Source organism: Natrix helvetica (assembly GCF_964273705.1).
Source record: "Natrix helvetica genome assembly, chromosome: 1".
NCBI classification, from domain to species: domain Eukaryota; kingdom Metazoa; phylum Chordata; class Lepidosauria; order Squamata; family Natricidae; genus Natrix; species Natrix helvetica.
The window spans coordinates 208217886-208362064 of NC_138548.1; the positions used below are offsets into that span (position 1 = coordinate 208217886).

At 43.7% G+C, this 144179-nt stretch overlaps 2 protein-coding genes across 2 annotated transcripts; one reads left to right on the forward strand and one right to left on the reverse strand.

Moving 5' to 3' along the window:
• The first annotated feature begins 7465 nt into the window (after positions 1 to 7465).
• ITGA5 (integrin subunit alpha 5) lies at positions 7466 to 103019 on the forward strand. Its single transcript, XM_081931866.1, has 30 exons — positions 7466 to 7778; positions 35336 to 35469; positions 43689 to 43789; positions 50414 to 50537; positions 52433 to 52494; positions 52649 to 52694; positions 54130 to 54255; positions 56624 to 56668; positions 57749 to 57792; positions 61485 to 61541; positions 64558 to 64610; positions 65255 to 65463; positions 71804 to 71995; positions 74336 to 74381; positions 75092 to 75199; positions 77562 to 77617; positions 78990 to 79144; positions 80711 to 80848; positions 81770 to 81837; positions 85380 to 85530; positions 87279 to 87371; positions 88496 to 88575; positions 89318 to 89398; positions 96164 to 96263; positions 97600 to 97752; positions 98500 to 98601; positions 99223 to 99336; positions 99827 to 99928; positions 100864 to 100986; positions 102018 to 103019. The coding sequence occupies exons 1-30, from the start codon at positions 7570 to 7572 to the stop codon at positions 102099 to 102101; spliced, it is 3156 nt and encodes a 1051-aa protein (XP_081787992.1). The 5' UTR covers positions 7466 to 7569; the 3' UTR covers positions 102102 to 103019.
• Positions 103020 to 106132: 3113 nt separating this feature from the next.
• On the reverse strand, positions 106133 to 123767 carry KRT8 (keratin 8). Its single transcript, XM_081934169.1, has 9 exons — positions 123306 to 123767; positions 118718 to 118926; positions 115754 to 115814; positions 115562 to 115657; positions 113967 to 114131; positions 111794 to 111919; positions 110183 to 110403; positions 109800 to 109855; positions 106133 to 107217 (listed from the first exon to the last, which is right to left on the reverse strand). Exons 1-9 carry the CDS (start codon positions 123627 to 123629, stop codon positions 107027 to 107029), a joined length of 1449 nt encoding a protein of 482 aa, XP_081790295.1. The 5' UTR covers positions 123630 to 123767; the 3' UTR covers positions 106133 to 107026.
• Positions 123768 to 144179: the final 20412 nt, after the last annotated feature.

Consider the following 144179-nt stretch of genomic DNA (forward strand, 5'->3'; position numbering starts at 1 on the left):
TTTCTTCTAAATGTCAACAACACTGCTGGCTTACTCAAATGAGCTGCCACAATGTTTTTTTTCTGAGCTATAAGGGGAAGGCAATTTTCCAACAGCAGAAAGAGATAGGATAGAGATTTGGAGGCAAAATTTCTGGAACAGAAATAGAAAGCATAATGATCAGCTCCACAAAGTAATTTTTCTCAACCTGGGCAACTTTAAGATGTGCAGACTTCAGTACCAGCCAGCACATGCCACACATCTTAGAGTTAACCAGGTCGAGAAACATTGTCTTTAAAAAATGCATGGTTCAGCTCCCTTGTCTTTAGATTACCAGGGGTTCACTACTAGGGGTTTGAAGGGGTTCGAGAGAACCTCTAGCTAAGATTCTGTGCAAAAGAGAATTTGGAGAACCCCCAAATCCCACTCCTGGCTGGCTCATTCCCCCCCCCCCCAGGTGTCTCCACGCAGCCTGTTTTGGATGAAGGTAAGTGCAGGGCACACTCGAAGGCTTGGGGAGTGCGAAAAATGGGCCTATTAGAAGTTCTGGAAGACCGGAAATGAGCCCGTTTCCAACCTCCAGAGCCTGGGGAAGCCATGTTCACCCTCCCGGAAGCTGGAGAAAAGCCTCTGGAGCCCGGGGAGGGGAACACCCCACCCACCCCCGGTCATGGTGCAGGAGGCTGACTAGGCCACGCCCACCATGGCCATGCCCATCCAGCAACTGGGCAGAGAAACCCTTGCTAAAATTTCTGAAGCCCTGCTCCTGTTTGCTGTAATTTTTATTATCTGGACAACACAGATTAATTTGTGTCTTTGTGTGGAAGGAGAACAGATCAACATTTTTTCTTTTTCAACGGTTACGCTGCAGCTGGAAATTCCTCTGATAAAAATTCATACACCCCCTGACAAGAAAAACTCTCCACTTGAATTTCACTGAATCGCAGGAATCTTGATCCGAAGAAGACAAGCTGACAATCAATTCTTTTGAGACTGGGGCCTGGAGGAGGAACTTCTGGGACAGATATGTGACGTGCCTGAATGGAACTTCAAAATTTGGGGCCTGCTTTCAGAAGGACAGCCAAGCAGAGGTGTGACATCAATGAGGCAAGGAACCACATTTCTCTTACCTCAGCCTTTTAACCTGCAACACAAAGTGAAGAACTCTTGAACCCCTTGCAGGCGGTTTCTGTGATAACATTCCAGCAGTACAATCGGAATACTTGAAAGGAATTATTTCAGTATTACAATTCAGAAAGACTCTAGGGGGGGAAACGTCCATCCCTTCATCTCTATTTTCCTAAGCACCAGCCTATGAAAGGCTGCGAAGTAGGTTGCAGGGTAGTGCCCCGGCTTGAGAGAACTGATCATCATCCAAAGGCAATCGACTTTCCTCGGGAGGATTTGCATCAGGCTCAGATCCAGGGTGGGACATGACAGCTTACTCCGAGTCCAGGAATTCATAAGCAGTGGAGCTGGTCTGTCCCCAATTTAATTCTCACCTCCACAGGCCACCAGTTATTTATTATTAGCACACAATGTTTTCCACAGCTAAGCAAATGTTTTGCAACATCGGCCGAACTCGTTCCTTTCCATGAGCTCAGCTGAGTCAGAGAAGAAACTTGGTCTGCTTTCAGCCTAAGCACCCCACCCAGGGGCCTAATTAGAAAGGGTGGGCAAGCAAACAAAAGCCACGGCTGCCTGTGGGGAAGCTGAGCTAGAAATCCCACCCGCTTGCTATTAACAGCAATTGGATAGCTGGTTGGGTTTTTTTTAAAAAAATCCCAAGAAAGGACTGTTCTTGACCTAGGACTGACAGCTCTCATCACTCTCTCTTCCCTTCTGCTAACGCTAACAACAGTTTGGGGGAGAAAATTAAACCACCCAAAGTTGCTATGGTTCCTAAAAAAAATAAAACAAAACAAAGAGCTGCACCAAATTGTTCAATTTCTCCACGGGGAGTCTAGGATTTAGCCGCTTCTTCCCATTTTACAGCAGGGGGAAGCGAGGCTCAGAAATCCAAACATGGTGGTTGTGATGAGACTTGAACTCAAGACTCTTTTAAACTTTATTTAAAAGGTCTGCACCAAAGAACCAACAATAAACAGCGATTTTGCCTCTAGGTGTTAGGTCTACTTGCAGAGGTGGTATTCAGCAGGTTCTGACCAGTTCTGGAGAACCGATAGCAGAAATTTTGAGTAGTTCGGAGACCCGGTAAACAGCACCTCTGACTGGCCCCGCCCCCATCTATTCTCTGCCTCCCGAGTCCCAGCTGATCGGGAGGGAATGGGGATTTTACAGTATCCTTCTCCTGGAGTGGGGAGGGAGTAGGGATTTTATAATATCCTTCCCCTGCCATGCCCACCAAGCCACACCACCAAGCCATGCCACGCCCGCCAACCCATGCCCACAGAACCAGTACTAAAAAAATTTGAATCCGACCACTGTCTACCTGCTGATCACTTTGCAAATCTTTGATTCATGTGCATTGGCCACAGGCACCCCAGCTGCACGAAGGGGGGAAATGTCATGATATGTGACAGCAATGTGACACCCTGAGCTTGACATCCATATATTAGAAGGTATCCCAATGATATGAGTTCATCTGTATGGAGAATGCACCTGTAAAAATTCCCTCCCTGCACACATGCACACTGTAGGCAGTGAGTGGAGCATTATGATACCTATGTGCATCACAATGGGCTGGAGTGGTCTCATTGCTCACCTGCTGTTTAAGCAACCATTTCAGATCACCTCCACTCTCAGGATGTAGAGCAGCAGAAGGGACCACAAGAACTCCTAAGACAGGCTTACTTGATCCAGGATGGCTGAATGTCCATTCATCGAGGAGTAATTTCCACAGGTATGAATAAGCCAGTAGAAACCAGTGAAAAAGCGCCTTTTGATTCCTGTTTATCGTTTCAAGTGCAAAGCCATCTGCATTTCTCCCTTAGAACATGGGGGAGATGCACATGATTATCAGCACATCTCTTGCAACCTCTTGTGTCTGTCCTGAACTCTTGATCCATACCTGGCTTCTCCCAGTCAGCCCTTTTTTAAAAGACAGTGAGTTTTCCAAACAGGGTCTTGGCCCCTTCTAGCTTCCCCAGCATGCAGGATGTCTTAAGCTTTTGCAGGAAACTTGGCTAAATTCTTGTGACACCTTAACCACAAATCAATTTATTTTGATATAAACTTTCATCATGGGCCAGTGCCTATTCTTTGTCACATGGAACATTATCCAGAATTGGCAAACACACACACATGCATGCACACACACAGGAAGAAAATCAGTGTTAAACCAAGGGGTCTGGGACAGCACTTAGCACAACTGCCCTTCTCTTCTATTAACAGCTGCAGAATTAATAGAGAGGCTTTTGTTTATGCAGCAATGAAGTAGATCTCTCTAGATTTCCCCAGTGCTCCTCCTTTCCATATGATTCCCACCCACCCCTTTAACTAATAATTATTATAAATGCAGCCACACACATGGGCAATGTTCACAGTTGCATAAAACCTAAACTGAAGCCAAATGTTGAAATCTGCAACAATTCTTACCCTTACAGAAAAAGTACTGTCGGTTAAGCTTACTTCATGAATCGGATACATGAGTGGGAGAAAGTTACACCAACTATTGTGTGATTGCTTTTTGTGTTGGTAAATAATGCCACACCCTTTTCTCCATCCTGGCTTTTCCAAATATGTTGGGCCTGCAAGTCTCAGAATGCCATTGTTCTTGAAAAAATTCAAATAGATAGTACTGTACAGTGGGTGGAGAGAAGCAGCAGATCCACAGAACCTCAGTAGCACTATCTAGAAAGAAGAGATGGTTATGAAATTTGCAGCCTACACAGCTCTCCTCATAGCCAAATCACTTCTCTCACCTACAGCTTTCTAAAAGTACAATTGCCACAAAGCACAATGAGTCTAGATTAACACACACACACACCCCAACTCTCTGATCTTCAGCAGCCATGATGATATATATATGAGGTCTTATGACCATCTCAGAAGTACAGAGAAAGAATTAGATGGCTGGGGTGTGGGGTGGGGAGGCTTAATGAAATCCATAAGCCTCATCCTTGACTGATAGATCGAGTTGCACCCATCCTGTTGTAAGTAGCTAAGAGTATGATGTTAAATGTAAGGTCCTTCCATCCTTCCTTCCTTCCTTCTTTCCTTCCTTCCTTCCTTCCTTCCTTTCTTTCTTTCTCTTCTTTTTCTCTTTTTTATTTTCTTGTTTTTTTCTATAAACCACCCATTGTGAGTTGAGCAGCCTTATATGTTTCCTAAATAAATAAAGCATTGTTCTGTCTTCATTTGTTTTTTCCCCTCATAGTACCTTTTGTTGAAATAAAAATCCAGCTTCTTAGTAAATATAGCCCATGAATCCTGTCATCACTCACCTGCCCTTTTTCAGTTTTTCAGATGCTCAGGCTGTACCCTTCCAGATGTTGCTGAACTGCAGCTCCCACCATGTTTCATTATTGGTCCTGTTGTTTTACAACTGGTGGAAGGTATAGTAGTTCATCAACATCTGGAGATTTCCTGCAAAACAAGGAGGTGGAACTGAAGGTTGTACACAAAGGACCAGCTCAACCTTCTTAAACTTCACATTGGTTTGAGGTTTGCCTACAAAGGATAACCAAGATTGCGGAAGCAGAAGTGAGAAACCTATGGCCACTGGGTTGCATGTAGTTCATTGAGTAATTTTTCTGTACTCTTCAATCCAATTGGAGTGCATAAATAGTGCAAATGTAAAACTGGCTGAACACTGCTTTTAGAAAGTCCCCCCCCCCAACTCTAGGGAAATAAGAGAAAATCCTTGCTTTGTTCCTATACAACCCCACCCTGCTATTTTACATCATTACTCCACCAACTGTAGCCTTTGTTTTCACATGCGTGCACTAAAGAAGTAAAGTATAGCTTCCAGCTATCAAAAGGTTACTCTAAGGACTAGCAGGGCATGTCCACCAAACAGCTTCCTATTAGTAATTGCACAAAACTGTAGAATGGAAGCTACAGCGATCTTGAGAACGTATGTTTTCTCCCTTTCACTTGCTTAGGACTATCAAACTCTAGTATCTCAAGGATCTGGATGTTATTTCTTAACAGCAAAAGTTGCTGATATTAGAATAGAATGAATGATCTGCAAGGGGCCTTGGAGGTCTTCTAGTCCAGCCCCCTGCTCAAATAGGAGAACCTATGCTATTTCAGACAAGTAACTGTCTACTCTCTCCTTAAAAATCTCCAGTGATGGAGCGCCCATGATTTCTGGAGGCAAGATGTTTCACTGATTAATTGTCCTCACTGTTAGGAAGTTTCTCCTTAATTCTAAGTTGCTTCTCTCTTTGATTAGTTTCCAACCATTATTTCTTGTCCTGCCCTCCGGTGCTTTGGAGAATAATTTGATCTCCTCTTCTTTGTGGCAGCCCCTTAAGTACTGGAATATTATTATCATGTCACCCCTAATTCTATTTCATTTGATCTATTTCTGTTTGAGGCAGAAGACAACAAAGTGTGTCTCCTGATATGATAGGTTTTGTTGGATCTGGGAGATCCAGGCTGACTACAGAAGCTCATTGGATAATGTTGGGCCAGTCACTCTCCCTGGGTTATTGTGGTAATAACATTAGAAGAAGCCTTCTAGCATGCTGCTTTAAGCTTTCAGGAAAAAAGAAACCATATAACTGTAATAAATTAATAAAGCTGCCATCAACATTGTCTGCAATTCAGAGTGATGGTCGCTTGGAAGGATACCTATCCGCTTATGCCTTAAGATTTTTCAAGAAAGCAACCTATTGTGCTTCTTTATTTCTGAAAACCACCCAAACGACACGATTGGAGGGTTGGCCGTGTATATCTTAATACATAAATAATATTTCCATGGTGAGGTTTTGGAGAGATCTTGAACAAAAGAGGGAGTTTTATACTATCTAAACATAAGTGTGATGTTTTCAAGGGCATTTTTCTTGCAGGCGGGTGTGTCTAAGATTGCAGTTTAAATGCATACTGTTTCCAAACAGACCCATTTCCCATTTATTCTGTCGCATCCCCAGTTTAGAAGGATTTGGAAAACCTGAATGGCTGCCAGTTATGAGAAACACAGGCGGATGAACCCCAAATGGCTTGACTCTTTGGAAAGAAACTTCTTGTGTTTAAATGTCTGCAATGCAGCCAGAATACTCAGCACATTTTTGGGGGGGTGGGGGGAGAGGACAGGGAGAATCCCACGCATTTTATTGTGCTGTAGTAATAGGCTTGAGGTTGGGAGTAAAGGTGCGTATGATTTTTCTTGGCCCAAAGTTACAACTTCCTGGATGATGTGCAAACAACTTTTCAGTCAACTGACAATCTAAATGTGGTGAATCTTAAGGGTGGAGTAAAACTTTAGTGAACTGGAGGGGCTCAAGGTATCTCTATCTTGCTTTTAAGGTTTGGGCGCATTTTATACTTGGGAAGAAACTTCATTCATTGAATTCAGAGATCATGGTGTCTCCCCTGCCAGGTAAATATTGAGTGGGATTTATGTCCAGGCTGACTTGCATAGGGTTGTACTATAAAAGTTATTGGACGGATCAGTTACAGGTAGTCCTCGACTTACAACCGTTCATTAGTGACCGAAGTTATAACAGCACTGAAAAAAGTATGACTGCTTTTCGCACTTACGACCATTGCAGTATCCTCATGGTCATATGATCAAAATTCAGATACTTGGCAACTGACTCATATTTATGACGATTGTCCCAGGGTCATATAACTCCCTTTTGCAACCTTCGGACAAGCAAAGTCAATGGGGAAGCCAGATTCATTTAATCACCGTGTTACTAACTTAAACCTGCAGTGATTCACTTTAACAACTGTCTCACTTAGCCACAGATATTTTGGGCTCAGTTCTGGCCGTAAGTCGAGGACTGCCTGTATTGGCACTTCCAGAACCTCACCCATGAACAGCAACCAAGCTGGATGTCTGGTCCCTGCTCTCGGGATGCTTCAAATAGTCCCATTTGTGGTAGGATGGAGGGAGGGGAGAAGAAAGCCCCCACACCTGGCTGGGTGTGTTCTTTTCCTTCTTCGGCTGAGCATAATTTCGTTTTTATGGTAACGCGGGGCAACCAATCACAACCAAACCTTCGCCTTTTGGAACGGCGAGCGCTCGATTCCCTTGCAGGAAGGAAAACCCCAACGTGACATCATCCGCAGCGCACAGCCGAAGAACAAGAAGTTCAACATAAGTCTCAGAGCGGTTAAAACTTTTTTTTTTAATTCCTGGCGTTGCTTTCAACACCCCCCCCCCTCATCTCCACCTCCCCCCCCCGCAATATCGAAATATTCATCACGGCTCTTCTTGGCTCCTCTCCAAAATTCCCAGCGCTGGCAGTTTAATGAGATCCATCCTGCCCCCCTCCCCGTGCGTACCGTCGAGGGGGAGGGCGAGAAACTCCTCCTTTTGTGAGTCATTCCCGAGGAAGAGAGAGAGAGAGAGAGAGAGAGAGAGAGAGAGAAAGGCAGGGAGTCTCCGCTGCACTCACGTTCCGAGCGGCTTGGAGAGAAGATTGGAGCCAGCGCTCTTGGCGACCCGGCTAAACGATGGTTTGGGACTCCGTGGCCTTCCGTGCATCCGGACCCCCGTTTCTCTCCCCGAGCCCAGCCATGCTTCGTCGGGCTTTGCTCTTCCTTTTCAGCGGGCTCTGCGCTTGGGGTTTTAACCTGGACTCCAAGGCGCCGACGGTTTTGACCGGCCCCCCGGGCAGCTTTTTTGGCTTCTCAGTGGACTTTTACCTCCCGGAAGAACAGAGGTGGGTCCGATTTGGACGGCGCGACGCTAAGAGCGGGAGGGGGGAGTTGGGGAGGGCATTTCGCACTTCTGCGAGGAAGGGGAACCCGGCTGGGTCGTCTCAAGCCCACCGCGTCAAACTCTCCTACACCCACCCACCCCGAAATTCGGTGTGTGTGTGTTTCTGAGTGGAAAGTTGAGTGATCGTACTGGGGGAGGGGTGGGCTTGCATACGATCATGGCAGGCACGGCTAAAGATGTTGGACCCTTTGGTAACACTTGGGACAATTTAGCCCCGGGGCAATGGAATCGCATTGGCTTTGCTTGAATTGGCTGCGAGAGCCGCGTTCTGCCTTCCAAATCACGCCCCCCTCTCCACTTGGCCTGGCCTGGCGCCCGCTCCCTCTTGCTTAGCCCCACTAAGTGATTGCAGACCCACCGTCCCTGCCTGTTGCGCGCTTCCTCCCAACCCGCTCCCGTTAGTGGGGTCTCCACCCCGCACGCTCCCCCTTGGCGGGAGCGCCGGCCCGCTTTTTTTTCCACCGGTGGGGGCCGCGCGCGCCACGGTCCAACTTTCCCTCAGGGGAACCTGGCGGATTTTCCGTGCGTGTCCACACATCCCCCCTCTCCATTCGTTCTCGCCCCCAACAGGCTCGGAACCGAGCATTTCCTGTAATCGGAGCTCAGCCCCCGCCGCTCTTGTTTCCAGGGGCTGGGGGGAAGAGAAAGAAGGGGATCGGGCGTTTGGGCGGTGAGAGCAGGAGTGGGGGAGAGAACCCGCGCCCTTCGTGGGGGCAGATCTATAAAAAAATTGCTGTTTAGCCTGGAAGGGAGTGGTAAAAGGAAAAAAAAGTGTGCGTGGGGGTCTCTGACCTCCACTCCACCAGGTGTGTGTTTGGCCAAAGGATTTGGCAAACAGCCAGCCGGAAGCGTCCCCCTCCTCACAGACACCAGGGAGGGGGGAATCCGGCAAGGGAACTGCTGCAGATGAGATGAGATGAGATGGGGTATGTTGGGGGGGGTGTCGTATTCCACGCTCTCCTCCCTCTCCTTGGGATGTGTTGAACAAGAAGCCTTATCCTGAATGGGGAACATCCAACTTGTCTCTCTCCCTTTGTATAAGCCAGCAAAGCTGAAAAGGTCTGGCAGAAATTCATACAGGATCCCCTTCCTCTTTAGCTGGGATGCTAGTGGCATGATGAAGATTGACTGTAGGCTCCCCTTCTCCATTTCGGGGTGGTTTGCAATAAAGAAAAGATGCTGATGAAGATTTCCTGGTCCTAAATGGCTAGTTCTGCCTTTGCACGTGGTTTTTACACACTAACTGGGGAAAGCTTATGAAAGTCAGCTGGCATCTGCCAGCAAAGGGAGGGACATGTGTGTATTACACCCAGATCTCACCCATTTCCAGATTGAAAGGCTGGCACTGGGCAAATGGGTTGGGTAGTGTTGATAAGTGTGCTTATGGGTGCACACAAAGACCACCCCACCCCCGCCGTGATATCACAGGGAGGAGATTAAATAGATTTAATAGATCTTCTGGATTTAACTCTCCAAGAGAATTGTGCATAGTTGCCGGCAGGCGAATCTCTTAATTTATTAGGGCTTATTAAATACACACACATAAAAGAGCCGAAAACTTCTGGAGGTGCAGGCTAAGCACTTATGTTAATCAACGAATTGGCAGCCTTGTGCCTCTGCTGACAAAGAGACATATTGCAAAGCGTGGCAGGAAGATTTTTTTTTAACACTCTCCAATTCCCCTTTAAACATTCCAGAATGGTGGGGGGGGGAGAGAATGGGTTTTGTGAAGAAAAGAGTGGGTTTTGAGCATTGTAATTTTTTTTTTAAAGCCGTAACTAATCTGCAGTGATGATCTTCAGGTCACACTCCGCTAATATGGCCATTATGCCCATAGCTTCAATGAGTCAGCACAACTTGGAAACCAGACAGTGAGGTTAGGAAGAGCTGAGAAAACCAGTCACAAATCCTCACCTCAGGCTTTATGGTACAGAATGAAGTGAGGAGTGGAAAAAAGCACAGATGTTTGTCTACAAAATGGGATGGGTAGCTGGGAATGGTGTTCCAGGAGATCTAGAGCGATCCTAACTGATTCCTTCTGCTCGTTATGCTTTGCTCAGTGCTGTGGGTTTCTCCGCTTTGAGGAAGTCTCTGTGCTGAAAACCCCTTTCGGTCAGTGGGCAGACATTCTTACATGTAATAGCATTCCCTCAAGCACAGGAGGATGAATAGGTCTGATCTACCACTGTGCTCTGAATGATACTAAAGGCTGCTGTTCAAGGAGAAAAATCAAGGGGGCGGAGAGGAGCAGATGCCTGCAGGATGCTGGCATTGGTGCTGTATATACACAGCCTCCTCCACCTCCTGATTCGCTCTCTTTGGGGAGATGGGCGTGGCTGATGTCTTTCTCCCTGTGTCCTAAGAAAGAAGAAACCCAATTCTATAATCAGGGAGGAAAAATCCATCTATGCTCATCCCTTCCTTGGCTAACTCCAGTTGTCCCAAAGATGTTGCTACGAATGGCAGCAATGCATCCTTGCTAGATTCTTGTACGCAGCTGAGGGACAGATATCCAAATATTTCATCTGAAATATTCCTTGTGTGCATCTCCCGAGGTTGCTTTTCCCACAGGAAAAGTTCCCATTGAGTCATGTTTGCAATGAGCTTCAAAGAAGCCAATGGCTTGCTTGCTGGCTGCACTCCTTTCTCTCTTTGGCTGATCAGAAAGAACCGGGTCATTCTGGGCAAGCTGTCCTCTTTGGGTGTTGTGCCCTGAACCTGAACCAGTCCTTGCTTGCCATCCTCCAGGCCTTTTCCTTTCTTCAAGAGCTCAAGCTACAGTTCCTTTATCAAGCTGGGCACAGTCCCTTGGAGTTTCTAGCTAGAGTCCTCCGGTTGAAAGAAGTCAGCTGCAGTACGTGGTGCTCCAAACAGCATTAAGCCTGTAACTCTGTGGCCTGTTGCAGGAGCTTCCAGAGCATTAGCAGGATATTTTGAGGTCAATGCCCTGAGGTCTGATGGGAAGATTTTCTATGGGAGCTTTGCCAGCAGAACTGGCTCAGATGCAGTACAACTTCCTAGCTGGAAACATTTGCACAGGACACAAACCAAGACATGGATCATCACCAGTGTTTAGCGCTTATGTGTGTGCGCTCTGCAGAGTCACACCCATGCATGGGCGTGTAGCATATGATCTGTGCAAAGAAACATACTCCCAACGAGTCTCTGTGGATAGTCTATTTTTCACATATAAGGGATTTTGTCTAGGATTTTTTTGTTTGAAACCGCCTTTAATAATGATGGTGCTGGCGTTTCCACATCTCAGCTCAAGTTATTGTCAATTGTTGTATATGTGATTTGTTCTGATTAGGCTAGTAAACAAGAGTGGAGTGTTGATTGTTCCCCCACTGCTGGATGCCTCTGCCCATATTTTAAACCCCAGCAAACACTGCTTCCCCCCCTCCCCACCCCTGTGGAGAAACAGTCTTTCCAAACCTGTGGGGAGAGGGGGCGACTAATAAGTTTAAATAAATAAATAAATAAATAAATAAAGCTGGGGGTTCTCCTGACATGTTGAAGGGCAATTCCTATGAATTCCCACCCAGATTAGAATATTGACAGAGAAGGCTGCAAATATGTACAATGATACCTGCCTCTCGGTTTGAACTGCAGAGCAATTGTTTGATTGTTGACCAGGTGAACTTCTCTGTAATTTAATAGAGGTTTTCTGCGTACTACCTGCCTCTCAAACTCCTGATGTTCCCTACTTGATATCAGGTCAACTTTCTCTTGTGTCAAGCTTGTCTTTTGACCTCTCCAACAGGTCCAGTGTCATTGTGTGGACTGCACTATGGATGTACTTTGCCATTGTTTTTTTTCTGGAATGTTTCTTAGCTTCCAAATGTAGCATGGGGTTTCTTGTGGTCCTCCTTCAAATACAAACCAGATCTGAATCTGCTTAGCTTCCGAACCCAAGCAAGATTGGTCAGCTGCTCCAAATACTTGGCCTTCCAGGTTTTTGTTAGGGTGCTAATTTTGGAATCTCTGCCTAACAAAATCTTTTCGCTCCCTCGTTTAGTTAATCAGAGATTCAGAAGGGTTCTGTGGATTTGATGACGTGAAACTCCCCACCCGTTCAATGCAGGAGACCAAGTTGTCCGCCTTGCTCAATACAGTCTTTCTCCAATTGACAATTGTTTGTCAAGATCAAAAGCGGTGGTCTTTTTCTCCCAACCTGAGACTCAAAAGACCAAACTTGGATTTTTAAGAGGAGGACCTGCCAGTGAGCCTTCCTTCAACCATAGTTATTATGACAAACAACTTATACGTGCCAAATATGTCCTTGTCTCCCAAACAGGCCCATCATTGCAAAATGTAACATAGTAGCTCTTGCAAATGTGACATTTTTATGCGCTGCAGAGGAAAACTTCTTCCAGGCCAGGAAGCAACAGTATTTGCCTTTTTATTGCAGGAAGGGCCAGGAGGTAGGTTTGCTAGAGGCTGCCCTGGCGGGAACTTCCTGCCAGGCTCCTCAAGCTAGATCCTTAGGCATTAAATGTCTGTTTTATGGTTCCTATGCCTGGTGAATCACAGCCTCTCTTTTTTTTTTGGTCTCTTGAGAAGGCAATGAAAATGCATTTTAAAAAATAATAATCCTAAGTATTGAAATTCTTCAAACTCATTTTCTCATTCTTAAGTGCCTGTGTGTGTATGTTTTTGTATCAGTGCAGGCATGTGCAAATCTTGATGGACAGGCATATAAGTACCGTATGCATCTAAGGACAGACAGATCCGATTTATTGCTTCCCTTTTCCTTCTCTGCCTGTGTGAACAGTTAAATGCAACTGAATGTGGTAGCTATTTTAGCACCAAGTACAATCAGATTCATTGTAAAATACGAATGGTCTACTAAGCTTTGCGGGGGGGGGGGTGCGGGAGAGAGAGAGGAAAGGGGAGAAATTGTATGAAGTTTTTTTTAAAAATGACTTCCACGATCAAACTGCAAACTGCAGTCAAATAAATAGAAGCAGTGCTTAGGTCTACTAGCATAGGGCCAGAGATGGATTCGGACCGGTTTGGCCGAGTAGGTTGTAACTCGGCCGGACATGTCCCTGAACCAGTTCTATTGGCAGCGCCATAGGTGCCGCCATCTTGTTTCTTGCTTCTGCAATTTTTCACTACTCCACATGTGCGAATAGCACGCATCAAGTGCAGATGCAAAGCGCGGAAGCAAAGCCATCTTGTTTTGAGTAAACCGGCAGTAGAAGAAGCCAGGACCCACTCCTGCATAGAGGATGGAGCTAGCAACCCCTTCTGTGGGGTTGTGAAGGGAATCCTAGAGAGTTTCAAACAATCCCTGTTCGAAGCCTTCAAATTCAAAGACAACCTCTGAGAAAGAATGGTGGGAACTGAGGCTTCCTCCTTGCCTACCACCTTGTGATGATTATGGAAAGAGAGAACTTACTTACTGTCCAACTTTACTTTGCCTGTGTGTCCCTGGTTGAAGATTGCTGGTTTCCCACTGCAAAATGCCAGTCATTTTTAGCAGGAATGTGGGGAGAGGAGAGAGTGCTCCCACAGTCCAAGCTTAACATAGACGCCCCATCCCCAGCTCAGTGTTGCTGTGCTTTTTGCTGTTATTATTAGCAAAATAGCCGTGATCTATTCTCAGCAGCCCAGCTGATCGCCCCTAGCCTGGACAATAGGAAGCTGCATGAACTGGTGGCCTTCCAGGAATAGCAAGAGGTACGCCCTGAGCAGCATGTGCCAGAATGCAGGCATGTCCCCGTTTAGTGTTAGAGGGTGTGCTGGTACTTCCAATCTAGTCCTACCATATCTGGGTAGTAGAAATCCAAGTGACAGAAATCCAAGTGATCCAAAATTGATCTGTCCCTTTGCTAGCATTTAGTGGTTATTTTGGTGTTTTGCAGCCTGAATATATTAGGCCTATTTTAACTCTGCTACAAATACTTTTCTTGCCCAGCAAAAAGTTTGCCGTTATTCTAAAATGTCGGATCTTGTATTTAATTCTATTATTGTTCTGGTCTTTTGACCTTGGTCCACATCCCCTTCCTAGGGTTGCAAGGCAGGGGTGGCATTCAGCAGATTCTGACCAGTTCTGGAAAACCGGTAGCGGAAATTTTGAGTTGTTCAGAGAACCGGTAAATACCACTTCTGACTGGCCATGCCCCCATCTATTCTCTGCCTCCTGAGCCCCAGCTGATCAGGAGGAAAAGGGGATTTTAAAGTAACCTTCCCCTTGAGTGCGGAGGGAATGGAGATTTTACAGTATCCTTCCCCTGCCACGCCCACCAAGCCACGCCCACAGAACTGGTAGTAAAAAAATTTTGAATCCCACCACTGTTGCAAGGGAGTGATTGGCCCAAGGTCACTGTAATTTTGTGCCTAGAACTTGGGCAGGACTAAAACTCAGGTTTAATCCCCACTCCTGATTCCAGTGCCTTTAACCATGCCACCAGACTGGCTTCTACGACTGCGGTTCCTTCATGCTTGCTGAATACTAGTGGTTTGTTTCCTGTTAAATCACATATCTGTTATCTCGAAGAGCTTACAAAAAAGAAGATTAGCAAGATAATGGTGTAGCATTTCCTGCAGAATGATGTGGATGTTTACTGGAAGTGCATTTCTGTTGCCGAGGCTTATCCACATTGGAACATATCCCTGATGTTGGAATTAGCCTTGTTAGATGCACCAGGATGTCTGCCTGAATAAATCCTGCATTGTAAATGTTTAGAATAGAAATCTTTGGGGTTCACATCTTCTGAAAAGCTGCAGAAGTAGTGTTAAAGCTTAGATCACTGGGTAGTGGACAACTATGAGAGAGAGCCAAATAAAACTCTCCCTGTTTAATAGTGGCATACCTCAAGTAGTAGATGTTAGAACAAACAAAGGTAATCATGTTTGTAAGAGTCCAAAGGCATTTAATCAATATTAAAAAAATAAAACAAAACAATGGGCCAATTGGAACTTCAATCTGATCCAGTGGAGTTCTAGAGTAGTAACCAGCATGAGCTCCGGTTCTCCAGAAATACTCTGCTTGTGCGTTTAGCCTCCTCTTGGCTCAGAGACACATGCATGAGATAACAACATAATACAGCTAGAGCTGGTCCAAGAATTACAGTTCTTGTATGCAACGTTTTCTGTTGCCTTGTGGAAATTGTTTCTGGCTGTCCTGTATATTGCCTTTGCAAAGGTGAAATGTCTCTCTTCCCTCCCCAGTTAATTGCTAGCTCCAAGATGGGATGCTGGTAATGATTAGGTTTGTATTGGGGTGGGGGAAGAGTGAATGGAATGGATGGATTCAAATTATAGGAGTCTCAACTACCTAGTAGATGGAATCAAGAGCTGTTAATTAGTTCATTGTACAGAAGAAGAAGTGATAGCCAGGAGAGAGAAAGCAGCATGTCACACATTGTGACGTGCATGGGCAAGTGTCCGGCCATGGAATGGTCTGCATGTTGCACATTATACTGCAAACTCAGGGTTTATGCTCGGTTTAAGCATTTTAAATCAGAATTTAGAACTCTTGGTTTGTTCTGAATCTAATCACTAGTTGATTAGTTTGAGGGAAATGAGAAACAAGGGTGAAGTAGCTATACCCTAGATTGACTGCATGTGTCACTGATGGGAAGAGTGGAGGTGTAATTTGAATTTTATCTGAATGAATTGTAATGTGATAACCTGAACCAGGCCACAGAAGTGGTATTTGTGTTCAGAATTAGTATACAGGCCATCTACATTCATTGTGAATTATGAATTTGTGCACATGTGTCTGATTGCTATTGCTTGCATGCATGCATGCATATATACATGTTGTTGTTGTTAATTGCAAAGTTGTGTCTGACCCATTGCAACCCCACGGATAACATTCCTCCAGGCCTTCCTGTCCTCTACCATCCTCTGGAGTCCATTTAAGCTCACGCCAACCGCTTCAATGACGCCATCCAGCCACCTCATTCTCTGTCGTCCCTTTCTTCTTTTGCCCTCAATCTTTCCCAGCATCAGGCTCTTCTCCAGTGAGTCCTTCCTTCTCATTAGGTGCCCAAAAAGTATTTGAGTTTCATCTTCAGGATCTGGCCTTCTAAAGAGCAGTCAGGGTTGATCTCCTCTAGGACTGACCCGTTGGATTGCCTTGCAGTCCAAGGTACTCGCAGGAGTCTTCTTCAGCACCATAGTTCAAAGGCCTCAATTCTATATATATTCTTAAGGGCACATCAGTTCTTGGTTCTTAACTGGGTACTACTCTGGCTTCCAGTTCTGACTTTTGGATATGTGGTTTGCTGCTTGAGTTTCCTCAAACCCTTTCCCCATCCTTCTCGGGTTGGGTGGGAGGTAGAAATCAACAAAGGACTGTGTGTAGGGAAGTCCAAGGGGACTGGAGAGATTGGCAGGGTGAGAGGGAACTAAGTGAAGGATTAAAAGGAAAGCTCTTGCATTGATTTAGAGTGGCACCCAGCCCTGCCATGGAAAGTGTGAATGATGTGGTAGGGCAAGTCCTTACATTGATTCTAGGGTAGAATTGGAAGGAAGGCAGGGACTGTCTGATGCTGGTTTGGTCTTTGCTGCTCCACTGGGGTGTGTTCCTTCTTAGCTTCACTGGCATGACCCCAAATGGCATCAGGCCAGAGTTGGCTTTGTGCCCTCTTTCCCTCTATCCACCCCCCCCCCATCCCTGTGTGGTTTTATCTTCAGCATAGACCCAACCCAGCACAGAAATCCTATCTCTGGAAGGACAAGACCAGGAGACACATAAACTAAGGAGGGTAGGCTAGCTGTACCTCATTGGTCCTAAATGTTTTCCATCTGCATTTGCTACTGAAAAAAAAACCCCATCATTAACTTTTGCTAAGGGCAACCTCATTTGAGAGTGCTTTGACTCATTTTACTTTCATATTAAGTGGCCACTTCAAAGCAAAGAAGGAGCAGGAAGCCAACGGAGAAATGGCAGCATTTGGGGCATGTACTTTCTTAGAATGATGTACGTTAGGCCTTTATCCAGCCTACCCTGGGAGATAATTCCTACCTCTCCTCTGATCAATAGGCCATTGGCAGTTCTGGCTGGGGGGGGGGGAGTTGTAGTTGGTCACATCCTAAAAGAAGTGGCTGAGAAACAGGGATAACTAGAGCAATGGGTACAGAGGGATTTGGCTTCTTACATCTCCCACGAGACCTCTTAGCTGTGACTGATCTGTCTATGTAGGAGGTCAGGAAAGGACTTCTCCCTGACCTCTGGTCCACTACTGGCCTCTCCTGACTTCAGCCCCTGACCTCTATAACCTTTCCTGCCTTCTTCATGTCAGCTGTCTGAATAGGCTGGCTTCATCTTTAAGAGACAGCTATGCCCACTAACCCAAACAGATTCCTTTGGACATGGTTGTGCCCTCTGGGCTTGCTTGCTCTCTTGTGCTCTTTGCCTTTCTTCCATGCTCCAACAGAAGCTTTGTCTAGCAAGCTCAGCTTCAATTGTTCAACAGCACTACAACTTGGATTGGCTTCCAAACGTTTCCTCCTCCAAGCATTGGGAATGTGGACTTGGAGTACCACAAAGCTGCCACTTGAAAATCCACATCTCTCAGTCAAAAATATCCGTATAGGGCCACACCATCAGTGGTCTACATAGCTTTACAGGGTAATCATTGCTCCCTAGGTATCCATTTTCTCCTAAAATATAGCTTCCCTTTTGCCTCCTCACATAGGCTGCCATGAATCCATTTAACTTCCTCTGGAGTCCACATACATCCCAGTGGTGGGATTTAATTTTTTTTGCTACCAGTTCTGTGGGCGTGTCTTGGTGGCATGTCTTGGTGGGAGTGGCAGGGGAAGAATACTGTAAAATCTTCATTCCTTCCCCACTCCAGGGGAAGGATACTGTAAAATCTCCATTCCCTCCTCACTCCAGGGGAAGGATACTGTAAAATCTCCATTCCTTCCCCACTCCAGGGGAAGGATACTGCAAAATCTCCATTCCCTCCCTACTCCAGGGGGAGGATACTGTAAAATCTCCATTCCCTCCCCACTCCAGGGGAAGAATACTGTAAAATCTCCATTCCTTCCCCACTCCAGGGGAAGGATACTATAAAATCTCCATTCCTTCCCCCCTCCAGGGGAAGGATACTGTAAAATCCTCATTCCCTCCCCACTCCAGGGGAAGGATACTGTAAAATCTCCATTCCTTCCCCACTCCAGGGGAAGGATACTGTAAAATCTCCATTCCTTCCCCACTCCAGGGGAAGGATACTGCAAAATCTCCATTCCCTCCCCACTCCAGGGGAAGGATACTGTAAAATCAACATTCCCTCCCCACTCCAGGGAAAGGATAGTGTAAAATCTCCATTCCTTCCCCCCTCCAGGGGAAGGATACTGTAAAATCTCCATTCCCTCCCCCCTCCAGGGAAAGGATACTGTAAAATCCTCATTCCCTCCCCACTCCAGGGGAAGGATACTGTAAAATCCCTATTCCCTCCCCACTCCAGGGGAAGGATACTGTAAAATCTCCATTCCTTCCCCACTCCAGGGGAAGGATACTGTAAAATCTCCATTCCTTCCCCACTCCAGGGGAAGGATACTGCAAAATCTCCATTCCCTCCCCACTCCAGGGGAAGGATACTGTAAAATCAACATTCCCTCCCCACTCCAGGGAAAGGATAGTGTAAAATCTCCATTCCTTCCCCCCTCCAGGGGAAGGATACTGTAAAATCTCCATTCCCTCCCCCCTCCAGGGAAAGGATACTGTAAAATCCTCATTCCCTCCCCACTCCAGGGGAAGGATACTGTAAAATCCCTATTTCCTCCCCACTCCAGGGGAAGGATACTGTAAAATCTCCATTCCCTCCCCACTCCAGGGCAAGGATACTGCAAAATCTCCATTCCTTCCCCCCTCCAGGGGAAGGATACTGCAAAATCTCCATTCCTTCCCCACTCCAGGGGAAGGATACTGTAAAATCTCTATTCCCTCCCCACTCCAGGGGAAGGATACTGTAAAATCTCCATTCCCTCCCCACTCCAGGGGAAGGATACTGTAAAATCTCCATTCCCTCCCCACTCCAGGGGAAGGATACTGTAAAATCTCCATTCCTTTCCCACTCCAGGGGGAGGATACTGCAAAATCTCCATTCCTTCCCCACTCCAGGGGAAGGATACTGCAAAATCCCCATTTCCTCCAGATCAGCTGGGACTCGGGAGGCAGAGAATAGATGGGGCGGAGCCAGTCAGAAGTGGTACTTACCGGTTCTCCAAACTACTCAAAATTTCCACTACCGGTTTTCCAGAACCTGCTGAATACACCTATGCCCCCCTCTACCCAATATTTCAGGTTGGCTTTGGGTGAGCACAGGGGGAAGAAGTGTTCCCTTTGCTCTGCCAGTGAGTTTTATCTTCTAATGGGAGGAACAGCAATGGATATAGTGTCTTGAGCTTGCATTCTTAGGACATCCAATCAGAGAATTAAACTGGGTTTAGTTGTTACTTCCTTTTCAAAATCCAGGTCACAATGGACACAGTTGCCCACTGTGTCAAATTGTGGTCCCCAACAACTATTGTGGGAAAACAAGATTTTTGAAAAGGGCAAATGAAATAATGTCATAGTTTGAGGACTAGCACTGCTTCACATTATGAAAGGGTAACCGAGGGACTGACCTGGAAACAGGACGTTCATGGACAGCCCTGAGTCTTCAGTAACATGTGCTGCTTTCCGGTCTGCCCAGCTGCTTTGTCTTTTTAATTCCTTTTTTAGGCTGAGGGAGATAAATTTCTTTTAGCGGCTGGGAGAAGCAGATGCTTATTGAATCCGGCCATTTATTTCTTCGTTTTAGTTCAGTTCAATGCTACCTTTTTCCCCCCATGTCATGGAAATCAAATAGAATACATGTAAATTTAAAAAATCAGAATGATCCAAAAATATTGGGAGGTTTAAAAAGTACCCAGAAAAAAAAATGCAGGAAAATGCATTTTTTCCTCTCTGTATTCCCTGCTCAGCTCTACTTATAGTTGCCATAAATCAGGGTTCGCCTTTTACCTCAGTAAAAAAAGCTTCGAAAAACTAAGTTTGTACACCTAATATATTTGCCATTTTCAAAGGACTGCTCTGTCCTGCTGGTATAAAAAGAGATCCATCTTTTTCTCCTCCAGGAGGAACATGTCTCTATATGTGTGTACAATCTAGAATGGGTGTGTAAGCTGGGAATGATGGGTTTTGAAGTCCACTACATCTGGAGGACGCAGGATTGGGGAAAGTTGTAGTACCCTGTTTCCCTGAAAATAAGCCCTCCCCGAAAATATTGCAGCATAGCAGCAGCCATGAGGTGACCACACTCGCTGACCTCAAAAATAATAAGACCTCCCTGAAAATAAGGCCAAGCGCTTATTTTGGGGGACCCTTATTTTCGGGGAAACACGGTAGCTTCTCAAGCAGTCTCCCTCCCCCTTTTGAAACTGGGGGGTGACCAGTGGGTGGTGAGAAAGGCTGAGAAAAAGAAGGAGAAGGAAACTGATAGCATCTAAATGAATCTAGCCTGGTTAGTTGAGAATTAGCTGTGGTAGGAAGCCGATACAAATCTGATACTCAAATGCTATGGTAGATTATATTTTCCCTACTTAAGCTATTCCCAGCCTCTGAGTGCCAAAGGTTATGTTAAAAACAAGAGGCCAGGTGTGTGCTTATTTAGGGGAGATCGTTAGGCCATTTGGCTAAGAATAATCAATAGTTTTATTATACATATTTATATATTAAAAATTACTCCCAACGAACTTATTATGTCTCATGTTTTTGGCAGCAACTTGCATCTTCCTATTCATGAAGTAGATTCAGAAAATAGCAGCTGCACTGAATTTCCTTTATATTGGACCAGACCTATGGTGCATCTTAATGTATGGAATCTACCTGGGAGTAAACAACTTGGTATCTTCTGGAAGTTTTGTACTCCCAGAGGATACCATGTGGAAGTGCTAACTATTGACTGTGGGGCTTTTGTGGACTAGTGGTTAAGGCACATAGGCTGGAAACCAGGAGACTGTGAGTTCTAGTCCCTCCTTAGCCATGTAAATCAGCTTGGATGTTCTTGGACATGTCACTCTCTCTCCACTCATCTCACTTCACAGAATAGTTGTTGTGGGGAAAAGAGGAGAAGAAGAAAGAAGGAGTATAGGTAGACTAAGGACTAGCAACCACAATTGAGCCCAAAATTGCTGCGGCTAAAGGAGATAGTTTTCGTATTACAGTTGTGAAGTGAATTACTGCCATTGTTAAGCTAGTAACACAGTTGTCAAGTGAAACTGGCTTTCAAATTGACATTTACTTATTAGAAGGTGATTGATCACATGACCCAAAGACACTGCAACTATCATAAATATGAGCCAGTTGCCAATCATCCAAATTTTGATCAGATGACCATGGGGATGTTGCAATGGATGTTGCAGTGTGAAAAATGGTCATAAGTCACTTTTTCAGTACAACTGTAACTTTGAACAGTCACTAAATGAAAGGTTGTAAGTCGAGGATTACCTGACTGTATTAGGTATGTTCACCACCTTGAATAGTTTATAAAAGTTTTTCCCAAATGCCATCACTCTGCTAAACAACTAATCCCCACAAGAATGTCAAATTATTTACTAAGACTGTATTACTATTATTCTTCTCATCCTTCCTAGTACCTATCTCTTTCCACTTATGGCTATAACCATGTTGCTTGTATCTTTACAATTTATATTGTTTTATTTGTTTCCTAGTATGATTTGATTGCTTATTAGTAACTTATGACTATCACTAAGTGTTGTATCTTATGATTCTTGATTAATGCATTTTATTTTATTTTTCTTTATGTACACTGAGAGCATATGCACCAAAGACAAATTCCTTGTGTGTCCAATCATACGGCCAATAAAGAATTCTATTCTATTCTATTCTATTCTATTCTATTCTATTCTATTCTATTCTAAACAATAATAAAAGTTGGATTGAAAAACTCTAAAGCAGCCACTGTGCCACCAAGCTACAGCCTTCTGTATTCCTTTATGACTCTGAAAATAAGCTGCATTCCCCTTTCTCAGGAAAAAACATTTAGCTCTCTTTACATGCCATTATTATCATCAAAGGCCTTGCAGGGGACCGGTGGCCTTTCCAGCAGGTTGCAGATTAACCAGCGCTGCTTAGCTTGAGCTATTGATTCACCCACCTGAGAACAGCGGTCCTCTTCAGAGAATGGCTATGGCCCCAGGGCAAGCGAAACCCCACTGTCAGATTTATTTGGCTTCCTGGCATGTGACCGAGAGGAGGCCCAGATTGTGGCAGGCAGCAATGGGGTGGGGGGGAGCCTTTGGCTGTCTAAGCAGAAGCCACTCTGTTTAGCAGCTTCTTTTCGTGCTTGGCGAGCCACTCTTAACGATAATATCTGCTTGCATAACCCTACCAGTGCCTTATGCTTCCAGACTGCCTTTCAAATGGAAACCTGTTATAAACTAAGCTTTTAAGGGAGTGTTTTGCCTCCCAAAAGGGACGCCGTGGCTCAGTGGCTAAGATGCTGAGTTTGTTGATCAGAAGGATCGGCAGTTCTGCGGTTCGAATCCCTAGTGTCGCGTAACGGAGTGAGCTCCCGTTACTTGTCCCAGCTCATGACAACCTAGCAGTTGAAAGCACGTAAAAATGCAAGTAGAAAAATAGGAACCACCTTTGGGAAGGTAACAGCGTTCCGTGTGCCTTCGCCATTTAATCATGCAGTCCACATGACCACAGAGACGTCTTCGGCCAGCGCTGGCTCTTTGGCTTTGAAACAGAGATGAGCACCGCCCCCTAGAGTCGGGAATGACTAGTACATATGTGTGAGGGGAACCTTTACCTTTGCCTCCCAATGTATGTGAGGATAGCAAGACATGTTGCTGATGGGAAGGAATGAAAGTCAGTGGGATACTTTCTCTGATGTCTGGGTTGCAAGGAAGTACCTCGGGCTGAGCAAACTCACCTGTACAAAGCAGCACCTGTCCTTTGAGAGAGCAGCAACCTGACTGGGCAGCTCATCTGAGCACCAACCCTTCATGCCTTCAAGTGCCTCACCTGTGATCAGTGGTGCATCTCAAGCGCTTTGCATGCCACACTTAATGACTTTACTCCCCCTTGTCTTTGGATGGCTATGGGGGTCCTTTCCCTTCCTTGCTCCCCCCTCCTCAGATGGCCTTTTCAGAGTGACCAGCTGCTGCTGCTGCAGCATTCTTGATAGGTGAGAACAAAGATGTTTCTTTTAAAGTCTTTGTCGGTTTGTTTCAGCACATTCACCGTGGCACGTTTTTAAATTCCTGCATATAGTACCGTCATGACCGCAGGGAATCAATGGAAATTCTTTATTATTATTATTATTTGAAACATTTGTAACCTGGCCATTAGCTAAAGGACCTTGTTGGGGGAGGGAGGTCACAATCAAAATTGGGTTACAAGGCAAAGTGGAACACCAGGCAAAATACGTAATAATTTAAAGGTGAATCAGAGCTTTGTGACAATAGAAGTGCTTTTGAAGGAGAAGCATGCAAGGGCAGTATCTCTGGGTGCTCCAGGAAATGAAGTGTATCTTTTTCTAGGATGGTGTTACAGCTGTAAGCACAATCCAGAAAAAGACACAGTTGCTTTACAGAATATACTAAAAGAGTGAGCCCCCCCTCCCCCCAAGCATCTTATAAACGCAAAGCATTGCCCAGCCTTAACAACAATTGTAATAGCCCTGATAGAGAAACCTTTAAGGAACAGAAGATTTTCACTATGCATGGAAATATCCTAAATTAGTTCCCCACCCCACTCTAAATATCATCTGTGAAGATCTAAGAGAGAATGAATTCCATAATGAAATCAGTAAGGAGTCCCTCTGGATTTTTACTCCACTAGTCATTACCAACTAGCGAGGGTGATGCTCATCTCCATTTCAGGGCCCTTGACCTCATGCTGTCTGAACACATTTCCATAGTCATGTAGCCAGCATGACACTACGCACCACTGTTACCTTCCCACCAAAGTGTTACCTGTTTATCTACTTGCATTTGCATACTTTCAAACTTCTAGGTTGGCAGGAGCTGGGGCGAGGACGGATACTCACCCTGTCGTGTGGTACCCGGGTCTCGAACCTGGGCTGCCAATTTTCCAGCTGACAAGCTCAGTGTCTTAACCGCTGAGCCACCAGAAGCCCAATGAAATCAGTGGCAGGTCAAAGGTGCCTCTGATATCTCCCAAGAGTTGTTAAATACAAAGAGTAAGGATGAAGACACCTCCAGCAAGCCCTAGGTGAAACACAGAGAGAATTTCCCAAAACCCTTTGCAAAATAAAGGTATATTTTGCTGAAAGTTTAATAACAGCTACTTTGGTTTTGCATATCACAAATCATACAGTAGTTAACAATTGCTCCCTAATGATGCCCCATGGGCACATACTGGCTTGTGTCTTGAATATAGTTTCCATCCACTGGTACCCATCCATTGTAGCCATGTGGTTTCCATTCATGTCTTAACAGGAATGGAATTCTTTAACTAGACTTGATTCACCTAGTCTATTAAACATAAGTTAACCTATCACAAATCATGTATACTCTTCTGGGTTGGAAGCAGGAGGGAGTCTCTGTGTCCTGCATATGGATGATGTCAGTAATCAAGAGCAATGGATATTACAGGATGTAAAGTTGTTAGCTCTTGCTAAACACATGCAACATGTAACAAGCAGAAGTAGAAAGATGTGTATCCTGTGTTTTTATGGGACCACCATAAAGGGGGGGGTGGATTTGTGGACGTGGAATGAACCTCTTGAAAGTAGAAAGCTGAAACCCCAAAGCTTGGGTTTGATTTGGCATCACTGTCCCTGAAAATAAATGCATTGCTTTCCCACATCTTTCAAAAGTCAGGATAGGATACAGCATATAAAATGATCGCATGGCGGTTTCTGGAAGCAATTTTTCACAGCGAGTTAGATTGCGAGACGATGGCTTATTCACTCAGAACACTGGCTCTGAAAGCATTGGAGCCTGGTTTTATCACCTCTCTCTTTGGCCTCCTAATCACTGTGCATCACTCACATGTTCCCATTTGAGACCAGGACACGGCTACTGTTTTGTAGCATTCCCATTTCCTCCTAAGTAAGATTCCTTTTACCGAGCTGGAACAGGGTTGAGGGACTTCCTCGGGAAGCAGGATTATCAGCTAACCGTTCCCCCAAAAAACCCCAAACACCAGGATTGTAGTCCCAACATTTCATGGCGATGCCAGTTTGGAGAAAGTTGGGTATGTGAATATGGGTTTGGGCCAAAAGGGGTCCCAAGAAAGGTAGAAAAATATATAGCAAGTACATATAGCTCAATGGTGGGTTGCCAATTTTGTTACTACTGGTTCGGGCGTGCTCCCCCACGCGCGCGCTCTCGAGTGTGACGTCCGGGCAGGTGGGCGGAGCCTCCTGCCACCACTACTACCGGTTCAGCCGATCCGGCAGCAGCCCAGATATATAGCTAGATAACATCTGGATGGTTAGCAACCACAATTAGCTACTTTGGTAGACTGAAAAGTGTGGGGAACAAAGGGGTGATGGTGAGCATAAGAGAATATGTCAGAATCCAGGCAAACTTGGAATTGTCCTTCATTCAGATAAAGAGTGAGTTAACAAAAGAAGATTCTATAGTTTGGTGGGGGAAACTGTGAAAAACATTTCTCTAGGGTTGTCAAGAGAACTATGAATGCGTCATGTGAGTCGAGCTTGACTTAAGTAGAGATTACTTTTGTAGTGTCATTTTTGGGCTCATCCATATAATTTTCTTCCTCAGAATGGAAACTGCAGTGTTAATCCTTTGCCATGATGATGTTCAGCCATCACTTGGCTAAGCTCCAGAGGGAGCAGAGCCCATGCTTCCTGGAGTCATCTAAAGTGGGCCATGTTTATTTGCCACATACATGTCCGTTGTGCCTCAGTGCCAAAGAATACAAGGGGATGGGTAATATTCTCCTTCACTCTTCTTTGTCCTCGTAACACCTCTATGTGATTAGTTGTTGCTTCCTATTTTGCTTTGTCTCTCTCTATATATATTCTCAACATGGACAAACAACAACAAGTAACAGTAGAGTGGGTATCTTAATAAGAAATCAGCTTAAGACAGAAACCTTTGTTATACAACAGATATATTGCCCTGATTTGCAGCTGTTATTTAATGTTCAACTTTGGCTGTAAAATCAAAATAATCTTAAATTTACAGTATTAACATCAAAAATTTAAATCATAGCTAATGCTGATATAATACCTCTTTAAGTCCTTAATCTTATGTAAAGATTAAAATGGCAATAATCGCTACTCGACACTTTGAAATATCAGTGTATCAAAGTAATGTATTAGTTGTGTCTTATAACAATATAATAACACTTTTTTTAAAGCGTAACTGAACATAGGGATGGTGACTGTTGAAAAGCCACCCAAGCAGTTTCTTGCTAAATGGGAATCTGAACCAGGGTGTCTCTATTTCAAACGGGGCTCTTTAACCACTAACCCACACTGGTATGAACTTTTATACTGAAATGCTGAGCCTGGACACTCTTTTGTTTTGAAGGCAAAAGGAGAAGGGGGTGGGAGAGGATGAGATGGTTAGATAGTGTCATTGATGCAGTGAGGATGAGTTTGGGCAGACTCCAGCAGACATTGGAGTATAGGGAGGCCTGGCATGCTACGGTCCCTGGGGTCACAAAGAGTTGAACATGACTTACAACTGGACAACAACTCAGGATTATACAGGACTACATAGATACGTAGAATTCTTTAGTGGCCAAGTGTGATTGGACACAGAAGGAATTTGTCTTTGGTGCATATGCTCTCACTGTACATAAAAAGACAAGATACATTCATCAAGAATCATAAGGTACAACACTTAACGATAGTCATAGGTTACTAATAAGCAATCAAATTATACTAGGAAACAAATAAAACAATACAAATTGTAAAGATACAAGCAACATGGTTATAGTTATAAGTGGGAAGAGATAGGCACATTAGCTAAAAATGTTGCTCTTGCCTTTTTCTTAAACATAACAATGGTTGGCTTTTACATTCAAGATTCTGAGAAATGTGTCCACCGAGTTTATTTTATTTTATGCATTGAACATTTCCCCAGTTCATCTGACAGTTTTTTTTTCTGATCACAGAAGTCTTTCCTCTTTGAAACTAGTTGTTCCTCTTCTCTAGGAGTACATCTCTCCCAGGGGCAGGTCAAAAGATTGAGAGTTGTGTGGGCAGTGGACGGGATTAAGTTTTTCTCTATTTGAAGTCCAAAAGCTCAAAGGAACTCCACAAGTCTGAAGGGATGTTAAGTGCCCCAAACTTATAAAAATGAATCTATAAACCGTATTATCTCCATTATGATAAAATATAAATTCCATAGATATTCATTGGCATATCAACTTAATCCTTCTCTTTGAAACCCATCCTAGGCTAATATCGTCTGTTATTTCTAGAATATTGTATGTTCAGATTTTGGCATGTCTGCAGTAGAATTCAACACTGAAGGCACCGTATTGCCAACAAATTCCTCTCCATATGATATGGGAGGCAGGGGCCAAGTTACTGGACCCCAGTACAAATCAAACATAAAAGCAACATGGGCCGTAATTGGGAGAACATTCTCTGTTTCTACATACTTGAGATTATAGTCTGCATAATCATCACAGTTTTGTACACTGTCATATTTTACCTGAGATGTATAGGATCAGCAAAACAATCCTATTAAGGTTATACATCTCGTACGCCTTCCTGTTATGATCAGGGAGGTAACGTTTCTGTTGACAAGGTATACAGGAAACAGTGGCTTTTTAGCAATAGGGGAACTGAACCTTCAGAAACCTCCTGAATCTTTCTCTTAAAAATCAAAAACCTTGCAGAGTATCTGGAAAAAGAGAGAGCCCCACCCAGAGGCTGATGTGTTTTTAGCTCTATCAATGTATATGTTACGATAAAAGCAGTGGTGGGCAACCTGTGCCATCTGCCCCACAACCCATTGATCATTTGATGGGCAAGCTGCAGGGATCTAGCTTCACTGGGATGAAGGAGTGTGACCCAAGACCAAAATCGTCTGTGGGTGGGGCGGATATCAAGAAGATGAAAGGAGCATCGTGACAACGTGATGCAAGATCCTCTGCCTTTTGCATGCGCCATTGGCCATGCATGCATGAAAATTTGCACCATAGCACTGCTTTTAGCATTTTAACGAAACCTGGAGATCTGATGGTTGCCACTGCATAAAGCTTTCTTTTTCTTCCGAGAAAGTAATCCTCTGTCATTACATTCTTGTGGACCGAGGGAATGACAATGCTGCCATTTTGTCCTCCTTCACTTGGTAGTCAAAGGAGGCCCCAGTTAGATCTGTGCAACACTTCAGGCCCCCAAATTAAAAGATGCTTAGCATGGGATGTCATTCAAGTAGTATTTGTCTATTCCTTCTTCAACCTAATCAGTGTTTTCCCGGAATTGTACTATGGAGAGCAGCTGTGAAATCGCGGGAAAAAGTGCAGCTGATTGCAGGTAGGTGCTGTGCAAACCTCCTTAGGTGTCCTAAAGCACTTTTTGGTCTTTGAATTAGAATAGAATAGAATAACAGAGTTGGAGGGGACCTTGGAGGTCTTCTAGTCCAACCCCCTGCTTAGGCAGGAAACCCTACACCACTTCAGACAAATGGTTATCTAATCTCTTCTTAAAGACTTCTAGTGTTGGGGTATTCACAAGTTGTTCCACTGATTAATTGTTCTAACTGTCAGGAAATTTCTCCTCAGTTCTAGGTTGCTTCTCTCCTTGATTAATTTCCACCCATTGCTTCTTGTCCTACCCTCAGGTGCCTTGGAGGGTAGCTTGACTCCCTGTTCTGTGTGGCAGCCAGGGGATATATTGGAACACTGCTATCATGTTTCCCCTAGTCCTTTTTTTTCATTAAACTAGACATACCGAGTTCCTGCAACCGTTCTTCATATGTTTTATCCTTGAGTCCCCTAATCATCTTTTTCTAGAGTCTCCACATCTTTTTTACATTGTGGAAACCAAAATTGGATGCAGTATTCCAAGTGTGGCCTTACCAAAGCATTATAAAGTGGTATGGAAAGTGTTGCAGAGCTCTGGTAGACAACGCTTTCTGGACTACTCCCTGATCTATTATGAAATAAACCGTTCTTGCATGGAAGATTGTTCAGGTCTGCAGTTACTGGCAAGGGTGTCAATTGCCAATGCTGCCCCCAGAAGTGTCTGTCAAGAGCATGGAGCTACATACTTCCCACTTACATCAGGTAATGCTGCATAGGCAACCTGGAGCTTTCCGTAGAGGTAGCCACGTTTGATTTGCAATTCCTGAAATTCCTGCTCATTTGCCACTCTGATTTTCCTGTCTAGGGAGTTGTAGTCTGAAATACCTGCAAGTAGCCATTTTGCTTTGAAAATGCTCATGTACCGATTTTCACCAAACCTGAGTCCTATAATGGGGACAGTGGGAATTGCAGTGTATGCAACATCTGGAGACCAGACTGAGAAAAATGGTAGATATTTCCTGATGCTTCAGAGTTCTCTTTAAGAACCCTGTTATATTATAGCAGAAGCATATCATTTAGTTGAGTGTCCTGCTTTCCCACATCATTTAAACCAGGGGTGTCAAACTCAATTTCATTGGTTGTGTTTGACCGCAGGGGCGGTGGTGTCCAGGGTGGGCATGTCCAGCTCAATATCACTTATATCTGGGGCACCTGTGGTGACCCAAGCAAACCCCCCCCCAGGCTCCATTTTCCCTGGCAGAGGCAACATGGGCCAGTGCTTCACTGTTTCCAGGGTGGCCCTGTGGGGCAGATCTAAGAACCCCGCGGGCTGGATATGGCTCACAGGCCTTGAGTTTGACACCCCTGGTCTAAGCAGATGTCTGTGGAAAGCCTTCAGGTGCTGCCCTTTTCAGCTATTATTAACCTTAACCCAGAAACAGGTACTGAAAGCTATGGTTTTTAGCCATCATTTTGCAACAAGCTGTTCAGAAACAAAGTGAGCATTTAATGCTACAAGTGAGTGAGAAATCAGATCCCAAAGGGGAAGAGCTATGAGTATGATCTCTCCACTCCATCAAAGATGATATGAAGAGTAATAACCATCTCCAACTTGCTGCCCTCCAGATGTGTTGGATTAGAAGTCTTGGAAAGTATAACCCTGCTAGTTGGGAATTCGGAACATTGTTCCTCTATCTTAAGGGCCATCCCTCTAGGGAAGACCAGTGTAAATTTTATAATCCAGAAGAGTGACATCTCCTAAGGAATCCAGCTGCTTTTCCTACATTTGGTTTCCATGTGATTATATCCATAACATCTTCCCTTGTATCCAGCTTATTGAGATGCATGGTTGACTTTCTATTTTGTGCATACAGTATCTCTTGGATGTTTACCTTCTGTCATAACATAGTAGTTTATAGGAAGGAAGAACTTTGTTCCTCAGTGCTGGTGTTACCTTTTGACCCTCAGCTGTTCTGTGTAGTGTGCACCTGAATGCCCATCTGGAACCAAAGCAGGAGAGTGATGAATTCTGATGTCTCCACTGCCTATCTTGGTACCAAGAAGATTAGCTGGAGCAGGAATCGGGCTTAGCAAACAGAGAGTAGATAAAGACCTCAGACATGACAGGTTGTACTGTTTACTTATAGGAAGGTTAACATTGTCTGGTTGATGAGTTGGAGAAAGGAAAAATCGAGGCTACCTTTGGATCAATGCTCAGTGCTCTGAAGTATGTTCAAACTGGTACGCTGGTACCAGTGCTGAATTAGGAGTAGAAGAGAGTAAGCTGGACGGGACCTTCTAGTCCAGCCCCCTGCTCAAGCAAGAGAACCTATACCAATTTAGATAAGTGACTGTCTCTAAGGTAAAGGTTCCCCTCGCACATATGTGCTAGTTGTTTCTGACTCTAGGGAGTGGTGCTCATTTCCGTTTCAAAGCCGAAGAGCCAGCGCTGTCCAAAGATGTCTCCGTGGTCATGTGGCCGGCATGACTAAACGCCAAAGGTGCACGGATTACTGTTACCTTCCCACCAAGGTGGTCCCTATTTTTCTACTTGCATTTTTACATGCTTTCGAACTGCTAGGTTGGCAGAAGCTGGGACAAGTAATGGGAACTCACTCCATTACACAGCACTAGGGATTTGAACCGCTGAACTGCCAACCTTTCTGATCAACAAGCTCAGCATCTTAGCCACTGCATCCCTATCTGTCTCTAAACTCTTCTTAAACATCCAGTGAAGGAGTGCCCATGATTTCTGGAGGCCAGCTGTTCCACTGGTTAATTGTCCTCACTGTTAGGAAGTTTCTCCTTAATTCCAGGTTGTTTCTCTCTTTGATTAATTTCCAGCCATTGTCCTGCCCTCTGGTGCTTTGGAGAATAATTTGACCACCTCTTCTTTGTGGCAGCCCCTCAAGTACTGGAATACTGCTATCATATCATCCCTTTTTTTCTTCAGACTAGCCGAGCCAAATCCTGCAGCCGTTCTTCATATGTTTTAGTCTCCAGGACTTTGATCATCTTAGTTGCTCTTCTCTGAACTTTTTCCAAAGTAGGCACTGAATTTAAATCTTAATTCCTACTTTGATACTGGCGAGAGCTCAGACTTGGGATGTCTTATCTAGAAGAGCATGCTTCATTATCTTACTTCCCCCAGATCTTGTACTTTAATTATTAATATAGATTGCAAGTCCAAACATGATGTTCCGTATTACTGTAATCCTTTATTAAGAAAGGCTTTCTGAAAAGTGAATGATGTTAGAGCACCGCCTTTAGCGACATTCTTATCCATTATTAATGGATTGATAAAAAGTAATTTTGCATTCTGTGGAAAAGGATTGTTGTTGTCTTATCTTTAGCATTGTTGGGGGGAGGAAACTTTAGGATATGGCATTCCTGCTACACTCTGCACAATGAGTGAGAAATTCTTTACCCAAGTTAAGTTCAGATTGGAAACATTTTCATGGTCACAGCTACTGATTGTGCCATTCAATGGTGGAAGGTCTTGATTTCTGAGATCTGGTTCAGTCTGGTGGTTCTGCCTAAGGGTCAGGCTCTGTAGGACTTCTCTAGGTGTTAATGTTTGCAAGCCAATCCACAGCTGCAGAAGAAACCAAACTCCATTTAGGAATCCTGCAGAACATTTGCATCCAAGTCCCTTTGTTCACTTCCATGGATCCTGCTACATGGATCTTGAGTTGGAGAGTGCCTGTACTACATGGAGATACATGGCAATGGATGGAAAATAATCAAGGAGAGAGTAGAACTAAGGAGAAATTTCCTGACAGGTAGAACAATTAATCGGTGGAACAACTTGTCTCCAGAAGGTGTAAGTGCTCCAACACTGGAAGTTTTTAAAAAGAGATTGGACAACCATTTGTCTGAAAGGGTACAGGGCTTCCTGCCTGAGGAGGGGGTTGGACTAGAAGAACGGCAAGGTCCCTTCCAACTCTGTTATTCTGAGATTTGACTTGCTCTGTGGGTAAAGCTACACTTGATATCATTGATATATTTTGCTCAAGGATGTGAAACTGTTTTTGAAGGGGGAATTTGCTCCTATTTTTCTGTTTCCGCTTCTCATTCCAGTTTCTCTTCATCCCAGATTTATCATTCCTAAGGTTCTCAGAGGTTTGATAGGTTCTCTGTCAAAGTTTGAAGACAGGCTGGGAATCTTTGCACATTTCTCTCAATAACATGTGCCTTGGTTAGTATTTGGCTGCCGGCTCCCCACAGAGATTGAAACGGGAGATGGTTTGAGCTCCCACAGATAACTGTAGCATCAAATGCATCTGGCAGGTTTACAGGAAGGAGGCTGCCGAGGCAGGGATTCTCCTTACTATCCTGCCTGTCCTCTCTGCTTTCCTACTATGGGACTTCCTCGGCCACTATGGAGTATTTTAAGCTCTTTCCCAGGCCTGTGGGCCCCAAGAGGGGTGGATTCACTGACTGCTTGCAGCTGCTGAACCGTACACCTGACTGCCTGCACAAGGATCCTTTGTCCTGCACCAGGGAATTGTGTGTGTGTGAGAGAGAGGGGGGGAGGAGTAGGGGGTGGAAAGGGTAGTTTGAAGGGAAATAGAGAGGTAGTCAGGAGTTGGGGAGCCAAGGAGGAAAAGGAGACTGGAGTGAAATGTGCCTCCATTTTACACAACCTGTTCCTCCCACACAATCCAAAGACACTAACCAGTCTGCAGGTATTCTAAAAGAAAGTGATCTGTCTGTCAGTTCTCACCTAGGGGAAGTACATTGCAACATGTACTAAGAGGGAGGCCAAGAAATATCCCTGTGGAGCTCTATGCAGACAACACTGTATGGATTTAATAGTCCAGAGGCCTCCTGGGGCCTCTTGTTAGCAAATCAGAGCAGAGATCATAATACCATCGCACCAAAACAATTCCTTGGTAGAAGATCTGGTGCTTAGAGTGGCTTTAGTTCAGTTTGGGTGCAGGGTTAGAGATGTGGCTTCATTCAGGAGTTATGATTAAACTGGAAAGTAAGCCACTTTGGTCATAATCCAGCCTACTTTGCCACCATCCCTGTGTGTAAGGAATTGGCTAAGAGTCAGATAAAGGTATTGAGAGAAAGGACTGAGTCTGGTCTGCCTTAAATTGCCTCTTGAAGAATGAGATCACAGCCACTGGCTCCCAGCTTGTTGCCTCATTAGATGATGTCCAGAATCCCCACCTTGACCTTCTCAACGATGACTCACAAAAGCTATCTTTCTATTTACTTATTCCTCAGATTTTTATCAAATAGTTTGGCCACCTAATGAGAACGAAGGTCTCACTGGAGAAGAGCCTAATGCTGAGAAAGATTGAGAGCAAAAGAAGAAGGGGACAACATAGAATGAGGTGGCTGGATGGGGTCACTGAAGTAGTCAGTGTGAGCTTAAATGGACTCCAGAGGATAGTAGAGGACAGGATGGCCTGGAGGAATGTTGTCCATGGGGTTGCGGTGGATCGGACATGACTTCCCAACTAACAACAAGAACAGATTTTTTTCCCTTGTTGGGAAAAAAAAGGGAGGGTATGGAGAAATCATTGAATGAGGGATATTGATCAGATGATACAAGAGGGCATGGATAGCAAATTGCCAGGGGATGGGAAATGCAAGGCTGCTTACCTCTATTCCTCTACCTTGTCCAGCAGATGCTCAGGCCGGATACTGATCAAGTGGCTGTAGGAACCACCTTGTCCTAATCCAATTTCCAAGGTTCCATGGTTCAACCTCCCATTAAAAAAATGTTCATTCCAGTTCAAAACTACAATACGTTCTTAGTTCCAAGTGAACTTAGCAGCTTGGTCCATTTTTGTTCATAACGGCTTCTGAGTTTGCAAAGCTTGGAAGAAGGTTACACGTTAATCAGAGTACATTAGTTTTCTACCTTTTAAACCCAGGTTTGTCTTCAGGTGGATTAGAAACCTTTTCTGCCTATTTAGGTGAAAACCATAATATTGTAAACAAAAGTTTATTTGTGGTTTATTAACCACAAATAAACCACCAAAGTTTATTTACCTCACTGTGGTAGTGAGGTGTAGCTCTCTGAAGGACAAGGGACTCCTGATCAAAAACCAAATTGCTTCTCTTAGTTTCTGTTGATTTTTTTTCAGCAGCCAAATCCTGCAGTTTTAAAAAATATCGCTCTCACATTTATTTGTGTTCACTTACTTGCTGATAACCCGGCATTGCCCGGCTATTTATTTATAGGGGGGAAATGTCCGGACCAAACATAATTTCTAATGTTGGATTTTCTCCCTTACCAGAAGGAGTCTCCTTGTGGAGTACCGTGAAGCCGTTACCATGGCAACTCCACTGCGCTGTACAGTAGAAGCCATTTTACAGCAGTACAGTAGAAGCCATTTTAAGACACAACAGCCTGTATCTTAACAGAACATACACCCCGAGGGATTTAAGGGGTATTTTACCCCCACAATATTTGTTTCCAGAGACTAAGCCATCTGTGTACCAAGTTTGGTTGAAATTGCTCAAGGCATTCTAGAGTTATGCTGGGAGGGCGGGGGACGGAGGGAGGAAAAGAGGGAGGGAGGGGAGAGAGAGAGGTTGAGATTTCAGTTGTCACCTTTTTCCTAATAATGATTTGGGGGGGCAATAAAAATGCATCCTAAAGAAAGCTATTGAGAAACAAAGAGGTATGACATGTTTGACTCTCATCTTTTGCTTTAAGGAGGAAAGGATTAAAAGGGGTATGGATGTGTTTTCTGAAAACATTGTTTTATTCGCCAGGAAAGGTGTGCGCCGAAAGATGCCTTCTACTCTTTTCTCCATGTAGCTCAACCTTTGCAACTACTAGTTCAGTTTTGCCTAATGGTTGGGCTGGCCATAGTTGGCACCACGCAGCCTGTGGTCCCTTGTACCCTGTACTAGCGTACACAGAAGAGCCACACGGTCAGTAGCAGGTGGATTTCTTGGTAATAATCTTGCAATAAAAAGAAGATACAGAAGAGGTTTGCTTTGCTTTGCTTTACTGTACTGAGTTTCTGGATTGGCCTCCGTTACTTATTCCTGTCTCTTTTTCCTTTCAGTGGCAGCATCCTTGTTGGGGCACCCAAGGCTGAAACAGGCCAGTCAGAAATTACGCAAGAAGGTGCGGTTTTCTATTGTCCCTGGCATCTTGGCAACAATAGCTGCACAACCATTGAATTTGATAGTACCAAAGGTAAGTTGGGTTGATCTCAAGGGGGAAGGCTAGCTACCTGCCTGTTCTTCCGTCTAAGTTTGCAGTTCAGTATCCTAGACCAGGGGTGTCGAACTCAAGGCCTGCAAGCCACATCCGGCCAGCAGAGCGCTTAGATCTGGCCCGCGGGGGCCACCCTGGACCAGCGAAGGACCAGCCCTCAGGGCCTCTGCAAGTGAAAATGGAGCAAGTGAAAATAGAGGGTTTCAGGAGGCCACGCCCACCCTAGCCACACCCACTCCAGGTCAAATACAACCCTGATGCGGTCCTCAATGAAATCAAGTTTGAGGCCCCTCTCCCAGACCCTGATGTAACTCACATTCCACCCAGACTCGTTTCCTTCTTTTTACTGTTTTAGATCTTATTTATCCGTGTGGTTTTCCTACATCAACAGATTTTGCTGAACTATAAATTCAGGCATCCTGAGTGGATATTGAGGGATGCCAGGAATTGTAGTTTAACAACCCACCCACCCACCCCGGTCTTAACTTCAGAGCACTTTTGTGTATTTCTAGGGGAATAGCCTGGTAAAGCTTGGCTGTATAGGTTTGTTGGGAAAACCAAGCAAATGTTTGGCAATCTGTCATCTCTAGCCAGCTTTTGCTGCTACTATTTCTAACCTGGAATGAAGCCCTAGCAAGTGTGCCAGCAACATAGACTTAAAATATAATTGGATGCCAATGTTGACTGCCAAGCCTATTAAGTTGATGCGGCACTCAGCACTCATTTATAAGATGCAAACATTATTTCTCTATTATTGACTATCTGAGTAAAGTCTGCATTCAATTTGATAGTGCAAGCATTAGAATGGAACAGAACAGAACAGAATAGAATAGAATAGAATAGCAGTGTTGGAAGGGACCTTCTGGTCCAACCCTCTGCTTAGGCAGGAAACCATATACCGTTCCAGACAAATGCTTGCCCATTAATTGTTCTACATTAGCATAGGACTCCCTTTCTAGGCATTTCTAACTGGAAGAAGGTGTGCAAGAAGTTTGGTCTGTGGTTAAGACCTCAGTGAAATTTTGGGTGTTCAGCTACAACTGATATGCCGCTTCAGAGTCTAATGCCAGATTTGCTAAGTGAGCATTAAATGAAAATCCACAAAGGTATCACCCAATCCCAACCTGATCCCTCTTCGGATGTATCTGAATGCAGCTCCCAGCATCTTCAGCTACAATTTTAGCGTGTTGCCTTTGGAAGGCAACAAGCCGTTGGTGGCTACTCTCCATTCTTTTTCTCCGAGTGGTCCTTTCTATTGGTTTATAATATAAAATATAAAAATACGAAAACAAATAATGGGAAAAATAGGGGAGGGAAAAGGAAAGGGAAAAGTGTAGAAAAGAAGGGGAGAAAGAAAGAAAAGTCATTGGCTTCCGACTCCCTTTGGTGCAGTGGAATAAGACAGTAACATCAAACCTCAACTTTTTACTTTTACATAATAGTATAATTCTCTCAATTCATTTTCTGTCTCAGCTGACTGAACTAACAGTTGCAAACAGGAAGTTCAGTGTGATACCACTCTTCTTGCCCATCTGTGGTTGTTTAGCAGCAAAGGTCTGCTCTTTTCTTTTTTAGGTAGCTTAATGTAAGAAAAACAACAATAGCTACTGATTGACCCTGTTGAACTCAGAAGGGGGTGAAGTATTGTTGAATGTCAGGATCCTGATTTCTGCCCTAACTGACTTTACTGCCTTAAGCGAGAGATTAATGGAGGGAAACTGTCAAGGATGGGAATCAGATTCATATTTTTACATAAGGATCCCCCTTATTGTTCACAATCAAGAAATAAAATCAGAGTGTTTTCATATATGGTGTTTTTCTCATTATCTTGTAGGGAAAAAATGGTACTTGTTGATATTCTCCTTGTTTGTGCTGATACCAAAGATAGAAGAGAGTACAGGTGGCCTTCAACTTATGATTGTTTGTTTAATGATGGTTCAGTTACAGTCGCCTTAGAAAAATGATGGTTCAATGTTACAACCGTCGCATCACCCTTGCAATCATCTGATTGCAATTTGGGCATTGGCAACTGGCTCATATTTACAGTGTTTGCAACATCTTGTGGTCATGTGATTGAGCTGTGATGGCGCAGTGGTTAGAATGCGGTACTGCAGGGCTAGCTCACTATCAGGAGTTCGATTGTCACCGGCTCAAGGTTGACTTAGCCTTCCATCTTTCTGAGGACCCAGATTGTTGGGAGCCATATGCTGACTCTGTAAACCACTTAGAGAGGGCTGTAAAGTGGTATATAAGTCTAAGCGCTATTGCTATTGTGATTGGTAACTTCCCCTACCAGCTTTCTGCAAGCAAAGTCAATTGGGGAAGCCAGATTCATTTAACAACCAGGTGATTTGTTTAATGATCACAGGGATTCACTGAACAACAACAATAAGCTGGTTATAAAATTGGGGCCAATCAAATGATGACTCATCTTATGACCGCATTAACTTACAGTGGAAATTCTGGTCCAAATTGTGGTCATAGGTTGAGGATTATATACCTTTTGGCCAGGATGCTGTCATTCTTCAAAGATTTCTTTGGGGTGGGAAGAAATTATTTTAGGGGTCTGAAATTTCAGTATTTCTGTCATAAGGGACTAACTCAAATCTGATTTATAATCTTACATTTATAGATGCATAGATTGATTTATAGACTAACTTTATAAACTTTAAGCAGTTGTAGAGATTGGTTTGTAGACTGAAATATATACATATTTATAAAGGTTATCCTTGTTTAGCAATTAAAACTGGGACCCGCAATTCGGTCATTAAGTGAACTAGTCACTAAGTGAAACTGACTGGGCTTACCATATTACTTCAGCTTTCCTTTTCAGACCCGTGAAAATCGTAAATATAAAAATTTATCCTAAAGTTACTTTTTCATCGCCATACTATCTGTGAATAGTCACTAAACAAGGCAGTTGCAAAACGAGGTTTAGATGTACTTTTAGATGTATAGATTGGTTTACAAACTGAATTCTATAAACTTACAGATGCATAATCTATAAACCTGTAGATGTATAGACTGGTTTATAGATATATATCTATACGTTTATAGACATATAGACTGGTTTATAGACAATCTATAAACCTATAGATTTATAGTCTGAATCTATAAATCAGGCCTGTAAAACATGCGGCCCATGGGCCAGATACGTCACGCCCAACCCAGCTCCACAAAGGCAAAAAATGTCACGATATGTGACATGATATGATCGAGTTTGACAACCAGTCTAATAAATCAATAGATTTATATCCTGCCTTTCCTTCAGGAGTTCAAGGTGGCATACCTTATAATTTCTCTTCCCACCTTCCTCACAACAACAACAACTCTCTTGAGGTAGGTTGGACTGAAAGAACAACTGGTCCAAAGCCCAGGAGGTTTCTGTGGCTCAGGATAGACTTGAACCTGGGCCTCCCTAATAGTAGCCCAATACTTAGATCTCTACACCATATTGGCTCTCTAATGCAGCTTTTCTCAACCTCAGCCACTTTAACGCGCACGAACTTCAACTCCCAGAATTCATGCTGGCTAGGGAATTCTAGGAGTTAAAGTCCCACACATCCACAAAGTCGGTGAGATTAAGAAAACCTTTCCTAATGGATGTCAGGTCATTTTTTAGGACCAAGGATAGCACAAACAAGCAATCTCTGGAAAGGCGGTTTATAGTGCAGTGTAATATTGAGCTTGAAAAAGTCATATTCATCAAAGTTCTTCTTGCCCGCCATTAGGTCAAACTGCTTTATTTGTGCCAAATCCCATTTTGCTTGTTGCTGCTAACTAGTATAGACTTCCAATGTACAGTATTATAGCTCTGTCTCTGGAAGCCGAAGACTGAACTGGGAGTTCAAATAGCTGCCCTGCAGAGTCACAGCTCCTTCCCACGGTTGAGATAATTAGGCTCATCCTTTTCTTTCAGGCCCATCTTACTGGGGTGTCGTAATGATGAAATGGGAAAGGGGCAGATCATTGTGTCACTCTGAGCTCAGGTTAAACATAGAACACACCGTATTTTTTGTACTATAAGACGCACCAGAGTATAAGACGCACCATAATTTTGAAGAGGTAAATTAAAACAAAAGTTTTTGCACTCCCCAGGCCTCCCAAACCCTCTGCATGCCTTGTTTCCCCCCCCCCCCCAAAAAAATAGGGGGCATGCAGAGCTTTGGAAGGCTTGTAGAGTGCTCCTGGGGGCTGGGGGAGCCAAAAATGAGCAAAAAACAGCCCATTTTCTTTTGCAAAAATGGCCTGTTTTTGCAAAAGGGGGGGGGGGCATGCAGAGGCTTTGGGAGGCTTATAGAGTGCTCTTGGGGCTGGGGGAGGCAAAAATGGCCCATTTTTTGCTCTTTTTTTGCCCTCCCCAGCCCTCAGGATCACTTTGCAAACCTCCCAAACCCTCTGCATGTTCATTTTGGCAAAGGGGGTGGGGTTTCAGTAGGCCAAAAATGCTGTATTCAGGGTCTAAGATGCACCCAGATTTTCACCCTCTGTTTTGAGGGGAAAAGGTGCGTCTTATACTCGGGCTGTTGGCGACTCCTTAAAATAACTGCGCCTCCACCGAATCCCCCTGCAGCTGTGGAAAGCGGCCGCCTGATCCCTGGAAAAGATGCGGCCGCTTTGCAGGCTGAGGGAGGCTAGCTGAGAACCCCCGCGCACTCCAAACAATCGTTTTTGTTTTTTTAATCCAAAATGCTGCATAGCGCTAGGAATAAAATAAGTGCAGAGATGATGCTCTGTCAGTGGCCTGTTTTTAATTTACACATGCTGAGGCTTGCGTATTTCAGCCCCTGATGTATTCTGTGCAGCAGAAGAATTCTAGATGCCTCAAGCACGCATATGCGCACGCACTTGTTAAAGCCTGGACTTTTGGCTGCCTCAACTGGCACTGGGTTTCCCTGCATTTGGCATTGTTGCCTTAACGTGGACAGTCCCCGATGGAGATGGGCCAGAAATGCAGAGATCAGATTTCAGCCAGACCGCAGAACAGATAGCTGCCTTGGAAAGCAATGGAATCTGATTTTGGGGTACTGGTTAGCTAGGCTAACATCTAGGCACCCCTCTATCTTGGAAGCAACCTTCCATTCGTATTATATATCAACTGCTGTTCACAGTGTTGAAAGCAGACCTTTTATTTATGTAGACTGATGTAATTTTGTGGCAGAATCACTCAAAGCGGGGGGTGGGGGGACACTAGAAGGAACAGAATAACTGGATTCTGGAATGGGTAAATATCAGTACATTAAGGCTGGTTTGAAAAATGAAACTGGTGTTGGCAGTGTCTGGAAGAGCACTTAAAATTAGGAAGAGTCTAACCTTGTTACCCTTTCTGAAAGCCTTGGCTGTTTCTCTAACCACTGTGGGCAGGATGTTAGGTGAGCAGGACCTGTGTGGTTTGAATAATAAACATTATCTTTAGTGGGTTCTGGCACATTGCATACTGTATATTTGTTTGCTGGTTTCTTTGTGGACTTTAACGTATTGTTATTGTTAAATATGGCCTCTGGCCATATTGATAGTTTAAATAAATAAAATCCCGAGAATGAATGGGCATTTAAATCTCCTCTATCAATTAAACCTTCTCTATTAATCTAACAGATCATGTGAAGTGTTAATAACACTTTATAATGCCTTGGTAAGGCCACACTTGGAATACTGCATCCAATTTTTGGTCACCACAATGTAAAAAAGATGTGAAGACTCTGCAAAGAGTGCAGAGAAGAGCAACAAAGATTATTAGGGGACTGGAGGTTAAAACCTATAAAGAATGGTTGCTGGAATTGGGTATGTCTAGCTTAATGAAAAGATCCTTCTTAGGAGTGACCTGATAACAGTCTTCCAATATCTCAGGGGTTACCATAAAGAAGAGGAGGTCAAGCAGGAGTGAACTTCAGCAAGTTCTGACAAGTTCTGGAGAACCGGTAGAGGAAATTTTGAATAGTTCGGAGAACCGGCAAATACCACCTCTGGCTGGCCCGAGAGTGGGGTGGGAATGGAGATTTTACAATATCCCTCCCCCAGGAATGGGGATTTTGCAGGATCCTTCCCCTGCCACGCCCACCAAGCCATGCCTACAGAACCTAGTAAAAACGCCTAGTAAAATTTTTTGAATTTCACCACTGGGGTCAGGTTATTCTCCAAAGCACCTGAAGACAGGACAAGAAGCAAAGGATGGAAACTAATCAATCAACACAGTTATTAGGTGAATCTGGCTGTTTTTCTTAAAAGGGGGAGGCACAGGGCAGGTGTCAGGGGGGCCCTATTGGGGTCTTGGCAGCTATTCCAGAGATGCAGGATGTGAATGTTAGATTAGGTCTGTGACGGCAAATCTATGGCACCCGTACCAGAGGTGGTACATAGAGCCCTCTCTGTGGGCACGTGTGCTGTTGTCAGCTGCTCTTCTGATTTCCGGCATGCACATGCGCCCTGGCCAGCTGGTTATTACAGACACCAGAGCACCAGAAAACAGCCTGAAAACTGCCCGAAAATGGACCCAAAAATGACCTGAAAATGCCCCCAAAACAGCCCAAAACCAGCTTGAAAATGGCTTGAAAAATGGCGCAAAATGGCCAAAAAACAGGCATGCATGTGCGTTCCGGTTTGGGCACTCGGTGCTGAAACAGTTCACCATCACTGGATTAGGTCATAGCCCACCCTCCGTTCTCCTGCATGGTGTAGGGAAAGAATTAATCTTTTCATGCAGGAGTCTCGAAAAGGTTTTAAGGGCCTTGGGGTTCTTTGGCTCACACGATGGAGAATTACAGGAACAGTAGATGTGAGACAGTTCGGGAAGATTGTGGTGGTGGGTTTCAGGGTGGGGATCTGCAGAAAGTCGTCTGCATTTTTGAGATGCAAGAACTTCCTCCACCATTCTTTGCCCTTTTTTGAGTCCTCCTTTCTCCTGCCAAAGGGAAACAATGGGAAATTGGGATGGGGGGGTGGGGAGATGGAAAACAATATGGCATTATGACATTTCTCTCTCTCCCCCTCTCTGTGAATAAACAGTGAAGGAATTTCTGGAGTCCTCTTCAGCAGCCTTGTGGGATTTTTGAAATCGTAAACAATAAAAGGGTTTCGCTTGTTTTTTTTAAAAAAAAAAACTTTTCAGGCAACGGTGTGAATGGAATAAAGCAGGACGGTGGAAGTGGAGAGAATTATATAGAATGAGACAGAAATTTTGGCAGGGGAGGAAGAGAAGTGGAAAGGCCTTTCCAGACCAAAAATAACTAGTAACCCTTTTCGATTGCTTGCACCTGGCCTGCAGCAATTCACTGGATTCACTCTCCAATGGGATTTTGGGAGAGGGAGGAAAAAGACAACTTGGTGTCTTATTCCAAGACCCCAGGATGCATTGCTGTATTCTTCTGGATTGTTGCCTTGGCGCTGAGCAGTGGGAATATTAGTGAACTTCTCTGATTCAGAGCCAGAGGGATGCCTTTTCAGGTCTGGATTGAAACCAACGGCACCAATTATCAGGAAAATCGAGGTCATCGTTTAAAATTTCTAGGCCAAGGTTTTTGGAATTTCTGACAGCTGCGGTACCTCTTCGATCCCCACCTCCACCCCAGTGCTAAATTAAAATTGGACGAGTGCCTTCTGGAAAAATTGAACTTTTAGAAAGTGCTTATTAATAGAACGTCTGCATGAGTTGCTGATCCGGACATACAATATTTAGTCTTTGGAAGAAGCATTAAATCATGCAGGAAGACAACAGATAACCTCTGGGTATTTCTGCACTGTTCGGCACAGAATGGTTTAGTATATACCCAGATGTGACATAATTTCTCAGAAGCTAAGGAAGCAAAGCCAAATTAGTAACTCATGCAGAAGTCTATCACAGGATACTAGGGTGGAGGCTGGTTGCTTTGGTTCGGATTATTTTATAGATTCTTTTCCAAGCCAGCAATTTTCTTGGGATGGAAGGTGCTATAGTGCAATATTTGCAGGATCCTAGACCTCAGATACCATATATTTAACAAAAGCCAGAGCGGAAACTGTAGCTCAAACGTTTTCCAACCCTGTGTTGTGTGAACCTAGCTAATTTGGTTTATTTATTAACCTTCGCTAAGGAAAACCTAGTGCAACTTTTTCTTGTCTTGAGACTAACACCTGTTGTTTTTCACCAGAGACAAAAATTGTGCCTCGAATACTGAAATATATAAAAATGCATATTTAGGCCACGTTTGTACTTTGTGTTGCAGGATCCCGTTTGGAAGAACTCAATGGGACGCTAGAGCAAATGGAATTTAAATCTCTCCAATGGTTTGGAGCCACGGTGCGATCACACGACAAATCCATCTTGGTAAGTGTTGGCTGCCATAATGGATAATTGAGCAGGAGGTATAGAATAGAACAGATCAGAACAGAATAACAGAGTTGGAAGGGACCTTGGAGGTCTTCTAGTCCAACCCCCTGCTTAGGCAGGAAACCCTATACCATTTCAGACAGATAGCTATCCAACATCTTCTTAAAGACTTCCAGTGTTGGAGCATTCACAACTTCTGGAGGCAAGTTGTTCCACTGATTGATTGTTCTACCTGTCAGGAAATTTCTCCTCTGTTCTAAGTTGTTTCTCTCCTTGATTAGTTTCCACCCATTTGCTTCTTGTCCTGTCTTCAGGTGCTTTGGAGAATAGCTTGACTCCTTTTTCTTTCTGGCAATCCCTGGGATGTTGGAACCCTGCTATCATGTCTGCTAGCAGGTGTTGTGCAAATGAGTGGAGCTCAATCATAGAGACTTCGCTTCCTTCCTTCCTTTGGTGATGGAGATGCTTTGGATGGTAGATGTGGGAGCACAAGAATCTCTGATCCCAAGAGAGACGCTCCAGGAGAATTGAAGTTGTGGCAACCGCGTTGTTGGCTGTTGTGCAATCAGCTGAAATCTGGGAGTGATGAAATCCAGAAATAAAGTATTTCTTCCTGTGTCTTGAGAAACCAAAAATACAGTGCCGTTGCATTGATTTCTGGAGACACTTGCCCTTCTCACACACTGTGTGGAAATAGTAGTCTTTTCATCCACAGGCTCATAGGTTAGTTTATAACTCTGCAATTATACATGACCTTTTCTTGGAGCAAAGCTCCTTGACCAAGCAAAAGATACTGCTAACTCCACTGTCTGTCTCCTTCTCTACTGACCATCTTAATGTTTAATTCATGTTCACATTAGAAGGCCAGGCGTCTTACTTTCAATCGTCGTTATTCAGGCTACAGTTGCAAAATGATGTCATCATATTACAAAATTTTGTGAAATATATTTTTAAAGATGACTGCAGAGCAACCTTCTCCAATCTGGTGCCCCCCACCCCCTGTTGTACTAGAAGTGCAGCTCCCGGAAGTCCAGCCCGTTCTGTTGCTCCGGCTGGGTATTGTTGAACCTGTATGGGCGGCCACCAGGTTAGGCCGTCAGTGCAGGTAGTCCTCGACTTACGACCACAAGTGAGCCAAAAATTTAGGTTGATAAGTGAGATTGCCCCTTTTTTGACCTTCCTTCCCACCGTTGTTAAGTGAATCCCTGTGGTGCTTCAGTTAGCAACACGGCTAAGTGAGTCTGGCTTCCCCATTGGCCTTTGCTTGTCAGAAAGTTGCAAAAGGAGATCACATGACCCCGGTACATTGCAACCATCGTAAATACGAACCAGTTGCCAAGCATCTGAATTTTGATCATGTGACCACGGGGATCCTGCAACAGTCGTTTGACAAAAGGTCACAAGTCACTGTTTTCAGTGCCATTGTAACTGTGAACGGACACTCAATGAACTGTTGTAAATCGGGGACTACCTGTACAGATTATTCTTATGCTAAGTTGCAAAAAACTTTTTTAAAGGCACGATCAGTAAAGGAAAATTGAAAGTCTGGTTTAGCCAACTCCTAGGCTAGTTTTTCTATTGATAAACATGCTACAGGTAATACTTGCAGCAGTTCTTTGAGTCACCCTTCCAAGTTACAATATCATTGAAAAAATTGGCCCATTACTGTTTTTCACACTTGCGACCATCGCCTCATTTCCACGGTCGCATGATTAAAATTCAGATGCTTGGTCACTGACTCATATTTATGACGGTTGCAGTGTCCCGGGGTCACATGATCCCCTGTTGCAACCTTCTGACAAGCAAAGTCAACGGGGAAGCCAGACTCAACTTCATAGCCGTGTTACTCACTTAGCAACTGCGGTGATTCACTTAACAACTGTGGCAAGAAAGGCCGTAAAACAGGGCAAAGTTCACTTCACAATCATCTCACTTAGCAACAGAAATTTTGGGCTCCATTGTGGTCGTAGGTTGAGGACTACCTGTACTTATTTCCCAGTGGCTTAGATTGCCCCTTGTTTTCTTTTTTAAAAAAATCAGCGTCCAAACTTTTAGATAACTCCCTTGGAAACAAGGAATTCAGGATTGGATATCTTCATTTTTAAAATGTGTGTGTGTGTGTGTGTGTGTGTGTGTGTGTGTGTGTGTGTGTGAGAGAGAGAGAGAGACAGAGACAGAGACAGAGACAGAGACAGAGACTGTGGGGGGTTGTCCAGCATGTGCTGATTTCTTTTTAACCACATGTACTGGTGAGAGGAGCCTGTACAGGCTGAGTTATCCTTCATAGTTTAGACTGCAAAGATAGGAAAAATACAGGGTGCAAGAACCAGCCCTGCCATTAGAATTCTCTCTTGCCTTGTGATTTTAGGGTAGAAACAGATTACTCCTTACTGCTTGTTCTCTCTTTTAAACTGTCCCATGTGATTTCTCTAAGCACTTCAGGAACTGGATCATGGTCTGTTTAGGGAGCAATAGGAATGTGCCACGCTGAACCTCATGGCAAGATGAGTCCTTGTTTGAGAGCTAGCCTCCATCAAGGGATGGTCTGATTCTGGGCTCTGAATGACAGGAGCCAGTTCCATGTCATGTTTAAAGGTGCTGGAGAGCAGGGGTGGGTTCCTGCCAGCATTACTACCGTTTCAGTGCCCCCCAAAATTTTGCACGCTCCGCCCATGTGTGCATTTGCACTTTAAAAGGTCTGTGCATGCGCACACCATTAAAAAAGGGGGGAAAAGTACATTTTTTCAATGCAGATTGTTCTGCGCATGTGCAGAACAGAAAATAAAGATGGCGGCGCCCAGGGTAGAACCAGTAGAGTCACGTGTCCACCCCGAGTTACTACCTATTCAGTCGAATCGTCCCGTACTGGCAGGAACCCACCTCTGCTGGAGAGATGCAGGTTTATGCCCACTCTCAGTCATGGAAGTTCCTTTTTGATGACTTCAGGAAATTACCTCCAAGGGTTGTTGTTTGAGGGAAAAATTGAGGAGGGAGTGCTCTGTATGTCACCTTGAGCTCCTGAAGGAAAGAAGGAAGGGGGGGGGGAGGAGGGATAACAAGCCAAAAATAAAATCAGGCAGTTGGGGATGTCCCTGTCTGTTGTTGTTGTTTTTTTCCCCTCTCAATCCAGGCTGGTACTCCAGTGTGCAGCCTGAAATTGAAAGCTGCAAACTACAAGTGCCCCAAAGTGCAAGTGGTTTTGCAGCCTGCAAAAGCCACTTGTGACTTTCTGATCTCCCAATCAATCAATCAGCCTTTTATTACCATCACAGACCAGACTCTGTTCTCCCCAAATTGCATTGACTTCCAGTTTTGGCATGATCCCAATTGCTCAGGTTTCTCAGCAATGGCCATGCTGGCTGGGGAATTCTGGGAATTGAAGTCCACACATCTGGAGATCATTAGGGTTAATTAGAAAAGCTTCTCTATAAAGTCAGTTCAGTATTCAAGATGGCCAAGGCAGCTTCTGGATGACCCCTTTCCATTTTTATTTAATTGGGAAATGTTTGTTCTTCCGCCCTTAATGCTACCCTCGGGTCCAGTGGTCACAAGAAAATTTTGGTGGTCCGCAGAAAAATTATTTGCATTTTTTATATTGCACCAAATACTATTTATCTTTTTAAAAAATTCATATTGGTGGTCTGTGGGATTTAAAATTATGAATTGGGTGGTCCCTGAGGTCCAAAAGGTTAGTGACCCCTGTTCTAGTCAGCCTTCCTGCCGTTTTCAAGGAATTGGCGTCTCTTCCAGTTGTTTGTGATAAGAGACGAGAGTATTTAAAGATAGCTATCAAGACCCGCTTGTTACATTGCACACAGCCTGTCTCCTTTGTGGCAGGGTTTTTCAACAAAAAAAGAGAGGCTGCCCCATGTGTTAGGATGCCAGCCTTCCAATCAACAATATAAGGAAGGATCTAAGTTGTTGCAAATGCCTTTGTGTGTATAAAATGGCTTTATAATGCCCATTGTTTATTCTCTCTGCTTGTGGTGTTTTCTTAAAAAGAAGGAACGCCGCGAAGTGTATACATTTCACTCATTGTTCTGCTTGTGCTATTCAACGGGAGGGGCAGGTCTCTACAGGGTGATGAAATCCAAACCCTGACAATTTGGACTGTGGAGAATCCTGCTCCGATTCCCTCCTCCCCTCTTTCCTCCCCTCTTTCCTCCACCCACCCACCCTTCACACACATTTGTCTTCTAAATCAGTTGTCCCCAACCTTTGCAACTTTAAGACTTGTGGACCTCAACTCATAGAATTCCTCCGCTAGCCGAGCGAAGCCAAGAGGTCCACAAGCTGGCTGAGTAATTCTGGGACTTGAAGTCCCAAAGTCTTAAAAGTTGTCAATGTTGCCAAATCCTGTTCTAAAATCTATTGATCCCAACATTTGGAACAAAATCTTTCTACTCACAAAGGCTAGAAAGCTTGTCGTTTAAAATCCTGTCCGCACTAGCAGTGAGCAGAGAGGCTGTTTAATCCAAATCCCCAAAGGGAAGAAGAGATAAAGGAGTGGCTTTGGGGATTGTCATCAATCTAACACCACTTTCTATGTTATTAAAAAAAACAAATTTGTTCTATAAAGTTTAACACGAAAAAATTAATATCATTTCTGCCTGAGCAAGGAGTTGGACTAGAAGATCTTCACGTTCCCTTTCAACTGTGTTATTCTGTTATCTTGAGGGCTGGTGTAAATCAGAGATGGTATTCAGCCAGGTCTGACAGGTTCTGGAGAACCAGTAGTGGAAATTTTGAGTAGTTTGGAGAACCGGCAAATAGGCTGGCCCCCGCCCTGCTGCCTCCCATCCTCCCAGCCTATCTTCTTTTTTTGCCCCGAACAGGAGAATGGAGCTGGAAAGCAAGCTAGTAGGGTGGCGTGGGAATGGGGATTTTGCAGTATCCTTCCCCTGCCACACCCACAAAGCCACACCCACAGAACCGGTAGTAAAATAATTTCAACCCCACCACTAGTATGAATATACTAGTGGTCTGAAGACTGTAGGTCATGCCAATTCATTCCAGGAAGCCTCTAGCAGACATTTGGAATGAAGAATATTTTCCTGGCCACTTCAAAGGGAAGTTTGAGGTTTTCATTCAATACATTCTTGATTACTATATGTCTCTTTAAAAAAAAAAAACCTTAGAAAAGATTTTCATTTATCAACATCTGCATTTAGTTTTACCTGCCACTGATTGCAAGGGTTCACGGGTCAAGAATGCTATTGCACTGTTTTTTTCCTACTTCAGTCATCACTTGGCTATACTGCAAATTGCTGCTTCAGCTCTCCGACGCCCTAAAGTCAAGAGAAAGAGGGGTGCAGCTAAAAAGGCAATTTCAGGGGGGGAGGCAGAAGAAGACCCTCTGGCTCTTTAAGCATGTGGGTTTGGGGTTTGGCACCATTGTACAAGGAAAGGAATTCCTTTCTCTTCTGGTGTCGTTGGGTTCCTCCCCAAAATTATATTAGAGACACATTTTACTTTATCATCTGTTTGCTGTTTATAAAGGTAGATAGAAAGATGGGTAGGTACATTATTTTTCCTCAATTTTGATTTCAGTCTGCTTTGCAAAAATCATATATTCCCAAATCTGAAGTACAGATTGCTCCTGGAAGAAACAAGTGAGAGCAAAAAGTAGAAAAAGTCCAAGGAAGAAGCACAAGGTGGGGTTTTGCCAACGGTGAGGCTTCTGAGCCAATTCTAAAACTTGTCAGCTTTCACAGAGGCTGCACTGGGAAGTCTCTGGGCAGTATTTATACATTTCAAGAACTTATATCCAAAACAGGAACTCATATTGCTTAACAAATCAGAAGACGCCTTAATCAGAGACACCTTACAAGCACTGTCAAACTCATCCTGCTTTTTAAAAAATTGCTGCCAGTGATGAGTCTAGCGCAGGGGTGAACTCCAGCAGGTTCTGACAGGTTCTGGAGAACCGGTAGCAAGAATTTTCAGTAGTTTGGAGAACCAGCAAATGTCACCTCTGGCTGGCCCAGGAGTGGGGAGGGAATGGAGATTTTGCAGTACCCTTCCCCTGCCAAGACTGCCAAGCCACGCCCACAGAACCAGTAGTAAAAAAAAATGAATTTCACCCCTGGGTTAGCGGCTTTATTTTTCTAGACAAGACTGAATCAAGACATTTGGATGCTTCAGATAAAGAAGCGGTTATCAGCCATGTTCCATGGAAATAACCAGACTTTTGTCCAAATCCACAACAGAGCAAGATTTTCCATTGCAACTTAAGACAGAGAGATAGCAAGGGTGTGTTTGTGTATGTTTGTGTGTGCATGTGAGCATGCAGGCCCCGTGAACTTCAACATCTGTCTTCTACCTCTTAACATCTGCTGCCTGAGTTGGCTGCTTGGGAGGAAGGCTAACCCTTCATAGGAACTGATGTTCAGGATGGGATAAGAACTCATTTGCTTGTGAATGAAAATGTTGGAAGGGAAGTTGGTTGTGGGAAAAGCTATAGAACAGCAATTTTTCTGAAGGCGAGGTTTCCCCTCTGGTAGGGCCTGTCCTGGTTGGTATAATGGCAACAATGAAAAGGTTAACCACAGGTCTGATGTCATACATTGACCCTTGAGCTCTCTGCCTTTGCTTACTAGGCTGATTTTTCCCCCCTACCAGGCCTGTGCCCCCTTGTACAGCTGGCGGACAACTAAGGATGATCCTGAACGTGAAGTTGTGGGCACATGCTACCTGTCAATCAACAACTTTACTAAATTTGTGGAATACGCTCCTTGCCGCTCAGGTAATATGCAGTCTATGAGAGAAGGGATTGTTCATGAAAATATTATTGAATAACTTCGTCCTCTAAAATAATGAATAGTCAATGGGGAGGGGAACCTCAGCACATCTGGCCTGGATCTCCAACCTTTAAAGTCTATTGGACAATTTTAAACATTAAGAGCATACCGGGGGCCCTCTTAGAAAATGGCAGCAGTAGGAGAGTTTGCTCATTTACAGAATAGCAGCTGTGGTCCATATCTCTACCCCCTTTAGGCTCTCCTCAGAGAAAACTCTCATTATTATCCCTTGTTATTTTCGACCTTTCTCTGAACAGATCATCTGGAACTGAAAGCGTGCTTTAGAGATCATCTGGAACTGAAAGTGTGCTTTAGAGATATAAAATGCCAGGTGGAGCAGGGACAAGTAAATATCATGTGAGGTGTCTATAGCACACTGGCAATGCTAGATTCCCAGGCTGGAGGCCTTTATGGCATATTTTGGAGCATGGCACAGCTTGGACTAGTAGTTGAGGTGCTGGCCTAGAAACCTGGTGACTCTGAATTCTAATCCTGCCTTAGGCATGGAAGCCAGCTGGCCAGTCTCTCACTCTCAGCTCAGCCGACCTAACAGGGTTAGTATTGTGGGGAAAAGAGGAAGGATTATTAAGTATATTGGCCACATTGAATTATTTATAAAAATAATAAAGATGATTGAGAGGCAGACAGACAGACAGACAGAGGTGTTGTAGGTCTTCTCAATGATGCTTCCCAAATATTTGTTGTGTGCTGCCCAGAGTTGCCTTCGGTGAGATGGGTGGCTCTGTGAATTTGATTAATAAATAAAAATGTGAATTCTAAGCCATAATCCCAAAACACATATGTAACCATGAGACTAAGTGAGTGTTGTTCCATGCCTGTGCCTTTTGGAAGGCAAAGCACAGCTAGTGCCTCTTTCCAGATGGCACTCAATTAAAATATTATTTAAAATGCTTGCTGGAAGAAATCGCTTTCTGTAGGGATGTGGGAATCTACTTGGAGAATGAAACATTCTTTTGAACTAAAGAACATTCTATTCCTCTCTGGACCATGCTACTCTGGGGCAGCATGATTGTTTCTGAAAGTAAATTCTCTGAATCGGAAACAGTTTGAGGTATCCTAGACATGGCATTCTATACATTACAATACAATAGTAGAGTTGGAAGGGACCTTGGAGGTCTTCTAGTCCAACCCCCTGCCTAGGCAGGAAACCCTACACTGTTTCAGACAAATGGCTATCCAACATCTTCTTAAAGACTTCCAGTGTTGGGGCATTCACAACTTCTGGAGGCAAGCTGTTCCACTGATTAATTGTTCTAACTGTTTCTGGATGAAACAGACCTGTTGCATGCCCAGACCACACCCAAGATGCCTCAAACTGCTTCCAATTTAGATGATTTACTTCTGAAAACCGCCAGACCACCCCTGGAATGGCACGGTCTAAAGGAGATTGGCTAATCCAGAGGAGAAGCAGAATGTTCCATTCCCAACTAGAAGAACTTGGCACATCCCTGCTCGTAACCCATCTTTCCACTTTTATCATTCAGGAAGCATTAATGAAGTGTTTAAAGAAATGTTATTAAAATAAGCAATTCATGTTACGGCCTTTTTTTTTAAAGCTCTGCACTGCAGGATGGAAAACCTGTGGCCCTCCTGATTGTTAATGAACACCACATGTTCCCCATGCTCAGTCATTATGATGATGAAGCTTTGCTCAGTTTATATCAGATGAAATGATGGATTTAATTTGAGGGATAGGGAAGCCAGGGGAATAGAAGAGGTGATCCTGGATTCCTACTTGTTCAGGGTCTCTGAATTTCTCAACTCTCTTCTCTCCCCCACTCCCCACTTTCTCTTTCTCTTTCTCTCTCTCTCCTGCCAGATCTAAACTCGCCAGCTGGACAAGGCTATTGTCAAAGTGGTTTCAGTGCTGAATTCACAAAGGTCAGTTTTCTTCCTTCTTGAGTGTGGGGCAATGTAAGGACAACGCACATTGGGTTTGGACATTTAAGGGGGAAATCTCCAACACGTTAAGGTAGAGATGGTTAAATAAGAATTTTGTGGATTTTTTTTTTAAAAAACGCCTTTCTCTCTGCAGGCAGGACGGGTTCTTCTTGGTGGCCCTGGAAGCTACTTCTGGCAAGGTCAGTTGGCAGCTACATCTACCCACAATTGCACGACATAGGTTGTTTTATCTCTTTCACCTTCAACCCAGGTTACAGTGGGAAATGGTACTGTGAGGAATTTTAATTGGGCATGAAGGAAGAGAAAAGGCAGCAGAAGTAGAGACTAGGGAGATCTGTATATTTTAAAAAATACTGGAAATTTGAGGTAACACTGAGAATGATGTTTGTATGCCCGGAGAGAGGTGAATGTTGCCATGTTGTCAAAGTGGCTGTCTGTGCCATAGGGGAATCTGTTTTTGCAAAGCTTGCAGAGCTGATCTAATGGAAATGCAGGTAGTCCTCGACTTACAACCACAACTGAGCCCAAAATTTACGCTGCTAAGCAAGACCGTTGTTGGGCGAGCTTTACCCCACCATTTTACTATTTTTCTTGCCGCAGTTGTTAAGTGAATCGCAACAGTTGTTAAGTTAGAGACGTGGTTAGTAAGGGAATCTGGCTTCCCCATTGACTACGCTGGTCAGAAAGTCGCGAAAGGCGATCACATGACCCTGGGACACTGCAATGGTCATAAATATGAGTCAGTTGCCAAGCATCTGAATTTTCATCACATAGCAACAGTCGTAAGTGCGAAAAACGTTTATGAATCACTTTTTTTCAGTGTCGTTGTAACTTCAAACAATCCCTAAATGAACTGATGTAAATCTAGGACTACCTGTCTATTTTCCTTTGCTTCCATGCGTCCTTTTCCTCTGTCCCCATTCCCCTCTGTATGGTGTCTGAGAACATCACAGAAAGGGCCCTCACATAAAATGATTTTGATTCAGAACTCTTATATCAATTTGACATAGAGAAAAGGAGGCCTCCATGGGATAGAGTAGAATCCCTTTTAAAGGGCTAGGAATGGACTGGATTCTTTCCAAAGCATATTTCCCTCTGTTTTTGTTACTTGAAATACATTGTGTTTTAAGTATTCATTATCCAACAATGTTTATTTGCCTGATCAGATAAATCTTATTATTCTTTGTCCTATTTTCAAGCCTTCTCATCCATGGGGTTTGGAATTCCTTTCTTTAGTTTGAACAGGAAAGCGGCGGCTAAGATTCACAAACAGCATTATTTGAAATATGTATTTTGTTTGCAAGCTCCGTGTGACTTGTTTGATAACCATAAGCACCAGCTGCCTCACATATCTGAACATTGTCTCCGACAATCTTTCTGTGACATCTCTCAAATGTCATGTTGTTATTTCTTGCCTATCTCACCCCCCAAGAAACATATGACACCTTCCTCTCTCACTTATTTCTCCATAGCAATTCTGTGAAATAACTTGAGCTGCAAGACATTAATAGTTTTCCTTCTCTTAAGAAATTTCCAGCGTAAGTGGGGATTTGAACCTCCGTCTTTCTGATCTTAATCCAAGGCGCTAATTGTTGCACCCGGCTTGCCCTTTAGGCCAAGTGTTCTCAGCAACTCAAGAGGCCATTGAAGAATCCTATGACCCGGAGTATTTAATCGTTGTGGTTAGAGAAGAGCTCAAGACACATCAGGCTCACATCAAAGCAGATGACAGTTACCTAGGTGAGTTCGACAGAGAAGACAGATGATGGGAAAGCAGCATTGATGATGATGTATTCCCCCTGGCAGCTACCTGCTTTTGTTAATTTTGTGTAGCATGGATAGGAATCCTAGGTTATAGAGCTAGATTCACAGGATTGATTTTTCTCAGATGTTTGACTCATTTATTTATTTGTATCCTTATCCTTATCATTTTATTATTGTTGTTGTTGTTGTTGTTATCATCATCATCATCATCAATCATCGCACACTCAGCCAGATGTTCAGACTGGGTTTGGCATTTTTGCCTACCTTTCAAGTCCTTACCAAGGCCCTGGGATAGGCAGATCTGGATGTTTGAGTGTGTTATAGATATTGTCACATGATGGAAGCTGTTCCGAGTAAAGCCATCTGCAATTGACCCATGGCGAATTTGTCAATGCCAATGGTGTTCAAGTGATGCTCTAGTTCTTTTGGGATTGCGCCAAAGGTGCCTATTATTATTGATACTACCCTTTGCTGGCCTTTGCCACAGTTGTTTTATTTCTATTTGTATGTAGGTTTTTGTATTTTGTTATCTTCTCCAGTTCTTTCTCTTCTCTTCTGCTGTCTCCAGGCACTGCCACAGCCATTATTATCATTATCATTATTATTGTTGTTGTTAAATAATTCAAGATGATTTTATTTCCTAATATTCCTTCCTTCTCCTACTTTTTTCACAATAACCCTCTGAAGTGAATTGGGCTGAGAAAGAAGGACTGGCCCAAGGTCACCAGTGGGCTTTCATGCCTAAGGTGGAACTAGAATTCACTGTCTCCTGATTTTTAGCCTGGTGCCTTAACCACTAGACCAAACTGGCTGTCATCCTCAGATCTGTTTATACCAGGATTAAGCTGCTTGACTCCCAAAAGTCGGATCCTTAAAGCATCCTGCCTTATTGTCCCTGAGCTCAACACATGCACATACAATTCGACTGCCTTCCCCAAATTGAAAATTCCAGCTCTCTCCCCAACAGAAAACTCAGGCGGGAGGCTCAATTAATCCCTTCTGAACGGGTCTTTTGCTTGGTTCTTCAAGCCGGTAGAACATAAATGGAACCAGTGCCGAGCCCCTGAGGTGCTCTTTACACAAAAGGCCAGGCTGCATGAAAGCACTGGGTACAGTTCGTACTAGGCAGAGAGGGTGAAAGAGTTCTTGGCTTGCCTGATTCTCCTAGGCTAGAGCTCAGACACTTTACACACTCTTAAGTTCAGAGAGTAAAGTTAGTTAATGCGTTGCAAATCAAGCCCACGGGTTTGTAAGGTGACTCGGAGGTCACTGCAAACCACAACCAGACAATATGACCTGTGGTTCTTTATTTCTGAGGGGAAGTGTTGCCTCTGATGTGTGTCACTCCCTAATAGCAAAGTTCATAAATAACTCGCCACAGTTGTCCTAGAACAATATTTTTCAGTCTTGGCAACTTGGAGATGTGTGAACTTCTAACTCACAAAATTCCCTAACCAAAAAGGGAAGCATAACTGGCTGGGGAATTCTAGGAGTTATAAACCACGCCTCTTCAAGTTCTTCAAGGCTGAAAAAGACTATTCTAGAATATTTTAAATACTACGGACTTCTTTTGTTTCTGATTGGCTGTCTTTTCAGGGTAACAAACCAATGAGGGTTCACACTGGAATTGAAATGAGCTCTATTCTATGAAGGAGGGACGCAGTGGCTCAGTGGCTAAAATGTTAAGCTTGCCGATCAGAAGGTTGGCAGGTCAGCAGTTCGAATCCCTAGTGCCGCGTAATGGAGTGAGCTCCCGCTACTTGTCCCAACTTCTGCCAACTTAGCAGTTCGAAAGCACATTAAAAATGCAAGTAGAAAAACAGAGACCACTTTGTTGGTTCCGCGTGCTTATGGCATTTAGTCATGCCAGCCACATGACCACGGAGACATATTTGGACAGCACTGCCTCTTCAGCTTAGAAGCAGGAGATGAGCACTGCCCCCTAGAGTCAGGAACAGCTAGCACGCATGTGCGAGGGAACCTTTACCTATTCTATGAGTTGATCTTTCTTTGATGCCAAATGCAAACATTTTTTCACCTAGTGATTGTTTTTTTGTTCTCTACAAATGATGACATGCTGATCCTTAGGGAAAGCACAAGGACTGACCATTCTGAACTCAACTGAGATGAGGCTTCTTAGGTGATATTGAGTATGGGTTGCATTTCTGGCTAAACCAGGATTAAGTTGCATTCCTGGCTAAAGCAGGCTAAACCACCATTATTTTGTGATTTAGGATACTCTATTGTTCTGCAATAGTGGTCTTGGTAGCTCCAATGGTCTTGGTAGCTATTAGTGACAAATTGTTTGTCATCCATTACATTATTCCTTGTGTTTTGTTCCTAGGCTATTCTGTGGCTGTTGGTGAATTCAGCGGCGATGCAACTGAAGGTACTACGAGGCTTGTGGGAGGATTATCACATTCATTGTTGTGGGAGATAGCACACGTATGCTTTTTGGGGGAATAAAAAGCTGGGACTGTATATACATCAATAATACAGAATTTATATTGCCTTCCGAATGAAATGCTTACTAAATTTGCCAATTAACCCTTTTATAAAAGTAAAATATTTTCAGATTGTCTACATAATTCAATTGTTGTTGGCTGCTTTGTTTTGATCACCAAAAATGGAGGCTTCATGTACTTAAGAGAGCAAATGTTACGATAAATAACATAGATTACCTTCTCCTCCATGAGGAGTAGAAACTTACTTTATGTTACAGGGTAGTCTTCAACGTATGACCATAATTGAGCCTGGCAATTACGGCCATAAGTCGTGATGGTCGTAAACGGGTCGGCATGTGACTATGCCTGATTTTATAACCTTTTTGAGATGGTTGTTAAGTGAACGCAGCAACCGTAAATCGCATGCTGTGGTTGTTAAGCGAATGCCGGGTTGTTAAATGAACTCTTTGTTTGCTAAGAGTCGGTTTGCTAAGAGTTGCCGAAAACCAGAAGTAAATACCAGGTTCTGGCAGAAACATCATAAATTGCAGTCACATCAGTGGTGGGATTCACATTTTTTTACTACCTGTTCTGTGCTTGTGGCGTGGGTTGGTGGGCGTGGCAGGGGAAGGATACTGTTAAAATCTCCATTGAGTGGAGAAGATTACTGCAGAATCCCCTCTCAATCAGCTGGGACTCGGGAGGCAGAGAATATATACTTTCTGGTTCTCCGAACTACTCAAAATTTCCGCTACCGGTTCTCCAGAACTGATCAGAACCTGCTGAATACCACCTCTGATCACATATCTGTGGAATGCTCGTACGCTTTTAAGTGTGGGCTGGTAGCTAAGCGCCCCAAATCCTGTCACGTGACTACAGTAAGTGGGGGCGGCCATCGGAACTTCAGAACTGAGTCATAACTAGATTTGAGGAGGGGATCTGTCGTAACTTTGAATGGTTGCTAAGCACAAGAACCCATGCTGTAATGCCATATTCTATATCTTGTATCACTTTGCTTCTTGCAGATTTCGTGGCTGGTGTTCCCAAAGGAAATCTCACCTATGGATACGTAAGAGCCATATCCTTGTCATTTCTATTCTTTTTTCCCCCTCACTGTTCTCAAACTATCTGTAACATCACCCAGCCACCCTTACTAGAGCTGCTAGCTTTGGTCCTATAATTCCATTGAAAGCTACTTGGAGGGGGCCATGGACTGGTGCAGCATTTTGGCTGCTCTTGCATATTGCTGAGAATGCACCTAAGCGTAAGGTTTTCTCCAGGTGTGATTTAATGCCAGCCTTCTCCCAAATCACTATGTGTCTTTAAGTCTTGAAAACCACTTCCTATCTTCGGTTCTATTCAGTCAAAGCATTCATTTAACGTCCCCTGCTATCCAAAGTATCCGCCAAGGAAGCACAATAAGGGCTTTTGAACGCCTGAGCCATAAACGGGGAATTCCCTCCTTCCCAAAAATTGGCCCCAAGCCAGATTGAAGCAGTGTCCCTTTCTCTCCAGAAGTATATTATTTCTATACTGCTTAGAAGCTGAGTTTTTAAAGTTGTAAATGCATCATTCAAATCTTAATGTGGGCCCTTTTTGGGAACTTTCTGTAATAGCACTCTTTTCTTCAAAAGTATAAGCGCCTGATCATCCAGGATTCAGTAGCTTTGCCAAAAAAAAAAAAGGCAACTATTCACTTTCCTAATACTTGAGTAGTGTTATTTTAACAGGGGTTGTAAGGTAAGGGCAGATTTTCTCATAGAAACATCAACCCTTTCCATGACCCCTAGTCACCAGTTGTACTGTGTCCAGATATGATAAAAGCTAAGTGAATTAACCTGGTCATCCGCGAAACAAGATATTGCCTTGTGGCTCTGTGGGGTCGGTTTCTCCTTCCCATCTTCAATCTCCGAGGTGGGGAGTGGGAGGAGTCACTGATGAGTATTAACACGGCCCATTTGCCCGGAGACTGAGGTAAATCTGAGGACACTCCCTCTGCTCCTCCTTCTGACTCCCCAGATTAACCTCAGTCTTTGGCCCAGAAGGAGATAATTTTCCTGGCTCTCCATTGGTACGAGACTTTTCTCAGCGTTTGATTTTTCTTGAACTCCTTTCACCTCCCTTAGAGGCGCCCGTCTTACCGTCATTAGCACAAGCTTGCTAGCTGCGTGGCTGAGGGCTTAAACCACTGGGCAGTGGTGGCGGGAGGGAATCTCCAAGACGCACACCCTGGGCATTGCTACACACGGTCCACAGATCAGCGGACATGATCGCGTAACCGGAAAGGAGGCGGCTCAGTCGGAGCCAGAACAGAAACTTGGGCCGCGTGGTCGGCGGTCACCATTTTGGAAGTGTGGGCGCAGGCGTGGAGAGCAGGGATTGGTGCTCTGATACCAAAGGCCACAGGTGCTCGCAGCCACCGCCAGTACCCAGGAGGGTAACTGTACTCCACCGGTCATCTGGGGAGGGCACCAGCTATTCGGCGGTGGGCCAGTCTTCTTGCGGGCCGCAGATTGACGGCACAGTTGAGGAGCACAAGGATTCGAAGGAGCACCGAATCCACGCAGCAGCTACAGACCGGTAGGAACAGAAGGAGAGGTAGAGAGAGGCTACGAACCATGAGTAAGGGCACGATGGTGGATTCCACAAGGAGTGGGGGAGTGGTGCTTCTCGGTTCTCCTAGGGGTTCAGACCCTGGTGAGGGACCCTCCCGGGGAGCCAACCCAGGCACAAGGGGGAGACCCACCCATAGGAATTGCACCTCCAAGTCCTCTAGGAAGGAGGGTTCCAAGCAGGAGGTTCGTATCACCAGGGCGGCTGGAAGGCAGATCAGGGAGGAGGGTCCTGCAGGGAGTACTACACGCTCGGGAGACTCAGACCCAATGATCCCTCCCATGGACCTCTAGCTTTGGTATGTCCCGTCAGTGACTCCTCCCACCGCCACCTCGGAGACTGTCAGTTGGTCCTACCTGAACTGCATGTCTCGAGGGTGGTGTGGGAGCAGTCACTTCCCGCCCATCAGGCGCACCCTGTGCCAGGGCCTGAGTTGGGTTAGTTACAGGTCAGTCAGGGACTTCGGAGGGAGTTGGGTGGTCTCTGTCCCTTCCTTCCCAGGTTCTACTTCGACTGGACCATCGGTTAGTCTGGAGAGTCAGAAGAAGGAGCAGAGGGAGTGTCCTCAGATTTACCTCAGTCTTCGGGCAAATGGGCCGTGTTAATACCCATCAGTGACTGCTCTCACGTCCCCCTCGAGATATGCAGTTCAAGTAAGACCAACTGACATTTCATGGGACTGCTTGTTTGTTGTGGATCCCCGTGGCTGCTATAGCAACCGATGTATTTCTAAGGAGGAGGGAAATGTTGAGGCCCCAAAATAAAGAAATATGATTTTCCTAAGGCACTTTGATTATGGATGAACACAGACCCATGATGTGGAAGTCATGTTGGGTTCTTTCTTTTACTGCCTTCAACTTGTGACCTTGGCTTCCTCTCCTCCTCCTCTCCTGACCCTCCCTTCTCCCAAATACTGTAACTTCGTTGTTTGTTCAAGTAGCACATTTGACAGGAACCTCAGCTACCAAATCCTGGATGACAGAGCGCTTGTATTAACCGCTTCTTCTTCTGGAGGGTTTCACAACCCAGATGTTCTACGTCTGTGGTTTTGTGACCTAGAAGTGACACTTTAAAAAAAAAAGTCAGAATTGATCTCTAAATTCAAACAAAGAATGCTTACCTCAAGACTATCATCTCTCAATTTCCTCTCCTAATACTCCAGTTGGGGAAAAGACAAAAAAATAGGCAAAAAATTTTAATATGAGAAGAACCGGCAGTGACCCAGCTGGCCACACCTCTGAACCAGTTCCCTGGTTGCTGCAGTCACCACCACCATCTTGTTTTTGAGTTTTGCGCATGCGCAGAACAATTTCTATTAAACTGCATGTCCGCATAGCACTCGTCCAGCCTGCGCATTTAGTGCGCGCACACACAGCGCGCACGAAGTACACCGACAAGCAAACCAGCACTAACGCGGGCTACAACTCACCCCTGAAAGAGGGATATGTTATGGTCATTTGAATGAAATACAAGTATTCCTCAACCAACGACCACAATTGAGCCCAAAATTTGCTAAATGAGACGGCTATTAAGTGAATTTTGTTCCATTTTACAACTTTTCTTGCCATAAGCGTAAGACTGAAGTTCTTAAGCTTAGTAACATGGTCATTAAGTGAGTCTGGCTTCCCCATTGATTTGCTTGTCAGAAGGTCACAAAAGGTGATGCCGGGATATTGCAATCGTCATAAATATGAGTCAGTTGCCAAGCATCTGAATTTTGATTGCGTGACCCTGGGGATGTTGCAGTCATCATAAGTGTGAAAAGCAGCCAGAAGTCACTCTTGTCAGTGCCCTTGTAACTTCAAATGGTCACTAAACAAACTGTTGCAAGTCGAGGACTACCTGTATGTCTCTTTTTAAAGCTACAACTGTAGCTTGGTGTCCAGATGTGCTTCTAGATAAGATTGCTCTCAGCTGGACCAACCGAGATGGAAAATATTGTGACTGTTTCACCTCCTTAATTCATTTTTGCAGGGGGGGGAAAGAAGCTAGAAGAAGCAATGAGAAAATGGCATCTGTGTCAAGAGGAATCATTGAGATTCCCCTTCACAAAGCTAAAAGTGTCTGATAAATTTATGTGGAGAGATAATGTTTGATGTTACATCTATTTTTCCTCTCTCTCTCTCTCTCTTTTTTTTGCCCCACCAGGTAACAATTCTAAATGGAAGTGACATTCGACCGTTATACAACTTTTCTGGAGAACAGGTGAAGAGATCCATTTGTTACACCGAAGTGATTTGGGCCCAGCTATTGAAAAAGCCTCTTAAAATCAGAATAATTTGCTCTCCCTTACAGGATTATATGGTCTACTACTCCTAGCACACCATGGTGAACTGCTAACTGAGGCTTATTGATAGTCCTTGACTTAGGGCGGCAATTGGGATCAGAATTTATGTCGCTAAACGATGCAATTGTAAAGCGCAACTGCCCTGTTTAGCAACAGCAAACTCTGCAGTCCCAAGTCGTTAACTGAATCCCACAATCGTTAGGTAAGGGACCTTCCTGACAGCTTCCCATAACAAAAGTCACTGGGGAACCTGACAGGATGCTGCAAGTCCCAAGCCTGCAGGCAGAGAAGTGGCTGCTGCCAGATAAGGGAGGGAACAAGGCTGCCGGGGAATGTATGGGGGAGGGTCCGGAGGGTGTGGGAGAGGTGCCATAGGGGTAGGGAAGGATGCGTGGGGGATGTTAGGGAGATGCACAGGGATGTGGTGTGGATCAGGGAGTGTGTGTGGGATGGGGCACAGGTTGAGAGGGTACCTGTGGAGATTCTCAGCCATCCAGGTCATGGTTCTCCCAAAGGTGCTTTCTCAAGAGGCAACTGGACTTTCTTTGAAGACATTTTGCTTCTCATTCAAGAAACTTCTTCAGCTCTGAAGAAGCTTCTTGAATGAGAAGCAAAACGTCTTCAAAAAAAAAACCCAAGAAAGTGCAGTTGCCTTTGAAAACAAAGCACCTTTGGGAAAGGCGGAGCAGTGTGTATGGGTGAGCAAGTGGCTGGCATAATGCAAACCCAGAGGGACTGGGAGAAGGTGCGCAGGTCAAGGAAACTTATCCCTGTGACTTGCAATTCCTACAGGCTTTCCTTTGACTTACTGGGGAAGCCAGCAGGCAAGGATGCAACTGGCATTCATGTGAGCATGGAGCACTTGGCAGTTGGTTGTCGGTGTGAATGGGTGGGCATGCATCGTGATCATGTGATTGGGGGGTATGCTGGGACAGCTGGAACTCCCAGGTTCATAACTACCATTCATTCAGTGCCATTGTAACCTAGAGCAGTTGCTGAATGATTTGGTTAGGAGAGAAAGACACACAGGTGAGATAAACTTCCCTTGTGGAGCACATGTATCCCTCCTTACTTTCTCCACTACTTCAGGTTGGTAGCAAAACTACAAAAAAAAAGTATGTTTGGATGGTGAATTCTGTTTTCCAAAACTCCAAGCTTCCATTTCAATGTCACAAGTGTCTTATTTATTTATATTTATTAAAATTGTATATGAAATAAAAGACAAAACTAAGGAAAGGGAAGGGAAGGAAGGAAGGAAGGAGGGAAGGAAGGAAAGAAAGAAAGAAAGAAAGAAAGAAAGAAAGAAAGAAAGAAAGAAAGAGAGATGTAATTGGTTTGTTACCTCAAGCAGCTATAAGAGGGAGCCAGGATGGCTGTTAGCTCTCTCTCTGTTTTGTTAGAAGCTGGTTGGTGTATTTTGAGGTATTGTGGTTTGCAACTGTTAGCTATATTTTGTGTGATGGACAGAGAATATTGATAACTGACTGACTGAACCATGTATGATGTACTGTAAACTGAATATTTCTATATTTCTACATAGTAAACTACTATATATTTATACTATTCAGTGTCTCTGTAGGCTGGTTTGTGCGTGTTATTCCATATCACTCTCATTACGCTTCTCTGCATACTCGCTCTTCTAACGGGGAGCTTAATTACTTAACAATAATGACCTCCAACCTTCTCTATAACCATATTGCTTGCATCTTTCAATTTATATTGTTTTATTTGTTTAATAGTACAATTTGATAGCTTATTAGTAACCTTGACTATAACTAAATGTTGTATCTTTTCATTCTTGATGAAAGTATTTTATTCTCCTTATGTACACTGAGAGCATATGCACCAAAAGCAAATTCCTTGTGTATCCAATCAATTTGGCCAGTAAAGAATTCTATTTTGTTCTATGCTATGCTACGCTATGTTTTGCTATTCTACAAATAATTACAATCTTCCCCCTTTCAGCCTCTCATTTAGTCCACATCTTTCTTTAATCCATAAACCTATAAATCATTGTATCTTTTTTTTTCTTCTTTCAGTAAAAAGTTCACACAAGGTTTCCAGACTTTTAGAAAAGCTTTTTCTTTCTCCATTTCAGCAAATTCTGACATTTTCACAAATTGTTCCGCTGCTAGGAGGAATTTCATTGTTCTTCCATCATTGTCGCAAGCTCCTAGCCCTTATGTCAGTGAAAATATACTCAAAACACAGGGCCTGTTCATATATCAGGAACTGGAAGTAGGGCTGACCAACTTTTACAATAATTGGGGAATGCCCATATAACCCCAACTTCTATGGCACAGTTCCAACTTTTAACGCATCTAGTATAAGAGTATGAGAAATGGATTTTACACTTTTTCCTGGTGCAGGTTTTGAAGTACTTTCTGCAGGATTTTAACCTTTTTCCTTGCCTTTATTTATTTCTTTGTTTATATTCCTCTTACTTATCTCAGATTTACTGTACCATTGGTTACTGACAACTCTTGGCCGTAATTCACTGTAAAACCTCAGAGGCCTGTACGTCCCAAGAGGGCGAAGGTACTTCCAGCTAAAATGAATTTTGAGTGTAGTACATTAAGGCAACTGAATAGTTTGAGTAGTGGAAGCTGAGCAGAAGTGAGGAAACTGTGGCCTTCATAACTCCCATCATTGGTCACTATTGGCCATGTTGGCTAGAGCTGTTGGGAATTGCAATTTGACATCACTTGGGAGAGCACAGTTGTCTTTATCCTTGTCTTGTAAAGCCTAGCAACTAGCCTTTTGGAGAATATTTGTTCCTATCTTTCATTGTGGAAGTGGGCGAATGCTGCAGTAAGGGCAGGTATGAGGAAGTTGTAGGAGCGTGTCAGGGAAACAGACAGCTCCAGTCTTCTGTGATCTCAAAATGTCTGTACTATCCTAACATTTCTTGATCCCTGTCACTTGTCTCAACAGATGGCTGCCTATTTTGGGTATGCTGTGGCTGCCATGGATATCAACGGTGACGGGTGAGTATTGGGGAGGGGCTGCTTAGTCAACAGTAAGCTTACGGTGAAGTGGAAGCAGCTCTTCCCAGCTCCTGAGGAAATTAGATGTGATAATAGATTTAAGTTTGGGTAAGGTTTTGATGCACACCAGTGGTGGGTTCCTACCGGCTCAGACCAGTTCGGCCAAATAGGTAGGGGTTTGGCGGCCTGGGGCGCTGGAACCAGCAGCAACTCAGGCCTGCCATGCCCCCGAACTGGTTCTCTGGGTGGGGCCTATGGCGCCGGCATTTTGTTTTTCACTTCTGAGCATGCGCAGAACTATTTGTATTGCACTGTGCACCCACAAGCTAACTGGTAGTAGTGCCTGTCAGAACCCACCCCTGATGCACGCCATAAGGAAATTGTCTGGAAAGTGAAATGTCCATCTGCAGAGAAGACTGAATCATAGAGAGGAGCAGTCAGGGCATGATGGAGAAGAGACTCTGGTGGATCCCATGTTGGCTGAGGATTCTGGAAGAGCTGAGAAAAAAAACTAATCTAGATCCCGTTTCCCTCCCTATTTCGCCCAACTCTGCAATGTTCTCTGGATCTCAGCCATCTGTGTGATTTATCTCCCTGAGCTTAGCGTTGATTGCTTCATTTCTCCCCTCTCTCCTGCCACGCAGGCTCAATGACTTGCTGATCGGTGCCCCCTTGTTTATGGAAAAAACGGAAGATGGCCGTGTTCAGGAGGTGGGCAGGGTCTATATCTACCTGCAGAAGACATACGGCATGGAGCCCGGTGCCTCGGCTGTGCTGACCGGTCACCAAGAGTTTGGCCGCTTTGGCAGCGCTATAGCCTCATTGGGAGACCTCAACCAGGATGGCTACAATGGTATGAAAGTCGGATCGGAGGGGCATGGCATGGGGAAAGGAACAGGAGTTTCTCCAGATTTGAGTTGCCTCCTTGACCAAGATGAATGTACGTTTGTTTGTTTTCACACTGTATGTATGTTTTCACACAGAGAAAGGAGAAGGGAATATCCAGCAGTTTATTTGTAAACAGAAGATTTCCATTACTAGGGTTCTGATTTGTTACTAAATGCTTTCCTTTCCCCCGGGTTCATGGAGCAACTCATTAATTCTCACCTTATCTTATTCCACAATCAAACAAGAAACTGATGCAAGATCTATGTTCCAGTTAAAGGGATACTCATAATTGAGACGGAGACATGTTATTGGACATTTTCCAAACAACTCATAATTGAGACGGAGGCATGTTATTTTGATGTAGGATAGGAGATGGGAATCTTGGGATTTTCCATCATCCTTGACCATTGGTCCTATTTCCAGTGGCTAATGGGTGTTGGAAACCCAACATTATCCAGAGAGTTATAGGTTCCTCTCCCCTGATGTACGCCTTAAAAATGAAAGCCCATTTCAGTCATAGTCCCACCGAGTCAAAAGTTATCTGCATGCTTTTCCTGTTCTGACTATGCTGGCTCATTGGAAGGAGGCAGCTGAGAGCTAATTTATCTGGCAACTTTGCTTTATTTGCACGGAGGATGACTAAATCCATCGCGTTCAATGCAGAGACACAACAAAACTATCTAATCTCTGGCAGAGACATCTGGAGAAAGGCAGGCTTAACTGCCAGGAGATACAGCAAGCAACTTTCTCTGCGGACATTTTCAAAACGGACTGTAGCTTGTGTCTCGCAGATAAAAAATTCCCAGATGTTATTCTTTGCCTTTCCTGCCTAAAGGAATCTTAAATAGCAGGATATCCACCTGAAATTTTGCCAGTTGGAAAAGCCATTGTGGCTAGAGGGAGCAATGGTTTGATTTGGATGGAACCATCTATTTATGTTTTATTGGAGGGGGGGAGGGATAACCCTAGCGATAAGAACATATTGTTTGCAGGCAAAAAATTCTAAATTAAGTCCCTGGTATCTTGCTGGCCAAAGTCTGAGAATGTAATCTCAATGCCAGTCAGAAGATGTTGAGAAAAAATCTAGGCTTCTAGTTGGATTTTTGGAAGCTTTAATTCCTTTCATTCATCACATGGATGCCCTCTAGCTACACATTCTATTAAAGGTAAAGGTTCCCCTTGCACATATGTGCTAGTTGTTCCCAACTCTAGGGGGTGGTGCTCATCTCTGTTTCAAACGTAAAAGCCAACACTGTCCGAAGACATCTCTGTGGTCATGTGGCCGGCAGGACTAAGTGCTGAAGGTGCACGGAACGCTGTTACCTTCCCACCAAAGGTGGTTCCTATTTTTCTACTTGCATTTTTATATGCTAGGTTGGCAGAAGCTGGGACAAGTAACGGGAGCTCACTCCTTTACGCAGTGCTAGGGATTCAAACTGCCGACCTTTCTGATCGACAAGCTCAACGTCTTAGCCACTGAGCCACCGCATTCTATTGCCAGCAAAAAAAAAAAAAAGATTTCAGAGTCATGGCCAACTTTCAAAGGAGGAACTTGGATAACCTTGATTGTTGGGCTGATGAGGACATCTAGCAGAATCTAGCAGAATCTATCATTTTTCAAGCCAGTATCTTGTCAAATTGTACTTCCAGAAATTCTCTGTCCTTGGTTCCCCTGCTACAGGTAATTGGGCTCTAGGTGTGAAAAAGTGGCACTTTGTAGAGTTCCGTTCTCCTCAGTTTCTTAATTGCAATTCTTTCTGCAGCCTCTCTGTAATTCTGTTGTATCAATCTGATGGTACAGTTGAGGCCTAGACCGCACTTAGTCTGAGTAGTGGTAGATTTAAAGTGGTACAAAAGGAGCATGGGTAGGAATCATCGAAGCTCGGAAGGTCACTGGGCTGGATGAGTTACATGCAGGCCACGCCCTCCCCAGCCCCATGGAGGCAAAAAAAACGTTGCGATATGTCACATGACATCAACGCACCGCAGCGAATTTGGCAGCCATGATCTAAATCAGAGGTGGCAAATTTGATTTCATTGAGGGCTGCATCAGGGTTGCGTTTGGCCTCAGGGGGAGGGACAAGGGGGTATGGCCAGCTGGACATCACGTGTTGGGGTCGCCTAAGCTGCCAGCGAAAATGGGCGTCTGAGCTCCGTTTTCGGCTGCGATGGCCTCCTGCCCTTCCGAGCTCTGTTTTCACTGGCAGAGACACCGTGGGCCGGTCATTTGCTGTTTCCTTGGCAGCCCTGTGGGCCAGATCTAAGCACCCTGCAGGCAGGATACGGTCCACAGGCCTTGAGTTTGACACCCCTGATCCAAGTAGAAAGAGGGGACTGAAGACTAACCACCCTGACCATAGTACAGGTAGGTTGTCCTTGACTTGCAACAGCTTGTTTAGTGTCCGTTCAAAGTTACAACAGCAGTGATAAAAGGGGCCTATGACAATTTCTCACACTTACAATCATTGCAGCATCCCCATGGTCACATGACCAAAATTCAGATGCTTGGCAACTGGTTCGTATTTATGACGGGTGCAGTGTCCCCGGGATCACTTTTGCAACCTTCTGACAAGCAAAGTCAACGCCGGCCAAAGTCTTTAAAGGACTGTGTTACTGACTTAAATATAGTGAGTTGCTTAACAAGCGTGGCGAGACAGGTCGTAAAATGGGGCAAAATTCACTCAACAGCTGTCTCGCTTAGCAACGGAAATTTGGGGCTCAATTGTGGTCGTAAGTCGAGGACTACCTGAATGCCTATTCAACATAACATGGATTCATTATCCTTTTAACAGCCCTGCTTTACATAATGGCTGCTGGAGCATAAAGAGGAGGCTTCTCCTCCCACTCCTTCATGTATTTTTTTTTGTTTCTCATACATACTTTCACAAATATACATCCTCATAAATATTGTTAGCATTATGTGTTATCTTTTAACATTTATAATTCGATTCTTCCCCTAAAAATTTAATAGTATAATCGAGATTGCTTTCCTGCCATCCCGTACATCCATCTTGCTTTACAACAACCCTACTTCTTCTTCCCTCTCCTTTTCTCCTACCCTCCCTTCTTCTCTACTTTCTTCTTTCTTCCTCTCCTTCTTTTCTTCTCCTCCTTCATGTTGATGGGGCAGCTCTTTTTAATGGAACCCTCAGCCTCTCTGTGACAGTAGAGGGAGTTGCTCCGTGTTCCACTGCTGCCACCTGCTGTTAGAACTTTATAATACAGCTCCCATCAGATTTCTTTTTTTCGAAACAACCAAAACAACAACAACCCATCACACCCTCAATTAAGCCAAAGAAAATGCACAGCCTACCTAGGTGCTTTGGATGGCGGAACACAACAGGTAGCCAGATGGGGACTAGGGCCAACCATGGCCACTATGGGCTATTCTCCAGAAGCCTTCTGCTATTGTCGAAGGAATGAAAGCAGCAAAACATGCATAGAAAAGGGCAGTGGGTTACATCCTGACAGTGTGGGGCTACTTTTCTCCCCTCTTGTCTTCACTCTGTGGATCAGAGGTGTCAAAATCGCAGCCCCGTGGGCCGGATGCGTCACATGCTGGCCCCGCCCCTGCTCGGTTTAGCAAAGGCGAAAAAAGTCCCCGTATGTTCACCTGATGACGACGTGAGTTTGACACCCATGCTGTGATTGCTGATGATTGCCACTCCAGTCTACTGCTTAGAGCAGCAGTGGGGAACCATGGCCCTTTTGTGAGTTGTGGACTTCAATTCCCAGAATTCCTGAGCCAGGCATGCTGGCTCTGGAATTGTGGGAGTTGTAGTCCACAAGTCATTTATTTATTTATTTATTTATTTATTTACTGAGCGCTTATAGACCGCCCCCTCTCCCGAAAGGGACTCGGGGCGGTGTACAGTCCATATCAGAAATACATCATATAAATAACTATAAAATTAAGCAATTAAAATTATTAAATAGAAATAGATACGAAGGAGGATAAAAAGGTTTAACAGAACTGTACAGCTGAGTAAATAGTTTAAAACCCCTACAAATATCCCATAAAATTAAATTTAAAAAACAATTCCCTTAAAATGCCAGTTAAGAAATATGTTTGCCAGGAGGTAGCAGTTATGATTATGCCAGGCCAGCCAATCGGAACAGGTGTGTCTTCAATTTTTGGCAGAAGGAGCGGAAGTCGGTGGTGGTTCTAATGTCGGGGGGGAGGTCATTCCAGAGGGTTGGGCCCATCACAGAGAAGGCCCTACTCCTTGGCGCCGCCCGTTGGCATTGCCTGGTGGACGGCACTAGGAGAAGTCCCTCCCTGTGAGAGCGAATTGGTCGCAGGGATGTGTGTGGAGAGATGCGATCCCGCAGGTAGCTAGGTCCTGTGCCATGGAGCGCTTTAAAGATGGTAATCAGAACCTTGAAACGCACCCGAAAAACCACAGGCAGCCAGTGCAGCTCGCGCAGGAGTGGTGTTACGTGGGAGTACCTAGTACTCCCCATGACAGCCCGCGCGGCTGCGTTCTGGACTAGCTGCAGTCTTCGGGCGCGTCCCAAGGGAAGCCCCATGTGGAGAGCCATAAAAGAGCCATGGTTCCCCACTGCTGCTCTAAGCAGTAGACTGGAGTGGTGGCAATCAGCAGCATCCACAGCGTGAAGACAAGATCCTTCTTGCAAAGTGGCCCTGATGGTCCCATGCCACTCTCTCAATTGATTGCTGTGGCCGGCCACTCTATTGGCTCTAATATGTATTGTTCTAAGACACGGGTGTCAAATCCAAAAAGCTGTCATATTGCTATCATGGGATGTTTCGTGACTTTTTTCCATTCGTGGGGTTGGGGTGGCCGTGGCCTGTGTGTGACTCATCCGGCCTGTGGGCTGCCAGTTTGACACCCCTATTCTAAGAGAATCGTTTGAGGGCACATGATGAGGTAGCTTTGGCATCAGCCTATATACCGTATTTTTGGAGTATAAGACGCACCTTTTTCCCTCCCAAAAAAAAAGGCTGAAAATCTGGGTGCGTCTTATACACTGAATACAACATTTGTTGCCTCCTGAAACCCCGCCCCCTTTGCAGAAATGGCCGTGCAGAGCAGTGGTGAGTTACGACCGGTATGCCCCAGTACAGGTGTACCGGTGCCTGCTGGGAGCACCGGGTACTGTTCCGGTACGGTGCTCCGGAGGGCCCACCCGTCCGCGCTCCTTATCAGTATTTGAGCTCTTCAAGGCTTCCGCGCACAGAGCATACGGTGCCTGCGCAACACTCCGCCAAGCAGCTGGAGTGTCGTGGAGACATCGCAGAGCGTCATGGGTCCGTTTTTATGAAAAACGGGCCGTTTTTTGCTTGTTTTTGCTCCCCCCAAGCCCCAAGGAGCACTCTACAAGCCTCCTAAAGGCTATGCGTGCCCTTTTTTTGGCAAAAAAACCCCAGGCTTTTTGGGGAGGTCTGCAGAGTGCAAAACCTTTTTTTTTTATTTGCCTCTTCAAAATCTTGGTGCGTCTTATACTCCAGTGCATCTTGTACTCTGAAAAATATGGTAGATAGGTGTTAGGAGGCCCCAGGGCCAATTTGGACTGTGTTGCCGATTCTCTCAAAATAGGGTGGGGGATAAGGAGACTTCCCCTGTAAGGCACAGAACAAGAACAATTTGTATTGTTTACTTCGGTTGCCTTAGCAGCAGGTCCCCCGGGGCCTCTACCAATTAAAGATTGCACCTCTCCTGTGTGAGTCTGAGGAAGCAATCAGTCTCATCTTGAAGCTGTTCTGACAAGATTCCCTGGCACTTCTGGGCCCAATCAGGAAAAGGGGGTGGAAGTTGAGAAATGTTTTCTTTTGAGGAACTAATGAGGACCTGATCTCCTGAGATCTGATCTTTCAGGCAACAGCCCAATATAGTCTAAGGAAGATTAGTTCAAACGTAGGATGGAATGAACTCCTGTACCCTGGCACTGCTCCATTGTACCATTTTGGCCCCCTGAGAATGTATATAAGCTGATGCAGTTCAGTTTTGCTCTGATTGAAATATAAGCAGATGAAAAGTTCCAAAGTGATTTGTCTACTGTCTACCTGCCGATGCAAGTCGTGGTGTAGTTTCAAGGCAATCTTTCAAGAGATCATCTGGAAGTCTCACTTCATGTTTCCATAACAGGATTTTACCATATATGTTGGCTAGCCTACATTTCATTTTATCCTATATGTATGTTTGTATATATGTATGTCTGTCTGTCTGTATGTATATATACATACACACACACACACACACACACACACACATAATCTTGCCTTTTGTTCCCTGCATTAACCCCACAAACAATGCTGCTGACACAGGCGTTTGTTCCCACAGATGTGGCCATCGGAGTGCCATTTGGCGGCACTGCAAAGCAAGGAGTGGTCTATGTGTATAATGGCCAACAGAACGGGCTGCACCCCAAGCCGTTTCAAGTCTTGCAAGGCTACTGGTCACCTGGTCAAGTCCCAGACTTCTATGGGTTTGCTTTGCGTGGGGCCAAAGACCTGGATGGAAACGGTTACCCAGGTGAGGATGACCTGTGAAGAAGTTACAGAACCACACCTGAACTTGCGAGAGTGCGTATTTGGCAGGTCTGAGGCTGCAGATATGATGCTTGTCATCTGGTGAGCTCTTGTACAGGAGCATTAAATATGTGGGGTGACATAGCTGCTTTAATAAAACCCCATACTTCCATTGTAACATGTAACAAAAAAAAGCACAGTATGAAATACTCCTGTTCACTCTTCAGTAACTATGTCGTCCTCTTAACAAATTCCACTTCCCTTCTCATCTAGAGGTCTATTTTTCCCCCTCCAGTTGTTGCACCAGTATGTTGGAATGAATGTGGGAGGTGTTGAGGGTGGGAGCAGCTGCACGGGGAACAGTCATATAAAAGAGGTCATAGATCAGAGCTGCATAGGTTGGAGAAAGAGGCTCAGAAAGGATACACCCTCTCCCAAGTCCTCAGATTGCAAAAGAGATGGTGGGAGATTTGTATTTTCAGACTTGCAATGTTGATGTTGGCCTTCCCAGGTACACCGGACAGGAAACGTCATCAAATGAATTAAATCTACTTTATTGTAAGGCTACATTAATCACAATTTGCAAGATTAAAAATACAAATCTCCTGCTATTTCCTTTACAGTCTTTCTCCTCTGACCATTACACAGCTATAGGCGATGCCTTCATATATCTGACCATTCCCCAGGCAACATCTCTTCCCCCCATTTCTCAAGGTTGTTCCCACATATTGTTACAGTTACTGAACATTTGGGGATCACTGGTCATGTTTAGTCCCTTTGGGTTAATTTGGGAGGTTTTTTTCCCTGGCGATTTCTTATACTTTTTAATATTTTCAGGTGCCCACACGCCTATTGGTGGGAAGTGCCATTTTGGCATTCATGCTGGAACCTTGGAAATGCATAATTATATTCTTGCTAGGTCTTAAATGGATGGCTGATTGGATGCCCTGGTTTAGTTTCCACAGTTTCATTATCTAGCAGGAGTGAGGCAACTTCTCTGTGATCTTTCAGAAGTCACCCAGAGGAAGATCTTCAAAGGGTGTTGTAAAATCCATTGCGTCTAACTCATTCCAGACCGTCTCTTTCAAAGAGCTTCTGTCAGCAATTTTCCCAAAGAAGTACCTGAAGTTGGCAATAACCAAAATGGCTTAAGCTCTCAAGAAATAGTCACTTTTGCGCATTCATGAGATCTTCTAATCCTAGTTTCATAACCTATAAGCTACCTCAAGCATACACAGGGAGGACTCCTCCAAATCGTGCAACTGGGAGTATTGAGGCAGCCGTATCTCTTGAAAGTACGTTGTAATTGCTTTGAGGCCCTTTCCACCAATTCTGAGTGTGTCTGCAGACAATATTCCCTCCAGACTGGTGGATCTCAACCTGTGGCAGGAGTGAAATTCACTTACCTCTGCTACCGGTTCGGTAGCAATGTGAGCGTGAGCGCCACCTCTGCGCATGTGCAGGACCTCCCGACTTTTTATAGCGTTTTTAAACTACCAGTTCAGGAGAACCGGTAGTTAAAAATGCTTTAAAAAGTTTTTTTAAAAGTTCGGACCATTGCGCGGCACAGCTGATTGTTGCCCAGCTGATCATTGGAACTTTTTAAAAACTTTTTTTAGCATTTTTTTACTACCAGTTCAGGTGAACCAGCCTGAACCGGTAGCATTTCACCCCTGGCCTGTAGTCCATGGACCTGGGTGTGTGTGTGTGTATGGGGGGGGGGGGGTGATGTCATCACAAGGGCTTGAAAAAATGTTATGATTTAACTCTTGAGTTAAGTCTTGGAGGGTCTGTGGCCGTGGTTCATGGCCACAAAAGATATTTAAAGATGGTGTAGAAAAGATATTTCTGTGGTGGTGAAAAGGTTGAGAACCACTGCTCCAGAATGATGCAGTCATGCACCAATGATTGGAAAAGGGCCTTGAAACAACTGCAGCAAGCTTTCAAAAAAAAAAAAAAAGCACAAGTTCCTTGATGCTCTAGGGCTAAGCAATACATTCAGATTCTCTGCAGGGCCATAATAACAAAGGTCATGCATCCTCTGGGCTAAGCATGCTGTTGTTTCAGCATTATCTCAAAAGAAATCATCTAGCTAGCCCAGTGATGATATTTTGATGTGAAAGACCACCAGGATTCCTTTCATCGTGCACTGTATGTTTTTTTTCATCCCTAACCAAAGAGAAATCACTAGGTTTCACAGTATGCTATCTGGGCAAGCAAGGTGTGTGTGTTTTTTTTTTTTTCTCCTTTGCTTTAAAAACAGCTTCCTGAAATAGTATCATGATGCGCAGTCACCATTTCCTTGCCAAGTGCTCAGCAGACTGTCTTCTTCTTTGTCCTGCAGATCTAATTGTGGGGGCCTTTGGAGTAGACAGAGCCATAGTTTACAGGTAAGTAAAGCCTTCTGGAGGCAATGGAGACGAGTCTTCCCCAGCCCTGTGCTGCCTGAAGCATATGGGAGCAGAAACGTAATACGTGTAATGCATAGGAGATTGGAGAAAATGACAAAGCAAATTTCCCCTGGAAAAAGTGATGAGATTATGACTCCATTGTAGGTTATATTTCTCTGTCCTCCCTCCTGTCCTCATTACTTATTGTTTGTTTGAACACTCAGACGTATCATATTGCTTGGCTGTGACACCCCCCCTCCTTTCTTCTGGAACTGCCAAGACAAGTCATGAATTAGGGTGACTCATAATCACTGAAAATGTCCTCCATGTATACCAATCTGCTCTTGAACTCCTACCCTCTAACCACAGGGCTGCTGCCATCTTGGATAGCTGCCTCCAAGGACTTTGTAGACAGAGATTTGAGCTGACTTTCCTCAGCCAAAGTGACTGTCTTGCCAAGCTTGATAATAACTAAGTAAACCATCTATTTCAGGGGTGTCCAAACTTGGGAACTTTAAGACTTGTGGACTTCAACTCCCAGAATTCCCCAGCCAGCCATGCTGGCTGGGGAATTCTGGAAGTTGAAGTCCACAAGTCTTAAAGTTCCCAAGTTTGGACACCCCTGATCTATTTCCTAAGTCTTTCATTTCTTGTTCCAAATATAAAAATTGTTTCCACTCTCTCCCTTTTCCTTATGCTTCCTACCACAGAGGACGACCCATTGTTCATGCCACTGCCACTCTCAGCATCTTCCCCACTATGTTTAATCCTGAGGAGCGCGCGTGCACCCTGGAGGAGCATGGCACCCCTGTGGCATGGTGAGTAGTGGTCCCAGAAGTTACCTTTTTCCCTTGTCCCTTCGCGGCTCTCTATAGTTACAGCTCTTAGGTCATTTCTGGAATGTTCTCTCCTCAGTTCTCATTAGTTAATTGAGGCCTTGTGTTCGTAGAATATGTAGGTGGGCTTGTTCATTTTTATATCACGTTGGGCATATATAAGAAATACGGTTTGGATTATTTGAATATATTTAAAAGAAGGCTATTTGCCTATTTTAATATATTTAAAAGAAGGCTATTTGTCTATTATGAATATATTTAAAAGAAGGCTGTTTGCCTATTTTAATATATTTAAAAGAAGGCTATTTGTCTATTATGAATATATTTAAAAGAAGGCTATTTGCCTATTATGAATATATTTAAAAGAAGGCTATTTGTCTATTATGAATATATTTAAAAGAAGGCTATTTGTCTATTATGAATATATTTAAAAGAAGGCTTTGCCTATTTTAATATATTTAAAAGAAAGCTATTTGCCAATTTTCCAAGTAATCCTCGACTTCATTTAGTGACTGTTCAAACGGCACTGAAGAAAGTGACTTATGGCCAATTTTCGCACTTACGACCGTTGTAGCATCCCCATAGTCATGTGATCAAAATTTAGACGCTTGGAAACTGACTGACATTTATGACAGTTGCAGTGTCCTGAGGTCACGTGATCACCTTTTGCAACCTTCTGGCGAGCAAAGTCAATGAGGAAACCAGATTCCCTTAACAAACAGTTTGACTAATTTAACAACTGCAGCGATTCATTTAACAACTGTGGCAAGGAAGGTCCTAAAACTGGGGCAAAACTCCCTTAACACGTGTTTCACTTAGCCACATAAATTTTGGGCTATGTTGTGGTCGTAAGCCGAGGACCACCTGTACACAGTGGCCTGTTCTGTATGTTAGTGGATAAAATATGAGAACAGATGTACGAAATAAGCTGTGTAAAATATGTATATAGATATGGATATAGTTATATAAGATATATATGTATTGATAAAGGAAACACAATGGATAGGCAAAAGGTGTAAAATGTGCTGCAAAGACGTTTTATGATTGTACAAATAAAATAAAATAAAAGTGAGAACATAAAGAGCTGCAAGTGGTTGTGACTGCTGTCGTTACCAACAGTTGCTATATTTACCCGTAGCCTCCTGACTAAATAAGGTCTTACCTAGGCATTCCTGCAGGAATTGATTCTGTAGTTTGGTCTTCCTACCCTGACCCCCTTTAGATATTGGGCAAGACAATTTATAGAATCCAGAGCCACAAATGCCAGCTAAGAATTCTGGGAGTCCTGATCATCTCAGGGACATACGATTAGGAACACTGACTTGTTGCCTTGCCTATCTCTACCCACTCGCTCTGTTTCAGGAGTGTCAAACTTGCGGCGTCACTTGATGTATCGGGACTTTTTTCCCGTTCGCTAAACTGGGCGTGGGCGTGGCCAGTGCGTGAGGCATCCGGCCCGTGGGCCGGGAGTTTGACAGCCCTGCTCTATTCAAAGCAGGAGTCATTTGGAATGAACCATCTAAAGGTGAAGGGATGTATTCAACAAGAAGCTACACAGCTGTGTGCCTGGGATGCGTTAACTTGGATTCTTACACACAGCTGGGGGACGGTGGCTTTAACGTCCCCTTCAATGATTCTTTGAGTCTAAAAGAAGAGTAAGAAAGGTCATTGTTTAGTGTGATATCCAGAACAATGGGATAGATTATTGCGGGACATTTTTAATTTGTCACTCTGTGCTAAAGTAACATGGAAACCAGCCATCTGTCTTGCAGGTTGGATCTAACTAAACAATGCTAGTTTTCAATCTGTGACAGAGATAGTGGGGGGAATTTATTGAGAGACAAGAGTTTTTCCATAGGCTCAGCTCCATGGGGCTATCCTGATTTCTTGTTAAACATGCACTTGAATTGGGTGATTGTCCAGCTCATGACCCATCTGGGACCACATGGCTGGAAGGAGAGGCTGAGTCAGCCAGGCAAAGTCCCACCCATCCCTGTTTATCCCAATCAGGTGTGATGACTTTATTTTTCTCCACTGTTAACAGCCAATGCAAGTCTGTAGAATAACCCTTTTTGTATCCTTACTCTTTGGGCGGAGTTCTGTTTCCATTTGGCTTGCAATATTGGACAATCTGCTCCTCCAGGTGCATATCAACTTTTTGTTGTGACAAAATGCTTTTCACCAATGGGTGTAGCCCCAAGCATTCTTTTTAAATAGGCCCTTTATTTTTCAGCCTGAGCATTGCCACACGTGCCTAGCTCTCTTTTGTCATCAGAGTGCATTGTCTCTCACAGATTTCTTACATTGGCTCATTGCTTCTTTCATTCCCCCCACGTGTCAACAGCATCAACTTGAGCTTCTGTCTGAATGCATCTGGGAAGCATGTTCCTGATTCCATTGGTGAGTAACTGCAGGGCTTCCTTCGTTTTCTTTCCTTCGTTTTCTTTCCTTCCATCAGCCACATGATAATGTGAGTATCAAGCTAATAATAAGGATTGATAAAATCTCAGTTTGCATTAGAATCCATAATTACTGGGTTTTAGAGTACATTTTAATAGTGTGTAAGTAACATTAGAACGTGGAACCTAGAATAAGAGAGCTGGAAGGGACCTTGGAGGTCTTCTAGCTCAACTCCCTGCTCAAGAAAGAAACCCCGTACCATTTCAGACAAATGGCTGTCCGGTCTCTTCTTAAAAACCTCCAGTGAAGAAGCACCCAGAACTTTTGAAGGCAACTTCTGTTCCACTGTTAATTGTTCTCGCTGTCAGGAAATTCCTCCTTAATTCTAGGTTAGCTCTCTCTTTAATAAACTTCACCCATTACTCCTTGTCCTGCCTTCAGATGCTAGGGAGAATAGTTTGACCTAGGGGTGGGTTCCAGATCCCAGTGCAACTGGTACGGTGCAACGGGGCCCAGCGTCCACCACATGAACGTGCGCTGTGCGTGCACGCACAGCACGCACATGTGTACTTACCATCTGTGATGCTGCACAATGCCTCCGCGATGCTCCAGCTGCTTGGCGGAGCATCGCGCAGGCACCATACGCTCCATGCGCCTGCGTGGAAGCCCCAAAGAGCTCAATACAGGTAAGGACGGCGGGCGGGCAGGTGGGCCCTCCGGAGCACCGTACCGGAATGGTATCTGGTACTCCCGGCAGGCACCGGTACGCCCGTACCAGGGTGTACTGGTCGTAACCCACCACTGGTTTGACCCCTTCTTCTCTATAACAGCCCTTCAGATACTGGAAGACCTTTATCATTTCATGCTTAGTCCTTCTCTTCGTTAGATTAGACATACTTAGTTCCTGCAATCATTCATCGTATGGTTTAAACTCCAAACCCTTTATCATCTTTATGGCTCTTCTCTGTGCCCTATTATTCCAAGCGTGGTCTTTACCAGCTCATCTAAAGCACATTGTTTGGATATTTTCTTTTCAAGATGAAGGTTCTACAGTTAAATACTGTGAACCACCTTGGATGCCTGTGTGAGTAATGGCTCAACTGATGCAAGGGAGAGTTGCATTTTTTTTAAAGGAAGTTTGATCTGATATCAACTTGAGGTGGTTCATAATCCAGAGGGACTTGCAGAAACAAATCTTTTTGCAATCTCTTTTGTATGGTAGGCAACCAAACCTTTATGTAGCAGGATTGTGCAGGCCTCAGGCTTATGGGATTTGCTTTTCTTTCTGATAGATCCTTGAGCTCCATCGACTATCTTCAAGCATGGAAGACGAAATATCTCACTTGGTTCTGCTTTCTCTCTTATTGGGCAGGATTCACCGTGGACCTGCATCTTGACCACCTCAAACACAAAGGAGCAGTAAAGCGGGCCCTCTTCCTGCATTCCCAGCAATCCCACTTCAATCAGACTCTCCAAGTCCACAACGGAGCCAGTTCAGTGTGCCGTGAGATGAAGATCTACCTGAGGGTGAGTTGAGTCTACCTCTGTGAACCCTGTCTTTCCCTCTTCTTGTAAACTGTCTTCTCCAGAATGAGAAACGTCCCCTGGCCGCTCTGACGATGCTCATTTTTGCCTTGCTGTCCCAAATGGACGAATTATGTGTTGTGATGGATAGGAGGTATTTAGAAAATGGCCCTTGCTTTGTGTCCCATTGAGACAGTGGACTTGCTCATACAGGACTTCAGTAAATCTGTGTACCTTGCCCCCTAATGGGGCTACCAGGAAACACCCTGACTTGTAAAACTACATACCTGTCATTAAATCTCTGCTAAGATTGACCTGTATTTAAAGACTGAAAACAGAATAACATATAGGGAAGAACATATAGGGAAGAATGACCCTATAGAGGCCTAGGTTCCAACTTGGTTCCCAGCCACCTCATCCCATTTCACCCAAACTACCTCCGTTAGAATAAAATTAGAGGTCACAGAAGGAAAATCCTGTAAAACGATCATTATCACATTTTGAGAAACAGTGGAATAAAGATGTAACCAGTTCTATTTACCATAGATATTCTTGACATAATTTATGGATATTTTAAAGGGAGACCACAAAAAGAGCCTCAAGAACTGCAATTTTCAAACTACAGAATAATAGAGCAGAATGGAATATAATTCTTTATTGGCCAAGTGTGTTTGGACACACAAGGAATTTGTCTTTGGTGCAGATGCTCTCAGTGTACATAACTATAAGTATAATCTTTATTGTCATTGTACTTAAGTACAACGAAAAAGACATTCATCAAGAATCATAAGGTACAACACTTAATCATAGTCAGCAATCAGGAAACAATCAATATCAATATCAATTGTAAGGATACAAGCAACAAAGTTACAGTCCTGCAGTCATAAGTGGGGGGAGATGAGCGATAGGAACGATGAAAAGACTAATAGTAATAGTAATGCAGCCTTGGTGAATGGTTTGACAGTGGTGAGGGAATTATTTGATTAGCAGAGTGATGGTGTTCGGGGGGGGAAACTGTTCTTGTGTCTAGTTGCCTTGGTGTGCAGTGCTCTATAGTATCGTTTTGAGGGTAGGAGTGGAAACAATTTATGCCCAGGATGCGAGAGGTCTGTAAATATTTTCACAGCCCTCTTTAAGACTTGTGCAGTGTACAGGTCCTCAATGGAAGGCAGGTTGGCAGTAATTGTTTTTTTCTGCAGTTCTGATTATCCTCTGAAGTCTGGGTCTGACTTGTTGGGTTGCAGAACCAAACCAGACAGTTATAGAGGTGCAGATGACAAACTCAATGATTCCTCTGTAGAACTGAATCAGCAGCTCCTTGGGCAGTTTGAGCTTCCTGAGTTGACGCAGAAAGAACGTTCTTTGTTGTGCTTTTTGATGACGTTTTTGATGTTTGTATATAATAATTGAGGGCTAGGAGTGCAGGAATATTGTAAGTACAGTGTAGTCATGATATGGTTGATTATGAAGCTCTGGTGTGCAGAGGAGCCAAAATAGAGCAAACAAGCCCACATGATAGTAGCAGTAGTTATTCCCCACCATGCTCAACGCCTTCCTCTGTCTCTCCAGAGTGAGTCAGAATTCCGGGACAAGCTCTCCCCCATCCATCTGTCACTGAACTTCTCATTGGATCCAGAGGCACCACCAGATGTCCATGGCCTGCAGCCCATCCTTAACTACCACACACGCAACCACATTGAACAGAAGGTATGATCCGTGCAGCCTTTGAAGGTGTCAAAGAAGGCTTTGCCTAGCAAGAATAATGGAATCTCTGAGTGTTGCTTGCAAATGAATTGGATATCCATGACTTAGAAGGACCTTCCCTTGTTCCTGGTAAAACTTTAGTCATCTGCCAAGGAAATAGCAATAGCATTTATATACTGCTTCATAGTGCTTTACAGGCCTCTCTAAGTAGTTTAGAGTCAGCATATTTTCCCCAACAATTTGGGTCCTCATTTTACCGACCTTGGAAGGATGGAAGGCTGAATAAACCTTGAGCCAGTGAGAATCAAACTGCCAACATTCAGCAGAAATAGCCTGCAGTATTGCATTCTAACCACTGCACCACCACAGGGCAGAAAGAAAGAGAGAGAGAGACAGAGAGAGAGAGACAGAGAGACACCCCACACAGCTTAATTTATGACTGGATATTTTTCAATCCCCAAAGGACTCCAGTGGGGGGTGGGAGAAGGGTGGATCCTGTTTTCTCTAATGCTGGAGAGGCCATTGTGGTATAGAGTGGGATGCCCTGACAGATATGTGCCAATTTATGAAAAGGAAATAATATTTTATGACGGATGGGCTACTGCTTTCATCTGGTTGTGTGCTTTCCCCAGAATGTATGATTCCGTTGGCTTATTCTGGTAAATGGAGACCTTAATCTGAGGACAAACCTTTCTATGCAAGTGCTTGGTGTAGTCTAGGCACGATTTTGGAGGACGGAGCAGCTGCTTAGATGGATTAGAGATGAACAAGCCAGTTTTTTAATCCCTACATACCTTTTCCATGGTATTACCACTCTGGGATTCTTAGACTAGTTCATAAAAGAAAGACATAATTCAATCAGTATTTTTAACACATGTGAACAGGTAGAGTTTCATCTGACTCATAGCTGGAATTCTTTCCCAGGCCCAGATTCAGCTGGACTGTGGAGAGGACAATGTCTGTGTCCCTGACCTGCAACTTGATGTCTTTGGGTAAGTCTTTGCCATGTCATTTTCCTGCTGTGCCACAAGCAAGGAGAAAGGTGGACAGCTGCATACTACTTGTATTTTCTTGATCTCAAGAAATCCAAAGAGACTCTCCTCTTTCCTAAATCTAATATTTTGCATTCTCTTATGCATTTTGAACACCAATACAATACAATACAATACAATACAATACAATACAATACAATAGCAGAGTTGGAAGGGACCTTGGAGGTCTTCTACTCCAATCCCCTGCCTAGGCAGAAAACCCTATACCAGCGATGGCGAACCTTTTTTGGCTCGCGTGCCACAAGTGGGGGGAGCGCAGGGGGGTCATGTGCGGGGGTGCTGCACCCATAATGCAATGCGCGACCCCCAGTGCGCATGCGCGCACAAAAGGCACAACCCCCCATTTTTACATGCTTTTTTCGCCCTCCCTAGGCTGCAGAGGCTTTATAGGATCCTGGGGAGGGCGAAAAGAGCCTCTCCCGCCACCCCGGAGGCCCTCTGGAGGCTTCAGGGACTGTCCAGAGGCTTCCCTGAAGCCTTCGGAATGCTTAAAACGACTGGAGGCTCGGGACTTCAGAGCGCTTAAAACGACCCTCCGAGCAAACCGGAAGTGACTTCCAGTTTGCTCGGAGGGTCGTTTTGAGCGTTCCGAAGGCTTCAGGGACCGTCCGGAGGCTTCCCTGAAGCCTTCGGAACGCTTAAAACGACCCTCCAAGCAAACCGGAAGTCATTTCCAGTTTGCTCGGAGGGTCATTTTAAGCGCTCCGAAGGCTTCAGGGAAGCCTCTGGACGGTCCCTGAAGCCTCCGGAGGGCCTCCGGGGGGGCGGGGGAGGCTCTTTTTGCCTTCCCCAGGCTCCTATAAAGCCTCTGGAGCCTGGGGAGGGCGAAAAATGGCTTTTAAAAATGGTGAACTCATGCACGCGCTGGTCAGCTGACAGGGCAGCGCCTCGCATGCCCTGACAAATGGCTCCACGTGCCACCTGTGGCACGCGTGCCATAGGTTCGCTATCACTGCCCTATACTGTTCCAGACAAATAGTCTGACGTTGGAGGAGTCAAGCAATGGAAATGGTCCATGTCTCAGTAATATTGCTTTCCAATATCTGCTGATTTGCAAGTCAACTCTACCTTTTTAGTAGGATTGTGCTTAGCATCTTCCAGAATACTTCTGGAGCCATCAGAACAGTATTGGAAATCACTTCTGGTAAGCCCAGAGCAGCCCATCCTAAGCTTGAAATGCAACTTGTATGCATAACTTAGTGCACTTTTAGTCCTGGGGACTTGTGGATCCGTATTGTCCCTTTCTTAAAAATTGACCATTTGGTATCTTTTCCCATCGTGAGATGGAAATGCAGGCATGCAAGATTTCCAACTGGAAAATGTAGATTTGCAATTTCCTTCCAGGTGCAATTCTTTTTGCTCTTTTGTTACCAACTGATCAGCGGTGGGATTCCAAATCTTTTCCTAAAGGTTCTATGAGAGAATGCTTTGCACATGTGCACTTCCTGGACGCCCGCAGCACTCAAAGATTGCACTCGGTGTCAGTGCTGGTGAGCGGAGCTGTTGTTTAGCTCAGGTGAGGCGTGGCAATCCGCTCTGCCGCGCGAATCAGCTGAGCTAAAAAACAAGGGAATAAAGGACAGGGAACGGCAGGGATGGGAGGGCGGAGCAAACCAGAGGTGGTATTTGCCGGTTCTCCGAACTGCTCAAAATTTCCGCTACCGGTTCACGAGAACCAGTCCACTCCGGCTAAATACCACCTCTGCAACGGATCCATTCATGGTCTCTTTTAAGTGTTTCACATCTTTTGTTGCTTGTTACACAAACGGACGTACACATCAACATTTACACACTTTGAGGAATTATATCCCCTTTTTGCATCCTCGCCTACAATGATGGTCCCCAACTTTTAAGGCTCTGTGGACTGGTGGGGATGGTGGCAGTGGTGGCAGCAGAAGTGGTGCGGTGGGCGGGGGGGGGAGGGATGGTTCTGCACAAAAGGCAGGCGCAATCCACCCATCCCATACACAAAAGGAGCTTCACCCACTTGCCCGCTGCTTGCATGGATTTACCGGGCCGCAGGCCAGGAGTTGAGGACCCCCTGGGCTAGCATATTGTTTCCAATACAAATAAATATGAAATGAATGTGTGAATCAATTGTATGAATAAGGAAGATGATAAATAGTTGTTCGGAAAAGACTACATGCCCAATAGATACTTTCTAATTCCTATCTGAATCTCTACACTAGTCGAAAGAGGAAATATGCAGTTGCAGAATGCATGCTTTGCATGCCAAAAAGTCTCGTTTTAACACTTGGCTGAGAAAGAAACATCAGAAAGTCTTTGCTGATCGACGTGGACAAGAATGAACTAGATCATAGCTGAACTATCTGACCCTCTTCTTGAGTGAAGTCCTAGAGCTATCTAAAAACAATTACTGTGCTACAGTTTTAGTATTAGCGAGAGTCAATGTATTAAGTGCATTTAATTTCAGTTAAATGTAGTTGGAAAGGAAAGGAAATTGCCCTGCTTCTAGTCCAACCAGAGCTGGAGGGGACCAGATTGGGAATCCTCGTGTAGGGAGCTGACAAGAGAAGCACCTTCTAAATGCCAACATAGCTCTATTTGCAATGCGCTTGTGATAAAAATGGAGACTTCCGTCAGGTCTACGCCTTGTAATAACTCTTAGTCCAGAACAAAACCGCAATCCTTTTTCTGTGCTGCATGATCTTTATCTGACATGGACACCAAGCACAGTGTTTTGATTAATGGGTGTAAAACCTAGGAATGAGCCAACGTTTTAGGTGCTTGAGAAGAACTAACATTTTCATATGTTACAAAAGGGCAGGGGGGAATACTTGAAACTTTCCAGGCCTTGTTGACTCATTGGTTATATAAAACAACTTTCTACCAAGGTTGTGGAGAAGAGTACGGAGTTCAGACTGATTTAAATTGAACGCCTGAAGATTTAGTTGATTAGGGTCATCTGAAAGAGACATAAAAGTACAGTACTACTTTCTCTGAACTCTCTGGATCGTGCCCAAATAATTACCGATATTTTTCAGAATATAAGACGCACCGGAGTATAAGACGCACCAAGATTTTGTAGAGGCATTTTTTAAAAAAAAAAAGTTTTTGCACTCTGCAGACCTCCCAAAAATGGCCTGTTTTTTTGTCAAAAAAAGGGCATGCATAGCCTTTAAGAAGTTTGTAGAGTGCTCCTGGAGGATTGGGGGAAGCAAAATTGGCCCATTGTTTGCTCATTTCTGCCCTCCCCAGCCCCCAGGAACACTCTGCAAGGCTCCTAAAGGCTATGCACGGCCATTTTGGTGAAGGGGGGGCGGGGTTTCAGGAGGCCAAAAATGCTGTATTCAGTGTATAAGACGCACCCAGATTTTCACCCTTTTTTCTGAGAGAAAAAGGTGTGTCTTATACTCCAAAAAATACGGTAGTTTTGCCGCCTTTGATCTTGCCCTCATTGTTTCAGATTTCGTTTTGTTTTGATGCACACTCTCATTCGTTGTGGATTTCACCTTTCGCAGGGACCAAACTGTTGCCTTGCTGGGAAACAAGAATTCACTTAACCTTTCATTCCATGCGGTGAATCGTGGAGAAGGTGGTGCCTATGAAGCTGAACTCCATGTGACAATCCCACCCGAGGCAGACTACTCAGGAATTCAACGCAACTACGGGGTAAGTGCTCCTTAACAAACCTTCTCCCTCAAAATCCAATGATGTTCCATCCATTAGTTGTCAAACTAGAGCACGAAGTACAGTATGGGGACTGATAGAAGCCCTGGGACACATCTTCTGTTCTTTGAACAAAGTGTAAAAGGTTGTGAATTGTGGAGGCATGTTGTGGATTCCAGTGGTGCGGTGACCTAGAGGTGGAGTTCTCACTTTACAATCAGGAGGCTGTGAGTTCAATCCTAGGTAGAGGCAGATATTTCTCTCTCTGGGCACAATGAGAATATGTATGCTGCACAAAATTCTGCATTGGCAACAGGAAGGGCATCCGGCCATTAAGAACTCTGTGCTTGCCCAGACTCCACTCTGCAAGAGATTTTGGGGTCGTTGAAAGATGATGATGTTGTGAATTCCAGCAGGTCAATATTTCTGATTTCTAAAGCAACAAAAATACAACAGTGGTTGGGGTTTTGGGGGGGGGGGCATTTCAAAAAATTAACACATTCCATTAATCCTTGGAAGCTTATGCCACAATAAATATGCTGGCCAAAAGTACCACATGATTCATTATTTTCAAAAATTCAAGCCATCATAAAGTGACTCCATTTCAGTTGCCAGTCAGTACAGACAGTCCTCGACTTACGACCACAATTGTGTGGCTAGATGAGACAGTTAAGTGAATTTTGCCCTATTTTACAACCTTTCCGGCCACCATTGTTAAGTGAATCACTGTAGTTGTTAGGTTAGCACCACGGTTGTTAAGTGAATCTGGCTTCCCCATTGACGTTGCTTGTCAGAAGGTCACCAAAGGCAGTCACATGATTCTGGGACACTGCAGCTGTCATAAATACGAACCAGTTGCCAAGCATCCAACTTTTGAACAAGTGACCAGGGGGATGGTGCAATGGTCGTAAGTGTGGGAAACGGTCATAAGTCACTTTTTTTCAGTGATGCTGTAACTTCGAATAGTCACTAAACAAATTGTTGTAAGTCAAGGACCACCTGTATCGAGCTGATATTCATGCTTCTCGCCCACAATCCCAGAAGATTCTGGGAATTACAAGAATGAAAAGGCCACAGTATCTACCCTGTTCTTTATTCTATTTTTTTGATGCATTTTTGGCTGCTCCTGATTGATCACAGCCCCCCCCCTTTTTTTAAAAAAAAAAAACCCTAAATCTTTTAAAATTGAAGAATCGATTCAATTTGGATATAAACACCACATTAGAAAGTCCTTTTTAGGAATGAAATGCAGAAACATAGAAGCCTAATCGTTTAAGTCAATAAAAACATTCTTCCCTTTCATGTAACAGAAGGGAAATGCTTTCACCAAGCTGCGAACTATTGGTTTTATGTTGTATGTGATTATAAATATTTCAGCAGAACCCTTTTCACTCTAACTGTAGCAGATGAAATGGATTGAAGCTCACGTGAAAAGTTTGTTAAGAAGTTTCTATCCTAGCAGTAAGAATTATAACAAGTCGGACAAGATAGTGAAAGCACGCAGGCCTCTTTGCTCTTTAGCCATTGGTATCCAAAGCTTATTACCTTTAACTTTGATGATAACACACAAATCCCCCACGGATTTTTCCAAATCAGGGTTGTCAAACTGGCGGCCCACAGGCCAGATGCATCATGTGCAGGCCACACCCACCCCAGCTCCACGAAGGGGGGAAATGTCACATGACAACAACACGACGGGGCAAGTTTGACACCCCTGGTCTTAACGCACTTTTTCTTTGTCTTTCCTTTAGAACATTTCCAGCCAGAGCTGCCGTTATGACACCGTGAACGATACAAATATGGTTATCTGTGACCTTGGCAACCCGATGAAAGCAGGTGTCAGCGTGAGTGTTGCTGCTATGTACTAAGGCAGCGGTCCCCAACCTTTTTCGCACCGGGGACTAGTTTCGTGGAAGACTGTTTTCTCCACAGACTGGGAGGTGGGGGAGAGGGAGGAACACACAACCTAGATCCCTTGCAGGAGGAGTTTATAGTAGAGTTCAACCTCTTATGACAGTGATGGCTAACCTTTTTCCCATTGCCTGCCAAAAGCTGGGGGAGCGCAGCGGGGTCGTGTGCAGGCGTGCCCATACCCATAATTTTAAACGCACGACACACACACACCCCCCCGCGCTTTTGGCACGCAATGGACCTGTTTTTCGCCCTCCCTAGGCCCCAGAGGCTTTCTAGGAGCCTGGGGAGGGCGAAAACAGCCTCCCCCGTCCTCCCCCCAAAGATGGCCCTATGGTCAACCCAGAAGTTCGGGAATGGACTTCTGGTTTGCCTGTAGGGCCATTTTTCGCCTTCAGGAGGCTTCCCTGAAGCCTCCGGAGGGAGAAAAACGGCCCAATGCGCAAAACCAGAAGTCCGTTCCTGAACTTCCGGTTTGCACGTTGGGTTGTTTTTCACCCTCCGGAGGCTTCAGGGAAGTTTCCAGAGGGTGAAAAATGGTCGAAAATGAAGGCCAAAGTCAGCTGGCCAGCATGCACATGCGTGCTGGAACTGACAGTGCAATGCCTCACCTAACAAATGGCTCCATGTGCCACCTGTGGCACGCATGCCGTAGGTTTGCCATCACTGTCCTATGAGAATCTAATATGATGATCTGTGGTGAAAGTGAAATGTGGATGCTCTAGCACTGGGGAGCACTTGCAGATATAGATGAAGCTTCACTTGCTTGCCCGTCATTCACCTTCGGCTGTGCAGCCCAGCTCGTGACAGGCCAAAGACAAGTACCATCCAAGGCTCGGGGGTTGGAGACCTCTGTACTAAAGTGTTGGCTTTGGTCTATCAACATGCAACTTTTACATCCAAAACAGCCCACTCTATTACATAGCTGGGTAATGAAGTGTCTGCAAGAAAACAACCAAGATCCAAGTAAACCCACATGCACACCCCCTGATAGAAGATATCTGAATAAAGCACTTGATTCTAATGCCGCCTTCTTTTTTTGTCTTATCCTTCTTAGCTCTGGGGTGGCCTGCGTTTTACTGTGCCTCGCATCACCGATGCTAAGCCATCCATCCAGTTTGATTTCCAGATTCACAGGTAAAAACACCCAAGATAATCTGCCAGTACCTGTTGTGGCCCACCAGCAAAACTGGCAACAGATTCGGACAGTGAGGAGGTTGAGAGGGGGGGGGGACATGGGCCAGTCCTGGAGTCTGGAGAAGGCTCTGATGAGGGCTCTGTGTCAGAGGCAGAGAGGGGTCCAGGGCCTTCTGACAGTTATCAGCTGCCTTCAGAGTCAGACATCAGTGAGGCAGACAAACAGCTGGAGCCTGTTCCCAGTGTGTGCATGTGCAGAGTTGCCAGACGAAGGGAACAGCTAAAGAACAGGGATCGACTTGGGAGTAAAGCCAGAGGTGGACAATGAATGGGCCGTCCCGGAGGAAATAAAAGAGGAATGAAAGGGGAGTGGAGTTTGCAGGAGACCATTAGTTTGTTTAATTGGTTTGTGACTCTCCGAGACTCCTTGCCAAATTTTGCAGATATCGGCCTGGCAGCTCTCCAAGTCAGATAAGGTCTGTGACTGCAAATCCTCCCTTGAAAGATTTTGCTGGATGTGAATGAGCAGAATTCACAGTAAATTAATAAAAGTGTTTTTTTTGTCGGGACAAGGAGTTTGCTTCGTGCTCTTGGGAAGCCTAGGTCAGAATAGTGCCCCCTCCATCCCCTTCCCTTGAGCTCATGAACAAGTCCAGCAGTCCTTGACGTCCTGGACTATTTCTTTCCTGCACGATGCTTTTAGTCTACACCCTTCTACATAGCCATATCTGTTTTTTCGCAGCAAGAACGCCAACAATTCTCATAGTGAAGTGGAATCTTTTGTCCTGCGCGTGGAAACTTCCATTCGCATTTCATCCCGTGGGTAAGTATCACGCCAGGAGTAATTATTTTGATTGATTAAAAGAATGTCCAAGGCCTGCTGTTGCCTGCAAGGCATGCAAATGCTGGAAGTTAATCATAAACGGGTTAAGGGCAAATCACACCTTTAATAACAAAGGAAAGGTGCCATGCGCTGGCAAATCATTTCAGCCCTGAAGGCTACACCAGCTGCCAGGCCAGGAACCCACCTGCCTTTTCATCCCTTCATCCCAACAATTTTTAATAAAAGTCTTCCTACTTCCCTGACACCGAGAATGTTGCTCTCTTCTTACTTTGTGTTTTGCCACCTGATCAGCTAAACAGTGGGGAAAATACAGGTAGTCCTTGACTGACAAGCACAATTGAGCCCAAAGTTTAGGTTGCCAAGTGAGAAATTGGGTTAATTGGGGAGTTTTGCCCCTTTTTATTTTTTCTTGCCACATTTGTTGTGAATCACCGCAATTGTTAAATTAGTAACACCATTGTTAAGTGAATCTGACTTCCCCATTGTCTCCTTGTCAGAAGGTCACAAAAAGAGATCCCATGATCCCGGGACACTACAACCGTCATAAATATGAACCATTTGTCAAGCATCTGAATGTAAATCACATGACTGTGGGGATGTGTGATAAATGGTCATAAATCACTTTTTTCAGTGCCGTTGTATCTCGGAACAGTCACTAAACGAACTGTTGCGAGGCGAGGACTACCTGTAAAGAAAGAAAATATCCCCAAAGTAGAACTAAAGAGACATTACAAAAAGTTGGAATTATCCATTCAATAATTTAAAAATGAGTTGAATGAAGTTGGGTCTGGTTTTCTCCCAGTCAATTTACAGTTTTCAATTCATTAGCACGAGCTATATTACTTATGTCTAATTTGGTAAGTGCGTTATTAGAGACATTACACTGTTTTCCTGAAAAGTTCCTTTCATGAGAAATGGTCTTTCTTAGATCTTCACCATCTTTCTCTTTCTCTGTTCTCCCTTAAATGAAGACCTGGTTTGCTTTTAGAAGATAACTCTCTAATCACTTACTGCTAAATTTATTGCTTGGATTCAAATATATGCATATTTGACTCTGCTCAGTGCAACCAAATATTCCACATTGGTATAGATTGGATAGATCAAATGGGAAACAGTGCTGATATCCAGCACAAGAACATGAAGTTTAGTTGATTGGACAACTGGTAAATCAGAAGGAAACACAACCATCTTGCAATATTTTAAAGTGCTATAGATCCAGTCAACTTGACAATCCCCTTAGCCAAAGATGCCTGGTCCACACATCAATTTTTGCTGTGCTGATTGCATGAATTCAGTCTGGAATTTGCGCCCGCTTTCTTATATGACACCAGTGGAATGCTAGTTGCATGAACATTTTCTTATGGAAATATAAGTATCCCTGGGAAATGCTCTCCAATGTGGTTGTTGTTAGTTGCGAAGTCATGTCTGACCCCTCACGACCGCATGGACAACGTTCCTCCAGGCCTTCCTGTCCTCTACCATCCTCTGGAGTCCATTTAAGATCATGCCTACTGCTTCAGTGACTCCATCCAGCCACCTCATTCTATGTTGTCCCCTTCTTCTTTTGCCCTCAATCTTTCTCAGTATGAGGCTCTTCTCCAGTGAGTCCTTCCTTCTCATTAGATGGCCAAAGTATTTGAGTTTCCTCTTCGGGATCTGGCCTTCTAAAGAGCAGTCAGGGTTGATCTATTCTAACTGATTGGTTTGATCGCCTTGCAGTCCAAGGGACTCGCAGGAGTCTTCTCCAGCACCATAGTTCAAAGGTCTCAATTCTTTGGCGCTCAGCATTTCTTATGGTCCAACCTTCACAGCCATATATTGCAACTGGGAAAAGTGCAGCAGCTGGGACTTACCCCAAGGGGAGCTGTTTTTCTTCTGAAACCTGAAATCTAGTCATCCAGGATTATCTCCTCCAGGAAACACAAGCAAGTTATTGAACTAGACATTTTACCGAAAGCTCGGCTAGCTTATATTCAAGGAATATGCAGCTGGAGACACAATAAAATTTCCCACACAATTTTATGCCCCATGTTGGAGGGTATGAACCAGCTTTTAATTCAAGTACTTTGAGAAAACAGTCCATTTGATTACAGTGATTAGCAAATGTTCTTGATTAGTTAGCGTTCTCTTGAACAAACACCGTGGGGTTTGTTATATTCCAGTCACAAGTCAACACTTGAAACCATTGGTCAAACGTTTTAGACAAGTTTTCTTTTCCCAGGAGTCCTCATGAATCCAGCAGTGCAACTTTCTATATCCCCCAATTTCCCAAGAAAATGCCTCTTTCTTAATTAGCTCTAGGCAGGCTAGCAGCTTTTCCAGAAGCAGCTGAGAATAACACCTCATCTAATTGTAGCAATTTAAATGAACGCTCCTTAATCATAGAAGAGTGTGTGCATGATAGAATTTCAAAAGGAAAAAAAACGTATAAGCCAGGAATGAGGAAGCTCTCTAGCCTACAGCCCCGAGGAATCTTATTTCTCATTTATTTATTCATTTTATTAGGCTTGTTCGCCGCCCATCACGCCTAGAGGCAACTCTGGGGTTTTAGGAAGAGCTTGTCTCCTCCTTTTCAAATCCTGCCTCTGACAGTCAGACTGTTGCACGTGTCTTTCTATTCTCTCACCAAGAAGTCTGTATTTTTCACAGGCTTCAGGTGGGGAGAGCTTCTGGCAGTTGATTTCCAAGACCTGCTGGTAAACTTCCCCAACATTTGCTTCTTAAAATGCCAAGGATTAAATTTTTGAGGTTCTTCATGCAGAACTTACATTATCTCCACAACTAAGCAGTTGCCTTCCCCCCTGTACCTAGGCTTACTAGACACTTTCTGTTAAAATTATAAAACTGTTTTGAATGAATGCCTCCTAATTTACCAAGTGGTTGAAGATTAATGGGGGGGGGAATCACTTCAGGGGGGGTTAATCTGAGGTAGTTTGAGCATATGCAGATCTTTCTCATTCTATTCTTGATAAAGGAGGGTTGATTCCTTGGAGAAGATGCGAGAGACCAAATGTTGAGTAGAGCAGGCCATTTACAGATCTTAACACCTATCATTCACCAATTACATTCAAGAGTAGAAGAGGAGGCATTAAGCAATCTAATGTATACCACCTTGAGTTTCAGCATGGGCTAAAGCAGTGATGGCGAACCTATGGCACGCATGCCACAAGTGGCACGCGGAGCCATTTGTCAGGGCACACGAGGCGCTGCCTTTTTAAAAGCTATTTTTTGCCTTCCCCAGGCTCCAGGGGCTTTATAGGAACCTGGGGAGGGCGAAAAGAGTCCCCCCCACCCCCCCTGGGGCTTCAGGGACCGTCCCTGAAGCCTTCGGAGCGCTTAAAACCACCCTCCGAGCAAACCGGAAGTGACTTCCGGGTTGCTCGGAGGGTCGTTTTAAGCATTCCGAAGGCATCAGGGACCGTCCAGAGGCTTCCCTGACGCCTTCGGAGCGCTTAAAACCACCCTCCGAGCAACCCGGAAGTCACTTCCGGTTTGCTCGGAGGGTGGTTTTAAGCACTCCGAAGGCTTCAGGGAAGCCTCCGGATGGTCCCTGAAGCCGCCGGGGGGTCAGGGGAAGCTCCTTTCGCCCTCCCCAGGCTCCTATAAAGCCCCTGGAGCCTGGGGAGGGCGAAAAAATCATGTAAAAATGGGGGGGTCACGCGTTGTGCGTGCATGCGCACTGGGGGTGTCGCACGTTGCATTATGGGTGCGGCACGCCTGCACTCGACCCCCCTGCGCTCCCCCCACTTGTGGCACGCAAGCCAAAAAAGGTTCACCATCACTGGGCTAAAGGAATATCATAAATTATAATATTTATAAACATAAGCTGTCTACCGTGGACCTTACACATTTCTTAAGAGCTCCCTAAGGGGGCATGCATAAGCACACCAGCATGCCTCCCATCCCAGTCCTGTCCCATTTATATGTACTATTTTTATTTGTTTATGGCTATGTTTTGCTTATTTTTATCTATTTATTTGTGCCATTTTTTCATGTATTTTTCATACTTGTTTCCTTGTACTTGTTGACAAATAAACAAACAAATAAATAAATAAATAAATAAATAAATAAATAAATAAATAAATAAATAAATTCACAGCTAGTCACACTCAACCTTGACTAGGCTCAGAAAAATCTCAGCAGGTCTGTTTCTACTGTGTTTCCCACAAAAATACGACCTACCCCGAAAGTAAATCCTAGCTTGATTTTTACACGTGTGCCCAATATCAACCATACTCTAAAACGGGCAGAGCCGGGGCTATTTTTAATATTTTTATTAAGCAGGCGAATCAAACTATTTTTTATTACTGATTTTTAACAATTATTTTGCTCCATAATGTTTCGGCCCTGTATTTAGTAACAAAAGTTGCATACGAGGCAGAAGGAGATTGCTGATTGTTTGTGAGCTCATTGTATCATATTTTTTGCATTCTATTTGATAAAAATAGAACAAAGAAAAAATAGAAATATAACAAAAGGAAAAAAGCACAGCAAACAACAAGAAATAATTATGTGTAAGGTGGCTCAGTGGCTGAGACACTTAGCATGTCGAAAGGTTGGCAGTTCAGCTGTTCGAATCCCTGGTGCCGCGTAACGGAGTGTGCTCCCATTACTTGTCCCAGCTTCTGCCAACTTAGCAGTTCGAAAGCATGTAAAAGTGCAAGTAGAACAATAGGGACAACTTTGGTGGGAAGGTAACAGCATTCCATGCGCCTTCGGCCACATGACCACAGAGACATCTTTTGACAGTGCTGGCTCTTTGGCTTTGAAACGGAGATGAGCACCTCCCCCTAGAGTCTGGAACGACTAGCACAGTGATGGCGAACCTATGGCAGGCGGAGCCATTTGTCAGGGCACGCGGGGCGCTGCCCTGTCAGCTGGCCAGCGCGCATGGCCAGCTGAGTTCACCTTTTTAAAAGCCATTTTTCGCCCTCCCCAGGCTCCACAGGCTTTATAGGAGCCTGGGGAGGGCCAAAAGAGCCTCCCTTGCCCCCCGGAGGCCCTCCAGACGCTTCAGGGACCGTCCGGAGGCTTCCCTGAAGCCTTCGGAACGCTTAAAACCACCCTCCGAGCAAACCGGAAGTCACTTCCGGTTTGCTCGGAGGGTGGTTTTAAGGGTTCCGAAGGCTTCAGGGACCGTCTGGAGCTTCCCTGACGCCTTCAGAGCTCTTAAAACGATCCTCCGAGCAAACCTGTAGTGACTTCCGGTTTGCTCGGAGGGTGGTTTTAAGCATTCTGAAGGCTTCAGGGACCGTCCGGAGGCTTCCCTGACGCCTTCAGAGCTCTTAAAACCATCCTCCGAGCAAACCTGTAGTGACTTCCGGTTTGCTCGGAGGGTGGTTTTAAGCGTTCTGAAGGCTTCAGGGACCGTCCGGAGGCTTCCCTGACGCCTTCAGAGCTCTTAAAACCATCCTCCGAGCAAACCTGTAGTGACTTCCGGTTTGCTCGGAGGGTGGTTTTAAGCGTTCTGAAGGCTTCAGGGACCATCCGGAGGCTTCCCTGATGCCTTTGGAGCGCTTAAAACGACCCTCAGAGCAAACCAGAAGTCACTACAGGTTTGCTCGGAGGGTCATTTTAAGCGTTCCGAAGGCTTCAGGGAAGCCTCCGGACGGTCCCTGAAGCCTCCGGGGGGGGCGGAGGGGGCTCTTTTCACCCTCCCCAGGCTCCTATAAAGCCTCTGGAGCATGGGGAGGGCAAAAAAAAGCATGTAAAAATGGGGGGGTCTCACGTTGTATGCGTGTGCGCACTGGGGGGGTCGCGCATTGCATTATGGGTGCGGCACACCCGCACACAACCCCCCTGCGCTTCCCACCCTTGTGGCACGCGAGCCAAAAAAAGTTTGCCATCGCTGGACTAGCACATATGTGCGAGGGGAACCTTTACCTTATCTGTATGTATATGTACAGTGAGAGGTGTGTACAGTAAATTTGTGTGCGTCTTTCATGTGTGTGGGTAGGAAGTTTGCATAACAGTTCCTTTTTCATTATATCTGGGCCTATAAGCAACGTTCATGAGTTATAGGTAACACCACTCTTCAGTTCAATAATTGAAGGCATAAATTTGTTTCTTCAGTGTAAAAGAACTAGTGTCTTGGCAGCAAGAAGGATGTAGAAAAACTATTTGCATAGTTCGCCCGTCAATTACCATATAATAAGTACGTGGTTCATAGGAATATGATCATCTAAAAATATCCAAGTTCATTTCAAAGTCAATTTAAAATATGTGTCATTTTTCCCCAGAACATAATAACCTTCAGAAATAGCAAAAATATATTTAATGTATCATTTATTCTTGTTGCATTTTTATTGTTTTATTAACTCTTCATTCTGCTCTACTACATGCATAAAACATACAACATAAAAATTATTATTATCATTGCATTGCTTAATTGTGGATTAAATCCACAGCCTTGGACCTACTATAAAAGAATGGAATAAAAATATCAAATAAGCAAATCGTATTGTTGCCAAACATTAATTTTGCAACTTGCTTCTCAGTTAAAAGAAATGCATGTTGAATGCTTACCCAGAGGAACACACGAATGTTCTGATTTCCATGCTTACACATCCCAGTAAAGGGCATTGCTATATTAGTAGACATCACAGTGGTCTTCGTGTGACGTTAAGACTTGATTACTGTTGTTTGGATTTTGCTTTACTTTTGCCTCACACCATTGAGAAATGATTTGTATTGGTTATTTAAACTGCTCTGTGTCTGAAATGCTTTTATCCACCTCTTCCACAGAGCATCCATGCCAGACACTGTGTCTCTGCCTGGTTGGGCCCCTGGTAGATCAGTGCAGCGTGAACAAGATATCGGCCCTGGGGTCCGCCATGTCTATGAGGTGGGTGTTTCTTGCTGAGCAGAAGAAGCCGATGGAGTAGCTGGAACTTCCCAATGGGCCAAATGTCCTTGGGGGAGCCTATTTTATTTCTGGGATCGGATCAGTGGTGGGTTTTAAAATGTTTTAGATCCTCTTCTGTAGGTGTGGCCTGCTTTGTGGGAGTGGCTTGCCGGCAATGAGACCGTGTGGGAGTGGATTGGCAGTCATGTGACTGGCTGGGCGTGACCAACTTGTAAAATGTGGTGACACTCACTTATCAACGCTCTTGCTTAGCAACCAAAATGTTGGATCAGAAACTCTGGCATTTGAAACACACAAGTCTTAAAGCTGTCAAGTTGCAAGACCCTTGCACCCCAAACCCTATAGGAAAAAAAAAACCCAGGGATGTTCAAACTTGACAGCTTTAAGACTTGTGGACTTCAAATCCCAGAATTCCTCCTCTCGCTCTTCATCTTGATGATGTGCGGACAGGTGGGGGGAGGGAGCTGGAACTGGTTCTAAAGGGCACTGTAGAAGAGGTTAGAACTGGCAGGAACCCACCCCTGGATCGGATCCAATTCAGCTTCTGAAAGGTTCTTTTGTACCAGTCTTTTTCAAAGTGGTAGCCTCCAAATGACTCCGCCTCAACATTCAGAATTCTTAAGGAACATGAGTGCAAGTCACGGGTGTCAAATTTGATTGTGTCACGTGACATATCGTGACGTGGGTTTTTTGCTTTTGTGGAGCCGAGTTGGGCGTGGTCTGCACATGATGCACGCGGCCGATAGGCCGCCAGTTTGGTGTAAGTCATACAGGCTAAGAATTATAAGAGTTTCAAACCTATACTTCTGAAAGACACTAACAATAAGGAGGCAGACCTAGATTAACCCAAGCCAAATTAAAGCTCAACCCTCACAGCAATATACCTGCCTAGGTTGATATTGCTGTGAATGTTGAGCTTTATAAGGTTTTATATATACTTCTGTGTAAAGTTATACAGAAGTGACTTTTTCGTATCTGGGATTTTTCCAAAAATAAATGCTTGGCTAACGATGGAAATGTGGCTGGTTTGCTGACTATTGTTATGGCACTCTCCTTTATTGGCATTGCCGATCAAGATATCTTTATGAAATGGCTACAGCTTGTCTCGTGGGAGGTCTTGTTAGCTCAGCTGGACCTGCTCTGCATTATAGCAAGTCCTGAGTTCATGCTGGTTTGCAAGGTCATTCAGCAGGTGATAGGTTTCTCTGCATCTCAGCCTTGGAGGACAAAGTAAAAGAGCAGCCTTTTCTAGAATGAAGCGGTTTCTCGGTTCCTTGGATAATTTCCTCTATTTCTTTTCTTTTCCTTTACGTAGTTTGTCAATGAGGGGCCCAGCGCCATCAGCGAAGGAGTGTTAGACATCAGTTGTCCTCTCCGAGTGCAAGGACGAGCTGTACTGTACGTCACCCGCTACAGGGTGCCGGCAAATTGTACCTCCAGCAGCCCCATTAATCCATCACATCTGCAGGTAAAAGGGGACCCCCGTGGGGGGTGGGGAGGAAACAAAGGATGAAGTGACTTGGCCTGTCCGCCAATTGTTGAGACTGGAGTTCAGCCCCTGAAACTTAAGGCACCGGCCAAGATAGTTTAGAAAAGCAAAATAAAGATGAAGGGAGCAGTAATAAATTGTAGGAGGCAGCAAATTCCCCAAATTTGGCTATAAATTATTTGGCTACTTTAATAACTTGCCGTTTTTCCATTCAGCAATGGCAATGTTGTGTGTGGTCTTCCATCTCAAATCTTCCCCCTTTTGGTAACCTGCTTGGGGTTTTGTTTTTCTTTGCCTGCAGGTTTTCTTTTTCCCATAAACGTTTCAACAAGTAGCTTGTTTCCACAAGACATTTGCCTTTATTCTGTGTTAGAGCATGCACAAGCCTGAGACTGAGTTGTAACAACGAGGGGGGATTTTCTGCTACAGGGAAGCTTGTATCGCACAAGAGCACTAATTCTTGGAGTCAGCCAGAGCAGCCCTGGCATTCAAAAGAAGGGCCTTTTCTGACTGGCAGCTGTATTACAATACTTTGTGAAGATACCCTTTGATACCTTGAGCTAATCACACCATAAGGAATGCCATGGTTTAACAGGCCACGGAGAACTGTATTAACCTAATCAACAAGACTACAACTGGTAGCTACAGAGAATTAATTTATGAAAATTCACATTTGCAATATCTCTCTCTCTCTTTCTCTCTTTCTCTCCCCCTCCCTCTGTTTAGCTGGAGCCACTTCCAACTCCTTTTCCTGGGCAGGAGCAGCACTATATGCAGAAGCAAGATGCAGTGTGGAACACGGGCAGCATTGGAAGCACTTTCCCTCTGGTAAGCCCCGCAGCATCATTTTAAGAAGCATCTTTAAAACACAGAGTTGTGCTCCGTACCTTTGATACCCTTAGGATGTGTTTAGGACCAACCTAAGAGCTGCACTAATATTTCCTTACACCACAGAGTTTTCTCATTGTTCTTGTTGACATCGTTGCCCCCCCCTCCCCAGAGTCCATGGGAGTTGGGTAGCCAATAAATTTAAATTTAAATAAATAAATTACATAAATAAATACACGTGGAAGATGGTTTTCAAAAAGCAGCACTAAATGCATTTTGGTAGCTTATTTTCAAATCTAATGATCCTTTGTTTGCCATAGTCTTCAAAATTAAGATGCATCCATAATACCGAGGAACTTAGGTCTAATGTCCTGATTCACGTTCCCTTGGTTTTAATAACGCCCCCATTCTGTCGTCCTCAAGAGCTTAGACTATAATTCTTATTTGTTGTATTATCTGGGAATTCTGAGATATAATCCAACGTGCAAGAAGGTCAAGTAAGGCCAGGCATTCAGGTTCTCAAAGATGCTTGGCCCAAATTCTGCCTTGGAAGTAACTGAAGGTTGATGAGATATGTTCATCCAATGTCTCATTTGATCATTCAATGTTCTTGTGCTGCAGAAGTGTAATGAGGATGAATGTTTCCAACTTCACTGCCACATGGGAGCATTGCAACGGCAAAAAAGTGTCAGCTTACTCCTCTATTTTCGCATCTGGTCCAAAAGCTTTCAACAGGTAAACTTATTATATTTTGGGTGTTCACCAGACCTCAACTGTTTGGGACAAATTGTGTGTGTGAGAGAGAGGGAGAGGGAGAAGGAGGGAAAGAGACTCATATTTTTGGTCTTCATCAGGCTTCAATTGTTTGGACAGATTTTGTGTCTGTCTGTCTTTTTTCCCCCACCTTCCTTACTGTTATTCTTGGTTGTAGCAGTAGCTGGCACATAAATGAATGAAAGTTGAAGGAATGGAATAACTCGAGCTAAAAGATCACAGTTGCCCACCTCTGATCTATGTACATACAGAAAAAATGTAATAATCCCAGCAGAAAAATAATGGCCTGCTCCTTCCCATTCTTTTCATATAAGTGTTAGCTTTCATAGTATTAAGCCTTTGGGAATGGGACGCTTAATTCCTCCCTATTAAAGTTATTTCACTTCCAGTACATCTATCCAACCCAACATTTGTGCAGAACCATTTCTCATGATTCTTTCCCCACTTGCAGAAAGAGAACTATCCCCAGACTATCCAGTGTGAAGCTGTTTACCATATGCAAAAGGTGCCCTACAAAATCCAGCCTCTAGAGCTCCCCACCACTGATCTGAAGGTCAGTATTATCGGGTATAATAAAAATATTCTGCCCTTATGAATACCAATTCTTCCAAGATGATTCCAATTTACGTTACAAAACTTACGAGACATTTTGCCACAACAGAGAGAGCGATTGGGATCAGCTCAACTCAAAGAAGCAGGTAGCTCTTAGCTCTGAACGGGTGGGATCAGTCCAGCTTGGATATATTCTTGAAAAGTGGATAAATGAAAGTTATAGTAAGAAGGACACAAGTGGAGTAGGATGAGTAATTTTTCCTCTTATAATTCAGGTGTTGGATTGCCTAGTGAAGCTGAATGATGTGAAACCTAGGATAACTAAAGAAGGCTAGCCTCTTTCTAATGGCCTATTTTGAAATTTATGAGAATGTCATACCTGGCACCCTGGTGGATTTAGGATGCTTTATTCTTGCTTATTTATTAGAGAGGTGTAGTGGCCTAGTGATGAAGACTCTTACCTCCTATTCAAAGGGTTGAGAGTTCAATCCTAGGTAGTGTCAGATGTTTATCTCCTAGGGGGCAAAGCAAAAATATCTGCATATGGCATCAGGTAGGGCATGCTGATAAATGCTCAGCTCAATTCAGTTTCCCCAACACTACCCCTTATTAATGGATTACAGGGTCATAAAGGGGAGTTTATTCTTACTTATTTGATTTACAATATATCCCATCTTTGCTTCTGTACAGCTCAAGGCAGTATACGTAGTGTTCCCTTCTCCTATTTTCTCCATAACAAGAAGTCATGCTCTCAGATACTTATTTACTCATACCACATATGGTAAAATTATTCATCTTATGTACAGGTCCTCGTAACATTTTGAAGAATGGCTTATAGTATATATGCTGAGCCAACAGAGCTTAGATGCTACCAATGTAACACCTTCAATTACAACTTTGGGATATCTCTTTTTCATACTTCCTTTCTGGTGACAGGTGTCAACATTACTCCATTGGGCCAAGGCAGAGACTAGCCAGGGTGTTCCTCTATGGATCATCATCTTAGCCATCCTGATTGGACTGCTGCTGCTAGCACTGCTCATCTATGTGTTGTACAAGGTGAGTTCACGGAACAGCCTAATAATCGAGGAATTCAGGGTTGGAGAGAAAAATGTTTAAGCTCTGAAGTAATGGGTGTGCCTTAATTTGTAAGGACTGCAGATGTAAGAAATTATGAGTAGGTAGGGAGATTCTGAAATGCCAGAAGCCAGTTAAAAGCTGTGGGGTATAGAATGTTAAGAGGTGTCAATGGGGGAGTGACTTCAGCACCCTGGACAGCACCTGAATCTTCCACACCACCTGTGATTTTCTAGCCCTGCCCTGGGGAATTGACTCTGACTCATTTCCCTGTTATTCGACAAGTGTACAGTTTGGCCTGCAACGGAGAATTGCAACCCCAAAGCACACATAATTACCTTTTTAGCATTCTGCACCTGTGTGAAGCAGCCTGTACACAGTCATGGAAGTGGCTTGAATCAACATTTAGTGTTTTTAAGAGAGACAGTTTCCAGTATTCAGCTGAAACACTGCAGGTGGGACCTGATGCACGTAAATATGTAATTGATCCAAGAGTTTTTAATTGTTATGGCTCCAGTCCTCATGAGTTTAGAGAACTACAAACTTAATTTTGGAGCATTAATTAAGTTAAGACCCAGTTTGATATCATAATTTTAAGGCATCAGGCTAGAAACATGAACACTGTTATGGAGAACACTGTAAATTCTAGTCTTGCCTTGGACAGGAGGCCAGCTAGGCGACCTTGGGTCAGTCAATCCTCTCTTAGCCCTAGCAAGAGGATAGTGATAATAAACTCCTTCCACAAATGTTGGTTTAGGTGGCCAAGAAGATTCAAAGGCACTTAGAAATGACAGCAATAATGTCAGGAGATACTCAAGAGAGATGGAAAGAGAAAACTCTCTCTTGTATTTAAATAAAAATCTCGAGGTATTTCTATACTACTTTGATTACAGTGGTGTTAAGAAGGAATCATAAATGTGCTTCCACAAGACCCCAATGGAATTTGCCCTGAAAAAGAATTTGGTGGGTGATGTGCTGCATAGATGCTGACCTTTCTTTCTTTCTTTTTTTAGCTGGGCTTTTTCAAACGTTCCCTTCCTTACGGCACAGCCATGGAGAAAGCTCAGCTGAAACCACAAGCAGCTTCAGAGGCCTAGCAGGTCAATGTTGCCCTCTATGTATGCGTGTTGCTGCTGCCGCCGCCGCCCTGCGAAGAGGCACTCGGATCGCCCATCAAGAGCACTGGGGAAGAGGAGGGATTCCAACCAACACCAGCAAGGCGTAGAAGGGCAGGGCCACAGACACTGGGCCCCTTGGACGACTGCAGGGTTCCGTGCACCAAGCACCTCTGCTTTCCCTCCGTGAAAGAGGCTCCAACCTTGACACTAAGTGCCCTCCTTTCCCAGCCACTCCCGTCCCCTGAGGCTTGGATCATACCAACAACTTGTGTCCTGAACTGAGGGCTGCAGCAGGCATTCGCTTCCAGCCCAAGGGAATACTTGAAGCCGCTAGAGCGGCAGGTGCTGGCCTGATTTCAGGCCCCTTAAGTCAAGCTGTCTGTTCTGTCCATCTGCGGGGAAGGGATTGTCGTCGTGGACAGTTTTCAAGCTGCCGGTCTTCTTTAGATTGACACAGCTTGGCTGAACAAAACGAAAGGAAACAAAAAATAAAAGCACAATCACCTCCTGAGTCCAGCTCTTTCTCCTCCGTGGGCCAAAATGGAGGATCCTGGGCTCTCTCTCTCTCTCTCTTTCTCTCCTTTCCGGTCTTCCCCGGTTTGCTTCCTGTGGAGGACAACATGGGGCAGAGACTTTATCTGGGAAAGCAGGATGCTCCCACAATGCCAAAGATTTGCCACATTAGGAAGCCAAGCCATCACCCGGTGTCGGCCCGGACTCGCCGACGGTCTTCGCACTGATCTCCGGAAACCGCTAGAGATGTTTTATTTTTCAGATGCCACTTTAATGAAAAGAAGAAGGAATGAGGAAGCGAGGGCCACCTCTTGGTAGCAGAGACAGGGGTTGCTGTTTTAATTTAAAATGTCCAATGTGCAATAAATGCTTCCCTATTTTCTACTTTGTCTACTTACTTAGTAAATGTTAGCGCCATGTGGTTGGCTACGGGCTATACAGCCTCTAGAACTGCTTGTTTCTGCCCAACCGAGTTAGAATTTTGATGGTGTAAATGGACAGGTAGCAGGAGTCACGTAAAAGAAACAGCTGAGAACTTTGGCCGAAGCATTATTTGGGATGGTTATGAAGACAGTCTTGCAAAAACAGAATGCAGAAGCCATTTAAGGATGCCCTGGAAAATCTTCTCTGCCTTGGCATTCTTGTTATGTGTCCCCAATTAATATATGACCTAATGTGGAAGTGAACCATAGCTGTGCAAGTATTTATTTATTTATTTACTTTGGCCTTTCGAATATGTTTCTTAACTTCTCTGTTGAGGCAGGTTTTTGGGGCAACATTTTTCAACCTTGATTTATGCTGGCTCTTGGTGTTGTGAGAGTCCAAGAGGCTAAATTTTAGCCTGGTTTTTTTTTGGGGGGGGGGGGTGGCGGGGAGGTTTAAGACTGAAATGAGTATCTTTTAAAGTGTTTTTAAAAAGCAACATAACATGGGACAAGTCAGCTGGATGGAATCAAACATAACAGGAAAACAAGCCGTAAGAATATAATGCAGAGCTGGGTAATAAATAGGAGTAGAGCATGACAAAGCTATTTGAGCCGTGAAAGTGCTTCAAAATACTGATCTTGATTTTTCCAAATGAGAAAGGTTTGGAATATTCCTCGTCAGAGCTTCAGAGATGGACCTGTGCAAATCTATTTTGCTTTCATTGCCATTTTTAGGTTTTTGTGGAAAAGCATGAAAACATCACATTTTGTGTCGAATAGACATTTTGGACCTCAACCAATAGCAAAATAACAAGAGGGAAGGGAAAGGCCAATAAAAGCAAGTTGTGTTGGTGGCCAAATCACAGACTACATAGCTGTGTTAATTCAATTACATCAAATGCGTGAACTTACGCCAGTAAATAAGTTTGATGACATGTTTCCTGCAGAGCTTTAAACTAATTCAGAATGTGCTTGAATGGTTAGGCAGCATTTTTATTCCTTACATAGCCTCTTGGGGATGGATGTGCATTAATCCTGGTTACTGAAGTCAGCCTGATATACCGATCACAAGTCTCCTTGTGGCAAAGTGGAAACTCTTAAATAATCAATAAGTTGGTTCATATGTGGTATACATGAAGCCTTCATGAGAATTGTTTGGGTTGGGTTGGCAGATTGAACCCAGTCAATGGGTTTTGTCCAAAAATCATAATGAAATATGTCTCAAGTGCTAGTAAGTCGTATCCCAAATTAAGACTTGAATACAATTACCTCTGCAGCATCCCCATAATCGTGTGATCAAAATTCAGATGCTTGGCAGATGGTTCATATTTATGACCGTTGCTGTGTTCCAAGGTCGTGTGATCCCCTTCTCACAAGCTAATGGGGAAGCCAGATTCACTTAACAACTGGGTTACTCACTTTATCAACTGCAGTGATTCACTTAACAATTGGGGCAAAACAAATTCACTCAGCAACAAATTTTGGGCTCCATTGTGGTCACAAGTCCACGACTACCTGTAATACCATGGTGCTGTAGACAGCTAAAAAATTATTCTGGGTGTTATGCTATAACTTTCCATCGCAACAAACATTCCCTCTTGATAAGCCTTGCTTAGAAGTTCTAGATCAGTGGTGGCGAAGCTTTTCTCATGCACAGGCTCTGGAAAAGCTGAACTTCCGGGTTCTGGTGCACATGCGCACCCAATCAGCTGGCTTGCACATATGTGCTGGCCAGTTTTCGGCACTGTCACATGCACAAAGGGATCACACTCCTGGAAAAGCCAGACTTCCGGTTCTGGTGCACATGTGCATCTGACAATCAGCTGGCCGGCGTGCATGCCATGCACATGAAGGACAACTGATTGCCACACATACATGCACACCGGAGGACAAACAGGCAAGGCCGCACGTGCCAGGTGACATGGCTTCGTGTTCCACATTTGTCATGCATGCCATAGGTTCGCCGTCACAGTTCTAGATGCATGTGCACAAGCAGGGAAGGTTTTATTCGGAAAAAATGCTTTGTCTTTCCTAGGCTGTGCATGGAACGTTAAGATGTGCTAACATTTTGTCTTCTTGAGCAACCAGGTGTCAGGAGAGGACCAGTTAAAAATGAAATGTTTGCAAGAAAACAAGCTCAGAGAACATCAACGCTTCTCCTTCATCAATTAGTATTTTCCTCTGCCAGCGAGTGGGAGTTTATTGTAGCCTTTACCCAACTCAAACCTCCTTTAACATGTTACCCTCTTGGTGTCCTAGAGGGAGGGGGCTTCCAGTAAAGCACCAAGTAACTGGGATAACGTGTTTCTAAGAAAAGGTAGCTAAGACGCTGAGCTTGTCTATCAGAAAAGTCAGCCATTCAGTGGTTCAAATCCCTAGCGCTGCATAACAGTGAGCTCACGTTACTTGTCCCAGCTTCTGGCAACCTAGCAATTCGAAAGCATGTAAAAATGCAAGTGGAAAACTAGGAACCACCTTTGGTGGGAAGGTAACAGCGTTCCACGCGCCTTCGGTGTTTAGTGGCTCTTCAGCTTTGAAACAGAGATGAGCACTGCCCCCTAGAGTCGGGAACGACCAGCACATATATGCAAGGGGAACCTTTACCTTTTAAGAAAAGGTGGGCCATTGTGTTATTTTTGTGTGTGGTCCCTCAGAACACTAGCTTTGCCCTATCACCATCGAATAAGATACTAGTTTCATAATCCATTTGAAATGATGCTTTAAAAACACAAGGAGCATGACATCCCTGAGGGAACAGGGCCCAGCCATGTGCACCTTTTTAAATTCTGTGTCATTGAGAATTAATTTCCATTGGTTAACATTGGGAACAAATCTTAACTGCAATGTATGAGCATTTGCCCAAAAAACAACCTCAGTGGGCCAGTGGGCCTTAACGTCAAGAGAACTTTTGAGGGGGCTAATTGTCTCCCCTTCCCAAATGAGGCCTGTTAACAATCTATTCCTGAAAACGCCAAATGCTTTTTGCTTTTAGCAGATGAGTGATTGGATTTCTTTTGCTTTTCCATTCAACCTTTATCTTGGGCCTTCCCATAAGTAAGCCAAACACAGACAGAAAAGTTAAGCCATTTAATATCAAAGATTGGAAGAAAACCTTTTTATTTCAAATAAAATGAAAACAATGTGAAGTTCTTTAAAAAAATCCTTCACGGAACTAGCTTGCTTTGTGCTTCTGCCCAACTCGGCCCCCACTTTACCTTCCTCTTCCTAGCATCCCAATCTGGTGGACTGCAAAGCTCCCATCTTTAAATAGCTAGTGTGATCATTGATGGGAATTGCTGTCTCCAGTGCTAAGACTTGGGTGGGATTTTCCCAAATCCCCATCCTTCAAAATAAAATGTTTCCAAGCCTTGGTTTTGATTGAAAATTTGACCTAATGCTATGCAAACAGTAAGAGGGGTGAATAATACAACAGGGCAGCTTTTAAACAATGTGAAAACTACAAACCACAATTCTGAGGTGGCCATCCTTACATATAGTGGTCTAAAAAGAGTTGACCTCTCGCTGATCCTAACTTGGGAAAGCTGGTTTCCTGCCTTCTTTTCAACAGCTGCCCCTACTGATGGGAAACTGTCAAAACCATGAGATCCCTTTGGGGAGAGCAAGTGTCTTTTTCCTCCCTGATCACATCTCATGCAAGTCGGTGAAATTGGTTTGTGGTGTTCTAAAAGCAGCTGTGGACTTCCCGGTTGCAGCTGGACTCCCAAGTCCCACCAGCCTCCTCCAGCATGGCCAGGAAAGGACTGATGGGAGCTGTAGTCCACAAGTATCTGACAAACATAAATTCTTCCTTCTAGAGAAAAAAACAAAGTTTGGCGAGAGAACAAAGGCATTTCTTCCCTCTTTTCTAACCTGTGGCTCATCATCTTAGCTAAAGTAGGTAAGGCTCATTGGATTCAGGCACTTTTAAAACCGTGAGTGGTTCCATTGCTCAAGACCCCCACCGAGCTAGTTTGACAGCACATCGGAGGATTCAGACACCAGCTTTCCATCGCGGGTCTCGATCTTCTTGATGACAATAGCCTTGGTCTTGCTGACGGCTGAGCTCTCCATGGGCAATGTATTTATGGAATATCCACCGCTTGAGTAAGAAGAGCTGTAGCCACCTCCGTAACCTCCGTAGCCGCTGCTCAGGCCACCTGGAAAAGACAGAGAACACTGGTGAAGAGAAGAGCAGGTTCTAGCACTTGGTATCTTTGTTTTAGCTTTTATCTCCAAATCTAGAAGTGGGAAGCATGGCACCGTAAGAAGAGGGTTATATGCATGGATTTTCCTTATTCTTTTCCCAGATGCAAAGGAGACCCTCTCCTGCTACCTTGTCCAGTTACAGTGGCATCCTTTACCATGCCAAATTCCCTAAGGTGAGGACTGGAAGATGAAAGGAATAAAGGTAAAGGTTTCCTTCGCACATATGTGCTAGTCGTTCCCAACTCTAGGGGGTGCTGCTCATCTCCGTTTCACAGCCAGAGCCAGCGTTGTCCAAAGACTTCTCCGTGGTCATGTGACCGGCATGACTAAACACTGAAGGCTCACAGAACGCTGTTACCTTCCCACCAAAGGTGGTTCCTATTTTTCTACTTGCATTTTTACATGCTTTCAAACTGCTTGGTTGGCAGAAGCTGGGACAAGTAACGGGAGCTCACGCCTTTACGCGGCACTAGGGATTTGAACCGCCAAACTGCCAACCTTTCTGATCAACAAACACAAGGGCCTTAGCCACTGAGCCACGGTGTCTATACTTGGGATTAAAATAGACTCAGGTTTCCCCTACTGCTCTCATCTTACAGCCTGTAGTCCTCAACTTATAACAGTTCATTTAATGACCGCTCGAAGTTAAATGGCCTGGGAAAAGTGAGCTATGACATTTGTTCACCCAACCATTGCAGTGTCTCTGTTGGCACATTATCAAAATTCAGACGCTTAGCAACTCATGAGGGTTCAGGCGTCCCAGGGTCAGGTCATCACCTTTTGTGACCTTCTGACAAGCCAAGTCAATGGGTGAGCCTGATTCACTTAACCTTGTTACTAATTTTAACAACTGCAGTGATTCACTTAGCAAGAAAGGTCCTAAAATGGGGTATCAAACTCACTTAATGACTATTTAGCTTAGCAAAAGTAATGTTGGGCTCAATTGTGGTTCTAAGTTGAGGACCACCTGCACTTCTCCTCCCAGTTGAAGTCCCATAGGGAAGAGGAAAGGATAAGTAGCAGGCCATTTCTTCAAGCTTAGGGGAGTGGATACAGGCTCATTTTTTTTTGATTCTCTACACACAGAAACACACACTTTGTACCCATATCTTCCTCATGTGGCACTGTACAACTGCACCGAATTTCTGGAAATCAACCATTTAAAAACTCAATGAGATCTCAGACTTGCCAATGCGGGGAGGGAGAGACAACAAAATTTGGCACAAAGAGTCCTCACCAAATGCTACTTCGGTCTTTGTTCACTTGCTGCTCTCCAAATGTATTGGACTGTGAATTTTATCAGTTTCTCATCCAGTTGGAGATCATCAAAATGGAGTTCAACACATTTGGAAGACACCAGGTTGATGAAAGCTATTCTGAACAACCTGCAACTGCAGATGTTTGCAAGCTGCATCTTTTGGACAAGGAATGGACAAGCCCTGCTTCCAGCCTCTTTTTCTGCCAGTTAATGGCACAGATCCCACATTCACACTTGAAATTCCCATCCGTTTAAAAAGAAAAGGTCACACACCAATTTTAAATTTTTGAAAAATCAATCTACTACCCATAAAGTCTCAAAAATACTGCTCGAGCAATTGTTTGCAACATCATCTTATCATGGGTACATCCTTGCAACTACTTTATGCTAAAGCCAGTCTCCAGCTTTGATCTTTAAAGTATCTCTGGAGGATAAATAATTTCACAGTGCCTATTTTTTATCACTGTTATTTCTGCAAAGTAAAAGAGGGGTTTTTTTTTATGCAGAAAACTAGTTTTCTCTACCCTGCACACTCTAGATCTACTGGAACAAGGCTCGGGGATGGGGAAAGCTGCAAAGAACAGATGCCAAGAGTGGCGAGACGGGTAGCAAACAAATTTAATAAAAAAAATAATTAAAAAAATAAACTATTTATTGCCCAGCCAAACATGCTTCAACTATGATGGTTTGTCCTCTTGCTTGTCTTCATAGTGGCTCTTATTTCTCTGGCAACTAATCTGCAGTGATTTTCAACTGCCATGGGAAATAAGAAAACTGAAGAAAAAAAAAGAACTAATAAAATAGGACTTGGGTGGCATCATTTAAAAGCCATAAAACCCAACCCTCAACTCAGGGAAGAAATCCAACTTCATGTGCTGTACTAGTATTACAGCTTTGATTGATTACACATCCATTTGTAAAATAAGAGGAAGCGAAATCATTTTATTTCACTTCCTCTATGGAAAAAAAAATTCATGGGAAGACAAGCCATTCTTTGTTAAGATCAGCGTAGGTATCAAGTTAAACAGGTTCCAAAATGAAAGCAAAGGAAATAAACATCACGTAACAGTGTTGAAACACGTTGAGATCTAACTCGGCAATCAAATATTTTTATATATCGCACGCCACCCAGAATTGCAATTATGTGAATTGGGCGGCTGTCTTCTAAAACTTCTAAACAAATACAGGATTCCCTGCTCTGGTTAATTTCTGACATTTGCATTGATATCTTGATCACCCCTCCCCCTCTTCTTTGACATGCAGACATTTCCTTACCTGAATAACCAGTTGTCTTGGTCTGAATGCTGAGATTCTGCATTCCAGATTCCAGTCTGTTAAAAAAGAGGAAGGGTTGGGGAAGAGTGTCCCCCCCCCCAAAAAAATAAATCAGTCAAGAAATAATATTAAGTCAGACAAAATGAAAGTCCTACAGAACAAGTTCCTGCAGCCAAGTTGAATTTGAAACAGTTTCTTGATGCACTGAGGATCTCAATCACAAGTGTTATATGCTAGCGTGGATCACTATAGAGAGCAGGGGTCTCCAACCTTGGCAACTTTAAGATTTGTGGACTTCAACTCCCAGAATTCCTCAGCTTTGCTGGCTGAGGAATTCTGGGAGCTGAAGTCCACAAGTCCACATATGTTGGGCCAATCCTTACCTGATCTCCTCTCCTTCCAGCAGCTTCCTGTAGGTGGCGATCTCTATATCCAGGGCCAGCTTGACGTTCAGCAGCTCCTGATAATCCCGCAGCTGACGAGCCATGTCTTGTTTGGCTCGCTGCAGGGCACCATCCAATTCAGCCAGCTTGCTGTTGGCATCCTTCACGGCCAGCTCCCCACGCTCCTCTGCTTCAGTGATTGCCGCTTCGAAGCTTGCACGCTGTACGGGGGGGCAAGGAAGAAAGAGTTGAAGCAGCAGCTCAGGTCTCAAAAACCAGGAAAAAGGCAGCAGGTGGAGAGGATACGGCTGTTATCCAATATTCTCACCCTTCTGTGATACAGGGAACTGAGATACAACGGACAGATTTTTCCCTAGAAATACAGTCCAAAACTAAGGAATGAGAACTGTCTCTTCCTGGATGCGGATAACTATACCTGATCAAAGCACAATTAATTATAATTGGATTGAATGACTCCTATACTTTCATCTCTCCTCCAAAGAAGGTGAAAGCCACAAGCAAGGTTCTCTACCCAATCCCTTCCTTTTATTTGTGTAAAAAAACATTGACACTATAGATATTAAGGTGAGAAGCTGTGCAGACTCCCAGAATAACCCTATTCCACCTATCATAGGTGGAAATAACAGGAATTAGCCTGAATAAAATGCAGAGAGGAATGCAGCAGAAGTGGTATTCAGCAGGTTCTGACCAGTTCTGGAGAACCGGTAGTGGAAATTTTGAGTAGTTCGGAGAACCGGTAAATACCACTCTCTGACTGGCCCCGCCCCCATCTATTCTATGCCTCTCGAGCTCCAGCTGATCGGGAGGAAATAGGGATTTTACAGTATCCTTTCTCTGCCCCACCCACTAAGCCACACCCACAGAACCGGCAGCAAAAAGTTTTTGAATCCCACCACTGGAATGCAGGCCACCCACCACCACCCCATACATTCAAGAAAGCAAGAAAGGTTGAAAATCCATCCGTGTCTGCTTAACGTGCTACCTTTTGCCTTCAACAGCACCTACCCACATTCCCAAGCCTTCAACCATACCAGCAACCCCCATCCCTATTCTGCTAGATCCAATGGCAATACCCAGACCTTAGCCATCCATTTCATGTAGTCAACAAAAGGAAAGTCGACTGATCTTCTGGTCCTCTGAATGGCCTTCAAGGGGTCAAATAGAAGTCAGTCTCTCTCAGGCATTTACTCCAGAGTCAGGAAGCTGCAGCAGTTCTGCAGCCCAAGACTACAGGATTAGAAGAGTTGTGTAAGCCAGAAACAGCATAGAGGAGGCAACTGGTTCTCCAACCTAGTTGGAGACGAGACTGTACTAAGGACCTTTCACGTACACAACCATACAAGTTGATATCATCAACTTGTGGCTCATCCTCACTCTTGCCCTGGAATAGCCTGGGCTTCTTAATACAGACATTCCCAACCTAGCTGATACTGAATCATATAATCATATCCATGTTGTTGGTGACTTTAGGAGCTCTGGTCCAGTAACTCTGGCTGCTGGTAGAAAGTTGGAGAAGACCAATGTTTCTTGGGGACAAAGCTATAGCTCTAAGATCAACGTAAGGAAGATTTTAGAAGACAGGTTTCTGACCTGGCCTTTCAAACCATCGATTTCTGACTGTATCCGGGTTATCATTCGGTTCAGTTCATTGATTTCATTCTTGGTGCTGCGGAGGTCATCCCCATGCTTGCCTGCCACGGTCTGGAGCTCTTCATACTAAAGACGGGAGACAGAAGGGACAAGAGATGTGAAGACAGGAAGTCCACAGGAGCAAAGAAGTGGTTGCAAAGACTACAGTTCTTTATATATCCATAACACACCGAGCTCTCAACCATCTTTTCAACACAGCGGTCCATAGTACAGTATTAATTCCTAGAATCAACTCCTAGAATCGATTCCAATTAAGTTGACCACCTACATTTCAACCTGTCTAGATTACTTTGAGGGCAGGCGGAGGAGATTGGAGAATTCACTGACTGGGATCACACCCTCTCTAAACTCGGGTTTGTTTTAAGCACCGTCAGCTATATAAACCAGAGGCTTGCTTTCGCATACCTCACTGAACCATAAATCACAATAGTTAAGTTCACATATCAAAATCAAACCAGCCACATGATAACTGTAGGAAATATTACCTAAAGCTATCATGTGGCTTGTTAGATTTTGATATTCATTCTCCAATCCCATCTGAGCCAAGAGAGTAAATGCAAAAGTTAATTTCAGAGGAAAGTGTCTAGTCATCTAGTCTCCTTTTCCAATCAAACAGCTGGTCTACTGAAGCTGCCATGAGTGTATGACTAACAACCCGAAAAATGCATCATAAACTGAGAAACGCATCATAAAACTCACGTGAACCACAAATATTACTTGGATAACCTCAGGCAAGTAATTATCTCCTAGTCTCAATCGCCTTCTCTATTTGCAATGAAAATCATAATCTAGGGCTTCCATTATTGGCTTAATAGTGCTATTTAATATACTGTCCAAGTTATACTGAATGCCAAACAGTTGTTTTTTCCAACCTCAACTCAAATAGTAAACCTCAGCACTGGCCAGCATGCCATGAAAGGATACCTAGGGCCACCACCAAGGGAAAACGGAAGCCACAACTGAATTTAAGTTGTGAAGGCAGAACAAGAAGCAATATATGGAAACTAATCAAGAAGAGATTCTCAATCACCCAAGGTCCTGGTTGTCCCAAAGGTGCTTTTTTCAGGAGGCAATAGGACTTTTGTTTTTTCTTTGAAAACATTTCGCTTCTCATCCAAGAAGCTTCTTCAGTTCTGACAGGATAGTGGGGAATGGGATGAATAGCGAAATGTCTTCAAAGGAAAAACAAGGAAGTCCAGTTGCCTCCTGAAAAAGCACTTTTGGGATAAATCAAGAAGAGAACCAACCAAGAACTAAGGGGAAATTTCCTGACAGAACAATCAATCAGTGGAACAACTTGCCTCCAGAAGTTGAGAATGCTCCAGCGCTGGAGGTTTTTAAGAAGAGATTGGACAACCATTTACCTGAAATGGTATATGATTTCTTGCCTGAGCAGGGGGTTGGACTAGAAGACCTCCAAGGTCTCTTCCAATTCTGTTATTCTTTATTAGTCTCCCAGTTTCTAGCCTGATGCCTTAACCACACCAAGCTCTTTATTTTTTTTTACAGTTTTTACTATTAACTATCTCTAAACACCTCTCCTTCATTTTGCTGGTTATTGCTTTTCAATTGTATTTAACACTGTACGCTAGCCAGAGTTATCATGGAATCAGGCAGCTTTAGACATTTGACAAATCAATCCATCGGTAAAATAAAGAGTTATTGCATTACGGGGATTCTCCAGACTTTCCCCGTAAAAAGCCCAATATTTTCAACAGATAAGAAGAGTGAGGAAAGGATTCCGTTGCTCTGCAAAGAAAGGAGGTCGGGATGAGCAAAGTGAAAGAGCTTCCAAAGCAGGGGTCTCCAACCTCGGCAACTTTTAAGACTTGTGGACTTCAACTCTCAGAGTTCTTCAGCCAGCACTGGCTGAGGAATTCTGGGAGTTGAAGTCCACAAGTCTTAAAAGTTGCCAAGGTTGAAGACCCCTGCTTTGGAAGACAGTGTGGATGCTGCTGCTCCTTTGCCGCCGCATGAAGCATGGATTCCTTCCTTTTGTGAAATGAGTTATCCCCCAACTCCTAACATGAATGAAGGCCTTGTAGCTGTTCATTGGGAATTAATTTTTCATCGGGTATGATCGAGGAAAGCCAGAGTCAGCATAGAGCCTCACCTTGATCTGGTACATCCTCTCTGCCTCGACCCGGCTCCTGTTAGCAACATCTTCATACTGAGCCTTGACGTCAGCAATGATGCTGTCCAAGTCCAGGTTGCGGTTGTTGTCCATGGACACGACCACAGAGGTGTCGCTGATTTGAGACTGGAGGACACGCAGCTCCTGTAGCAAAAGGTAACATTTAGAAATTATCCCGAATCAAAGAGGAGGCAACCCTCAGGGAACCGTTCAAATCTTCCCTAACTCATTCCTCTACTCACAAGAAACTTCTTTCTTGTTCGACAGGTGAAGTCTCAAAACTAATGGCAGAACTAGTTGAATCCCCCGGTCTGTGGACTGACTCTGGGCCATGGCATGACAGAAACCAGGCTACGCAAACAAGCAAAGCTTCATCTGCGGGATGCAGGCAGCACAGGTAACCCTACCCCCTTTGGTCCATGGAAAAAACCTTTCTCCACAGAACCAGTCACCTGCTGCCCGAAAGGCTGGTGGCCACTGAGTTAGATAGTTAAAAGAGAAAACTTACTGCAGGCTGAGCATTGTCAACCATGAAGAGAAACCTTGCTAAACCTGAGTCTCTAGGGAAGTTTTTGGTAAAAAAAACATGTGTGTTTCCTAGCAAAGCAAATGAAATCAAACAGGACTTTGTGAGGGATATCCTCATTAAAGCTGAATGTAGTCTCCAAATTTCTGCAGCCTCAAAGCTATTTCTAACCATAGCTGCCACAACTCGACAGCACCTTTTCTGTCCCGTTTGCATGGAAAGAAAAAACCAACACATTTAATATAGATCATAAAATAGGCTAAACATAATGTATGAAAGGAAGAAAATTTCTGTCTTCCCCACCAGCCCCAATATATCCTGGCTCTATGCATCATCACCCCTCTCGTTTCAGCCTTTTCCCCACACAAACGTTATACCCAAAGTTCTCCTTTGTAATAAAATAGCAAGCAACTTACTACAGCTTCCTACATGATTCTCCTATTTCATGCAGGAATGGAAACTAGATCAGAATGTCACTGTGTAGAAAGGCAAACTATAATATACATTATATATGATATTACCCTATTTCCCTGAAAATAAGACTTCCCCGGATAATAAGCCCAATCGGGCTTTTGAGCGCATGTGCTAAAATAAGCCCTCCACTGAAAACAAGCCCTCCCGGAAAATATTGCAACGCAACAACAGCCATAAGGTGACCACATTCACCGCCTCCTGCACCTCAAAAATAAGACCTCCCTGAAAATAAGGCCAAGTGCTTATTTCGGGAGTCAAAAGAAAATAAGACCCGGTCTTATTTTCAGGGAAACACAGTACATAAAGTATACATAAGAATAATTACTTTGTTTGGAACTTCTTAAAAGGCTTTGACACAACACTAGAGTCATCTTGGTGCAGCCTCTTATTAGCTTGCCAACCCCACTAACTAGCCCAAGGAGTCTTTGAAATTAGCTGCAGTGGCCAGTCTGGCCTGTTTCGGTATGTAGAAAGGGGACATGATCAGATGACATCCGTTCCTTGCCCTGCCCACGTCTTCCAAAAGGGTACATTTAAAAAAGCCGTTCTTCGCTCAATGAAATCCACTATCTACCTCATCATAAAGGTGCCTCAGGAAGTTGATCTCGTCCGTCAGGCATTCCAGGCGGGATTCCAATTCAACCTTGTTCATGTAAGCTTCATCCACATCCTGAGGGAAGAGTGCACCCTTGTAAGTGAAGACTCATTCACAAAATCTCAAAATTTGTGATAATTAACCAAGAAACATGATCAGACTGCCACTTACCTTCTTCAGGAGGACAAACTCATTCTCCTTTTCAGTACGATGGTTGATTTCATCTTCATATCTGCCGGGCAAAGGAAGTTAAGTGGTTTTTATTACGTGCCATTTGGACCAACGCTACAAGCAGTGTGTGCTAGGATCATCATTAGAAATATGTAAAAATAGTGATGCATCTGACCATGTGCCAAGGGCTGCCATCCCCTGACTAATCACTGCCAAAATATAGATGCTGGGTGTTAAAGTGGAAGGACCTAAATTAAAAGATTATCATGGTTTTAAAAGGTTCATTTTCCAATTAACTTTGTTTTTGAATATGTTATTTAGAAAGGCAGAATAAAGTAGATTAAGAATGCATAGGACTGTATTTGTATTTTCCCAAAGGTTACTTTTTGAGTAATTTTTTGTGCTTCCCATTAGGAACATTTCCATTGGTCAGTATGTTTTTGGTCAGTGTTCATTTATGCATAATATTCTGTTAAAAATCTTCATGAAAACATGGCAGCTGCACAGTTAAGTTCATAGTTCAAAGTGAATTGCATTATTTGGACAGATGTCAACACAATAGCAGTACACTTAGAGAATTCCTGGGGCAGCAGCTTAATATTCAAACCAACAAATGTTTGCTTAGGTTTTGATATCTGTCCATGTCCCTCTTAGGATGCCTTTCAGGCTCTTCTCTTGTCATATTTTTAAAATCCTATTTAGATTGTTTTAATTTTTAAAAAATGTGAAAAGCTGCCATTCTGCAAAGCAACTTGTCAACCGCTAGAATTACAGTAACTGTATCTGCAGAAATGCCCTTGGAGCCCATAAGGGACCCTTGAATATAAAATATGTAAAATGGCTGAAAGACATTACTTAAGAATTGGGCCTACTAGTCCCTTCCCCAAAAAATAATCCACAACAAACCAACTGTGAGATCATTAGTAGAAGTAGAGGACAACTTGAAAGCAGTTTAAGGATACCTTCGTCATATTTGCTTTCTGGCTACAACCCTTGAAGTGGGCATATATTACAAATAGTCCTCGGGTTACAACTGCAATTGGGGCCGGGAACTCTGTTGCTAAGCAACATAGTTCTGAAGCACAATGCATTGTGACCATATTGCCAGATGACCGCATCACTTAACAACAGCAGTCCCAGTTGCCAGATTTAAACAAGGACCAAGCAGGCATTAAATAAGGACCTCACAACATTGCGACTTACTGATGGCTTTCCTATTGACTGGTTATAGGAAGCCAGCCGGGAATATTTGAAACAATCGAAATCATATGGCTGAGACTTACTGCAACAGGCATGAGCCTCCAAGGATGAGTTCCCCCTCATTCAGCACCTTAACTATGAGTGGCCGCTAACAGATGATTATCCCCAAGGACCATCTGACAGAGTCAAAATGCAATCAGCATCAGCTACCTATTTGTCTGCTCATGCATCCCTTAGTCCACACCTTTATAAAGATGAGAGTGAGACCCACAGATGGCAAATTTAACTATTTACATGGTTTCACATGAAACACTTCTGGAGCTGGGAGAGTTGGAGCAAGAATGTGCCAGGGACACTTCATTTGGTCACAAACTCAAGATACCACAGGTTCTCCTTCTCCTCCTTAATTCTCCCAAGAGTGGATGTGAAATTTCAGGGTGTGAAACCAAAACTATGTACAGGCAAGAGGTCATCTGCACCAGCCATTCTTTCCCATGCTCCAACACCCACTTTCTCCTATCCTAACTTTGTCAGCTCCTGTCCAGTTCCCAATCTCAGAAATATTTGGAAAGCTGGAAATTCTTAAGACAATATCCCATCCCCTCCATTGGAAAACAGTCTCATCCAACTTGGTATTCCAGCCCAAAGGTATCCCTGGAGTTGCACCACCAGCCTGCCAGGGAAGTTGTAAAGGCATTGGGGAAGAATGACGTACTAACAAAGCAGCTTATCCTCAGTGTCCCTGCCTCCACTAAAAACAGACACTTGCAAAACAAGTTAGGTAATTCTCCCATTAGCGCTTTGTCGTAAAAGCAATCTTGCTTGGTACAAAGCAGACACCCAGGTGTGTGATGAGGGTGTGCTACCACGTAGAGGAATAGGGCTGAACAATTCTCCTGGCAGTATCCTCCCATCCTCAACTTCCTCAAACACTTCAAAGAGTTCATATATGTGTTTTGGTTTACCACTTCCCTTTTTCTGGAAATAATCCCTTCCCAGCCTTCTGGTACAATTCCTTTGTTTAGCATGGTTTGATAAATAAATCCTTAACGTCATTGTCCTTCCAGCTCTGTCCACTGACAAGAGTTTTATAGTTTTATATTACACCAAATAAAGGTGTTTAGGGTTACCTGGTTGACACAGGTCAAGATCAAGAGATTGGGGCTATGATAACAGTGCAAAGTCAAACACAAAGATGGCAAAACCTAAAAGAAGACAACCCACCAGCAGCCATTAACAATTTTAAGGTGTGGCAGGGATTTAAAAAATAGTTTGGGTAAACTAAGCCATCACAGCAGAATGAAGGATTGCTGTGGCATTTCCACAGGTCTAAGGGACGTGGTGGCTCAGTGGCTAAGACGCTGAGGTTGTCGCTCAGAAAGGTCGGCAGTTTGGAGGTTCGAATCCCTAGCGCCGCGTAACGGAGTGAGCTCCTGTTACTTGTCCCAGCTTCTGCCAACCTACCAATTCAAAAGGATGTAAAAATGCATGTAGAAAAATCGAAACCACCTTTGGTGGGAAGGTAACAGCTTTCCATGCGCCTTTGGCATTTAGTCATGCCGGCCACATGACCACAGATATGTCTTCGGACAGTGCTGGCTCTTCGGCTTTGAAATGGAGATGAGCACCGCCCCCTAGAGTCAGGAACGTCTAGCACATATGTGCGAGGGGAACCTTTACCTTTTAAGCGTAAGATGGGTGGTAAAGCTACTTTGTCCAGCCCAGGCATACCCAAAGCAATGGAACTAGAAGGACTCGACTCACTTGTTCTTGAATTCTTCCACCAGGCCTTGCATGTTTCCCAACTCAGCATCCAGCCTTGCCCTCTCCTGACCCAAGTTTTCCAGCTGCCGGCGTAAGTTGTTGATGTAGGCCTCAAACATACTGTCCATGTTGCTCCGTGTAGTCTTCTGATTCTGCAAGAGGCTCCATTTGGTTTCCAGCATCTTGTTCTGCTGTTCTAGGAAGCGAACCTGAGGGGAAAGGGAGAACAGATCAGGAAGTAAATTCCTGATATTTCAGCAGCACCCATGCAGCTCTTCAGCTGGGCAATCCCATTTATCTTTTTCATCAGAGGTCAAATTGGTATTTCCCTGGCATAAGGTAGGCCATGTTCTACTGGCTTAAGGTAGCCATCACCCAACAGTCAGAAAAGGTTCACAGCAGCTTGCAAAGCTGTAGTTCCTGCTATTAGTAAATGGATTCTGCAGGCCTTCCCAAACTTTGCACATTATTAAGTACTATTTAATTACTAGAAACATCTGAGAACAAAAGATTTACATACTAAGGAATATGCCTCTTGGCTCAATGCATAATTTATTTGTGGTGTTTCCTGGATCCCCAAATGGAAGTGGTTGAGGAAATGTATCTGCTACAGGTTACTTTCTGGACTTTATGCTAGGTTTTATTTTAGATTAAAAAGATACAATCTAAAACCCTACAGTTATAGGTAGCCTTTTCGTGTGACTGCCATTCACCCCAGGATATTTCTGAAAGTTGGCACTAGATTATAAAGTTTAATATAAACAGAACATTAAATTCCCAAGGAGCAATCATAATATTTACCTGATTTTAACTTAGCTTAATTACATTTAGTTCTTTCCCAGTGTCTCCTACTTTCTGGAATGTGAGCTGCTGCATCCACAAAGAAATCAAGTGTGGCTTGTAGCCCCAAATGAAAAGATCTTGATTTATTTTAAACAATTTTAAATAACCAGAAAGCCAGATTAAAGGGGGGGAAAGACAGCTACAAATTGTAGCAGGTTGGGCTAATGAAAGCACAAGCAAATAATAAAAACAACTCAGTAATTTCACTTTAAAACCAAACACAGAAGTGCCATGAAAAACATTTTACATCACACACTTTTCTGCCTATTCTTACAATAATCTGTCAATGTGATATTCTTCCATTGCATCATTCCCATTAGCTAAGGAAGATGGGTCTAAAGTGTCCCAGGTCTGGAAAAATCAGCAAAACTGGAATTTGAAAAAATGCTCCCTCTTAAATAGCTGCTTGCAGGAGCAAACTTTTATCATCTCAGTTTAGTGTGTTTGGTTGTGCCACCCTGCAAAATTGACAATTCCCAGGTTCTCTGTGAATTAAGCCTGCTCCGAATAAAAAGGACAGCAAACAGATTTTTTCCCCCACAAATGCAAGGTGAAGAGTTGCATGGCTCCTTTGGGGCTTAAGGTGCACCGAGCCCAAGGCCAAATACTGCACTTCAAAGTGTAGGAGAAGCAAGAGCAAAAGTTAAGTCTGATTTAATTTGAATTAGACCCAATGAATTTGATTACTTCTCTCAGGGCTACAATAACTTTTTCCCCCTCCACTCATTACAAATTACAATTTAAAAGCACTCTGGGGTGGGGGTGGGGCACACCCAAAGCTTTGGGAGTACACCTCTGGTCTGGAAACATAGCTAAGTGATTACAGACCTGAAAGCTACTATTACAGGAACAATGTTTAACTTTTGAAAACAGCCCTAGCATGTGCGTGGGTCAAGAACAGTTTGTGGGTTGAAGCATATGCCCCAACAACCCTCCTTGAGGCAAGAAGGGTCTTAAAAAAATCTCTTGTCACCCTGCCTCAACATCTCTTATCTGAGCCATGGCAAAGGCAGGAGAGGAAGCACCTAACCTGAAGCAGGGTTAGCCAAAACTCAGAACCTGTTTTTAATGGAGGAACATGCTTAGCAATTCAGAAGATTACTGAAGAGGCAGATGCTTTAGTGATGGAGTAACTGCAGCTTGACAGTCTTGTGAGAAGTTCACACACTAATGAAAGACCGGGGCATTTATTATAAAACAAGACAGCTTTGGAGGAACCATTTTGCCTTAGGGAAGGGGAAGAGCGGGAAGCAAAGCAGTAGGAGAACCAGAAGAGGAACAGACTGAGAATAGGCACAGTGGGAACTAGAGTTATGTTAGAAAAACTCATTTTCTATTCATCTGGGTGGTCATCCAAATGCCACCATTACGTTTTCCCTTCCTCCCCAAAAACATTTTTGGTATCTCCTTCCTTTCATATGGTCTCCTACCAGAAAGTTTTAGGCTGATAGAACTGCAGAAAAAACAATTGCTACCAACCTGCCTTCCAGTGAGGACCTGTATACTGCAAGAGTAAAAAAGAGGGCTGTGGAAATATCTACACACCCCTCACATCCTGGACATAAATTGTTTCAACTCCTACCCTCAAAATGATGCTACAGGGCACTGCACACCAGAACAACTAGGCACAAGGACAGTTTTTTTCTATTCTATTCTATTTACAAACAATAGGGAAAAACTGTGGATTAAAAAGTGCACTTCTTAGAAGCAACCAGTTCAGTTCAGCCCAATTGCTTTAGGGTGCATGGTGAGAATGCTAGGGGGTCGCTCAGGAAAATCAAGACACAACACTTTTCTCCCAAGATTTCAGACCTCTGTTGATGCAGCATTCTGGCAATAACAAGCGCAGAAGGTGTGGTAGCTCTCACCTCATCATATGCTGCCTAAGTGGTTAAAGATGTTCAGGAAACACCTGAAGCTGCAGCACCTGTCTGATTTATTATGAGCCAAAATAATTAGGGGAAATTGCTGCTGGTTTCACACATATAGTCAACCAATCTCTTAATGCATCCAGTTTCCATTTTTTTAAAAAAGTTCACTGAAGCTTCCAACAGGGTATGTATCTAGAATTCTTTTGGTATTCAAAGAATATGTAGGCAGTTCAAGGTTTGGAAAAACCTCACCCATGAAAGCAGCTGGTAGCAGCATGGAGGGAGCTCTGCAAAAAGCCACCCACCAAACTGAGAACTTTCCTACTTGTACCTTTAGACCTGGAAAATAAATGTTGTACTGCATGTTCCTTTCAAATTGGGGCACCGTTTTCCCATTGCACAGTGCACACATTGAGCTCCCATTTGCCAGCAATTATTAAGAAACTAGGAGTGCATTGCAGAATTCTGATCCTGCAGCCACCCTTCCCAGGCATGGGCATTGTTCCTTCCCTCAATCTCCTCCAAAATGGCCTTGAGTGCAGCTTAATTGTTAAGACCACAGCCTGATACTGGCTGAATACTAATTAGAAAAGCTAATCAAATAATTTATCTCTAGAGTTTAAAGGGTTCTCCCTGCCAGTACCACAAAAAAGGCTGTTTTTGCACACATAAGTCCTAAGTTCCCCAACAAGGATACTACTACAAGCAGCACTCCAGCTTCACTTATCCACAGCTAACATACCCAGGCTGCAAAAATCTAAATGACCATCAGGTGGCAGCAAAGAGGTACAGAAAGATAATCTTCAATGCTGGCTAGAAACCATCAGGATTTTTGCAGGCCAGATATCATAGCCTTGAGGAGGAAGGCAGTCATAAGGATTAGCTACCTTTGTGAAGGTACAATACCTCTGCATGTCTATACACATTCTGTTGCAATACAATATGTGTTTCCCTCAATAACTATAAGCATAACAAGTTTAGAAAGATAACAGATAAGAACCGATAGAAAGAAACAGATTAATCAGCGTTCTGTTCTTTGTTCATTAGAGGATAAGCACACTAAAAAACTATCCCCCAAATAATGCAAACATCCAGAGAATATATGGATATCTGAACCGAATCCGCTGTCCTTTTAAGTTTATAACTGCCAGTCAGCCTCACAAAGGGTATTTTCAAAATATAAACTAATCTTAGCAGATTCATTTTTTTCCAAGCAAAAATTATTTACCCAGCAAACTGTAGACCAACAATGATTAGGTCGGCTCCAACACACTAAGCCAGAACAAAGTAAACTTTCAATGCCATGAACTTTGTCTAAAGCCAGTGGACCATAAACTTGGTGTATCATCCCGGAAATTCAGTAGGTTTTGGCAATAATATAAAAGAGTAGAATGCCATCTGCTCTCCTCTCTCACAAAACATGAAGTTAGAGGCTCGTCTTACTGCGTGTTTCACTTTAACCTTCACACCTGTAGGAGGAAGCTTTTTGCTAGGCGTCCACACCACCACTCAACGAGTAGTTTGAGTCCCTCTACAGAGGTACTCATGGGAACAGGAATTATTCTCTCTGGCTTCCAGTCTTTAACCCCGTTGGCAGCCCCCCCCCCCCCCCACCAGCGCAAAGAATAATTCCCTTGTTCACAGATGCCGTTGGTTCGGGCGGGGGGAGCCCTCCAATTCCTCCGCTTTCTCTACTACGGGCATACACTCAATTTTTCATTCTTGCCTCAGTTTCCCCAAAACTTAACCTACACGTTTTGTAAGAGCAGAGGCTCATTTTGGGCAAAAGCGGCAGAGAAACGTCGCTGAAGAAATAACCCCCTTTTAAGCCCCCTGCTTCTGTAAAGACCCGCCCCCCCCAAAAAAAACCGCACCTTATCAATCAGGTTGGCAAACTTGTTGTTGAGGATCTTAATCTCTTCCTTCTCCTTGTTTCTCACTTGCTGCATGGCGGGGTCGATTTCCAAGTTGAGCGGGGCCAGCAGGCTCTTGTTGACGGTGACCGCCGTGATGCCCCCCAGGCTCCCCGGAGAAGCTCCGCGGAAGCTGGCCCCTCCAGCGCCATACCTGCCGCCCCCGAGGCCGGAGGAGGAGGAGTAAGAGGTGCTGATCCGAGAGCTGGCGACGGGGCCCGGCGTGTAGGACCGGCTGCTAAAACTGCGGCTGGTGCTAGACGTGTTCCGGTAGTTCTTCATCATGGTGGAGGTTTTTTTTGGTTTTTGCAAGGAAGCGCGGGAGGAAGAAGCTGGAAGAATGCAAGCAGCTCGAAAGCAACACAACGCCAACGGCGGAGGAAGCCGGGCGACGACTTATATGCAAGAGCGTTGGAGGGGGGGGCGTTGGGAGGAAAGGGCGCGGTTGGCTGAGAGGACGGAGCACCTGAGTGGCTTTTGCAACCACGAGGGGGCGGAGCTCCGAAGCTCTGATACCTGCTTTCCCCGGCAAGGAAGCTGCGCCTTTTAACTCTTTCCTAGCGGGGAACCTGAGCCACGGAGCGGCACGTCCGCGCGCCACCTTGGGGGAGACCTCCCCTCCTCCCCCCCCCCCGCGATATTCACTCCAGCTTACTAAGTTTTAAGTGCTCGGGCACCGAACAAACCCAAAGAGGGCAGCAGTTGCCCAAACTTGCGCTGATCCGGGACCCTCTCCATGGGATGCCTGAGCTCCCCAACGGGAGAGGCGAAGCGAGGCTAAACCGAGCCTTTATGCTTTGGGGGGGGGGGGGAACCGCGAAGAGCCCGAGGCGAGGAACTCCCTCAGAAGAGCTCGCGAAAGGCAAAGGACGGGGCGAGGAAGCGGCTCGGGAGAAGCGGACAAGCCGGGTTGCTTAAAACTCGGACAGGAGTTCGACGAACCGCGCTATCGGCGGGTCTGAATTGAGGGGGGAAATCCGGATGGCCATAAGAGGGCGCCAAAGAGAGGGGGGTCCTCGACTTACATCCGTTGGCTTAATGGCCGAAGTTACAAGGTCACTGAAAAAAAGTGACTTGGGACCGGTTTTTCACACAGTGGCAGCGTCCTCATGGTCATGTGATCAAAATTCAACCGTTTGGCCAGTTCATATTTGGCCAGCATCGGGAGGGGGGGGGTGTCTGTCATATGATCCTTTTTTGCCACCACCTCCCAACAAGCAAAAGTCAACAAGGGGAGCCGGGTTCACTCTACCGGGTTACTAATTTAACGACGGCACTGATTCACTTAACAACCGAGACAACCCCAAATCGTAAGAGTGGGCAAAAATTGACTTCACGAATGTCTCGCTTGGCAACATAAAGTGTCCAGGACTACCTGTAGTTAAGGTTTTTTTCTACTTACTCATGGTCAGTGTGTTTTTTTTTCCCCAGCTCCTTACGTTAATTAAGGGAAGGTGGGAGCTGGATCTAATGGGCTTCAGGATTCAGCTGCTCAGTTGCTTCCAACTGGGATCAGTTGTGGTGATTATATGATTCAGCATTGGCAGCCACCCTTTGCTTGCCAGATTTAAAGTTTAATCTTTAAACTCCCTCTGGGATTTAGGGGCCGTCTGTAGAGGAGCGACCTTTTGCCAGGCTCTGGACAGGGCTCATTCCTACTGATTCCAAACCTAATGCCCATTCAGCCTCCCTTTTCACAGGGCAGCAAAATAAACTCTTTCCCCGTTAGCCTCGGGGCACTTTTTAAGCTGGGCTTTTAATATGGCATGTCTGGTTTTAGTTCTCCTTTGGACTGTGCCTATTTAACCTACAGGGTTTGCATAACTATAAAGGTAAATGTAACTTTTCTTTTTTTAGAATTTAGAATGTGGGCCTTGATTTTAAAGTAGCTTGGCATTTCAGATGTTCAAAGGCAGATCAGAAATTCTAAGAAGACTCAATAAATACATAATTGTTGAATTAAATGCCAAACTAGGAATCCAAAGCAAGGCAATGAAGACTCTCCATTTGGATCGCTTTCTGCTATTAAAAAAATAGCAAGGCAATATATGGAGTTGCATTCATATTCATATGTTGTTGTTTTTTGTAAGCCACCAGAGTCATTGAGAGTGAGTGGGAGACCATATAAAGTCTCTTAAATAGGTTCATACATTCAGTTGCTAAGCCTGCTGCTGGCCATTTTATTGCACTTGTACTAATCATGTTTTTTTTTAAGTAGAATCATAGATTTCCTGTTTAATTCAAACACACAACCTCACCATTTGGGATTTATGCAAACTGGCAATTGAAACTACCTTATGTCAAGATTTCCTTTCAGACTCCCAGTTTTTGTAAATCCAAGATAATGACTGCTTTGTGTTCAAATAAAGTTTTAATAAAGGCCTTGTAGGGGCAGGAGGTTAGCAAACTGTGGTCATTACCTGGACCTTTTGAGGTAACCTATGCAAACACAAGGAACGCAGTGGCTCAGTGGCTAAGACTCTGAGCTTGTCGATCAGAAAGGTCGGCAGTTCGAATCCTTAGCGCCACGTAACAGAGTGAGCTCCCATTACTTGTCCCAGCTTCTGCCAACCTAGCAGTTTGAAAGAATGTAAAAATGCAAGTAGAAAAATAGGAAGCACCTTTGGTGAGAAGGTAACAGCGTTCCGTGCGCCTTCAGCATTTAGTCATGCTGGCCACATGACCACGGAGACGTATTTGGAACGCACTAGCTTTGAAACGGAGATGAGCATCACCCCCCTAGAGTCAGGAACATATGTGCGATGGGAACCTTTACCTATGCAAACACAACCATTATCCGGAAAAGCCATTATTGTGCAATTTGTTTGATCATTAGGAAATCCTCCAAGAGGTTGATAGAGACACAAAAGGGACATGAAGATATACTGTAACAGACATGTAACTTGATTGATGCAGGTTTTTTCATAAATAAATCCTGTTTGAGTTCAACTGGACTTATTCTCAATTAAGGATGCCTTGGGATTGAAATGCTAAATGGATGAGTGGGTGTGTGTGTCTCTCTCTCATATCTTCAAGAATTCCTGAAGCTAAAATCTGCAAGCTTGCTGAAAAGGAAACTGGAATTTGGTAGAACTTGCAATTCCCCTATTGAATATCTCTAACAATGAAAACACAGCACAAAATCAACCATTCTGAGTAGGCCGGGTGATCCTTGATACCATTTAAACGAGTTTTAAATAGGTTTAGATGATAACTCAATGTAGAATTACCGGTATTTAATCTCCATCCCTAGTTACTTACAGTATAAATCCTGTTCAATTTAGCCGGCCTGGCCTAATACCAATTTTAGTCCCTCAAATCTGTATTTTTAAATTTTTAGGGGTATGTTTTGTTTTTTTTTAGTTGATTTTAACTTTTATTATTCTGTACAGTTGAATTTAGGTTTAATTCGTTTTTAAGGGAATATATTTAAGGGTATTTATCTTTTGTATCTGTTTTTAATGAGATGCCTGTACACCGCCCCGAGTCCCTTCGGGGAGAGGGGGCGGTCTATAAATTTTGAAAAATAAATAAATAAATAAATAAATCAAATACCCTAAAAGAGAAGCAAGGCACCCTTGCTTTTTAAGGCCACTTTTGATGGCTCTGCCTATTTTTCCCACAAGTCCTGGGACTCTCTTGTTATCCTCGTGGTTTTCTTTGGTCTTATTTGTGCATTCCAAACAAGCAGCAAAACTCAATCCTCCCTATAAGTATGGCACAATTGGCACTATTGCTTTGGGGGAGATCAGCCTCTTAATTACTTAACTGAGGACATTCTCTTGGTTGCAAAAGGCTATCTATGAGACTCAGAGGGATAATTGAGACTGAAGGAATAATTACATTCTTAGCCTATCGGCTTACTTAATGTCTTGAATCCTTGAAAGGATGATGCAGCAATGCTGTGGCTGAATCACAGTGGGCTAGACTAGGTTAAAGTAGAGTTGGGTCACTTGTATTTCAACATGATGAAGGAAAACGATTGCCTTAGCATGTTGCATGAACCATCATATTAAGCCATAATACGATTTATTTGGGTGTGGTGGACTATGTGAGCACAGTGTATTTTGTTAACCACATTTGATGTCTTGTATGAATCTAGCCTGTTCGTATGATAAGTGAACACAAGAGATATAAAACTGCTTCAAACTCAACAGGGCTGGTACTACCCAATCTATCTTAAAACGCTTCGCTTAAAAAGTTGAACTAAAACCAAATACTGTAAGCTTGTGATCAAAGTGTTGGACTATAAAAAATATTAATGCATGCTACTTGCAGTTATGTTCAAAATTGTCTCTTCTGTGCTGCATTAATTGCCAGGCACAGACAAAGCCAACTTAAAGTCAGAGAGACTACAATGTTTACAAGTCTCTGCTGGGGGCAAAAGCATCAGGCACATTATCACATCACTCAGGTAATGCAAACAGCATACATCAGTGGTGGGTTTCAAATTTTTTTAGAACCTCTTCTGTAGGTGTGGCCTGCTTTGTGGGACTGGCTTGCTGGCCATGTGACCTGGTGGGAGTGGTTTGCTGGCCATGTGACCGGGTGGGAGTGACTTGCCAGCCATGTGATTGGGTGGGCGTGGCCAACTTGTAAAATGTGGTGAAACTCACTTAACAACGCTCTTGCTTAGCAACCAAAAGGTTGGCTCAGGAACGCTGGCATTTGAAGCACGCAAGTCTTAAAGCTGTGAGGTTACAAGACCCTTGCACACCTAACCCTTTAGGGAAAAAAAACCCCAGGGGTGTTCAAACTTGACAGCTTTAAGACTTGTGGACTTCAACTCCCAGAATTCCTCCTCTGGCTCTTCATCTTGATGATGTGCGGACAGGCAGGGGGTGGGAGCTGGAACCGGTTCTAAACGGCACTGTAGAGTTGTGGAACCTCTTCTAAAGAAGAAGTTAGAACTGGCAGGAACCCACCCCTGGCATACATTCAAGGGTCCCCAACACCAACACCCCCGGTCCATGGACCAGCACCAGGCCGCAGCATGCCAGTAACAGGACCACACAAGTAAGAAAAGCTCCATCTGCAGGATGCAGGCAGCATGCAAAACCATGGCCCCTCCAGTCTGCGGAAAAACCTTTCTTCATGGAACAATCCCTGGTGCCCAAAAGGTTGGGGGCTGCTGGCCATACATCATTCCTGTCATAATGATGTCATGATGCACATGACATCATTGTGACTTCCACTGGATATCTAAGTGTATAAGTACGTAGACCAGGATGAATTGGAAGAGCTTTGAATGGATGGAGAGAAATGTAAATCATTCTCTCTTAACAGCAAATTGAAATCCGGAGCACCATTAATTTTGAAACCAAAATCAGCTGTTGAGATCCACAACAGAGGACTGGTCATGCTTGGAAGAGTCCTATGGATTGCAGAAGATATAATAATTAATAAACAACCAGGTCTAAGAATATTTAGCAGCAACAAAGTGTTAATTGTTGTGGGGGGGTATTACAAAATGAGCCGGTAACGATGGAAAATTTGCCTTGAAATGAAACACAAGCTGCAACTTCGTAGATTTATTTCAGTTTTGATACATGCAACATCTTTTCTCCACTTGGCATCCTCCGTGTGTTGAAGCTGCAATTCATTTGACCCTCTTTTTAGAAACTAGGACAGTGGGAGTTCTGACAGCACCACTGGTAGATTGCAGGTATGTGCTAACATTGGTTTACTTTAAAAATTTGAGCAATTACAATATTAAGGGAAAACAACATAAACTGACCAACTCTTAAACTGAATTTATGTCCTGGAGTTCAGAAGTGAGGATACCAGATCCATGTTGGATCTAATCCCTGGGTTTATTTTTGCACCACATTTTATTTTCTGCCTGGGAAACACTTCCATCAGCAAATAACACTTTAATTGCATGTGTGTTTAGTTTGCTAAAGAATGTGAGATCATCAGACTTGACAAGCAGGGTTGAATGTTATTTCGTAGAGATTCTTCTTGGGTACCGGTAGGAAAGAGGAAACAACTTTGGTTTACGTTCTCCTCCATCACCGGAATAATAAAAATCAGTAAAGTATCAGTCTTTTATATTCAATATTTTCTGAAAATAAAATGATACGCAAAGGAATTTGTAGGAGTGTTTTTGAGAGATTCTTGAACTATTGCATCAAGAATAACTTCTACCCAGTAACTAGAATTGCACAACGTGGGAACCTGCAGACTAGACATTTTAGAGCAGAATGTTATGTACACCCGTCTTGAGTGATTTATAAACCAGCATGTATGTGCAAACCCAGCTAAAAATACTCCACCCAGTTAGCCATGCTGTCTGAACAATGAACTGGAAAAGGTTACCTTGTGGACAGAGATAACATCTGGGGTTTTTCTAGCAACTCCTAGAGGGTACAGAGTACACTTTCAGGGATGGGCTTCAAAAATTTTAGCAAGGGGGTTTCTATCCAGTTGCTGCATGGGCATGGCCTATTTGGCTTCCTGCAGCAGGTGGAGGGATTGCTCTCCCTGGGCTCCTGAGGTCCTCTGGAGCCCGTTTCTGGGCTTGCTGAACTTCCGATAGACCCGTTTTCCATCCTCCACGAGTCTCCGCATGCACCCTGCACTTACTTCCATCTTACTTGCCGCATGGGGATTCCTTGGGAGGGGCAGGGTGGGCAGGGTCAGCCAGGAGTGGGATTTGGGGGTTCTCCAAACTGCACAGAATCTTAGCTAGAGGTTCTCCCGAACCCCTGCGAACCCCCAGCAGCCCACCCCTGTACCCTCTGCAATAGTAGCAATCTTGATGACACCACCTCTGACTTTTTTTTTTTTTAATCGTTCTGGCCAAAAAACTCCCAAGAGATCTTGCTGGCTTGGACACAGCTGATCAGATGCAACCAATAAAAATGAGATAAGGGATTAGGAGAAACAATGTCTCATTCAGAGACAGCATTTACAGGTGGCCTTAAAGTATCTCACTCTGTGCAGATTCTGACTAGGTTGTAGTTCAATCTTACTGTCACTTCAGCTGTTCTGTTGTATTTAGTGGATGTGAATTAACTTCCGTTAGGTACATAAGGCTCAGTCCTCCAGCAGTCTTGGCTTTTCTGTTGCTTAAGGCCTTGCTTGATTTCAAAAAATGTTTCAGAACCCCCAAAGCAGTGGTGAAATTCATTTTTTTTTTACTACCGGTTCTGTGGGTGTGGCTTGGTGGGCGTGGCAGGGGAAGGATACTGCAAAATCCCCATTCCCTCCCCACTCCTGGGGAAAGGATACTGCAAAATCCCCATTCCCTCCCCACTCCTGGGGCCAGCCAGAGGTGGCATTTGCCGGTTCTTCGAACTATTCAAAATTTGCACTACCGGTTCTCCAGAACCTGCTGAATTTCACCCCTGTCCCAAAGCCCGTGCAAATAAAAATGGCAGGTGGTTGCACCCCAGCGCCTAGCATCACTACTTATTTTAAGCATGTTTTCCATCTTTTTTTTGTCTTTCAGAAATTGCTGTCTCCGAAATCAGACAAGAATGCAAAGGTGAAAAGAAAAGTTTGTAACTGTAACACGTATCGGAGGGTGTTTTTTAAAAAAAGAATATTAAATTTAGGCAATTGCCGTTCTGTATTATCTAACTGAATGATCATTTTAAAATAGTGGACAATTGTACTGTGATGAAGTGAATCAAAATATGTTGTTAGAGCTGTTGATATAACAAGCATTTTCAACTCTGAACAGTTTAATAATCGAAAGTAAACACTAATAAATTTCTCTCCTCTTCGTTTTGTGAATCATTTATGGGTCTGTGAAATATTTGCCTTTGATCAAATCTTTGTGCAGTTAGCAAGTTATATGTATTTTTATGCCTCTCCAATGCATGTGGAACGACATCTGTATATCTAATTAATCTGTATCTCATAACAGCAAATAGCATAGTAAGATCATAATTAACATAAGTAGTTTGCTGCTTATCATATAGATTTCATGATATTGTTTCCAAACCAGGTACATTTTTTTCTAGCATCTGGTATGAATTGGTGAACTGCATCTGAATATGGATATTACGGCCATTAGTGGTCCTCTCTTCCATGATTGTATTGCATTGCATTGCACTGCACTGCACTGTATCACTGTATATATTTTCATATTTTTAACTTGTGTAAGATCCTCTAGGTCTGAGAAATAAAGTTCTTGAAGATGCTGTGCCAAAACCTGCCTTGCAATTTCTCCAAAGTGATTTTTCTCTTTTGTTTTTCTACCTTAATCCCAGGTCACTTGGGAATTGGTTTCTGATTTCTTGCAGGCTTGAATTGGATATTACCGCTGGTATTGCTTTTTGTTCAACGTTTTTCCAAACTTCCCAGTCTGGAAACAACCAGCTGAATTCCCTTGTGAATCTTACCCAACCTTCACTTAAAGCATGGAAAGATAGATATTGCCACAGACCACTGGAGATATGATTGTTGAACACAGCAACTTCACAGTACACTCAGAAGAATTTCACTAGAATTCTCTTCTTCGAATGAAGTTTCAGAAGCAAATTTTCTTTCATCACACTCAAAGGGAACTTCTGGTATAAGAATGCAGAGTGTTTCTCTCCATCATTTGTGGGATCCCATCAGTGGGGGAAGGATACTGTAAAATCTCCACCACCACCACCACCCCCAGCAAGGTTACTGCAAAATCCCCATTTCCTCCCAATCAGCTGGGACTTGGAAGATAGAGAATAGGTGGAGGTGGGGCCAGTCAGAGGTGGTATTTACTGGTTCTCCAAACTACTCAAAATGTCCGCTATCTGTTTTCCAGAACTGGTCAGAACCTGCTGAATACCACCTCTGGATCCCATCCTAAGTTACAGATAGAGAAGTAAATACATGAAAAATTATCTTCTTTGGAAGAGAGATTTATTTCTCCTCTTTATGTTCTCCACCTCCCCTCTGCAGGAAAATCTCAACCCAGAAGACAGGAATGTGATAATCCCCTCTCATGACTAGGAAAGCCTCTGCAAACAGACAGAAGGAATGTGTAACATCCAAGCCCTGTTTGTATTTAGTGGGAAAGCACGTAAAAAGAAAGCATGATTAGAAATGCTTGCCTGGACATAAACACCAAGAGGCCCACTTGATAAAACATTTGTGTCTGATTGCAGCATCTGGGAACAAGGAGGCAGATGTTGCTATATGAAGGAAGGGATATTTTGATTATTGCATGGTAGATATATTTCCCCCCCTTATTTTCTCAGTATTGCAGTCTACATACTATCTACTTACCATATCTTATTTTTGTTGTGTAGGTGTCACCCAGTTTGACACAAAAGTGGAACTTTGTGCTTTGGGATTCACCACTGCTGCTTGCTTGACCTTTAGAGTTGGATTCAGAATATCCTCATTCGACTAAATGGGATCTAAATTAATCCCATAACTAATTTATCCATTTATTTCAACAACAAAAACAAATTATTATCCCTAGACTGAGAAAAGCTTTACTTCCCAAACCAATTATTATTTCTTGTGATTCACGTCCCATAGAGAACAAGGAAATGGGAGCTACCAAATTTTATACCAGTTGTAAAATAGATTACAAGTCTCTTCTTTGTATGTTTCTTTTTTTATTTCACGGTTTCCTCTTTTATTTTATCTCTTTTTAAACTTTTTCTTTCTCTGATTTTTTAAATTCTCTTCTTACTTTCTTTCTTTCTTTGACTTTAGTTTGCATTAGTTTTTATGAAACCATAAAAAAATGTTTACAATACTAAAACAATGATAAATATAAAAACAAGAAATTGAATAGTGGTGCAAATAATATAACAACTCACAGCCCTTTGGATTAGTTGTTCAATCCTTCTTACTTTTACTTGGAAGTTCATTCTTCTAAACTCAGTGGTGTCAAAGAAGACATATGTAATTTGCAGTAGTAATCACAGTTTATACTTCCTTGTATCCATAACAATGGGAAACCTTCATTGTGTTTAATCTGTGTATCGGTTTTTTGGTGGTCGGGGAAGGAAACCAAAATCAGACTCAAACCCACCAAACCTCTTAGGTTTTTTGTGATTCTGCTGCCTAACTAGAGCCCAATTTTGTATTTCTGCTTTTATTTTTTCCATTTTCCCCACACATACTACATTTCATTGGATTTACTGAATTTCATTGTCTCAACTTCTATTCTGTCGTGTCCAGTATTTAGAGAGTAAGCTGAAAATTAATCCTAGTAATGAAAGGTGTTTCCAATTCTTTCCTGTCCAATCTTCTAAGTACAGCTTCTCATGGTGAGTTACAAATACATATAGTCCTCGACTTACAGCCAGAATTGACCCCAAAATTTATGTTGCTAAGTGAGAAATTTGTTAAATGAGTTTTGCCCTTCTTTACGAATTTTCTTGCCACATTTGATAAGTGAATCCCTGCAGTTGTTAAGTTAGTAACAAGGTTGTTTAGTGAATCTGGCTTCCCCATTGACTTTGCTTGTCAGAAGGTTGCAAAAAGTGATCACATGACCCCGGGATATTGCAATAGTCATCGCAACAGCAATACCACTTACCGGTAGATTTATATACCGCTTTACAGTGCTTTTCAGCCTTCTCTAAGCGATTTACAGAGTTAGCCTATTCCCCACAACAATCTGGCTCCTGATTTTAATGACCTCAGAAGGATGGAAGGCTGAGTCAACCTTGAGCTGGTCGGGATCAAACTCCAAACTGTGCACAGAGTCAGCCTGCAATACTGAATTCTAACCACCTGAGCCACCATGGCTCTCATAAATATGAACCACTTGCCAAGCATCTGAATGCAAATCATGTGATCATGGGGATGCTGCAACCGTCATAAGTGTGAAAAACAGTCACAAGTCATTTTTTTCAGTGCCATTGTAACTTCGCATGGTCGCTAAACGAACTGTTGTAAGTTGAGGAATACCTGTACAGTAATGTAAGAATATGATCAAAATTAGGAATGTGTTGGCAGAAAGGAAGGATGGAATCCAAATTGTTTGAACAATAATTGTCAATCCGTGATACATTTACATGTGTTCCTGGCCCGACATTTTTCGTGATCCCAGTGTTCCCCAAGACTGCCCTTCTGAAATTCAGCATCAAAGCACTGTATTACGGAAACCTGATTTTTCACTCCAACCAAAATAAGCAGTAAAATAGATCTTTAAGCCTTTTAATAAACCAACTATAGCACCCAGCCACAAAAAAGATCACATTTTCACTAGCTAGAATATATCCCTTACATAGGAAAGCAAACTGCTATGCAAATAAATAAAGGTTACCCTCCAAGGTGCTAGATGTTTATAGAAGAAATTGTTACAGTAACTTCTCCTTGATTATTCTCCCCCCCCCTTTTTTTGACTTCTCCTCTAAAATGTCCCAAACAGTAATAAAATTAAATTTAAAAACCATGTCATTTTCATACGTGAACCAGGACAGTCCATCAACCACCCTGAATCTTTGGCATATGATATAGTACAATACAATAGTAGAGTTGGAAGGGACCTTGGAGGTCTTCTAGTCCAACCCCTTGCCTAGGTAGGAAATCCTATACCGTTTCAGACAAACGGCTATCCAACATCTTCTTAAAGACTTCCAGTGTTGGTGCATTCACAACTTCTGGTGGCAAGCTGTTCCACTGATTAATTGTTCTAACTGTCAGGAAGTTTCTCCTCATTCTAAGTTGCTTCTCTCCTTAATTAGTTTCCACCCATTGCTTCTTCTTCTGCCCTCAGGTGCTTTGGAGAATAGTTTGACTCCCTCTTCTTTGTGGCAACCCCTGAGATATTGGAACACTGCTATCATGTCTCCCCTAGTCCTACTTTTCATTAAACTAGACATACCCAGTTCCTGCAACCGTTCCTCACAATATCATTGTCTTGCTTAGAAAAAAAAAGTCTCAATGCTATACTAACTTCCTTTATTCTTCTACTATGCCTTTGGGTATATTCTGGTTTATCTATAGAGAATGCAATGGGAAAAGTGGGGGGGGGGGTCATACCTTTCTAGCGTTTATAGCTGTAGGGAAAAAACAAAGTTTTGGAAGGACATGAATAAATTCTTTGTAGCCTAATTGAAACTACAAATTGACAAGGCTCATTCTTGACAGATGAATTCACTGCCGATGTATAAAGGATCCGTGTATTTTTGAGACCTGGTTATCTAAGAGTTGGAAGGAATGCAGAAAAAATAATTGAAATGATCAAAGGATTGGAATGTCTTCTCCACCCAGAACTGCTAAATATTAAAAACAGACCAAAACAAAAGTGAACCAGTGGTGCATGAAATTAAACAGGGTAAGGTGAGAAAGAGAGAAATTGTTTTCCTTTGATCATATTCAAACTTGGAGTGATTATCTGGCAAAAGCCATTAATAAGCAAATGCATTACGACTTTAGAATGCAAACCCTATAATTTACACACCTGCATCTAATGTTAGGATGCAAGAACAAAAAGCGCAGATTGACATAGACGTTTGTCCTACTTTTGTCATATCTAGCAACAGATACTTATGGCAAAGTGGCAGGTGATGAAAAGTGCTTCATGACATCAGGATGAAAAAGTTGCAACTTACCTTTGTCAAATGCTAAGCTGTAAGGATGGGATTTACACCATGACATCACTATGCACACACAACATTTTGATGCTCCTTTAGCTTTCTGCTGACACCTGTATTTGCAAGATCCTGGGGAAAACAAAAGGCCAACCAATATATCATGACTTTTATACAGAAATGCAGACGCTTCTATTAATAAGTTGGAGGAGCTGTTGTGATCTTCACCCATTACTGCCCCTTGATCACGCCATCTGTAAATGAGGCATGCTATCTCCAAAACATCTGCCTGGAGAAACATGAATATTGCTTGTAACATAGATGATGGTTAGTAGATAGATAAATCTAGTTTCGCCACCCATAGATACATTTGGGAGGAGAGACTAGACTAGATAAATCTGGGAGAAGTCTATCCCTGTTAGTTTGTTCAGCTGTAAAACATCTCCAGCATCAGCCTGATGGCAGCCAAAACCATTGTTCAAAGCCAGCTGGTGGACCATTTGTTGCCATTATGGTAAACTCCATGCCAAATTAATGGACTTCTGGTCTAGGCCAGTGGATAACTTCTATTGTTAGATTTACAGCTGCCAATACAGAGACTAGGTTGACCGACATTTAGTGACCAAAGTTACAACAGCACTAAGAGATGTGACTTACAACCATTTTTCGCACTTGACAACCTTTGCAGCATCTCCAGAGTCACATGATTTACATATGGGTGCTTGGCAACTGGTTCATACTTACGACCGCTGCTGTGTCCCGGCGTCATGTGATCCCCTTTTACAAGCAACAAATGGAAACTAATCAAGGAGAGGAGCAAGCTAGAACTAAGAAGAAATTGCCTGACAGTGAGAACAATTCACCAATGGAACAGCTTGCCACTAGAAGTTGTGGATGCTCCAACACTGAAAGTTTTAAAGAAGAGATTGGATGGCCATTTGTCAGAAATGGTGCAGGGTCTCCTGCTTGGGCGGGGGTTGGACTAAATGACCTACAAGGTCCCTTCCAACTCTGTTAATCTGTTAAAAACTTACAGATTTAACATTTGCAAAGCTATAGTGAAGACACACTGGGCCGATTCTTGAAGAAGGCAGCAAGTCCCAATAACATGTCCCAATAATTTAGCCAAGAAGAAGTGGCAGCATCTGGATTCACAACCTAAAAAAAAGATCGTCCCTGGCCTGGCATGACTTGATGGAGATTTCCAAAGAATGCCATAATTATAGCTTTGGTAATCAAAACAGAAAGGTCCAGAAAAGTTGTTCTACATCACTATCAAGAAAAATGCATAGCTATGGCCACTAAATCACCGGGAGTTAAGTCCAAATTGAAGAAAACTTTCTTTTACTCTTGAGGGATTTTCCAAGCCTCTTTTAGGGAAAAACAAAGCAGCTCACCTATTGTGAATGTATTTACTTGCTAGTGTAAGAGTGCAATAGTGGTGGAGCTTAACTTCATTAATAGTACTTGTTGCTGTGGAGAGGAAAGAAAGAGACATCTTGACATCATCTTGCACTCTTGAAGAAAAGCAGGATTAAAAATCAAATAGATTAAAAGATGAGTTTCTTGAGTTCATTGAAGAAATGGATTGCAACCTTAAAAGGTTTTAAAAGCCTAAGGAATGTGATGTGACAGTGAATCATATACCTGCATGCCCTTAGAGGGATGTTATCTTAAATTGACCTGAGGCAGGCCCATACAAGAACTGTTCTGGTAGTTAAAACACAAAACTGGAGTAGATTTTATCTGCATTCAGTCTCCACCAAACATCCCAAAGATAAGTGGGGTCAAACTACTTCCTGTCTGTTTCTGCCAGCAAGCAGTGTGAATCAGGAATTCTTATAGAGATTGAAGGAAGAATGCAGTTAGGTTCACCCCAAGGATTTGTCCAGGATATGGGTCTAGAAAAATGGGTGCAATTCACATTTCAATCACAAGTGTGGTGTCAAACATCATTTTGGAGTTCCACTATGGTGAGCCTCCTTCCTACAAAGACTCACTCTGCTGTGGTAGAATAAACTGTCAGTGTTCCTTAATTTGGAGTCCTCCAGATGTGCTAAATAGCATCTCCTAAAATTGTTAACAAGCATGGCCACTGTTAGGCCTGTCTCTGAGAATTGTGGGAGTTACAGATTCAGTTGGTGAATGCAGATGATGGAAAGATGTTTTACATGATGCAAAGAGCAGGTATCATACGGAATATGTCAAATGACTAGGAACCTTAAAATGTTTTTTGTTTTTTTGTTTTATTTTAGTCTCCTAGGTAGCATCTCTGGAAGAATAATGAATTGAGATGCTGCTTGCCAGAACTTAAACAGAACTGGCATATTTCCAACTGATATATTGTGTATAAAGTGTGGCCCCTTTAGAAAGGTGTTTAATTTACATTGGGCTTAACACTTCCAATGTATTTAACAAGGGGGTAATCTACTTAATAATACATATTATTATGGCAGCAAGAATGATCTTTGTCCAAAACTGGAAAAACAGGGAAATTCCACAAGAAGAGGAAGTAATTAGGAAAATTCTGATTTGTGCCGAAATAGACAAATTGATGTGAGAATTGAAGAACAAAGACGGATCAGAATGTTATAAGATATGGGATAAATTTTATCGATGGTTGGAACAAAAAAGGAAAGACCCCAAATAAGTAATGACTAAGATTTATAGAATGGACATGAGAATTATGTATGAAATCATAACAGTGAAAATGTATGAGAAGAACAAAGTAACATGGATGGACATATGATATCCTTATATTTGTAAATACTGAATAGACCAATTGTAAATAAGCATGGTGGTTACAATATTTCACTTTATATTCTAGTATGTATGGCAAAGACATTGTCAGGACAGTTACACAGTGTCCAATGTTTTAATGTGTGTTTAATAAAAAACTTTTTAATAAAAATATACTTCCAATGTATTAAATGTTTACTCGATCTAATAAATGTTCACCCAAGATAAGATTAAGGATAGAGAAGGAAGAGCAGGAACAGCCTAGAAGTCACTCATCCTAAACACCTACCTGTATAGTCTAATGAAATAATAGGCACTTGGGATTAAATAATTAAATCTTTCCTGCTAAGATGAGCTCATTGTTGTTCTGCTTAAAATAATTATTTTTGGATGTGCATCTGTAAATGGTCACATGGGAAGTCTGTATTGTGGAGATGAACCAAAATATGCCTATATACATGGGTGTCATCAGATGGATCACACATAAATCAAATTAATACAAATTTGTACATTGATACAAAGAGATGGAAAAGCAAAAACGTGGCAGGGAGCTGATTGTGAAACTGGCTATGAACCACTTATATAAGAGGTTTAAAGCATAAGATGGAAACAAAGTTTCTATTATGTGATATTGAGCATATACCCGCCGTTTTCAAGAAGATAATCAGGTTATATTGTAGCCCTGAATCTTTTTTTTAGACTTTTACTTTATTTTTATATACCACTCAAGGCAGGAAACATAACCGACTTTTCTTCCTTCTATTTTACCCACAACAATCCTGTGGGGTGATTGGAATGAGAGAGAGTGACTTACCCAAAATCACAACCAGTTTTTCATACCTAAGATGGGAATAGAACCAGAGATGGGTTGCTCCAAGATCAGCCGGGATTGCGCGAACTAGTAGTGGCAGCCACGGGAGGCTCCGCCCACCTACCCGGACACTTCTGCACATGTGCAGAAGTGTCACACGCACACGTGCACATGAGCAAACCGGTAGTAAGAAAAATGGAAACCCACCAGTGGCTAGAACTCAGGGTCTCCTGGATTATAGGCTAACCCCTTAACTACTATACCAATCTATCAATCTCATTGATAGGGAACCAGTGGAGAGATGAAATAAAACAGTTGTAATGGATGAATGTGGGGGGTGGGATTTGCTAAAGAGCAAGAAACAGAAAAAAACCAAGCTGGGTGTCAAAATAAGTAGTGGAAATTGCTAAGAAAAGAAGACAAAGCAAGAAAAACAGATTTTAAAGAAGGAATTTAACAAAACAAAAAAATCAAAGAGAATTACACTAACATTGCAATTGCTTTGATAATTTGATAATGGTTTAAAAATATCAGAAATGAAATCAGACACATACAAAATGTTTCTTCTAAAAGATCCCTGAAATCAGAACAAGGCCCCAATCTCAAAATGGCCTGCTAAAGGACGTCATAGGCAGATAGTAACAAAGATTGAACAAAGATGGAAGAAATATATTGAAATTCTGTGCAACAGAGATGTCAACATCCAAGATAGCTTAGAAGATATTCCTTATAAGGGTCTCTAGTGCTAAAAGATGATGTTAGCTCAGCACTTAGTCATTACCCTTATCCTTATTCGTTTTTTTTAATGGGCATTTTGGAAAAGCTGGATGCTTTGGATGAAATATCTGCAAAGGGAGGCAAAGAAAAATCAGTATTAAGTTCTAATCTAACTGTGCCAGCAAATGTAGGGAATGTCACAGTAGCCATCACATTGGAAGAGTTTGATCTAAATGCCAGTATCAAAGAAAAGAGACTTAATAAAATGTGCAAATGGTCACGTAACTTCCCTAATGTGATATCTGCCAACAAAATAATTTTAGGGACATCCATTGCAGTGGGACGCGGTGGCTCAGTGGCTAAGAAGCTGAGCTTTTTTATCAGAAATATCGGCAGTTCGGCAGTTTGAATCCCTAGCCCCGTGTAATGGAGTGAGCTCCCGTTACTTGTCCCAGCTTCTGCCAACCTAGCAGTTCGAAAGCATGTAAAAATGCAAGTAGAAAAATAGGAACCACCTTTGGTGGGAAGGTAACAGCGTTTTGTGCCCTTTCAGCATTTAATCATGCCAGCCACATGACCACTGAGACGTCTTCAGACAGCGCTGGCTCTTCAGTTTTGAAATGGAGATGAGCACCGCTCCCTAGAGTCAGGAATGACTAGCACATATGTGCGAGGGGAACCTTTACCTTTACTTTGCAGATTAGAGCCCTTCGTGGAAATTGGGATGCCAGGTGTCCAAGGTGGCTTTAGAAAAGGTGAAGGAATAATGAGACATTACTACTGATGCATGCTGAATAATTGAGAAAGCCAAATAACACACATAAAAGTCAGTATGGGCTTCATTGATTAAATAAAGGCCTTCGATGTGTTAGTCATATCTTGTCTGTAGTGAGATGAGAATGCTGTTACCTAGTTAGGGTAATGAAAGGTTTGCAAGAAATAAGATCAGAGAGCGCCCTTTGAAATGAGAATCTCAGAACATGATATTGTTTTCATGTGAAACCTACAGTATATACAGAACAGGAAGCCACAGGTTAGATGAAACAGCTTGGCTCCAGGTTGACAAAGGGGCGAGACATGGTTGTGTTCTCTCTCCTTATTTATTCAATTTATATGCATAATATATATTGAAGGAAGCTAGATTGGAAGAAGATAAGTGTAGTTTTAAAATAGGCGGAAGAAACAACCACCTTTGCTGATGAAACAAACTAGTAGGTGAAAATAGAAATGATGTGCAAGCTTTAATTTTGAAAGTAGGAAGCATGGTAGGAAAAAATGAAACTAAGATTAAATATAGAGCAGAACAAACTAATGACAACAGAAACAACAATCAACTTTAGAACTGACAATAAAAATACACAAGTGATATACAGATCAATTATCAACAATAAACAACCAACACCAAGAAATACACCACAGGCTAGTTGTAGTTGGGTGGATAAGCAATGAAGGTCTTGAAAAAGGAGTTGGGATACTGTGGTGTCAACTCGCAAAGTTTTCCTGACCTGCTCCTGAGTTGCCATAGGGGGATGGGAAATCGTGCCTCGCAGCTGAACTGAGGAATTCACACCTCAGTCAAACAAAACACATTCTAGCCAGCCAAAGTCAAGGCCATCTCCATGGAGACCTGCAACAGCAGGAGGGAGTGACTTCTACGACCTGTGAAATTGCTTCATTGGGGAATGTGACTGGTGACACACCTTGAGGGGAGGGGGCAACAGGGTCAGAGGCAAGGCGTGAATTGGGTGAAGTCAGAGCTGGCTTCACTTAGTTTGTGTTGACATGGCGCGCCTAATAAACAACTGAGTTTTTCTTGCAAGATGGCTTGATGCTCCTGATTTTATTAATAAATTTGACAATGGGTCTATACCAGAGGTGGTATTCAGCAGGTTCTGACCAATTCTGGAGAACCAGTAGCGGAAATTTTGAGTAGTTCAGAGAACCAGTAAATACCACTTCTGACTGGCCCCGCCCCCATCTATTCTCTGCCTCCCGAGTCCCAGATGATCGGGAGGGAATGGGGATTTTGCAGTAACCTTCCCCTGCCATGTCCACCAAGCCACGTCACACCCACCAAGCCACGCCAACAGAACTGGTAGTAAAAAAAATTGAATCCCACCACTGGTCTATACCAACAAAGTTCAGAACTATGTACACAATGGTTTTCTCAGTGAAACCATGGAAGTAAAAAAAATGAACTTTAAGAAGTGAGATTGAAACAACATTAACACCTTTGAATTTTGGTGTTGGAAAAGACCCCCACCCCCAGAAAAGGAAAAAAAATAATACTTTTCCTAAACTATTTTCTGGACTTCTAATTTTGGCATTTTACTGCTGGGCTATTTTTCAAATTGAAGTTTTTATAGAGATAGATAATACTTGACTTAAGGACCACAACCAGGACTGGAATTTTGGTTGTTGAGCAAAGCAGCTAATTAAGCAAGACATCCATGTGACTGCTTTGTTCAACATCTGCAATCCCAGCTGTGGCTGTTTAGTGGATCCTGGCTGCGTGGCTCATTAAGTGGATGGAATCCCAGATAAGGAGCATGGGATGCCTCGTGGGGCAAAATCTTTCCTGCTGAGATCCAAGCAGAATTTTCAGCCCTTAAGCAGAAAGACTGTAGGAAATTAGCCCCCATCCTTCTGCTAGAAAAATGAAATATTTTAGGAAATATTAAAAGGGAGGAATATTTCCCCTAAAAGGGAGGCAGAAATGCGCGCACACACACACACCTTTGTCAATGGGCCATTAAGGCCTGGGCCAGTCTATTCTACACAACAAAGGTCTACCTCCTTTAGGCAGAGCCATAACAGGAATCCCAAAATCATTTCATTACATCATCACCCAGTAAGGCTCAACCAAGCTTGGGACTCCAAAACACAAACTACAAAGTTACCCCTGCATGGCCCCATGGGAGTCTGACAACCAATCAGAATACAAGCGCACATTCAAATCCCAACAAAGGGTATAAATCTCTCTTTCTCCACTCCATGGGATCTCAAACCATGTGATCCTGTCCACCATTAAAATCATCTTTCCAAACAGCTACCATTGTTTCCAGTGTCTTTCTCCCCACTTAGAACTAAACCCAGATGGACATTTCTTCCAACAAGACATTCACATACGCGCTGGGGCACCCCATGCTCCTTATCATATCATGCCAACTCTACACTCTCTGCTTGGATTTAGGCTGTCTTTTCTTTCTTGGGGGCTTGCTGAAAGAGCTGCCTGGCAAAAGAGCAGCTCCCCTCCATGCATGGAAGGCAACTTACAGGACCACAGGAACACAGGAACAAAGATAAAATCTTCAGGGTTTCAGCTCCATTTCTGCACCCGGCTGAAGGACTTCAGCTCCCCTCAGGGAGCCGTTCTTTTAGCCAGCCTTCAGAAACAAAATGGAATTTGCTTTGCAGGTGGAGGCAGCTTGCAACATCCCCTGCCAATTGCTACACTGGTTTTCCGAAGAAGCCGGCAAAGAAGATGGTGCATGGCAATCACATGACCACGGGATGCTTGGCCAACTGTTTGTTAAGTGCAAACAGGTTGCCAAGCATCGAGATTGCAACCACAGATACCGGGGGGGGGGGAGGAATTTGTATCCTTTTGCAATGGCCATTGTAGTTCTGGGCCATTTAAAACCTTTTTCCCATCACATGCCAAAAGCAGGGGGAGGGCAGGGGGGTGGTGCACAGGCATGCCCATACCCATAATGCTATGTGCGTGACCCCACGCATATGTGCACGTGACCCCCGGCCTCCCACCCTGCTTTTGGTGTGGATTGACTGTTTTTCGTCCTCTCCAGGCTCCAGGGGCTTTCTATGAGCCTGGGGAGGGCAAAAGCAGCCTCCCCCCCGCCCCGGAGGCCCTCCAGAGGCTTCAGGAGGCTTCAGGGTGAAAAATGCCCCTACGGGAAAACTGGAAGTCCGTTCCCGAACTTCCGGTTTGTGCATTGGGCCATTTTTCGCATTCCAGAGGGCAAAAAACAGCCCTATGGACAAACCAGGTCCGTTCCCGAATGGTGAAAAATGGCTGAAAAAGAAGGCTGAAATCAGCTGGCAGGGCAATGCCTCGCG

Coding starts and splice junctions, on each gene's coding strand:
- ITGA5 (XM_081931866.1), top strand. CDS start 7,570: ATGGTTTGGGACTCCGTGGCCTTCCGTGCATCCGGACCCCCGTTTCTC. Junction 54,256..56,623: donor AGCAGATGACAGTTACCTAG/GTGAGTTCGACA, acceptor TTTTGTTCCTAG/GCTATTCTGTGGCTGTTGGT. Junction 56,669..57,748: donor CAGCGGCGATGCAACTGAAG/GTACTACGAGGC, acceptor TGCTTCTTGCAG/ATTTCGTGGCTGGTGTTCCC.
- KRT8 (XM_081934169.1), bottom strand. CDS start 123,629: ATGATGAAGAACTACCGGAACACGTCTAGCACCAGCCGCAGTTTTAGC. Junction 115,658..115,753: donor AGTTTGTCCTCCTGAAGAAG/GTAAGTGGCAGT, acceptor CTCTTCCCTCAG/GATGTGGATGAAGCTTACAT. Junction 107,218..109,799: donor CAAGACAACTGGTTATTCAG/GTAAGGAAATGT, acceptor TGTCTTTTCCAG/GTGGCCTGAGCAGCGGCTAC.